The following is a 111,032-nucleotide window of genomic DNA, read 5'->3' as shown; positions in this document are numbered from 1 at the left end:
CTTAGAGGCACTGGGGAGCTGGAGGGACGAAGATACCTACCATAGCTGCAGGCCTGGAGGAAATAGATGCATGAACGAATATCAAATAGCACCTACTAGAGAGACCTATACTAGAGGATGGAGGGCGACAAGGGCTCAGAACCATGGTTTGAGATATCGGATCGTATCGGTATCGGTCAAGGTCGATCCCAAGATTTGATCGATACAACAAGGTTTGACTCGATCACCCAACTCGGTTGGATCGATCGATTCGATCCGATCCTTGACCGATCCAATTGAATCTTTTTTTATTTTTTCAAAGTTTTCAAATGTTTTTTTAGTTTTTTATATTATCTTGATCGATACTGAGCGATACCAACCGATTTTGACTGATCCGATCCCGAGATCACAACACCCACCAACTCTGGCTGATACATGATCCAATCCATAAAAAGACGATTTTGGGGGGGGGGGTTTGACTGATCCTGACCAATTTGGACCGATCCAAAAAGATTTGGGCCATGACCGATCCCGAGTCTGATACCTGAATTTTGAACCTTGCTCAAAACTCCTCAACACTCCTTTTGATCAATGAAATCCATGATCTAAAAGCAATGGTGGAGGTTATGAACACCATTTCATTTCTGTGCTTCCAAGGAACATCCTATGCTGCTCCATCCTAGACAAGCCAGGACACCTACCTTATTTGAGGATCCTTCCAGGGAAAGGCTAAACTGGGGAAGGAAGCAGATCTCATTGATACACAAGAAGTTACAATTAACCATGCTTGCTGAGCATGGAGGCATTGAAGGATTGCATGCTTGAACCTTTATCTGATCTATTTCCCGGGCAGGTTCATTTTCTCAAGTTCCTCTAATAGAGGGGTACAAAAATGACCAACCTATCCCTATTTGAACACACTGTTTGAGTGGGATCCACCCTCCTCTATTAGAGGAATTCGAAGAAATGGTCCTTTATAGTAGTAGTACACATCCAACAACCCACAATGTTTGGGCACACAGCCCAACAGCTTGCCCCTGTGTTGGGCTGCATGCCCGGACAGCGAAGGTCGTCGAATGAGGCGCTATACTGGATCTCAAGAAATAGAACAGATAAAAATTGCTGGCGTAGTCACCAAGCAAGGCTCGCAATCAGGTAGCGTTCTATTCCCCTAATAACTAATTCCACTTTTTTATTCTTCGCTTTGTGGGTGGATTACGGATCTTAAGGGATTGAGGAAAGATCCAAATGGGGCCCACTCCAGCAGAAATACATGTTGGGTATTTAATGAGATTAGTTTACTTCAAATATGTCACAGTAATTTAATACTTAATTTATTAGTTGATTAATGAATTCAAGCTTTATTAAGATTATATATCACTCATACCCTCATAAAGTGAGTGAGAATCTGAGAGCGAGGGTGGGAACTGGGAAGAGGAGACAAACAAAAGAGAAGAAAGAGAGACACTCTTCTAATCATGAGTTCTATTGTTCGTTGAAAAACGTGACAACGCCGACCGCCTTTATTCCTTTGTCATCCGGCTTTTGCGTAAAAGTTAACCTAAGGATAAGAAAAAGACTGAGGAGGGTGTTTAATCTCAAAATATGACTGAGTTTGACAGGTGTGACAATGATAACTTAACCCTCAACGTGGCGTCTCAAAGTGACTGTCAAATGCTCCATGTGCCCGCTCCAGCGGTCCAGTCTACGTCAATTCTTTTGGGTGTGACACGTCACTCAATCCTACGGTCGTACCATTTCCCATCATCGTATTAAAATAGAATTCGATCACGTGTAATAGAGTATCGACCGCGCTTCGAGAAGTAGAAGGATCTCGATTTGAAGTACTTTGATATTAAAATCTGACTTTTTGTGTAAGTTCATAGTCCTAAAGGATCACACGGTTAGGATTAGATTAGATGACTTCCATTGTTCGTGATCTCGGTATCGGTTGGATTATCGGGATCGTCCAAACTCAAACAAATATGACACTTTGTCCCTATTTTCATGTAAAAAAATTAATTTTTTAATATTTTTATCCCTGTCCATACAGTTGGATCGGGATTGGTCTCGTAACAGATTTTGATTTCGATTTCGATTTCGATTTCTATTCGAACATTACAAAAGTTTTCATACTCTAATCTCTAAGCTTGACACCACACTCGTTAATTTTCTTACTAAATTTTAAAAAATTTGACCCAAAAGAGTCAATCTTCCAAGCATCAGCAACAATAAGGTGATCTTCCCATTTTGCCTCAAACTTAAAGATGAGAAGGCCTTCAAAGACACGGTGTTGAAAATTTACAGTCACAGGTGTGAGATCTGAAACTATCATATATAACATTCCTATATATGGACTGTCATAGAGTCGTACAAACAAAAGAACTCGCTATTACCAAAACATTTGTCAATACTAGACATAATAAGGCAAGCTACATTTGTTTGTTAGACTAAGAAAAAGAAATAGGGATAGCCGATGTCCAAAATAAAAAAAATAAAAAAAAAAATTAAACAAAAAGATTGTAGCCGTAAGGAAATCCAAGTTTACACTGTAGCTTCTCTTGTTGAGCAATTTGTTGCTTAGTCTCTATCAAAAAGATTAAGCATTTGCAACCAGCTCGCCTACGACCACCCTTGCTCTAGTAAACCTTTTGAGACAATTCCAAAACAATATGCTTATACAGTTATACTGCCTCGGCGGGTGCCATGAAACAGCCACACAGCCCCTTTGCAGCTGAGACAACACAGACGAAGTAGACGAGTTTTGAAAACTTAAATGACACCATCAGGCTAAGAATTTCTTGTGGGTTTTAGGTTGATGCCATTCCAAAACCGGGGCAGAAGGCGCTCTATCAATAAGGTTGGGAGAAATCCTTCACCGCTTAAATCGTCGAAGAAGAAGACTAGTTAAGGCACCAGGGGTCTTTTTGAGCACCCAGATATGGAGGGTGAAGGATCAGAGTTATCCATTTCCTCAATGACAACTGAAGAGCCTTTTCTCCAAAGGTTGAGGGGAAGTAACTTCAGAGACCAAAATGATCTTGGAAACAGATGCAAGTCCATTACATATCGGGGCTGCATCTTGAGAACCAGGAACCAATAGAAGGGCCAGAGCTCAGAATGATAGAACAACGTAGGAACAGGGCTTGGTCAACATCCTGGATAGCAGATGTAAATAAACATGCTTTTGAAATTAGAAAGTGATCAATCTAGACAATACACCATCTATTCAATGGTTAGAATTGCAGCTCCAGAATAACTCCAAGAAAGACAATTGCAAAAGATCTCCAGTTCTTTTAGAACCCCACACTGCCGGGTAACCGGATTCTTCAATTTTAACCTAAAACAGTGATGTAGTAAGAATATGAGCAGGTTCTATCAGATTGGATTGACAAGGGCATTCACATAACTACATGGTGGGAAAGGAGTTGAGTCTGAATCTGTTATGGACCTCATAGCAATCCTGTACTCACCCCATTCCTTTCATCAATGAATCATTGTCTTCCAATCAAAGATAACTGACGGGCAAAAATAAATGAGGAATATACAAGTTTTATTATGTATAAACAGAGTAGACCTCGTTTCACTGCTATATAATACCACCCAATTTGTACAAAAGTGTTAATAGTTGCTAAGCATCTTCACCATCGCTCATGGTTGGGTAGGGATCCACAGAGACTTCTGAGTCAATTCCATCAATTATCCTCCCCCTGAACAAACACAGACTCAAATACATCAAAGGAGAGAGTGTGGAAGGTATACAAGCAGAAATGAGAACAAAAGACAACCTTGTTAACATCTTTACCTTTCCAAAACAAATTTCCCTTCCTTGTACTTCTCATTTTTATCATGTGCCACCTCCTGAATGTGGCAACCAAACCAATAAGTAGCTCATCTAAATGATTAAATAAAAAATTCCAAATTTTCAATATTGTATTATTATAAAATAGACTAAGACACACATAGAATAGAAACAATGATGTGAAACAATGCAAAAGATAAAATCTAGAATTAGAGAATTACATACAACATGTGACACACTTGCTTTTCACTAAGGTTGTGTTCAGTTAGTATGAATATCAAATTATTCAATAGGACATGCATGATAGTGATGTCCCTCTTGTTATCATCAGGCAAGGGGCGGTGGGGGAAAATTCTCTTGCCACCAAAATATTCTGTGACTCATTACCTTTCCACGCCAATTAGGAAAGACTCGGATGGAGAAACAGTTGCATCTAAATAGAGCATTCAAACAGGCCTGACAAAATTTTAAAATTGAATATTCATATTTCAGAATCAATACAATTGAATGAAACTATGAAACTATGAAACTATTTCCACTCATTTTTTTATATTCTTTTCAATACTCTTTTTTTTTTCATATTCTTTTTATATATTGGCAACCATTTGGGTTCAAATCTACTACATCACATAAACCCTGTATCAGTTCCCTCATAACTGACAATTGCAGGTCAGATGGGGCCCAATGAATTCCCACAAAATAGGCCCTGGCCTCTCTTACTCAGGTGCCAAGTTTCAGTGCCGATGGAGTTCTCTATGCATCATGAAAATAAGAATTCCATTGACCAATTTTATACTGTCAGAGGAAAGAAAATGCAACAAAGGGTGGCCATATAACTTATTCGAGTCCCAAAATTTAACAATTGGCCAATCCAAAGGTTTCCATATATCCAATCCTTGAGACTGGCCACATCATCCCCCACAAGTTCCGAATGAGGCCTGATACAGGCTGATACAGGGTTAAGGTGATACAGAAGATTTGAACACCAACTGAATAATATGGTTTGTACCTCAATCATAACATTGCTGTCACTTGAGGAGTAGTTAGAGCAGTGCTATACAAATACAGAGAACCAGCCTCGAAGGCATCCGTAGCATCTGGACCGTTTACATTTTTCTTTCAATGAGTAAAGGTGGTGGTGCCCGTCAGCGCCAATGTATGAGATATCTCTTAAGGATCCAGACACAACAAGGGGTGGGTTCCCACCTAAGTGGTTGCGTAGGACAGAAATTAGCATTCCGATGAACTTAACCATTCATTCCTAGCTGGTTTGTTTGCACGGTGAACAAGTCACCAAAACAAGCACCAAAAGAAAAGTTCACATACAACTATGCTGTGAGTCCAAGAATAAGCAATCTTTGAGGAGGAATACAAACAGATGTAAATCCTCTACACACTACATATGACATGTTTTGGCACTAGGCAGTGACCTAGGGCTATAGAATCAAAATAAAGACCCTAATCCCCTCCATCCCATTTCTCTTGTCAATCCCAATCAAGGACTAAAACCCTTTCCCTCCCTCCTCCAACCAAAATTTTTAACTCCATCACTCCAGAATAGGCCTCTTAGCTCTAGTGAATACACCTGATGCAGAATCAAGATTTCAGCACAAGTATGCTCGCAGGAGGAAGACCAGGCCAGAATAATGGCCTGTGGTTCACATTGGTTATATTAGGACAGAAGGCCAGTATTCTGGTCTGGTCTTCCTCTGGCAAGCATACTTATACTGAAACCTTGATTCTGCATCAAAGCCACTGTAATTACGAGGAAAATGGTTGGGTACAAGCAAGTTTTGTTTTCACTCACGATACTAGGACAAGCAACATTCTCTGCAGGTTTTCTTATTGCCAATTGTTGGAGAGGTTGGCACCACACAGAAGAAAGAGAGAACAGGATGGAGAAAGTTGACAGAAGGACAATATTACAAAAGGTAGGGAAGTTCAATCTGGAAAGGGCTTCTGTTTCCTTTTTCTATTTTATTGGCCAAAATTGCTGGGGCTTATTGGAGTCGCAAGAGGTTGTTGGCACTAGCCAGAGTCCATAAAGAGGGCAGCAGGTTAGAGGTTTGTTTCCAGAAGAAAAAAGGCTTGAGGGTGGGTTGGGGGGGGGGGGGAAAGGAGAGGAGTGAGAGAGCAAGAGCTTACATATTTCCAGCCAAGTATCTGTCCACAGCAGCAGCAGAATACATCAGCTACAGTATGCATTCCATACAGCATCATTCGCTCTTCTTTTGCTCCTACTATGATATTCACCCTGAGACAAAATATCTCAGTAAACCACTCTAAAAAGTTATGCTAATTCAAAGCTTCATAATAGAGTGATAGAGTTCAGACAGTTGACACCGCAAATGTAAATTGAGAAATATAAACCAACATTCCAGGACATTTAAGGCCTGAGGAGGTAAAGCCAATAAATGATAGCAATGAAAATTATCTCCAATTTGGTGCATGAATTAGTGTAAAGTGATGGATTAATGTACTGTGAATGGGTCAAGGATATGAAGAAACCTTACTCCCTACCCCCCCCCCCCCAAAAAAAAAAAAACCAAAACAAAAAGGGAAATCTGAGATGGGAACAAATAAATGGACCCACATAAGCTGCCTGTACATCATAGTCATTGCCTACAACACAGAGAGAGAAAGATTGTGTGTACCAATAAAATTTTGACAAAGAACTAATTTCCATTCACTTAGTATTTATGATATTTTTCACTCAAAAAAAAATTATGATATTTATCTCCAGGGAAGAGGTGAGGACATTCTGGTAAACTCATTCCTGTCTTCAGATCAACTTGACCAAGAAGAAAAATAGGTTCCTCCATCATGCAAGATCAAAATCTCTCTCTCTCTCCCCATGCATGTGCATGCACCTCCAGCCTCCCCCCCCCCCCCTTCTGAGAAGTAAGAGCACTCAGCTACACAAATTGCAACTGTGGAGACCCAATGTATGATGACGGGTTGATTGGAAGTGGCTACTAGTAAAAAGGGAAGTTACTGGGACTTAATTAACTGGTGAAATAACTGGAGAAATGAACAATGAGATTTTTAAAAAAATATGTTATGTCACTCCCATTATACCTATTTTATTTGATTTCTAATAAAGTTTAGGGGCCTCCCTGGGTCCCAGATAATATTCGGGTTAAAAAGAAAAAAGAGATTTTAACAAATATATATAATCAATGAGTGTAGCTGTTATAGGCGGATGAATCAGCAGTGTTCAGGTCAAAGCCTAATTACAGTAGCAAACAGTATTGCAATCATATTTGGGCTCTTTTCCTTCGAAAAATTTCTAATTTCAGGCAATTACTGTCTCTTATTCATTGATTCGATTGAAATGATTTATGATCAAGTCACACGGAAGATAATCAAATGTAGGAAAAAGAGGAAGAAAGGGAAAGCAAGGTTGAGTAGTGCAGGCGTTACTGAGAAACACAACAATAGAGTGTGTTTGCTCATTTGCATGAGCACATGTGTGTATGCAATGTTAGGTTAGCCGTCATTATATTTTTCACATTAGCAGTGAAATCAGGTTTCCATATCAGGTGCCATGAAAGAAATAGAGGATGTAACAGTGAAGCAACAAGTTCTTCAATGTGTCGAGTGTTTGTACAGTACATTGGAATATAAAATGTTTGGAAGGATTATAAGCATGGATGAAATCATTTTTCCCTCAGGTAAAGTCTTGAATAAGTCACATTAGTAGCAGGTGGTGAGCAAAATGTGGGCAGGAAGAAAAAATAAAAATTGCTCTGTAATTTTGCATCAAGTAAACAACCGAACATCAAGATAGTCACAAACAAAAGGAGGTGTATCATTAAGACTGCTTTGAATGTAAGATTCTAAAAGAAGTTACAGTAATAAATAACAATACTAAGAGATGTCTTGTAGTCCTTTTTATCTTTGATAATGAATTTTTTATTCACCCAAAAAAAAAAAAAAACAATACTAAGAGATTAACATCAAAATAAGGATCCTGTTGTCCATGTTTCATCAATATTTTCAAGATGTTCTTTTCACATGACACTTGTGACAAGAAATAAGGGTGGCTTTAGACATACAGAAAATAACAGAACTAACATAACAAAATTAAAGTAAAAAATCTAGAAATTTGGTTTAAGGTTTGGCTTTAAAGTTTGCTGTGCCCAGGCTAAACTTGATCAAGTTAAACTGAAGGCTCAAAAAAATAACTTAAACCACCACTATAGAAGCTCTGAAATACACCTTGAATCATGCACTCAATTTGCTTCTGTAACTAATTCATCAAACATTTATTCTGGCTAATATTGATGTGAAATACACAGAGAAAGCATAGAATATAATAACACACCAATATAAATTAGTTCCTCTACAATGAATTAATGAAACCATGAAGTAAACTAACCAACAAAATGTGTGCTTATCAGTGCTCAAATGAGATTTTTTTTCTTTCCTTTCCTTTTTTCTTTTTTATTTTTTTTTTTCTGGTGGGGAGGGGGGGGGGACAGGAAGAAACCATCTTTAGCCAATTTGTAAACATAAAAAAAATAGCTAATCTAAGAAACTGTGAAGAACTCACGCAGTATTGAAAAGGTATGCCTTCCCCCGACGACAATAGAAAGCCTGGTTAAAAACAAAGTGGAGCCCAAACAGTTCAACAAAATTAGCATTTCAAGTTCAACTTAAAAATAATTAGAGTATATATGTAAAAATAAATCAATTGGAATTAGCATCCTGTAAAGGAACCAGGCAAGTATAAAAACATGTCAAGTTCAATAACTCTCTTCTATGAGTAAGGCAGCCGATTTTGTCCTCAAAGAAAACAAACATACGAGAGGGAAGAAATATATGGAGGATCAGCTTGATTAAAAAAAACAGGAGATAGGAGCTCGAGAATACTACAGTATTCCAGCTTGATGGCATGGAATTTCTAGAAATTAACAGCATGGCTGTAATATGCAGTTCATTCACTCACCTTGGGCATCAAATTTTTAGAAATAAATATCGTATAATAAGTGTCATTAACTCATCATCCAGTTCATACACTCACAGGAATCGCATCTAAAGGAAGCCTAAAGGATTCAAAGATTTCTAACATCATCACCTTTTCAGGATTTAAAATTTCTTAGACATGGCTATGTGAGAAAAGAGGAACTTAAGGATGTTGGGCGCAGGTGAGGTTACAAATTGTAGACCTACTTATGGCTTTAGGGGTTTCTTGGTGATGGGGATCTAGTAACATAAGGTGAGCTAAAACCAGTATGTGGTTGAAAGATCCAGTGTCCAAACTGAATTTAGACCTACAGCACATGGAATGTGTGAACTCCTTTTGTTGAAGATATTACTGCCTGAATTGGGTTTTCAAGTTCAATAAATTGCGAAAATAAAGATATAACTCAACATGATAGGATAGGACCTATTGTGGTTGATCATTGTTGTAGCAAAGAGAACTAAAAAAGCTGAAGTCCAGCCAATTTTGCACACTAATATCTTTTGAGGGCCAGTATCGACTGTCCTGAGAAGGTGCCCAAGGTCCCACCCCAGATCCCGGCTCAAACCGCGATGTACGCTGGCTAGTCGTTGTTTAAGGAAATAAAGTTGCACCTTCTTCACAAGTCCGGGCTTTTGGATGACTGGTAAGTGCTTGATCCTACAATATCCAGACAGAAGAATAGGTGGCAAACATCTTAGATAGGAAGATATTAGGAAATCTTAGTTCTATGGCATGCTAAGTAGGGATGTAAATGGACCCACAAAAATGGCCGCATATAACTATATCCGTATTTGGTCCATTCATTTAATCAGATATCCAATTAAAATGGCTTATATTTTAACCCCTTCTTTTGTTTTACACTTTTACCTACTATTTTTACACATGTTTTTACTTATTTATCCTTAATTTTAAAATATAGGAACTTTTAATGGATTGGATAAGGCTTTACAGATGTCTGGCCGAGTATTAATCAGATATTGCAATAAATGGATCGAAACTTAATCAGATAGGATATCAGTGTATCCGTATCCGGGATAAACGGGCAGGAACCAAATACATAACCGGATAATATCTGGCTCATTTACTGCCCTATTGCTAATGAAGTTACACATGATTGATTATCATGCACTAGCTCAAAGGGGTGTTGTAATTAAAGACCAGTTGCAAATTTTCAATCTCGCATAGTCATTACAAATGAAAATATTTTTATTTCCCCTACTTCTAATAGCAGAAAGATTACTTCTTCTATGTATTCTCTAACATTTTCCATCTTTGACTCTGGCAGGCACTTCACCTTGTTTACACTCATTCGGATGATTGGCCATAGCACCATAACATTGTCCATGTGGGTTTCCTCAGTGGAAAAGGGTTCAAGATGTCATGGCCATCAAGATGTAATTTAAAACAAATGACAAGGCTTGACATTTTGGATCCCAAAATAGTAGATGGAAATTCATATTAAAGTCACCATGCTGGATTAGATATCAATCTCAAAAAATATAAATATGCATGGAATTCTAGGGGCAATGAAGAGATAACCACATCACAGAGCCATTGGATCAAATCAATTGAAGCCAATTATCATCTCAACACATCAAAAGCTCCCAATTCTGCAAAGTCCCAAGTGACAATCAAAGTCACCATGCTGAATTAGATATCACTCTCAAAAAATATAAATATGAATGGAATTCTGGGGGCAATGAAGAGATAAACACAGCACAGAGCCATTAGATCAAATCAATTGAAGCTAATTTTCATCTCAACACATCAAAAGTTTCCAATGCTGCAAAGTTCCGAGTGACAATAGGACATATCGAATGGAAAAACCAAGAAAACCATCACAAGCCACCCCATGGCTCACCAAAACCTAGTTGTTTCACAATCCTATAATCCTCATCAGATGCCATATGCATGAAATTTGCGTACTCCAACTTTTCAATCCAACACATTGTCCATTGGGAAACTCCACTTAGCCCTATCAAACAAAAGTAAAAAAGACTCGTTTTTTAAATGAAAATTAGAAGGTCAACCCTGATATGGTCGTTTGATAGTTTTCTATTCCTCACTTCAGTGGTAGCCTCAATCAGTTCGAAATCATAGATAACAAAATTTTAATTGGAAATCCCCTTAAACCAATCCGTTCCACAGAAGACACCCAATTAAAGATAGTTCCCCCCCTCCCCCCCCCCCCCCCCCCAAACACACACATACACACACAAAAACGCTTCTTCTACCGGTGAAATATCATGAACTGAAAACAATCAGAAGAAGAAGAAAAACAGAAAGTAATGGGTAACGAGGAGGAAGAATTACCCTGGAGACGAGGTCGTCGGAGAGGGCTAAGTGGCTTCGACAGAACTTGCATCTGTAAACCTTACCATCAAGTTCCACCAGAAACAGCCTCCCCATTTCTTCTGCTGAAACAGCACAAAGACCCAACTGCTTTTGACTTCGTTTGCAACAACCAGACCCCAAAAGAAACAGACGAACAAACAATTCCCAGAAAGTTGAATCTAAAAGAAATCGACGACTTCAGTATCCTCAACGATCCATTCAGAAGCTATCATTACACAGAACCAAACAAAGAGAAAAAAAGATGTTTTGGTACCTAACTTCCCTCGGCAGTTGCTGGCTCAGTACAGGACTACGGGGTGACGATCCGTTCTGGTTCGGTTATTCGGTCCGGTTCTGATGCGGTCTACATTTTGACAATGTGAAATTAGAACCGAATCGAATAGGAATCAACTAAAATTAGAATCGTTTTTGTTGATTCAGTTTTACTGATTTCTATTTGGTTTTGTTATTCTGTTCAAAACTAATTTATATACGATTTATAGTATCAGTCTCGGAAAATGGTTTGGTATTTTAATCCGTACAATATCGCATTCAGAAATGACCAACCAAGGAGTTCGTCTTAGGAAACTAATCACGCGGTTTTGTTACTTAGACAAACACTCGAATGGATGGTGTTCATTGTTGGGTGTTGAGTGCTCTTCATTTCCCTCTCCTCCTTTTCTAACAACAAAGATGAAGACATAACTGCAAAAGTCATGAAGACGTAAATAAGGGGAGAAGCCCCAAGCTCAGGAAACGTGTGCATAGCTCTGATTTTCGGTTTTTGAGGGAGGAGAGCCACTTTTCAGTCCAACTCAGAATTTTGCCGAACACTCACCTCGAGATCCATGCCCTTAGTATTCTGTCCACACCCCGAGTGACCTAAATCCACCCGTTTACCCATCAAAACCATGTTTTCCCACTTTTTCTCCCAAACTTCTGTCAAGTAACTTCTACTTGTCCCTTATGACGTCGTTACTCTATTCGAGGTGTGAGTGTCAGGCTCCCAAAATCCTTCGTGATATCGTTACTTGGCCCGAAATCCAAGAAACAAAATCTTTTTTTACAGCCGTTACTCTACCTGAATTCCAAGTAATCCAAATCTAGTTCACATAGCCATTACTTTGTCCAACGAAAGATAGGCTAGTCGTTCATCCGTGTCCACCTGAGCTGGAAGATACTTAATATTTTGCATTTACATTGGTAACTCCTTTTTTTCCCTTTTTTTATTTTTTGTCTTGCTGGATTTGATTTCAATTATACATTTCTACTTTGTCTTTTATTTCTAGCACAGTGTAGACCGTTAAAGTAATTTGTTTTAGTATAAATAATAATTTTTTACTTATTAAAAAATAATGTTTAGTTTCTTTTTATATATTTGATGCATGATAATCAATTATATGTTATACTTGCATGTTAGTATAGGACACATCATTATGAGAGAATATCCAAAGACAAACATCTAGTAGATCGCAAGAACAATTTAATCAGACGAAATGGAGTGCTAACACCTTCCCACTCTCATAACTTGACTACTTACCCAGACTCTCTGACTAGACCATATGGAATTATGTAGTTCTTTCCACTCATCATGAATGGGGCTATCCCCCCCCCCCCCCATTGAGTCCTAGGCATGAATCCTAGGTGGTGACTCATTTTATTTTAGTATGTATATAGTATGACTCCAAACCCCCTATTGCCAAGGGACCCTGAAAGCTCTCGGACACCCGCTCACAAGGCGGACTTTGAAACCCCTGCTCTGGAGGTCACTGAACCCACAACAAACCAAGACTCAGTATTGGTCAAGTTTAGAGCTTAGTGTTTGCATATTTAAGGTTCACTTTCTCATGCATTGCACTGGATTTTGTTCTTTATTTAGTTATATAATATTTGCTTTACATTTTGTATACTAATTCTTGTCTTGTATCCAAATGTCTCAAGTACATGTCTTCTAAATCCTAGCCTTTTTTCATTCCCGTTGATGTATCTTAGTTCAATTTAACATGTTATACAATTTGGCCAAGTGATAAGGAAGATCAGTTTAACCAGATGGACTGGGGTGCTCAACACTTTCCCCAAACCATAACATAACCCGTACATAGACTGATGGTTTGACCAATTCCCCATTAGACAATTGTGGAGCGAATCTTTTTATTTTGTGGGTCCTACTATCCTAGACCTTTATCTAGATAGCAACTTTGATATAATTCTCTCCCTCTCTCCCTCGTCCCAAAAAAGATGAAGTGGAGGATAAATATGTCCTTATTGGTATACCATCTCCTCATATTTGGTATCCTTTTAAATAGAAAAAGGGAGAAAGAACGCTAATTTCGGCCCCTTAAACTCAAGCCACGCAAAATGACTGTAGCGCCCCCATGAAAAGATGGAAATTCCTGAGAGTGTGGTGGTCATTTTGTGCAATCCTGTCTCTAGAAGTAGGGGCCATGTACCGCACGCGAGCAGGTAGCATTTTCTTTCCCATACAAAAAATAGCAAAGACATGTTATGGACCTATTATATTTTATGAATATGTATTTCTTCTGAGATTGAAAATTTTTTATTTTGTTAATTATTGTTGTTTAATACATTTAATTAAAAAATACTCCTTGACAGTGTGCTATTGATGATTCTGATATCGATGTGTATGTTTGTAATATGTAAGTTTTTTTTTTTTTAGTTAAAAAGGCGCTTTTATATACTATAATAGAAACGTATTACATTCTAGAATAGGCCTTTCCTTTGGCATCATTCTGTATCATCTCAGAAAGAGCCAAAGGAAGGCTTTGTAAAATAAAATGGATTATTTGCGGCACAGACACATAGCCAGTCAAATAATCCGCACAACAGTTAGTCTCACGGACATGATGCGCGAAAACACAACTATCAAAGAAGTCACGTAATGTCAGGGCATTCATCCCCTTGACACTCTAAGCACCGAACTTAATCATGACGATTTAGGAGAGTGGCATCGCAACGAGCCTCTCCGACTTGGACTTCTAACCCGCTCCCTAACAGTGGGCACAGCAGTCTCACCATCTGTAGTACCCTCAGTCGTCCCTGTTGCGTGTGAAAACCTCCGGTGCTTGGTTCGCCCGTGGATGAACCTGCAAAAACCAAGCAATGAGCGCAAGAGGGCCGGTGTGGCTCCGGCCTAGGACTCTCCGATGCTCAAGTCAGGTCTCCAACACGACAGCGTAACTGCGTCGTAGAAAGCAAGATGCGGAATAGTGCTCCATACCTCGGTATTTATAGGGTAAGGAGGAGATGAGACGGTTGGGAAGAATCCTAGTATGGTAGGAGTCCTTCTTTCGGAAGGTTCTCTCGCGTAGAGCGGAGTGGAGAGTTATTTTCGGGGTCGGACTCTTATTAAGGTAAGAGTCCATGTGTGGTGCGATTCCGTGTTGCGCTGGGATCGTGGCTCGGTCCTTATCCCGTGATTCTCGGGATGTGCTGACGTGGCCCGGAGATCCCCGGTGGGGGGCTATGAGAGCTTCAATGGAGGAGGGCTCGGCCTACGAGGTCGGCCCATGGGGTCGGCAATGGAGATCGAGCTCGGGAGGTTGGTCTCGGCCATGAGCTCGGCTAGGTGTCTATGGCTGACCCGTATAATCTCGGCCTCAACCACCGGCTAGCTCGCTCAAAACAAGCTTTGTCGGTGACTTATTGGATATGGGGTCGGCCCAATTTCTGCTCGGCCCAACTCGATTCTCGGGCGAGGTCGGGTCGGCCACGTGGTAGCCTCCGATAGGTGGGGTGTTTTATGCCTCATCACAGCCCCCCACTCATCGGTGTCGGCTCGGCGTTGATGAGTGAAGTTTCTGGCGCTTTTCGGAAGATTCTTGCGGTTGGGCCGAGATTATTTATTGCCGCGGATTTGACGTTGCACGATCCGACGGTTGGGTGTCCGTGCCACGTCAGCAGAGTCATTATGGCGGGCTTGGGAATTTGAAACGTCCTTTGATCTGGGCCGTTGGATCATGTTGATCTCTGGTCGGCCGTTGGATCAGTAAAACCCAAGGATTATAAATAGGCGACTCCTAACTATTCATTCTCCACTGCTCTAAGTTATTGACTTCTCGGCAAGTTTGGAACCGTCAACTCGGTAGATCTCATCGTTTGCTTGCTCGTGATCGACTCGGCCAAGCTTCGTTCGTGATCGACTCGGCCGTTTCATTCCCGCTCGCTCTTCTTCAACCATGAAGTCTTCTCCGCCCAGATGTCGCTTGGTAGTAGTCCTATGGGCGAACTCGCCACGGCAGAGGGCGCGAGTCCGAGCCAAGAACTCCCCGTCCGCTCTCCCACCATAGACTTGTTGGGCTCGACCTCGACGAGCCCGATGTAGTGGAGCTTCGTCAGGCCGAGGTGGCCGAGCCCCCGTTACCCATGGAGTTTGACCACGCGGCCCAATCCACAGCCGCAGACCGGGCTGAGAACTCCGGGTCGTCCCCATCCGATGAGGAATCAAGCGAGGGAGATTCGTCCGAGATGGGGGTTGGCTCAGTAAGCTCGTCTACCGACGCCCCTGAGCCCGAGGAAGGCAGTGTCGGCACCGTTCTGAGCACAATCACGGAGGCTGACCTCAACTATCTGAGGATGACCTACGCCATCCCCGAGGAAATCCAGCTCTGAGTTCCTAACCCCGGGGAGATGGCCTGCTTCATTAGGCCCGGCGAGGTGGCTCTGTACGAGACACCCTTCAAGTATGCGTTCAGGCTCCCCGTTCTCAGCCTGGTGGACCAGATCTTGGACCACTTCCATTTGTCTCCTGGTCAGCTAGTGCCGAACTCTTGGCTGGCTGTGTACGGCTTCTACGCTTTGTTCTGCGAGATGGGCCGAGGTGCGAGCGTGGCGCTTTTCTCTCGGCTCTTCTTCCTAAAGAAGTCTCCCGAGAAGGGGTGGTATTACTTCTGCCGCCGATCAGGGAAGAGTGCGGCTCTAGGCGGCCACAAATTTTTGGTCGGCACACCGACCTTCAACAAGTATTGGAAGCCCCGTTTTTTCTTTGCTACTATTCCCAACAGCCCTCTCCGAACCGAGTGGAAGGAGATGAACCTGAACTATGTAAATAGGGTACTACCCCTGAACGAGAACGAGATGATCTCGCTCAACCTGATCCCCCAGCGTCCGCCCTTCGATGTCCTCCAGCTTCAGGACGAGGGGTTTCTTCAGAGTTGGCATATGACCCCTGGTAGGAACCCTTGCCGAGCTTGTCTCTGTTGTCCGAGCCGACCCCTTTACTTAGTTTTCTTTTCTTTTTCTGACTCATTTTTTTATGTTTTCGGTTTCTCTTGCAGTGGTCGGTCACATTCCTCCAATGGACACAGCTCGGCTAAGGGCCAAGACCATCGCGGATAGGAAAAAGAAAAATGCCGAGAAGAAACCCCGGGGAGAGTCCTCCAAGGCCTCCAAGGGCAAGGCCGTGATGCCGGGACCGTTGGACGCGGTGGTCGGTCTGGAGGCCGAGAAGAACACGGGTCCAGCCGGGTCTCCGAGGAAAGGGAAAGGCCGAAAAGGCGAGAGGAGCCCGCCAAGAGATATCAAGCGTCAAAAGCTCTCGGTAAACCTGACGAGTGGTGGCCTTCCGCCCGTGGCCTCTCCCACCAACATCTCCCGATACATCCTGGGGAGGGCTTCGGCCAATAATGTCCCCGTGAGGCCGACCTGGCACCTCTTTCCGGGGGACTCTGCCCTGACGTCGGCCGCTCACGCCAAGGAATGGCTTGATGTCGGTCGGCTTCCAGCCGACAAGGAGAAGCTCGAGGCGTTGTCCGACCCCGAGCTCCTCTCCACCCTATTCCAAGATTTTAACATGGTAAGTTTTCTTGTCGGCTTTCGTAATTAGATATGATCTGGGTAATTTGTCTTGAATTTTGTTCTCATGCTTTTTTGTAGGGGTTCGCCAAAGCAGTGGAGACCATGCTCCGCTTCGAGCGGCTCCTGACCGAGAACTATTCTTTGGACGTCCAGGGCAAGAAGGCTTATCAGGACGCCCAGGATGCCGTTAAGAGGCGTCGGGAGACCCAAGAGAAGCTCACCGCTGCTGAGGCCGAAGTGGAGAGCTCTCAGGCCGAGGTGGCTAGGCAGAGAGAGAAGGTCCGGGCTCTGCAGGCTCGGCTCGCCGAGGTGAAGGAGAAGGCCAAGGAAGATCTGGCCACGGCTCAGAGCGCGGCAGTCAGCGACTATCTCCAATCGGAGGAGTACGCCGATATCTGCCATGAGATCAGGAAGCCTCCCTTCGCCGAGGGTTTTGAGGCAGGCCGAGCTGAACTTTTGGCCGAGATCAAGGCGGCGTACCCAGATCTCAATCTCTCCCGTTTTGATGATGATGCGACTACCTTCGCAGGGGAGATGGGAGATGAGGAGGGAGCCGAGGTCACCCAAGCTCGCCCCTTGAGGCACCTACTCCGGCCGACGCCCTCCTCGGGAGCTGGACCCCAAGACCCCGCCGCCGAGCCCAGCATCGTGGACGCTTCCAGGTCGCCTCCAAGTCCCACGCCTAGGAGACGGAGATGTAAAATTTTTTATTTTTTTTTTTTTGTGGGTCCGAACTGCCCAATTTTGTAACCGTGCCGATCAGTCGGCTTACAATGAATAAAACAACTTATTTTTGCCAGAATTTGTCTAAGTATTTGAACTCGGCGCCCTCAGTATTCTTTTCCTTGCATATTCTGTTTTGTTTGTGGCCAAGCTGCCGAGTCTTTTCACGAGCCGTGCTTAGGAACTCGTCTCTTTTTTATCCATGCCTTATGTGGTCAGCGGTTTCGGTCATACAACACCCGAGGTCAATGTGATCCTCGCTTTGGTTGGTTAACTCGCCTTTCCCTTCGGTCCGATTGGAGAGGCTATCATATAAGCGGACTCGTGGCCGAGTATCCTTCCTGGCCGAGCCTAATGCCTTAGCTTAATTTTGTACTTTGTTAGGTTCGGCCAAATAGGGATGTCGGCCCTTGAGAGGTCGGCCAGGTCAATGAGGACCGGTCTTACGACTCGGCTACCGACCTACGAGGGTCAGTCTTTGAGGTCTGCCTGGCCTATGAGGACCGGTCTTACGACTTGGCTGTTGACCTATGATGGTCGATCATTGATGTCGGCCTGGTCTATGAGGACCGATCTTATGACTTGGCTGCCGACCTATGAGGGTCGGTCTTTGAGGTCGGCCAGGTCTATGAGGACCGGTCTTACGACTTGGCTGCCGACCTATGAGGGTCGGTCTTTGAGGTCGGCCAGGTCTATAAGGACCGGTCTTACGACTTGGCTGCCGACCTACGAGGGTCGATCATTGATGTCGGCCTGGTCTATGAGGACCGGTCTTATGACTTCAACTTGGGAGCTTGCCAATACGTTAAGTGTTAGAGAAAAAGACTTTATTGAATCAAATGTCGGAACTGAAGCCGAATACAAGCATGCTCAATTATTGAAAAAACTTCTTCAAATTTTCCGAGTTCCAAGGTCTCGGTACCTTCTTGCCCCCCGGAGTCTGCAAGCGATACGTGCCAGGGCGAATTTGCTTGGAGACTATGTACGGGCCTTCCCAATTTGGTGCTAATTTTCCTTGTTGCTTTGGCTGGGATGCGCTGAGTTTTCTGAGAACAAGGTCCCCTTGACGGAAATGCCGCTCTTTGACTCTTGAATCATAGTAGCTTGCCGTCTTCTGTTTGTACGCCGCGTTCCGGAGTAGGGCATTTTCTCGGACTTCATCGAGGAAGTCAATATTTGCTCTCAGCCCATCTTCATAGGTCTTTTCATCGAAGTTGAGCACTCGGTACGATGAGGCCATAACTTCAACCGGTGCGAGGGCTTCGGTCCCATAAGCGAGGCAAAATGGACTCTCCCCGGTTGGAGTTCTTACAGTCGTCCGATATGCCCATAGGACACTTGGGAGTTCTTCCACCCATCTCCCCTTGGCCTCATCCAACCTTCTCTTAATGCCGGCGAGTAATGTTCGGTTGGACACTTATACTTGTCCATTTGCTTGCGGATGAGCTACCGAGATGGGTCGGAAGTCAATGTGGAAGTGCTCGCAGAACTCTCAGAAGGCCGAGTTGTTGAATTGCGCGCCATTATCAGTGATGAGAACTTTCGGTAGTCTGAACCGGTAGATGACCTTATCTTGGAAAAATTTCTCCATGTTCTTCTCGGCGATGGAGGCAAGGGGCTCGGCCTCGACCCACTTGGTGAAGTAATCGATCGCTACTACTACGTATTTTCTGTTTCCCGATGCCGGGGTGAAATCTTTGAGAATGTCCATTCCCCACATAGCGAATGGGATTGGGCTCAGCATTGAGCTTAACTTTGTTGTTGGTCGGCTTGGGAGGCGCGAACAGTTGGCACTTCTCACATGTCTTCACGTATCTCATGGCCTCTTCTTGCATTCTTGGCCAATAGAATCCTTGCCGAAGTATCTTGTATGCAAGAGCTCGGCCGCCCATGTGACTCCCGCATATTCCCTCATGCACCTCGGCTAGTGCATACTGGCCCCCTTCGGTCCCGGACATCGGAGAAGAGGGGCCGAGATTGCCCTTTTGTAGAGTACTCCGTCGATCATCGAGTACTTGGAAGCTCGGATCTTGACCTTCCTTGCTTCGTCTCGGTTCCCCGGGAGCAGGTCATTCTCCAAGTAGTTGACAATGGGGTCCAACCAGGTCGGCCCGTCCTCTTCAATGTGCTTTACGCTTTCTTCTTGTAAGGATGGCTTCTCCAATATTTCTATGTATACTGACCGGCTCGGTATTGGAGGTCGGCCTCGCCAACCTCGGATAAGGAGTCCGCCGCGGCATTCTCTTTTCTCGGTATTCGAGTCATCTCAAAGTGCTCAAACTCGGAGATCAGATCTTGGGCTCGGCCCAAGTATGCTATCATCCTTTCGTCTTTCGCCTCGTAGTCTCCGTTGACCTGGTTGACCACAAGTTGGGAGTCTCCTCGCACCTTCAACCGCTTTATGCCCATAGCTTTGCTGACTCGAAGTCCAGCTAGAAGGGCTTCATACTCAGCCTCGTTGTTCGAGGCGGGAAACTTGAACCTTAGGGCATATTGGACCAGAAAGCCTTCGGGGCTTACAAGTATTAGGCCGGCCCCGCTTCCTCCGGAGTTGCTTGAGCCGTCGACATTCATGGTCCAAATCGGGTCGGCCGTAGCCCCAACCTCCTCGATCGTCTTTTCTTCTCTGGCCTCATGTTCGAACCCGTGCATTCGGCGATGAAGTCGGCAAGGGCTTGTCCTTTTATCGCCATCCTCGGCCGATAGCTTATATCGTATTCACTTAGCTCAACCGCCCAGAAATCAGCCGTCCCAAACGTCGGGTTTTTGCAATATCTTCTTGAGTGGCTGGTCGGTTAGTACCGCGATCGGATGAGCTTGGAAGTACGGCCTTAGTTTCCTTGCAGCCATGACTAGAGCGAATGCTACCTTCTCGAACCCGGAATACCTTGTCTCGGCATCAACAAGAACGTGGCTGATATAGTATATCGGCCTTTGAGTTCGACTCTCTTCTCTGATCAACACCGCACTGACCGCTACGGGAGTGGCGGCTAAAGTAGATTTGAAGCTCCTCTTTTGGTTCAGTCGGCTAAGAAGAGGCGGGTTCTCCAAATATTTCTTCGCTCTTCAAAAGCTTCCGGCATTCGACGACCGATAAAGTCTTTTGGGTTCCGGATATTTTTAGGGCCTTAAAGAATGGTAGGCACTTGTCGCCCGATCTCGACATGAATCGCGCCAACGCCGCCACATGTCCGTTTAGGCTCGTACTTCTCGGATCGTCCTTGGAGGACTCATCTCTTGGATGGCTCGATTTTTGCCGGATTGGCTTGATGCCTCCGATAGAGACCATGAAGCCGAGGAATTTTCCCGAGGTTACGCCGAATGCACACTTGGCGGGATTCAGCTTCATCTGGTTCTTCCTCAATACGCCGAAGGCTTCTTCCAGGTCGGCCAAGTGGTGCTCGGCCTTCAAACTTTTCACCAACATGTCGTCCACGTAGACTTCCATGTTCTTTCCGATCTGCCCGCGGAATATATAGTTCACGAGGCGCTGGTATGTCGCTGCGACGTTCTTCAGTCCGAACGGCATGACCTTGTAGCAGAAATTCTCTTGGTCAGTTCGGAAGGCCGTGTACGACTCGTCCTCCTCATGCATCATGATTTGGTTGTAGCCAGAGTACGCGTCCATGAAGCTCAGCATCTCGTGACCTGCCGTGGCGTCGATCAAGAGGTCGATCCGAGGTAATGGGTATTCATCTTTTGGGCAAGCCTTGTTGAGGTCGGTGTAGTCAACACACATTCTCCACTTCCCGTTCGGTTTAGGGACCATGACGACGTTAGCCAACCAGGTCGGGAATTTCTCCTCTCGGATGAATCCTGATGGGCGAAGCTTCTCCACCTCTTCTTTGATTGCAGTTTGTCGATCAAGTGCGTAGTTCCTTCTCTTCTGTCGGATTGGTTTTTGACCCGGATCCACATGGAGTCGGTGCTCGGCTATATGTCTGGGTATGCCTGACATGTCAGCGGCTGACCAGGCGAAGGCATCGGCGTTCGCTTTTAAGAAAACTCCGAGCCGCCTCCTTTGATCTTCATTTAGTAGTGATCCGAGCTGGACCACCTTTGCTGGGTCATCTTCGCTGAGATGAAGTGGGGTCAGGTCTTCCACGGGTCGTCCTCTTCTCTCGATAAGCTCATCCCGCTGATCTTCTGGGAGATGCTCGACGCACATGGCCATTCCTCGAACATTACCCTTGTTTTGCTTGACGAAAGTAGCGTAGCACTCTCGTGCCTTCTTCTGATCGCCTCGGACCTCGCCGACACCGTTCTCGGTGGGGAACTTCATTTTCAAGTGAGTCGGGGAGATGATGACTTGGAGGGCGGTCAATGAAGGACGGTCGAGTATGGCATTGAAAGCCACTACCGACCATACCACCATGAATTTGACTTGGATCGTCGCCTGGCATGGAGCTTGCCCAATTGTGACTAGTAGATCGATCGAGCCCTTGATGGTCGCGGCCGCTCCCGAGAACCCGTGAAGCGAGGTTCCTTCGGGCTTGAGCGCATCATCGCCAAGCCAAATTGTCGATGCGCTTCTAGTGACATAAGGTCCACGGATGCGCCGGTATTGACCAATACACGGTGGACGGGCCTGTTCGCAATTTCTACCGCACCACTAAAGCATCGTCATGAGGTAAACTTATACCTTCGAGGTCGGCTTCGGTGAAGGAGATCGTCACCGTCGGCTTGAGTTTCTTGGCGGGCATCTCGGCTACTCCGATGAAGCGAGCGTTTGCCTTAGCCTTTCGAGTACTCTCTTGCCCGGGCCCTCCGAGGATAGTGTATATGGGGGCTCCCTTGTCATTGCTCGGCCCGGATCCGTCCTCCTTCTTCTCGGCTCGGACCTTGTCATCGTCTCTTTCAACTCGCCCATTTTCGGCCTTAGGCTCGGCTCTTCTTTGATCTCGGTCATCAGGCCGCCGACCTCCATGATCTTCTCGGCCTCCTTTGACATATCGCTTCAAGTGGCCCGCTTTTATCGACTCTTCGATTTCTCTTTTCACCGATAACAATCTTCGATGTCGTGGACCGGTGTCCTTGTGGAATTGACAATATTTGTTGGGATTTTGAGATGACCCCGCTTGCATCGGTCGGGTCGGCGGATGTACCCCCCATCTTGTATTTGCATCAGGATCTCCTTGCGAGACGCATTCAGTGGCGTGTAGTCGAGGCTCCGTGCTCGATCCGACCTGTCAGCTCGGCGATCCATCCTTGGCCTTTTGTCTTCCCTTCTATCGTCTGTTGTTGGCCTTTTCTTGTCGATACGACCTTCGTTGCCCTTCCGGGCTTGGAGGACCTCGGCCATATTTGCGAACTCGTTGCACCTCTCCAAGAGCTCGGCCAGGTTTTTTGTCAGCTTCCGGGCCAAGTCCTTGATAAGGTCCATGTCGGCCAATCCGTTGCTCATAGCCGTATGGGCCGTGGCCTCATCCAAATCCTTGATGTCTAAGGATTCCTTGTTGAAGCGGGAGACGAATGCTCGGATCGACTCGTCGGGCCTTTGCTTCACGCTGAGGAGGTTGACCGTGGTCTTCTTATGTTTCATACTACTCTGAAAGCGCGTGACAAAGGCTCGGCAGAGTTGAGCGAAGCTTTTTATGGAATTCGACGGCAACCAAGAGAACCATGAGGTCGCCACGCCCTTGAGGGATGCAGGGAAGGCTCGGCAAGAGACGATCTCGGTTCCCCCGTACATGGTCATCATCGCATTAAAGTAGTTGATGTGATCTGTCGGGTCGGTCATCCCGTCGTATCGGTCGAACGGGGGAGGTTTGAAACCGTTGGGTAGCGGCGCACCTCGGGAGGATACGGGTGACGCCCGACCAAAGAGTAGGCATCCGGGGTCGCTTGTTTCTTCAACCCCTCCACTTGCTCGACCAAATCTCGTAGCCGCTTCTCCAGCTGGTTTCGGTGCTCGGCCAACCGACTCCTCGGCCCGGGGTCGATAGGGTCGGTCGTCCCGTTGTAGTCGGCCATTCAGTCGCTCGGTCCTCACCATCCTTCCTTGTTCTTTTTCTTCTTGAAGTTGGACCCTCGGGGCTCCCCGTTGTTCTTCTCGGGAGGTGAGCTCTGACGCCGGGGAGTATGACGCGATCCTTCTCCGTGTCTCGGTGCGCGCCTTTCAACCGGGTCTTTCCTTTGTTCTCGGAATCTCCTCGGCGGTTCGTCCTCTCCGATCCGTCCAGAAAATACCGACCTCCTTGCTACAGAGCCGGCCGATTCAATTTCCTGCCCTGTTCGCGGGCTTTGGCGATGTTCTTATTCACCCCACCGAGCGCCTCTACTGGGGCGCAGAGGTGGAGTCTTCTGACGAGACGGGTGGGAGGACGCAGCCCGACTCGGCTCGGCCCTACGCCGGCCACCATTTTGCTACAAGTTTCTTTCAGCGCGGACCGGAGCTGGAGGGAGCGCGGCCGATGGCTGGCCCATCAGCCCGCCTCAGGCCATCTGGTTCATGAAGGCGCGCAGCATCTCGTTGGTGTGGAGCATCTGCAGCTGCAAATCCATAACCTGTCGATTATTTGCCTGGGGCTTCTGGGTCCAAACTCTCCAGGCAAGGGTGGCGGTGCTGGTAGGCCATTCCCGTCCAAACTTGGCTCGGCCTGTACCCGGCTAGCCGCGGTCGTGGTTAGCGCACCTCCCCCATTCCCGCTCTCTGGAGGGGGAATGGTGCCCGTGATGGGCTGCGCACCACCTGCCCTAGGGGTCTTCTGTTTATCCCCTGTCGAGAGGCTTCGGGGCGGTGATCGCCTCGTGCACAACGGGTTGCGGCTCCTCCGTCGGGAAGTAGAGCCATCTTTGTCCGACCTCGTGTGCACCATTATTATTGCTCTGGGAATTGGCGAAACGACGATGCTTGCCGATGTCGTTCCCACGACAGCGCCAAATCATTGCATGTGAAAACCTCCGGTGCTTGGTTCGCCGTGGATGAACCTGCAAAAACCAAGCAATGAGCGCAAGAGGGCCGGTGTGGCTCCGGCCTAGGACTCTCCGATGCTCAAGTCAGGTCTCCAACGCGACAGCGTAACTGCGTCGTAGAAAGCAAGATGCGGAATAGTGCTCCATACCTCGGTATTTATAGGGTAAGGAGGAGATGAGACGGTTGGGAAGAGTCCTAGTATGGTAGGAGTCCTTCTTTCGGAAGGTTCTCTCGCGTAGAGCGGAGTGGAGAGTTATTTTCGGGGTCGGATTCTTATTAAGGTAAGAGTCCATGTGTGGTGCGCTGTGTCGCTACCGGGATCGTGGCTCGGTCCTTATCCCGTGATTCTTGGGATGTGCGACGTGGCCCGGAGATCCCCGGTGGGGGGCTATGAGAGCTTCAATGGAGGAGGGCTCGGCCTACGAGGTCGGCTCATGGGGTCGGCAATGGAGATCGAGCTCGGGAGGTTGGTCTCGGCCAAGAGCTCGGCTAGGTGTCTATGGCTGACCCGTATAATCTTGGCCTCAGCCACCGGCTAGCTCGCTCAAAACAGGCTTTGTCAGGTGACTTATTGGATATGGGGTCGGCCCAATTTCCTGCTCGGCCCAACTCGATTCTCGGACTGAGGTCGGGTCGGCCACGTGGTAGCCTCTGATAGGTGGGGTGTTTTATGCCTCATCAGTCCCCACTGAATCCAAGGCCGCAAACCGATTTGGAGAGATAGGGGCATCCAACAGAACCTCATCACTTTGAACCTTAGTTTCAGGTTGCAGCAAATTATCTACCCTTCCATTAGAGCCTTGAGGCAGAGCGCCCAACACTGGCTCCACATTTGCATTAAGCCGATCAGCCACGATCTTAGAACCCAGTCCAGAAGAGATAGCCTTTGTCGCCACCGTTTGTAATATGTAGGTAGTTGAGTATCTTGAAACTTGATAGCTTAGATGACATGGTTAGAAAAAAGGTTAAGGGTTATAGTTGGTTTGAAGCCTTTTAAGTAATTATATCTTCTTTACCAAAAAAAAAAAGTAATTATATCTTTAATTTAAGCCTTGTGAATATACTAGCCAAGGCTTCAGTATCAAACAATGTCATTAGGAGAAGCCGGGGAACACATTCATGGTTCTTTCCTTTGCATCATTCTAAGGTGATAATAAACCCGCACTCGAATTACAGTCAACGTGCGGCAGAGATTCCACTTTGCAATAGCCAATAGGACATTAGGACCCACAGCCCAACACATTTTTAAGATATGCATGAATGGGATTCCATTGTCTCGAGTGGGCGAGAAGTAGTGAAATCTTCGCGCGTGGGGCCCTCCTCATGATTCTAAATGGCATCTAATATACCGCACAAGAATAAAGACCACCCCTTAAATTTTGGTGATGTGCTGCCGGGACGCGCGGGCAACGGCATGCTACAGTACCATCTTCCCAGTGGGTCCCACTCTAACAATTAGATAGGAATCTTTTTAAAAATAGACTTGCCAGGTGTTATTGTTGCAAAACATTGGATCAGTTTTTTTTTATTCGGACGATCCGTTGATTTGGTCGGTGGTGACACGTGTGTTCCGGATCACTTCACATTAAAAAAATATAACGTGTTCGGACGGTAAGATCGTACGATAAAAGAAAGCAGATCTGGATGGAATGGAGTGAGAAATTAGAACCGTGAAACGCCGTAGAGGTGGGGACCACATCCTCACAGCCTTACAGGAGTGGGCTTGGCTTTGTCGCTTTTGTTTGCACTACTTAGGTCATCCTTTCTGTCTCTTGCTTTCATTTTTTACGTCACAAATACCCTTCTTTTAGGTGCAGGAAAATTGTAGTCTTTTGAAACATTAGGCAAAATAATGATACTTTAAGACCTGTTTTTTTTTTGGGGGGGGGGCTAATAGTGATACTTTAAGACCTAGTTTAAAAGGCAAGAAAAGAAAAAAAAGTAAACTGTTTTTTTTGTAAGGCAGAAGTTTGGAGGTTCGACATGAAATACCGTCAGATGGACATACGAAATGACCATAAACTACCCCATCCCACTATTGAATGGATTGATGAAAGGAATCTACTTTGCACGAATTCCTTCCTTTTTTTTTAATAAGAGAGAGAGATTGATATTAATTAATATTATATTTGGAAGACACCAAAAAAAAAATGAAAATTTTGAAAGAAGAGGAACGATAGACGTATTAAATCATCATTAATGTAATCATAATTTTTGTCTTAATATTTTTTTTTTGTCTTGTAAAACTCTAACATTGACTAAAAGTGTGTTTGCTGCCACGAAATGAAAATTTATTGACTTCTCTAATTTTTCCTATGCTTGGATCTCTTATGATGATAGAAGATTTTGATGATACAAATTTAAAATTACTTTGGATATCTCATGTCGTCATAATAAAATCTCACTAAGAGGGCGAGAAAAAATGGCGACCATGTTGTAGTTGAGTTTGCAAATTTATCGTCTCTTGATTACAGATCCACCTATTTACCACCTTGTGAATACGACCACATCTCTATTTTCTCTCTCGGATTTATTATAGTGTTTGGTTTTATTTCATTTGCTGCAAGTTGTACGAAAAACTAATACAAGTGAGCAAGCTAGAATTTCTTTAGGAGTAAGTTCGGAGGAATGATATTGAGATATGAAGTTCGTGTACAATCATATGAGGAGATTGAGTACCATTTGGATGATGGGTTATGTGTTATTGGATCTTGTGTCCATCAAATCCAAAATAAATTATATTTATATTTTTATGGGTAATAAGGTGTCTGGGTGTATGACCTTAAAGTGTTCACAACTAGGAATGGAGTTGGGCACTTTATTGACATGGTTGTCACATTGTGTATTCTTGAGAATAGAGATTCTAGACACAAATGCCGGTATACATTTGTATGTATATCAAACTCGATCATTTGAGAATCCTTCATTGTTTACTGTCAAATCTTTTATGTAATAGGGTTCTCATGATAGTTGTATGGTCCCCAAACCTGAAAGATTTTTATCGTGGTAGACCAACACAATGTACTTTAGTGTATATATAATATGGCTATGCATCATTATACTAACTCCATTGCATTTGTTTGTCAACAAAAGTGACGCTTAATAAGTAATCTACTTCACATACAATGATAATATCTTAAGAGAGATTTTGTGAATTTGAATATTGGATGAAATTCTGAGATTTGTGGTTTAATTGTAAATTGTTGATAAAGAATTTATAAAATATTTTATCGTATTCTTTTGTTGTCCAATTAACGATCAATATATTATGTTCAATGAACTAGGGTAATGATAATAACTTAATTCCACGCCTTGAGGTCTATTGTGGTATATGTAAAATGGAGAAATCTACATATTATATTTTTATGCCAATATGGATTTTATGGTTATTACCACACTAATGTGACTTTATGGGAAATTATATTCAATTAGCTTTTGGAGTAAGAATCCAATTAAACTGTCATGGTATACGACCCAATAGGATCACTCCATTTGGCACATAGAATTTCAAGAATGAAATGAATTTTATTTGGCTATTTATTAGTCTTAAGATGAGAGAAAAATGAGATTGCACAATATAGCTCACGGTTTTGAAAGAGTTAGAGCTCTCTCAAAATTGCAGTCTTCTCTCTCTTTAGAGTGTTGAGTGAAGATCGATTTCTATTTTCTTGGGTTCTATGTTCAAGTGTTGTAAATCATTAGAAGTTCTTCGCTTGCGATACTAAAGAGGTATGCCTAAACCCTATTGAAATGTTTGATTCAAATACCTCGTACTGCATGAGGGTTATCTGTCGCTTTAAATCAAATGTTGCTCCCACAATGGACTCCCCCATTCACTCCATGAGGTGTATCTCGTAGGGATTACATTCCTTATATATTAATAGTTAAAGTGACAGTTAAGTGGTGGAGTCTAAGATTGGCCTTAGAAGTTTGACTAATTCGTATTAATATTGGTTTCTCGTTTGCTCATATATATTGTTGCAAGAAATGAGCCAATTTTTGGGTGAAATGGCAGTGACGATGAGTTTGACAAATTACAATCGTGAGCATTTCTATCTTGCCCTGTTCAATTTTTTTTTATTAGGAAAAGGCTCTCCGAGCCTAAGACATATATTATGCCTCCTTTGTATTGCTCAGTATTGTTGTAGTCTTTGTTTTTTCTTCCTCCTTCAAGAAATGAATAAACAATATTTATGTAGAGGATAAAAATCACCCTGGTTGTTAAAAAGAACCCTCTCATTTTCTAAATCCGGATCTGCTCCCCACTTGGGGACGGTGGGGATAGATCCTATCCATCCATAGGGCATGGGTTCCACAGCCCATGGAGGGTTGGGATCCGTCCCCACTGCTCCCCATGTAGATAGCTGATCCCAATCTTCCTTTTCTGTTCTATCTTAATCAAACAGTCATAAATTTTTTTATTTTTTACAAAAATAACTCATATGGGTAGCACCGTAATTATGAAAGAAATGAAAACCAAAATCTTAAAAAAAAAACAAAAAAAACTCAAAGAGTAAATACGGCTGTCTGAAAATACGGATGCGTGTTCGTTGGGACGGAAGGTGGATTGGGTTGAGTAGTTGAGTCTTGGGTAACCTGGGTAACTTGGATATGCCCTGTTGCCTCCGTCACGCGGAAGCTGCGAGAAGACGCGTGTTTCGAAGTCATTGGTGCATCACAGTAACTGTCGGTCCGTGGGAACGGTTCAAGAGGGTTTTTTTTTTGGCCAAGGCAGGATAACACCGATCCAAGTCATACGGCGGGAAAGCGGAGGTTGCCGACAATTGTAAGAAGTCTGAATTGGTCGTCACAATTGCATCTGGGACCCACCAGCCACAAGCCAGAGCACAGTTTTAGTGATGAGCCATCTTAACGGCCGTTAAATAGTACGACGCCGCCCCAATCCCGCTGATAATCCGCGTGTCCCATAGGATGCGTGCCACGTGAAATAGGACAACCAAATTGATAGTGCCACCGCTCTCGGGGCTGGGGCGGCGTCTAAGGACAGTCAAACCCCTCGTTGACTGCGCCGAAAATTTTCAATTTGCTCGCCGATCTTACCCCACCACACCCCTTTACCTCCGCTCCCATAACAACACCGCACCTTTCCCAACACCCCCCGCAACCTCTATAAAATGCTCCTCACAACCCCACTATTCTTTACTCCTCTCTGCCTCATATCGTCTCTCAATATTTCTCTTAAGTCTCCTGTGATAGAAACAGAAAGTTGAACAAACGAGTAAAAGCACACACAGTCGAACAGAAAAAACATGGCTCCTCGAGATAAGCCTAATGGAGTTAAAGGTGCCAGCGGTGGAGTTACGGGTAGCGGCAAGGAGGTGCATTTTAGGGGTGTAAGGAAGAGACCGTGGGGTCGTTATGCAGCGGAGATCAGGGATCCTGGCAAGAAGAGTCGTGTTTGGTTGGGAACCTTCGATACGGCGGAGGAAGCCGCAAGGGCTTACGACGCTGCCGCCAGAGAGTTTCGGGGCTCTAAGGCCAAGACTAACTTCCCTTTACCTTCCGACAGTAACAACGACAATAACATCAATAGCAATCAGAGTCCCAGCCAGAGCAGCACCGTTGAGTCTTCCTGCCCGGAGGGCTTTTCTCCGGCACCGATCGCACCTCCCTCTTCCTTGGACTTAGATCTGCTATACCGCGGTGGCGGTGGTGGCGCTGGTGCTGGGTTTGCCATGAGGTTTCCGATCCATCACCATTCTCTTCCACATCAACAACAACAGCAGGCTGTTGCCGCTGGAGTATTGCCGACAGCGCATTCGCTTTTCTTTTTTGACGCGTTTGTTCGGTCGGAGAACATGGGCATGAACCTTCACCGTCTAAGGTTGGACCCAGCTGCTGCTGATTTCCAGGCTTCTTTTGGTGCTTGCGGTGGTGGTGGGGTCCAGAGCGATTCCGACTCGTCCTCGGTCGTCGATTTCAGCCACCACCCACAGAGTTCTCCTAGGAGATTCGATTTTGACCTGAATCTTCCCCCTGCGCCGGAAGTTGTTTGATACCTCAATTCGGGCGTCGCCGGTTCAGATGGGACTTTTTTCCTCCAAAAGTTTTTTTTTTTAATTTCTCGCTCCTTTAGTCTTAAACAAAAAACCGAGAGCGGAATTGTATGTAAATGTTTTTTTTTTTAATCCCACGCTGGTTTTTTTGCAACTGAGAAATCAGAAGTTTCTCCATGTTGTTCGTTACTACAGCCATTGTAACCTTTTCACTGATAATTTCTAATTTTTGTTCTAATGAAACATTTGATGAATTTCTCTTCATGTGCTTTGTTGTTACTGTTTTTTTTTTGTTTTTTATAAATGGTAGAAAAAACCTTTTTTTTTCTCGGACTGTGGAAGCTAGTCGGCCGGCATAATCCGAATTTGTCACGGAGATCAGTGTGCGAAACGGTGTGGTTTTCCATGAGAGACGTATGGATGGCTTCGTACGAGATTGCAATAACTATCATTCATTCTCGTAAAGAAATTAAATTTTAGTTGAGAGTTGTTCAATTTTGTCCCAAAAAAATAGTCAGTAATACGGAGCGGCACCGACGGCGAAACTGCGCATTTTCACGCGGGTTAAAATCACGATTGGGGTCGTATGGTGGGCTCGTAACTAATTCCGTGTTGACGAAGTGTAAAACTACTGTGTGGTCTTGGTGATTTGGCAGGGGCGGCACGAGTACTCTTCCGTTCGAGTCTTCTTTCTAATCACTATAGATGGGAAAGAGAGGAATAGAGGAGACATACGAGCGCTGTGGTGGTTATTTAGCTTTTCCTGTTCCTCCTCTTCGTAGTCCTAAGGGACGTTTACGACTCGCGAGTCGCGAGTGAGAGAGACACGGAGGTGTGGAAGGAGACAGAGGTGGGGTCCACATAGTAAAGGCGCGGCGGCCGCTTTTGGTGGGTTCTGGTTATCGTCATTGGAATCTATGGAAAAGATTTCGCTTTTTTTTCTTTTATTTTTATAAAAGGCACAGACGGCGATGACTTTCCTTTTCTTTATTCTGTACTCCCTCCTGATGGCCATGTATGGACATCATACATGGCCGGGCAGGTTAAGTCATTAGTGTATAGATTGGCCTTGAAGAGAATGGGACGCATACATGCATGCATTGAGACGGCATCATGGCACGTGGGGACACGTACGGCATAAGGGCACTGACGAAGTAGTGACGTGTTGGAGAAGATGACAGAAAGTTACGCCGGTGAGTCGGCGTAATCCGGTGAGAGAGAAAAAGAGAGTGTGTGTTTGTGTCGTTAGGTGCCACGTATCACACAAGAAGGGTCTAAAATTGTGAGGACAATAAAAGCAACGGCCAAAAGAGGGAAAGGTAAGATTTGGGCGGCTCCTGCTGCTGCAGCACCGCCTTTAAAAGTGGAATTTGTTGTCGCATGAGGTGACCGCCACCTCCAACCTCTTGCTTTCTCTATGTCTATGTAGCGGTGCGTCCCAGTATCTATTGTGTCCATTACCATGTGGTTTTTAATAAATTAATAAGTAAATATTATCTACATTCTAACGCACTGCATGCCTGATCGATTTAATGAATCTCTAATTAAGGTTTCCCTAAAAAATAATTTAATTAATCTATCTATTAAGTTTTCCAAAAATAATTTCCTTTTTACAATTTGAATGACGCTGGTGCCTCGTAGGCTCCTGTTTCCATATTAAACAAGAATTGGGGTTCAGTGCGTCTAAATTCTAAACCCACTGTCGCACGTGATTGCGAGCTATGAGTTACACGCGGTCTCGTTTATTAAAAGAATTGCAAAGTGGAGTCGACGAATATGGAGACTTATCTGTGCCGCTAGATACTCCCGTTATCCAAATTGTAAAAGGAATTGACTAATTATTGCATTTCCAGTTTTAGCAATTGAAATTGGATCCGGATCATGGTTTGAGGTATCGGTATTGGTATCGGATCATCTAATACGAATGATACGATACGATTTTGAAGGTGATCAATACCGATACTTGGCCGATGAAACGGTATAAACAAGGGGTAAAATAGTCAATAAAACCCATTTTTAAGGAAATCTATGGGTAAATTTGTCTTATACGATTGATCCGTGCCAATACTGTATTGGTTTTGAAAATAATCGATACTTGATCTGATACCGTGCACTAAAACCATTATCCGGATCGATTTTAGCTGAATTCAATTTTGATCCCATTCCGAATATGTTCTCACAACGTGTACTGAGAGTATGTTCTATGACTTCAAGAACATACGAATATATTAATGTATGTACGAAAATTACAAATTACTATCGTGTAAAATAATATGATGGCCACGAATTACCGTCGTTTTAAAAAAAAAATTATATAAGACAGATAATAATTTCAGTCGTTATATGTTATAGTATAAAGCATAAACTACGGATAAAATATATGTTATACGTTTAATAAAATGCATACATATTTTGGGACGGAAATTAAATTCCATCGTAAATATTTAATATATATATATATTTACAAATTACTACAATTACAAAATAGAATACTCAATGAATGTACAATTTGCATTTCAAAAATAAAATACTATCACACATGACATAATACATAATAATTACAACTCAAAGGAAAATAACAAACTTCAATACCCATATTTACATTTCATTTGGTTGAATTTCAATAAACTACCAAGTCTGATGGGATCCAGAGCAAAAGAATTAAAAACATACTTCTAAAATTACAAAAATAATGGTACAATTTACAAAAAATAACTCTAAGGAAGAGGAGTTATTTCCTATGCTAGGAAAACAACAAACCTTTCATTACAACAACTACTTTAATTTGCCTCGAATTAGTGCTCTCTGGGTTGCCTCATCTAAACGCAAGTCCAATACTCCACCCCTAGGAGATGCCTAACCCAAAGAAAATGTATTATTAGTCGAGAAATCTCATTCATGTGTTTGTGTGAAACAAAAAAAAAAAGAAAGGGTAATGGAAGAGGATACCATGTAAACAACAAGATTGCATTTTCCCAGCTTTTTGCTCCAATAGGGCACCGCACCGAGGTAAGGTGTATACTTCCACAAACATGATTCTGGAAGATAAATGGAAGTCATTTTAGAAAGGATGATATTGAATCACCTAGCCTTTTCCCAAATATTTTTTAGGAGAAAATTCGCTGAGCAAGTGGTACATGGAGCTTACTACTCAGGTGCGATGGATGATTTTGTACATAGGATTAGGGCTGCAACAGGGTCGGGTTGGGCCGGGCTTTTAAAAACCCTAGCCCAACCTTGAGTCCCCTTAAGTGGTCCAAGCTTGGCCTGACCCTTACTCAGGGTTAGAAAAATCTAACCCTGACCTGCCCCTCAAGGTCGGGTTAGGTTGACCCTGATTGGCCCTGACCATGGGAGGGAAGAGAGATGCATGAGCTGACTAGGATGAGAAGAAGATGGAATAAGAAGAAAAAACATGAAGAAGAAGATAGTTCGGGTTGGGCTGGACCGCATTCAACCATAGCCCAACCTGACCCTGAGTCAAGACCAGAAATTCTCAACTATGACCTACTCTCAAGACCAAGATATCTCAACCCATGCCTTGTTCGGGCTTAGGGTGAGTCAGCGGACTCGGGCCGTCAGGGCCAAACTTGCACTCGATAACAACGAGGTCAATTTATGTGACTGTGAGACAAAGAGAATGAATGAGAGAAAAAGATAGAGTTAGTGGTGCTAGCGTACTCTGTCCCGGCGGTTCACAGCATCTACCTTTATAAGTTGGCTTATTCCTTCGTCGCAAAGCGGCAAAGCTTGTCTTCTTCGTCGAACTAAAGTCGAAACTCAAGTTCGTAGCAAAGCGGCAAACTCGTCTTCTTCGTCGAACTAAAGTCGAAACTCGATTGCCATGGAGGAATTCGCTATACAGGATCCAACTCAGTTACTAGGCGCAGCTTCGGAGTTCGCATATTATCCTGGTATCGGTTTCTATGATGCTTCTTTAGTTTTAGCTCTGCATTTTGGAAGCACTGGAAGATTATTCATTTATTTCTGTTGTGGGTTTGGGTGGGGTTTACAGGCGTTCAGACCGACACTTCAACGAAGGAATTCCTCGATCGGTTTCCTCTTCCTGTCATAATCAAGTATTTTGTCTTTCAACTTTCAATCCGTTCTTCTGGTCCAATTTCGGGGTCACTTGTAATTGGGAACTTTGTGGTTGTTTGAGAATCTTGGTTTTAAAGGTTTAATGATCAAAATGTCCTTCTCTAATTTCATGGAAATTGACCTTTCGGTGGAATCTATTGAAGGTCATCTGGTGGACATACTTTTTGCTTGCAATAGCCCTTTTAATATTATAATATCTACAATATTTAAATCTACTTACTTTCAAATCGTTCAATACAGAAGCTAATAAATCTGAAACGTATCGAGGATATTTTATCCTGGATTGGTTGGATCGAATGGCTAATAAAAGTTATCTTTGAATTTACATTTATAAGGCTTCAACATTGTCAATGTATTAACTACGTGACAGCATAAGGTAAAAAGCCTGTCGTATGGTATTATTGTTATTTAGGCCAACCTTTTGATTTAGCTACTGTCAAACATTAGTCCTAGTAATCATATTTTGCTTCTTTGCTAAAGTTTGGTAATTTTCAAAGTAATCATATGCAATCGCTTGCGATTTAAGCAGGAAACACAAACTACCTCTTAAACTGTTGTCAACACAATGAAATTCTAATGAACAATCATATACATTTTATTTTCCTGTGTAGTTTATGAGTTGTTCAAATGTTGGTTATTGATGCATCTTTATTCTTGGTGAAGTTTCTAAGCTTAGATAGACATAGAATGGCTTTGGGAGACTGTAGAACAAAGAGAAATGGGGAATAGCTACTAAATCGGATGTTTAACTTGTTTAAGAGAAAACATCTCATATTGGTAACTGTGAACACTGTTATGAATTTCCTTGGAAACATCCTTTCAAAGTGAGAAACTAGTTATTTGGTAACTCTGATTGAGATCTTAAAACTTCCAGTTTTCCTTTAAAAACTTGATGATACAACCTGGATTGTGGAGAACACTGGAAAATACTCTCCCAAGTCCTTTAAAGTTACGATGAGAAGTGAACACATTCAAGGAAACTTTAAGGGTTGCACAAATGGGAGAGGAGAAGCTAGGATCAATGTAGATGTTTTCAACATGTCTAAAGGATAGCAAATGCACCAGTAAGTAGTAGTGATATAGTGTATGTTTTTTGTTATGAAAAGATAAGGGAAGAACCAAAAATGACCAGGTTGGAAGTGGTGAGAAAGGAATTGAGGGCCCAGAAATGAATACTGGTATTAAAAAGAAATTGAATGCCAAAAAGGTATTTGTGTAGCCAATTCAAATATTTATTTAAATTAAAATAAATTAGATTATGCTTATTGTTGATTTGTTTCTCTTATTCTTTTGTGACATTGCCTCAAGAAGATCATCTTGAAACAAACTCTTTTGTTTTGACTTCACTGTTTGCACTTGTAGTGCTTTACAATGCAAAAGGGATGTTCCTGGTCTAGAAAGCACTTTGGTTGCTTGTTTAGAAAGGATATTCAGAACAAAATATGGCACCTCTCTTATTCCACACTATATGGTATGTACAAAACTCCTATCTCTTTATTTATATAGTGATAGGTTTTGGATATTTCGAGTCTAATGTATATTTGATGTGTTTCTATTAATTCTCATAATGCCAACACATGTTTATAACATTGTTTGATGTTAGCCTTTTAGTCCAAAAGGTGTAATTCATTGGGTAATAGCTTCTATTTGTTGGCATGACCAGGGATCAGTTACTCATGCTTAATGATAGTGCATGTGTTACAACTTACATAAGGGCCATAAGGCAGATACTCCAATAATTGAAAGATTGAGAATCTTATCCTATTTCTCTGATAATGTAGACTACAACAACAACAACAAACTAAGCCTTCTCCCATCTAAATGGGATCGGCTACATGGATCCTTGCACATCAAAGTAGGAGAAAAGAAGAAATGAAGACACAAGAGATGAGAGGTATAAAAAAAGAAACGAAAGAGAAATGGAAGTAAATGAAAGTAAGAGGAAATAGGTCCAGCCCAAGAAGTCAAGGAAATGTCTGCTATATGGTTGGCAACATGGATCTTTGCCCTCCAAAAGGCTCTATCCGAGGTCATACTTGGTACAAGACACAGACTACGCATGTTATTCCTCACAACCTCTCCTATGGTCATTTTTGACCTGCGCTTAGCTCTTTTAGCTCCTTCAATCAGAATCAAATCACTCCGACGTACTGGGGCATCCTTAGGCCTCCTTTGAACATGGCCATACCACCTCAAACAACATTCTCGCCGCTTGTCATTGATCGGGGCAACTCCCAAATCAGCTCTAATACGATAATTCCTTACTTTATCCTTCAAAGTCTTTCCGCACATCCGTCTTAAACATGCTCATCTCTGCTACACATAACTTCTCTATAAGACACTTCTTAACTGCCCAACATTCCGCCCCATACATCATAGTCGGTCGGACAACTGTCCTATAGAACTTTCCTTTAAATTTTAAAGGAATATGTTGGTCACACAGTTCTCCGGTTGCACTTCTCCACTTCATCCATCCCACTTTAATTCTCTATAAAACATCATCATCTATGTCACCTTCTTTATTTATGGTTGACCCCAGATATCTAAAATAGTAACTTTGCGGTATCTCTCTCTCCTCAATTTTTACCATATCATTATCCATCATAGAGTGACTAAAGTTACACATTATATACTCCGTCTTTGATCTACTAATCTTAAAGCCTCTTATTTCAAGCGTTGATCTCCACACTTCTAACTTGGCATTGATCCCTGCTTTAGTCTTTGATAATATAGACTAAAAATATTAATTTGTTAAACTCTAGCCTGCATTTTGCTTTAGCAATGTTTTTGCGCTTCTAGTCACAATTGATGTGGAATAAGGAGAGTTGTGTCAAGCTGGCATGTGGGTAGAAATAAGTTTTAGGAAGTGTTTGGTTCAATTATTTTGAAGAATTAGATTCTGATTCTGGATTAGGTTCTCTAAAATCAGGTTCTGTAGATTCGTAACTTTGAAATTTAACTGTTTGGTTACCCTGATTCTGTAACATGAATCTTCCTGAATAACTGTTTGGTTACCTTAATTCTTTGTCTTGATTCTTTCTGAAAGACTGTTTGGTTACCCTGAGTCTGTCAGGTGGATTCATCCTGAATCTATATGTATAATCGTTTGGTTACCTTGAGTCTGTGACTTGGATTTATCCTGACTCTATCTAAATAACTGTTTGGTTACCCTGAGTCTGTTAGTTGGATTCATCCTAAAACTACCAAATATCTAGTTGATCATGTGAAAAGGATATTGGCCAAATTATTAATCCTTAGTAAAAGTAAATTTGTGGTTAAAACTTGGCATGTCTGAAATGCATCTTAATGTCATATAGTTGGGCATCCTCTCCTGATTAGTTAATTAAAAAAGGGACAAATCTCCATCTCCTGGTGGTGTCAGTTACTCATGGCCAAGTATTTTAACAGATCCAACATCCTTTGTGCTAAATTCAAATCTCTTTGTTGCTCACTTTCTATCTAATAAAGCTTCAAAGTTAAAACAATAAATATGAAATGCAAGTGACTATAAACGCCCCAAACGCTCTATTTAACTAATTGGTTTGAATGTCTCCGTCAGTAGCATTCACATGACAATTAAATTCATTGCACGAAATTTTGTCTAACAGTTCCAAGGCAATGCATTCAAGGGTAGACATTGTCCTTATCATCTTCTCTTCCTACTTCCCACACTTGTTTACTTGTTCATGTCAAGTTTTTTTACAGCTTCAAGGACGTGTTCCAACTTTTTTGTATGCTGCTCAGTTATCCTTGATAGTTGTTCAGAACTTCTAATTGCTGAACCGATGAATCCCTGTAGATAGTCTGTGGTTGGAATTGGTGGTTGTGTGGTGGAGGTTAGACCCGTGGAGGTATTCACTACTTGCTCGTTTGAAGAAGAAGATTTCCCCTCATCTATAAATTGAAACATTCCACAACCAGCAGATTTGTTTTCCTATAAGAAATATGAAAAACATAATTTTGTTAAATATTCTAACCAAATATGACTCTTTTCAAGAATTAGACTTGACAAATGAAATAACTAACAAACAAATAAACAATATCTACCAGGGTGGATTGCGGGCAACACAAAAAATCTCGTCCTGTATTTACTCCTTTAGTACACCTTCGAACCTTGCACTGCCCTTTTCCACAGTCACACATTTTAAAGTGGTCCATCCACATAAAAAAAAAAGTGTGTTGTCGGCACTTGTAGAATCTTCTGCCCGGATTAGTCTTAGTATTCGATTTCATAATTATACATTCACGACCACATAAATCACAGCTTGCTACATTATCCATCTAGACAAAAGAAATATCAGTAGAGATCGGATAATAGAAGTAACATAGAAGTAATTCAACCAATACAGCTGCCTCTATCCAAATACAAGGAAAATTTAAAAAACAGAAAGGGTTATGAAGCAGAAATGGAAACCATTCGACGGCAGGATGTCACCATAGTTGAGAGTCGAACTACATAGACATGTTCACATAAAAAAAACTACCAGACTGACAGCGTTCTTTTTCTTAATACTTAATCATTTTATGCTTACGAAAGAATAATTAATTATTTTACTTTCATATTTGAAGAAAAAAAAATACTAATTTTTCATTTTTTTCATTAAGCAAACCGCAAAAGGTTTTGTAAATGACCATGTGCATGGTACATGGTCGCACAATCAGTGCCTTTGGATGGGAATAATAGGAGGCGAAATGACGAAAAACCTCCTATTTTACAAATCATCGGGCACTGCTTTTATACGGCCGTGCACGAAAACCTCCCCTTCTGTACAATATCCAATCATAAAACCTAAAAACCTTCTCCACAAATACAAACATAGATGATGCAACTATACAAATCAGAGTTAAATTCCAGCAACAGCTGCCACAAGCGATGATGCAGTGCACTGGATTGCTCTCTCTTCTTTCTTCTAGTCTCCTCTGGTTTTGAGCCAAAGCACTCTGCAACCAAACTTTGCAGCCAATTCCTGCTCAGGAGCTAATTACACTGCTAACAGCAAATCCCAAACCAATCTCAACCATCTTCTATCCTCTAATGCTATCAACAATACTGGATTTTACAACATAACAATTACCTAGAATTCCAACACAGTCTATGGTCTCTTTCTGTGCAGAGGCGATATTACTTCCCAAGAATGTCAAAATTGTGTTAACATGGCAAGCAAAGATATCACACAACGTTGTTCCAATCAAACAGGTGCAATAATATGGTATGATTTATGCATGTGTAATGCAGACCCTAGCCGCCTCGAATTGAAGAAGCCACCCTAAGCTTAGGGTTTTAGTAGGAGCCTTAGTTTAGTTATTTCAGTTCTATACTTAGTTTTTTTTTGAGCTCTTAGATTGAACCGGTCCAACCAATGGTCCAATTTAAGTGACTCTTTCCTATTGGCTGTTTTTGTTTTATTTCTATTGGCTCTTAGAGCATCTTTTGTTTAAACTATGTTTTAGTCTCCCCCCCTCCACGATTTTAAGAGGGTGGAGTTGTTTTGTAACTAGGAATCAGATATGGGATTCCTAATCCAGATCTGAATATCTGTAAGGCCTTTGGCCTTTGGCCCTTTTTCTTATTATAAATATAGCAATCGTGGGCAGGCTCCCCCATCTATTATGTTTTAAAAATTCGAGCTTTTGCTGCTGGCCTTTGCTGCTGCTGCTTCTCTCTTCAGAGACTGTCTTGTGAGTCATATCAAGGGCTAGGGCTGGTGGATTCTGGCGACTCCTTGCATCTTGTAGATCGGGGGGTCCTTCTTCTTCTTCAAGACATCAAGTTGCTGCCATTGTTCCTGCAATACAGTGAGTTTGAACCTGTTTTTTTATTTTGAACCTTCTTCTACTAGCCTTTATCTTCCATTAGACCTAATCCACATCCCCCTCCATCCATCAAACCCTAATTCTCCATTAAACCTGCACTCCTATCTCAACTAGGACTCCCTCATAACTCCAGATTTAGCCATCAACTTCGAACCCTACTTCCAGCCCATATTCCCCACACCCCTCCCTACACTCGACCTTAAATCTAGCCCTTAGTCTCCACTACAACCCCTCCATTCCCCCACTCCATTAAAACTAAAACCTGCAACTCGATTCTGCCCAGGATTGCAGAATTCTAGAACCCATCCAAACCCTAATATTTATATGCCATTAAAGCCTCCTAGACCTGCATATTAAAACCCCATAAACCCCATTACCTTTTATTCAACCCTAACCCTAATTTCTGCCCTATTTAGCCTAAGCTGTCTCAATCGGCCAGTCTTGTTAGGTGATCCTACTCTCCTGGCTCCTAGTAGGACTTCTCCTACCTAGGACTACATTAGTGTGTACTCAGATCAGTTCATCTTCTCAACTATGCAAGAAAATCCAACTTGGTATTTGTGGAATGTCAATTATGTGTCAAACGCAGTTCAATTTAATCAGACTTTGGCAGATTTAATGAATGGCCTTGTAAACCAAGCTGCCTTTGGTTCTTCAACTCGAATGGAAGGACTGAAACAGTATCTAATCCTCCTCAGTACTTTCATGTTGCATATGGATTATGAGTGAATACTATGGCAAATAAAAGAGGGAAAATGATAAAATGCATAGCTAGTTGCCCAGAGTCTTAGAATCAAACAATTGATACTATCCAAAAAACCAAACAATTAAAATCAAAATACAGTGGTTAGAACAAGTAATAGCATGAACCTATGTCCCCCCCCCCCCCCCCACACACAAATTAGTCTCTTTGACTCTTAAGAAAAGAATTCCTAAGCGAGGACCACAGTACAGTAGTGTACTATAGATCATCATTTCTCAAGCTTTTTCAAGGCTTTTGAATCCTTCATATGGTCATAACAGTTGGGGCATAAAGAAAACAAATCAGATTAAACTTGCACAATTAACCTTAAGTACTCACACTACTAATTCTCAAACCAAAATGAGAGGGAATTATGTTATCCATAAGAGTACAGATTTCATAATCAACAAGAAAAAGATCAAATCAGGAGAAGCCAACAAACAACAGCACAGTTGATGCCTGCCATACTGCAAGTGCTTCTCTTCAAATACAGTAAAAGTAAGGCATAAGGTTTTAATATCACAAGTAAAATAGTATCTTATGATGCATTCCAACATTAGAAGTCTATGTCATGCTTGGAAAACCAAAAGCTTAAACTAGAGTTAATATAGTAATGTAGTCCTAGATAGGTAGGAGACCAACTAGGAGCCAGACAACAGGATCAGTAGCAAAAGGGGTTGCTGGTTCGAATGGACAGCACTAGGATTTAGGTTAATTCTAGGATTAGGATGGGAATTTGGGAATGGGTCTTATATGGCTTTAATATGCAGGTCTAGGGGGTTATTATGGGATAAAAATAATTGGATTTGGGAAGGTTTTAAAATTCTGCAATTCTGGACAGAATTGAGTTGCAGGTTTTAGGTTTAATGGAGTGGGGGAATGGAGGGATTGTAGTGGAGACTAAGGGCTAGGGTTAAGGTCGAGTGTGGGGAATGTAGGCTGGAAGTAGGGTTTGAAAGTGAAGGCTAAATCTGGAGTTATGGGGGAATCCTAGTGGAGGTAGGAATGCAGGTTTAATGGAGAATTAGGGTTTGATGGATGGAGGGGACTGTGGATTAGGTCTAAGGGAAGATGAAGGATGATAGAAGAAGGTTTAAAATAAGAAAACAGGTTCAAATTCACTGTATTGCAGGACAATGGCAGCAGCTTGATGATATGAAAGAGCCTCCCGATCTTCACAATGCAAGGAGTCGCAGGAGTCCACCTACCCTTTACCACCTTGAGATCCACAAGGATATACACTCACAAAGAGCAGCAGCAATGACAGCAAGCATAAAGCTAATTTTTATTAATCAAATTCGTATCTAATGCTGGCCTCCCTTACAAACTTATATGGAAGACTAAAAAATAGACTTAGACATTAAAAATGAATGGCCTAACCCAATCCTTAACCTATTAGCTAACTTAAACTGACTAGGAAACTGAAATAGACTCAAAATAGAGTCCTAATCCAGCCCAACTAAACAACTAAAAGAAAAACTAATAAAATCACTTAAATTGAACCATTGGTTGAACCGGTTCAATTTAAAACACCAAATAAAAAACTAAGTATGGAAATAAAACTAAGTATGGGAGCTAATCCCGCATGCAACCTATTTACCCATATTTTAGGCCCATAAAAGTGGCCTATTACATTAGAAACCCATGGGATCAAAGGCCCAACATGTATGTAACCCAACCCTAGACTTATTCCTAATAAAAGAAGCCCAGTTTGGTGATAAATCTGCATCATATAGTCTCTCTATCATGCTAACTAAAGTTTCTTAGTGTTAGTTCATCCAACTCCTTCACCACCATTAAGTCATATAACCAAACAAAAAAAAAACCACATTGGGTACCACCACTGCATCACACTTCTCAGCCACCTTCCCCTTCTTGGATATACTTGTCCAGTATCTTTCTTTTGTCTACATCTCTTGTTTTCAGAAAAACAATGGCCTTCTTCTCTGCCATAAAAAGATTCATTGCACGAAATCTCGTGTCGAAGTCAAAGTTTGGAAGGGTATCCATCGCATCATTGAGTCTATCGGCAAGATCATCTAGCGAGTCATTCTTAACCAGAGCATCCATGGCTGCAGCTATGGATTTTAAGGGACTTGATATCTTTTCAGCTCCCCCCATTCTTTCTCTTTTGTCTATCACTTGTGGCAGATGATCTTCCCTGGCCACGTCTACGACTACCACCTTCTATTTGACTGACTGGGACACTATCTCCACCTTTAGTAAATTGGTCATCAATACCATAAACGCCATATAAATCTGTATCTGGAATCGTACTGTCATGTATATAGTCATTCATTGCATCAGCTGGGTGTTCAGCTCCCTGCCCCGTTGCAACTTCATTTCCAACCATATTGCAACTTTGATGTGTATGAGAAGCACTCTATGTTCTTTCCAATACTTTTGTTCCTTCTTCTGCCAAATACAATCACAAGACATTCATAAATTTCATATAAAAAAATTTAGATCACAAGTCTTGTAAATATTTGATATATTACAAGTTTACCTTGAATTCGGACCACACATGTCTTGGTGCATCAAACCTCATTTCCATTGCGTTCCATCCTAACCCACTTTGCTTTTGTAGGTCACACAATGCTCTAAGTCTGGCTTTCCATATTCTATAGTGATTTCTACATTGTTCCCAATCATATGCGTATCCGTACTTGTTTTTTATGGCAACTGAGATTGACTACCAATGGTCTTTCCTTAGGCCATTATCTCCAGTTTTTCCATTTCTATGACAATCTGTAAGACACTCTAGCATGAAATTGGAAACTTCACTGGGCCATGTAGCATTCCCCTCACGTGCCCTCGACTGGGAACCCTCCCCTGTATCCATGCTTTCGATAGACAAATAACTCAAATTCAATTAACCAATAGAGAGACTATAATAACATCATTACATTTAATACAACCATTCCACATAATCAAATAACTCAAATTCAATACTAGGTTAAAGAGTATTCAACTTACAACCCACACAGAATAAATTCAAGAGTACTCAATTGCATGGTTTCACTGAAATTGAGATATCTTTCTTGTTTTAACCCCAATTTGTGAGCCGTAAGTTGCTACGCGTTCACAGAAGCAAGAGCTTCATCCTTATGCAGAGAAAAAATGAAGAAATATTTGCAAAAGGCACGGATTTCACTGAGAATGCTTCCCTGGTGATTTTCTTGATCCACATATAGATGGAAGAGCATGGAACGTACTGATTGAACTCCGACGACACAATGGGGTATGGGAATACCCATGGGGAGGTATTCTGAAGTTCCAGAACCCTAATTTACTACTTAGATGGGTTTGGTTGTTGAGACAACATTGTTTGTTGTTTGAGGGTATTCGAGGCCACACGTATGTGTCAGGCAGACAGTTGTCAACGGAATACACTAGTAGAGGTATTCCATAATTACAGATCCATATTTTATTTGTCCTAGAGTTTTATGTTGAAAAAACCTAGACCATGTTTGTAAGGGAGGGATTTGATTATTTTGATCTTTAATTGTAAACCTAGCAGCTAGGACTTATCTAGGTGTTGGGATTGTAGTCTTTGCCTTTGCATTGTCAAGGGTTGAAGCTGTTTGGTGTTCCTGAGTCATTGTTGTAACTGAAAGTCTGAAACACACTACTAGGGGTTGTAACGCTTGTACTTATGTAGGCAAGTGTTGAAGCAGGATAGGGTGTTCTTGAGCTGTAGTTGCAGTTAAAAATCGCTAGTGAGTAGTGCTAAGTAGACGTTGAGGTCGGTTTGACCATTACTCCGTGGATGTAGGTGCACTGCCGAACCACGTAAACCCTATGCCATTGTGGTTGTTTATCTTTATTTCTAGATATTGGAATGCCATGGTGATGACAGGATGGGTGTGCACCTCCCGATTGGGCCTGACCAATTGTGGTTACAAGGCAAGACACGCGAAATTGTAGACTGGTAAAATTGGGTCCAATTGGTGTTTGTGCCAGTGCGTATCAGTGTTTGTGGTTGTGCATCTATGTGTCTGTGACAGTTGAGAGACAACTACATCAGTAGCAGTGTGTGTGTGTGTGTGTGCTGGAAGTGAGATACGCCATCTGAGTGTTTATCAACGAGATTGTATTGTGACTGCTGTGCCTTAATAGTTGATAGATACAGTGCCATCAGTGTTGGGAGTACCAAGGTGTATTGCAAAGAGTGTTGGGAGAATTTTTGTAGACATTGATTCACCCCCCTCTCAGTGTCAACCTGGGAATACCATATCGCAAATGGTTCCTTTGCGTTTTAGTGAGGTCTTGGGGGAGAGAAGCAGGAGAACCTCTGGAAAAAAAGGAAAGATCTGCTAGGTATTTGCATATTCATCTCATCTGTTGGGAAATCATTTATTGACTTAAAGAGTGTGTATATGTTGGCATAAGGCTTCTATAGAGGGCATATCCTCCATCATTGGGGACTTATTTCTGGTTTGGTTGAGATGCCATGTCTCTCCATTATTAATTTGTCTTGAGAGATACTAGTAGCAGGCTTTTGTATGGAACCTATACAAGGTTTATTGCAATATGTTAACTCTCTTTTGGATTGGCTAGTTCTGTTGCCGATTCTTTGGTCAGAGGGGTTGGGGCAAATAGGGCAAATAGGGATTTTTTTATTTGGGTTATTCGTTGGCTACATGTTACTTTGGGTTTTCATTAATTTGAGGTTAAGACCTTGAACCCCGTCTATATCAGAATCATTTCCTTCTTCGTGTTGCCTTTTTAATTCTTTTTCATCGATGTATTCTGCACCCTTTTATACATTTGAATTTAGATTCCTGAAGAAATTGTTTCCTTTAGGCTGACATCTCCCTTTGTTGTTTTCTCAGTCTTTTGTACAAGTTGGCTTACAAGCAGAATCTCAATTGGTCAAATGTCTAGCTTGTAAAACAGTATGTATCATTCAAATTCAACTCAACTACTGTATTCCTAACTTCTATCGGCAAGAGTTTAGTTTGCACACTTGAAAGGATGAATATTATGTTTTGATCTTGCTTAGCCTGGTCTTTATATTTGTTAAGCTTTCTTTTGATTGCTTAGAAAAATGTTTTCTGACATTTGGTCAAACACTTATACTATATATATGTTCTTTTCTAGAGGTTTTGTGGTAAGGTTCTAGGAGTATGAGTGTTGTAGTTTCATGTTTGACCTTCTACCAAAATGCCCATGGTACTTCAGTAGCTTTTGTTTGATCTATATTCGTTTTATATTGGGATTTATTGGTGATTGTTAACAAAACAGGAATTTCGTGAATGGCTTGAATGATCAATGAGATCAGTCAAGCTCTCTATTCATAATAATAATAATAAAAGGGATTACAAAGGGAAACACTGTTCACGACATTGTTTACGTGAACAGTGTCACAGCCCAAATTACAATTCTACCCTTGTTAAAAAATACATAAATAAAATACCAAAAATACCCTTATAATATCGGGTAACACATCTCAACACTCCCCCTCAAGTTGGGGCATAGATATCACACATGCCCAAGGTTCGAAAACTCGGGTCTCTGAGCCATCTCGGCCCTGCCAAAAACCGAGTTGGGCCGAGATCTCGGCGAGTTTGTGTACTTTTTTTTTTTTCCGACTCGGAAGCCCATCTCAGTGGGTTTTAGACCTCTTTTGGGTTAGAAAGTTGGTATTCAGCCTATTTTAGGCCATTTAAACACAATGACACTATCAAATTTTGCAAAAACAAAGTCCAAATAGGAGTTTCAGTTAGTGGGAAAGTAGGATAGACACTTACTTATGCTAGAAAGCAGGACAGACATAGGACAAACAGACTTATTTATGCTTATTTATGCCTAATATCATTTAAGTAAATGCTTTTGAATTTGTATTTCATTTACTTAAGATATTATTCATAAATAAGCACATACCCCCCTATTTGAATCCAATAAAAATTTTTAAAAAATCAAATTCCAAAAGGAAAAAAAGTCTACCCCCCAGTTCAAGAACAAAAACTGGATATTCGGCAGTAGGTGCAATTTTCAACTTTCTAATGTTGGGTTTTTTCTCAAATCTAAAAATTTCATAAATCTTATTATGGTAAAACATTGCTAAAAACCAAAAGTGCGGTAAAATATTCATTTGTTTTGATGTCCAAAAAATTATTTTCATTGAGCGATTTTGACATGTTGCAACCAATTAAGTTTGACCGGTACATAACTCCTTCATATAAATCAGATTTAAGCAATTTTGGACTTGTTGGAAAGCTTTCAACACAAAGCTTTCCAACAAGTCCAAGATTGCTAAAATCTGATTTATATTGAAAGAGTTATGTACCGTCAAACTTAATTCGTGCATGCACATCACAAAATCGCTCAATGAAAATAGTTTTTGACATCAAAACAAATGAATATTTTACCGCACTTTTGGTTTTTAGCAATGTTTTACCATAATAAGATTTATGAAATTTTTAGATTTGAGAAAAACCCCAGCATTAGAAAGTTGAAAATTGCACCTATCTTCGAAAATCCAGTTTTTGTTCATGAACTGGGGGGTTGATTTTTTTTCCTTTTGGAATTTGATTTTTTAACTATTTTTATTGGATTCAAATAGGGGGGGTATTTGCTTATTTATGAATAATATCTTAAGTATTTCATTTACTTAAATGATATTAGGCATAAATAAGTGTCTGTCTTGTCTGCCTTGGTTCCTGGCATAGATAGGTGTCTGTATACCAAGATTTTCCACCAAGATTTCGAGATGTGGCACTCATATAAAGGACCTAGATGGGCATTTGCCTATGTCAAACCGAGATCTCGGCGAGAAAGTATACTTTTGGGACTCGTGGCCATCTCGACTCAGAAAATCCAAAAACCGAGAATCTCGGCGAGATCTCGCGAGATTTCGGACTATGCATATGCCCAACTTGACTAGACTAGGATAAAACAACTTCCCACTCAACCCTTTGGTGAAGACATCAACCAGTTGATCTCCGGACTTCACAAAAGGGATACAAATCTACCTACTCTCTAACTTCTCCTTGATGAAGTGTCTGTCAATCTCCATATGTTTGGTACGGTCATGCTGCACTGGATTGTGGGCAATGCTAATTGCTGCTTTGTTGTCACAGTACATCATCATTGGAAGATGAACAGAACCACGGATATCAAGGAGTAAACTCTAAAGCCACAGTAACTCACATATGCCTTGGGCCATAGCACGGAATTCAGCTTCAGCACTAGATCTTGCCACAACATTTTGCTTTTTACTCCGCCATATGACTAGATTTCCTCCAACAAAAGTACAATAGAGGTAGATTTCTGTCGGGGTTACCACCCGATCGGCATCTGTGTAAGCCTCAATGCGAAGATGGTCAGAGGAGACAAAAGGATCCCCTTTCTGGAGCGACTTGAGTAATGGAGAATACGAAGAACAACGACCATGTGAGTGGAATAAGGATCATGCATGAACGGCTCCACAAGACTCACAAGAATGGCAATATCCGATCTGGTGTGGGAGAGATAAATCGGCTTGCCCACCAATCGTTGATATCTGCCCTTATCAACAGAGTTCACCATCCTTCTCTTGCAGGACGGGTAGTAGCTTCCAAGGGAGTGTCACAAGGATGACAACCAAGCAAACCAGTCTCTGATAGTAAATCTAGAACATACTTTCTCTCCAGAGAAAGAAAGATGCCTTTTGGAGAACGGGCAACTTCAATCCCAAGAAAATATCTTAGCTGTCCTAGATCTTTTATGTCAAATTCCCGTCCCAAGAAAGCCTTCAGGTGAGAAACTTCATCTGTATCATTACCAGTCCAACTATGTCATCAACACAAACTATGAGAAGAGTAACCTTTTCTCCCTTTCGCTTGATGAATAGAGTGTGATCAGCATTACTTTGTTTGTATCCATAGGAGACCATGGCTTTATGAAACCTACCAAACCATGCCCGTGGAGATTGCTTCAACCCATAGAGTGCCCTTTTGAGCCTATAAACTTTCCCATGGGTCTTGTCAGAGGAAAAACCCGGAGGAACATCCATATAAACCTCATCTTCCAACTCCCCATGAAGAAATGCATTTTTTACATCCAACTGCTGTAGGTCCCAGCCAAAGTTGACAGCACAAGACAGTAAGACCCGGCCAGTGTTCAACTTCGCAACAGGGGTAAATGTCTCCTGGTAGTCGATCCCATAAGTCTGAGTGAAGCCTCTGGCTACAAGCCTGGCTTTATATCTATCCACTGTTCCATCTGGCTTGTGCTTGACAACAAATACGCATTTGCACCCGACTGGTTTCTTACCCGAAGGAAGAATAACTAGCTCCCATGTCTCATTTTTAAGTAAGGCCGTCATTTCTTCCATCATGGCTGCTTTCCACTTTGGATCTGCAATCGCCTCCTGCCAATTCTGAGGAATAGAAACAGAGGAAAGAGAAGAAACAAATGCACGATAGGAAGGAGATAAAGCATTATAGGAAACAACATTGGAGATGGGGTGTTGGGTGCATGACCTAACGCCTTTACGGACAGCGATAAGTAAGTCAAGGGAAGGATCCTTACCAGATGATGTAGCAGGTTCTGGATCTGGATCAAGTGCAGACGATTGTGGAGGTGATATGGTGGTGGTGGTAGTCTCAACTTGTCCTGTACGCTCCCGGGTATATACCTTATTAATGAGGCATAAAACACCCCACCAATCAGGAGATGCCACATGGCCGAGCCGAGGTCATAACAAGTACCGAACCGAGCTAAGCGGAAGACCAGGCTGACCTGATCTGGGAAAAACCTACTGCTTGGCCGAGCTCGTCAGACACGGCCAGACAACCAGACGCTGAGACGAGCTTGACAGGTCCGATGAGGCCGAGCTCTTTTGCCGATCTCTATCCGCACGGCACGACAGATCGGCGCTCACCCCAGAAATCCCCAACACGGCTGAGCTGCACGCCCGTCGACCCCATGGTCCGGGCCTACGCAGGTCGGCCACGATTGGAGCACCGCAGCGCGGCAAAGCCCATACAACTGATGGTGACTCTCGGACCATACTGGCCGAGGCCGAGCTCTTAGGCCGACCTCTATGGCCGACCTCCTACGCCGAGTTCTCCACGAAGGCTACCATAACACCCACCGGAGATCACGGCGCCACGTAAGCTCCACCCGGGAATCACAGGATAAGAACCGAGTCACGATCTCATCAGGATACCGAATCACACTCCCATTAGGACTCTTACCTTAACAAGAGTCCGACCCCGAAGGAAACTCTCTACTCCACTCCGTGGGGAAGAGCCTTACCAAACAAGGATTCTTACTATACTGGGACTCCTCCAACCGTCTCGTCTCCCTCTATAAATACTAAGGTATGGAGCTCTGTGGCAAAACTCACTTTTTCACTATGCAGTTACGCTGTTGCGCTAGTGATCTAACTTGAGCATCGGAGAGTCCTAGGCCGGAGCCACACCGGCTCTCTTGTGCTTATCGCTTGGTCATTGTAGGCTCATCCTTGGGCGAACCGGGCATCGGAGATTTCCACACGCAACACTTATCAACAGGGATTTGATTGACTGGTTTACGCTCCCCCTGAATAGGAGCCACTGTAGGAGCTGAAGTTACAGAGGGCTCCCCCTGAATAGAATCCGGAAGAATAGCAGACACATCTTTAAAACCCTGATCCTGCTCCCCCTGAAGAGGTTTTCTGGGAATAATATGACAAGGACTCATGGAAGACAATATCCATGGAGATAAAAGTACGACGAGAAGGTGGATGGTAACACTTGTATCCTTTCTAGGTCGCAGAATAGCCCATAAAAATACACCGAATGCTCCGTGGATCAAATTTCCCATGAGGATGATGATTGCGGACATAGCAAACACAACCAAAAACTTTGGGGGAACCACAAAGGAGGAGGAACCTTGGAGGAGATCAACGGGGGAACGACCATCAAGGACACGGGTAGGCACACGGTTGATGAGATAAGCAGCGGTAAGAATGGCATCAACCCAGTAGTGAGAAGGAACATGCCGTGCAAACATAATGGCCCGGGCTACCTCAAGGAGATGTCTATTTTTCCTTTCAAAGAACCCCATTCAGGCGGTGTGTCAACACATGGTCGATGGACAATACCATGTGCAGCCAAATAAAGTTAGAATTGACCCTCCATGTACTCTCTGCCATTATCACTGCGTAAAATGCGCAAGGTGGCATTGAATTGGGTCTGAACCATACGATGAAATAACTGAAAACAGTGGAAGACCTCACTTTTATGGCTCATCATGTACACCCAAGTGGCACGAGTATAACAATCAATAAATGAGACAAACCATCGATGACCAGAAAGGGAAGTACAACGGGCAGGGCCCCACACATCAAAATGAACCAAAGCAAAAGGAGACTCACTTCTTTTATTTAATGAAGAATAACTGGAACGAGTCTGTTTGGCCAAAACACAAGCCTCACATAAAAACTCATTCCTATTACAATGCTTAATCAAGTGCGAAAACAAAAGAGACAAAGTACTAAGGGATGGATGACCAAGTCTACAGTGCCAGAGATGAAGGTCAGGGGACGAGGTGGACTATAAATGATGAGCTGTAGAGGAAGCCGAATGCAAAGTAGAAGGCTGACCCGGGTCAAGTAAGTACAGACCACCCTGCATCTTACCACCCACAATCGTGCGCCCCGTCTCCAGATCTTGTATGACACAATGAGAAGGGAAAAAAAGTCAGTTTGCAGTTAAGATCTTTAGTTAGACTACTAATAGAGAGAAGGTTGGTAGAAAAGGGTGGAACATGCAAAACAGATTTTAATGAAAGGGTAGGTGAGCAGCGTATGGAACCCTTCCCATTAATAGGAGAAAGGGAACCATTAGCTACTCGAACACTGTCTTTGCCAGAAGATGGAGAATAAAGATGAAATACATGGGAGGAGCCAGTCATGTGGTCAGTGGCACCGGAATCTATAATCCAAGGACTGGATACAACCGATGCACACAGACTACTGACTGGAGTACCTGAGGCAAAATTGGAACCAGGAGGGGCAGCAGGTGCTGATGTCGTAGTGGAGGCAGCGGAAGAGGCCTGTAGCATGCGACGGAAAGCTAGGAGCTCATCCTGAGTAAGCCCAATGTCAGATGAAGGGGCAACAGCAACAGTAGTAGGAGAATCAGCCATATGAGCCTTGGGCTTAAACTTCCCATGGCCTTTCTTTTCCTCAAAATCAGCAGGCTTCCCATGGAGCTTCCAGCATTGAGCCTTAGTATGATAGAGCCTGTTGCAGTGTTCACACTTGACAGGACCTTTAGGGACAGCAGTACCACCATCAGTAGTGGTAAGAGAAGGAGTACTGGAAGCAACTTGCAAGGCGGATCAATCAACAGTAGAGGAATGCAGCATAGCAGCCCGACGAGATTCCTCATTATGAACCAAGGCAAAGGCCTGCTCTAGGGATGGAAAAGGGGACTGCCCAAGTACTTGCACTCGAATAGGATCAAACTCCATATTTAGTCCCGCCAAAAAATCATAGACACGTATTTTGTCAACGTGTTTGCGATAGGCAGCCAGATCAGTAGCAGTAGAGGGCTGACAGTTGGAGTAATGATCCAATTGTTGCCACATGTTCTTGAGGGCAGCATAGTATTTGGAGACAAAGAGCTCCTGTTGGGTAGTGGCATTAGCCTTCTTTCTAATCTCATAGACCTATGCATCATTCCCAGTGCGACCATAAGTCTCTTTGGCACCATTCCAGATAGTATGGGCTGTGTCTAGTAGAAGAAAATTGTCTGAGATATCCCCTTGCATAGAATGGATCAAGTAGGACATCACCATCGCATCATTAGATAACTACTTGTTGAGCTGAGAACCCTCTTCCACTGGTTTAGTTGTTGTCCCAAGAAGATGGCCAGTGAGGCCACGGCCAGCTACTGTCAAATAGGTAGACCGAGACCACTTCAGGTAGTTAGAACCATCAAGTTTGATTGGGGCAGCAAGGGGAAGAAAATCAGTCCGGGGCTGGCCATCAATGCCAGAAGAGGCCGAAGAAGAATATGAACAGTCATTGCAACAGGTAACCAATCTTCAATGAGCAGCAAACAGCCAAAAAATATCCAAATAAAATTCTGGAATCGACCCCCAATAGAAGAGGGCTGTATTGGAGCAAAAAATCTCAGATATGTAGGCTGGGAATGATGTCGAATGAAGGCAGCAAGGGTGCCAATCAGATGCAGTAGGAACCAGTAGCCCAACCCCAAGATCGATTAATGTCAGGGTTTTGAAAAAAACCCTGAGAAGAGAGATCGATAAGGGGCTGGGGTCTTCAACCAATCTGATGAAGTGAATAGGGGCTGAGAACAATATCAAATAAAGATCCCACAATAGAAGATGCAGCCGAAATAGATGTAGAGGCCTGATCTCCAAAAAAAATAGGAATCTTCAAATCGCAGGCAGTTCTTCAGCTCCACTCGATCCAAAAAAGAGGCATAAAAAAGGAGGTAGGTTGGGGCAGCAGCTAGATCATTACGATCACCTCAGTAGTGCTGCCCTGATGGGAGAAGAAGAACCAAAAGAAAGGAAGAAAGAAGAAGGGAAGAAGCTCGATGAAGGGAAGGAGAAAAAAAATCGAAGGGAGGGAGGTGGGTTTTGAAAACCTAGATCAGAGTGTATTTGGCTCTGATGCCATGTTAACAAAACAGGAATTTCCTGAATGGCTTGAATGATCAATGAGATCAGTCAAGCTCTCTATTTATAATAATAATAATAAAAGGGATTACAAAGGAAAACACTGTTCACGACACTGTTCACATGAACAGTGTCACAGCCCAAATTACAATTCTACTCTTGTTAAAAAAATACATAAATAAAGCATAAATAAAATACCAAAAATACCCTTATAATATCGGGTAACACATCTCAACAGTGATAAAGTGTATGTAAATATATTGAGGGCATGTGAGGCTTATGCCTTTTGGGCCGTCTCCCTGCCAGGTTAAAGAAAATGTAATGTAACTGCAGGCCTTTGGATATTTCGGGTTAAGTGCTTTTTCAGTGGTTCCAAAATGGCGTTCTTATCTATAACCTGAAGATTCTACATGCTTTTTCATATAAGATATTGTTTTTTTCTGTCAAATTTTCTTTGAATGTTTGCCATTCAATTTCACCCATCACTAAATGCTCTTATCACTGTTGTTTTATGAAAGGAAAAGTTTAGTGAACCTGCTGCTGAATCTGATGCAGAGTCATCATACAGGATGTCATTCTTCAGTGACAAAGATTGAGAATGGTGTCATGTACCTGCTATTGGTTTCGTAGTTTTGAAAAGGAGACTTGACTGGATTGACAGGTTGAACTCGGTCCAACTGGACTGTACCTCTACCACCTTGGACCCTTCCAAGCTGGATGGGTTTGAACCCCATCTATCCGGCTGATTTCCATAGTTATCTTGCAAACTCTGAATTGTAAATATTTTTAGTAGTTATTATTATTATTAATTAATTAATTAAGAGGGCGAGCCTTGGCGCAATGGTAAGGTTGCTCAATTGCAACCTGGTGGTCGTTGGTTCGAATCAAGGAAACAGCCTCTCCTTGTAGCGGGGGTAAAGGCTGCGTACATCTGCGCCTCCCCAGATCCTGCAGTAGTGGGAGCCTCGTGCACTCGGACACCCTTTTATTATTATTATTTGGAAAACTGATTTGATTGGTCAAATCAGGGTTCAACATGACTGAACTGGAACTCGCCACACAACTCAACTCAGCTAAGTCTTCTTCCCAAATCAATGGGGTCGGCAATCAATCTGGAATCCACCGCCTTGACAATGAGTACCTCACCTGTTTACAATAAGCTCATTGGAGATTTGCTCAAATTAATGATTTCCAGAAGTGCTTTGACCTGAGGCAGCCTCATGGAATCACAAGCAAACCATCTGCCCGCCATTATAAGACTTGGCTTGTTCTTGTAGTTTCATTTTCAACACATTTTTTATACTTATTTTCAAGTATTAATATCAGTTTACAATTTGTAAGACAAACTTGTAGTCTAGGGTTTCACACAGACCCTGTGAATTTAACATGCTCATGGTGACATTACCAGTATTACATCGGCTGTTTCTCTATGCTATCAGCTTCATTATATTGTTTGTAAACTTTTCTCCTCCCAGATGGTGAAGTAATCAAACCCCAGATAAAACGTGCAGGTTTCGTATCTTCTGGAGAATGTCGGCAGAGGTGCTGGCTTTGGTGCACAGCTTGTTCTTGACTATGATGTGTATCCGCTTCTGCTTGATTGCCTGATTAATGGGTAAGTAAATCACTTTAATGCTCCCTCTTTTATTTTAAAAACTTTTTATTGATGCAAGTAGGGGATAAATGAAGTAAAAGGATCATTCTTGATGTGTTGTCTATCATTGACAAAAAGGATGCTAGAGCTGATAGCATAGAGAGTTGAAGGAGATAAATGAAGTACAAGGATGATAGAGCACAGTGAAGGAGAGTTGCTGACATCCACACACACACACACATGCTATACACGATCATTCCTGATGTGTTGTCAATCATTAATAAAAAGAAATGTAACATCTCTTATGACAAAGAATAGAATTATCACTTAGATCAAAATTCGAAACCAACAACAAAATCAGCCTTATTCCAACTTAATGAATAATTTCAGTGGCTATTATTTTCTTTTACTTGCCAAATACTTTTAGCGGTTTAGGATGGCAAAAGGCTTTTATCCCTGGCAATAGTTTCTGGATCAGAACCACTGCAAATCTCTGTAGTGGTTGAGAAGTGTTAACAGGAAAGAATAGAGCTCAATGCTTGAATGTGTTAATGAACATCCAAGCCCCTTTATTTATAATAGAAGAGGGGAAAGAAAAATTACCGAATTGACCCAACACTGTTCACCGACACTGTTCACATGAACAGTGTCACAGCCCTAATTACAATTCTACCCTTGCTCAAAATACTCCCACTTATTCTAACACTCCCCCTCAAGTTGGAGCATAAATGTCAAACATGCCCAACTTGACTAAAATAGGATGAAAGACTTTCCCACTCAACCATTTAGTGAACACATCAGTTAGTTGATTAGCAGACTTCACAAAAGGAGCACAAATCAGTCCTTCCAGCTTCTCTTTGATGAAATGCCTATCAACCTCCACATGCTTGGTACGATCATGGTGAACCGGACTGTAAGGAATGCTAATGGCAGCATTGTTGTTACAATACAACATCATAGGAAGACGAACAGGAACACCAAGATCTTGTAATAAACCTCTAAGCCATAACAGCTCACAAATGCCTTGTGCCATAGTACTAAATTTTGCTTCAGCACTGGACCTTGCTACCATGTTCTGTTTCTTGCTACGCCAAGTGACAACATTTCCACCTACAATGGAGCAATAGCCAGATATGGACTTTCTATCAGAAGATCCAGCCCAATCAACATTAGTATACTCTTCAACTCATAGATGGTCATGGGAAGATAAGAGAATTCCTTTTCCCGGGGCTGACTTCAAATAACGAAGAATACGAAGAACAACATCCATATTAAAGGAATAAGGATCATGCATGAACTGACTTACCAAACTCACGGCAATGGCTATGTCTGACCGTGTGTGAGACCTTTGTCAGCCGGTTCACCCTCTTTTTCCTTGAATCTTGTATTAGCCTCCATATGTGTATCAGCAGGGAGATAAATTTTGTATTGTTCCAAAGTAATAGATAAACACACAAGCTATTCCAACCATAGTTGTTACAGCGACTAGGCGACCCTAGGCGTTGGAGGGGCGCCTCAGCAACAAGGCGGCCCCCGGCATCGCCTAGGCGCTCTAGGCGTGCAGTATATGGCTATATGTAATATAGCAAGGATAATTTTATATAATTATACTTATATGCAACATAGAATCCATAACAATTCTATATGATATAATTATGCTAGTAATGACCTAATATGAGAAAACTAACATATAATAAACAAATTATGCTAGTAATGACCTAATATGAGAAAACTAACATATAATAAACAAAGGACAAGATATAATATAAACATAGTCATAAAAAACAAAACAATAAACATAAATCAACGTAAATTCAAGAAGTGTTAAATGTTAACAAGGCATGTTGTAGCCTTGAACCCAAGAAAGAGCTTGGACACCTAGGTGGTGCTAGGCAATGCCTCGACAATTATGATGCCAACTAATACGAGTGGTCCCATATTGTTAAGCTCCTTTATGCGTTGGCAAGGTCCCTTGAACATACCGCTTCATGGCAGTCGTACTTAATGGATTTTTTTTTCTCCCAGAATTTAAGCATATATGCTTTTGGCTGTAACTGATGAGAACCTCACAAACAATCAACCAAAACCAGAATGAGAGCTGATTCAGCGACAGAATCAGTATGTGTATTGAACCGCTGGAATACAATGCATATATATAATTGTATAATTAGAAGTATTACAACCTAACAAGGAGTATAAGTCAAAACAGGAAACTACCAAGTTAATAAAAGTGAAATAGGAAACTAAAGACACCACAATGGGGACACTCCCCCTATTGTGAATACATCCAGACTCTTCTACCACCAACTAATATAGAGAGCCCAATATAGGTCCACGACTTCTGTAGACCAACTTAACACTCCCCCTCAAACTGGAGCTTATAAATCTCCCTTGTCCAGCTTGGAACAACACTTCCGGAAGGCAGGAGCAGTATAAGCTCCTCTCTCGATGGGTGTCTTGCTCCTTTGCGAGGTAGTACCGTAGTACAAATGACCTTTTTTCCGCCTTTTCTCTTGCTTCCCCCATTTTATTACTTTCCAGATCCGTCCTCCCCCCCCTTCTACCAAACCCCCTTGGTCCCACCTCTAACCTTGTTCCCACTTTACCCTTGCTTTCTTTAAACCAACACCACCGTAGGCCCAACCCGGCCCACCATCCAACCACACCATCTGCATTAAACCAGATTCCATCCTTTTTTAACTATAATCTCCCAATTCTAGCCCCTCCAGCCCACTTAAACTCCAACCTTACTACTAATCATGATCCTTCCACCTCTACCCTTCATTCCCGACCCATTTCCCCCACAACCCGACCCGCTACCCGGCCCACCTCACCCAATCTTACTTTCACCCCCCTCACTGACTCTGCTCACTACCACGCCAACCTAGCCTTAACCGTTTCTCATTCCGCCAACCCCCCTCCTACCACTCCCCTTTGATCTAACTCCTTTTACCCCCTTTCCTTCTCCGCTGAGTGCCCCTCCCCCCCCCATTGGATTTGGTCATCCCTCCCCCCTCCCCCCACCCCCTCCCCCTCCCCCTTGACTTCCATTTGTGGAACCGATTGTTCCCTGGCTGCTTCTGTTATTGCCCGCCATCGCCCCACCCTAGCTTACTTTCGTAGGAGGTACAAGAGTGTTCCCCCTAGGACGTCGATGCCCTACTCCCTCTAGTTTCCCATGTCTGCCGGTTTTTTTTGGAATGTCAGGGGCCTCAACTCCCTGGCCAAGCACCATGACATTAGAGCCCTCATTAAATCTTCTCATTCCTCTTTCTGCGCCCTCCTGGAAACTTGTGTCCTGCAAGAGAATGCCTCTCGCATTGCGGCATCTATTGCCCCTTCTTGGTCTTTCGTCTCCAATTACAACCATTCTCCAAATGGCCGGATTTGGATCCTGTGGGACCCCTCCAAAATTAACATCTCCATCTCTCACTCCTCCCTCCAGCTTATTCACTTCTCTCCCTCCCTAATTCCCCCATCTCCTTCTATATCACAATTGTCTATGCATTCAATAGGGCTGTTGACCGCACCTCCCTTTGGGACGACTTGGCTCTCATTAAAGCTGGGATTGGTCCTCTCCCTTGGGGGGTGGGGGGAGATTTCAATGCTGTCAGATTCTAATCTGAGAAAATTGGAGGTCGCCCCATTGACTTCCAGTCTGTCAAGGCATTTAATGACTGCATTGAGGATATTGGAATTGATGATCTTAGATGGTTAGGTTTCCCCCTTACCTGACACAATCGGAGGGGAGGCAAAGACCGAATTGCTTGCAAGCTGGATCGCTTCCTCACCAATGAAGCCTGGCTCGCCACCTTCCCTCACTCCCATGCCAATTTCCTCCTCCAAGGACTCTCCAACCACAGTCCTTGTCACCTCCTCATCCAGCAATATTCCTCCTTTGGCCCCAAACCCTTTAAGTTCTTAGACATGTGGACATCCCATCATCTCTATCTCCCTACCATTCTTAAAGCTTGGAGTTCCCCCGTCCATTGCCCCTCCCTTCCCCTCGTGGCCTTCGCCAAGAAGCTCCGGCTCACCAAATCTGGCCTCAAAATCTGGAGCTCTGCCACCTTTGGGAATCTCCCCTCCCGGGTCTCTTCCTGCCGTTCCGACCTTGCCTCCGTGCAATCTCGTCTTCATCTGGATTCGCTTAGCCTTCTGCTGGCTGAGGAGGAGAGAAAGCTTTCTGATGAGCTCTCTTCCCTTTCCTCCTTAGAAGAAAGCTTTCTTTGCCAGAAATCACGTACCAAATGGCTTGAGCTTGGTGATTCCAACTCGGCCTTCTTCCACTGTTCGCTGAAAACCAGGTTGAGCTACAACTCCATCACCCTACTCATTGCTCATGATGGATCCCCTCTTTCCTTTGTCCTCGATATTAAGACCGAGGCCGCTTCCTTTTTCACCTCTCTCTTCAACCCTCACCTCCCCCCTTCCTCCTGGCCTCATTAACAAATTTATCCCTTCCTCCTTGGCTAACTCTCTTCTTGCCATCCCTTCTGATGATGAGATTACTAAGGCTATCTTGTCCTATAAATCTAATAAGGCCCCCGGTCCTGATGGCTTCAGCATGGGATTTTTTCTTAGCTGTTGGGACCATCTCAAGGATGATCTCATCAAAGCCATCCGCAGCTTTTTCTTCAACCCCAACCAGCTTGCCCAGGTCAATCAAACCTTTCTCTGCCTCATCCCTAAACAAGATAGAGCTTCCTCTCTTTCTGACTTTAGACCTATTTCTCTCTGCAATCTCCTCTACAAGTTCATTGCCAAAATCCTGACAAACAGAATCAAGCTTGTCATCCCTTCCTTGGTCAGTCCCAACCAATCTGCCTTCATCGCTGGTAGAAGCATTGCGGATAACATTATCCTTTGCTTTGAGATTGTGCGTGGCTTTGACCGAAAATCCCACTCTCCCGCAACGCTAATGAAGATTGACCTTCACAAAGCTTTTGATTCCCTCAGATGGGACTTCATCTGTGATGTGCTCTCCCAGATGGGTTTTCCACCCGCTTTCATTCGTTGGATCCATGCCTGCATATCCACCCCCTCTTCTCGGTTATTGTGAATGGCTCCCCCGCCGCCTTTGTCCAATCCAAAGTTGGAATTCGTCAGGGATGCCCGCTTTCTCCCTTTCTCTTCTCTCTAGCCCTAGAAGTCCTTTCGAGAAGCATCCAAGCCAAAATCGATCTTCACCTTATCTCCCCGCTTCCCAAATGCAAGCATCTTAACCTCACCCACTTGGCCTTTGCAGACGATCTTATGATCTTCTCCAAAGCTTCCCCCTCTTCCATCTCTGCTATCATGTCTTCCCTTAACCTCTTCGAGAGTCTCTCTGGCCTCTGTATTAACCTCCTTAAATCCAAACTCTTCCTCTCTGGTGTCTCGACCCTCGACAGAGACTACCTCCTCCGTCTCACAGGCTTTTCTCTTGGCACCCTTCCAGTGAAATACCTGGGTCTTCCCCTTATCCCTGCTAGACTTTCTAGTCATCATTGCACCCCCAGGCTTGACAATATTCGCAAGCGTCTCCAAATCTGGAAGGGTAGACTTCTATCCTATGCTGGTAAGCTCGAATGCATTAGATCGGTGCTCCATTCTTCTTACATCTATTGGTGTGGCATCTTTGCCCTTCCTAAAGCCACCATCAAAGCTATGGAATCCTTTTTTTGTGCTTTCCTCTGGAAAGGGAAAGAATCCTCCAGATTCCTCCACCCTGTCAGCTGGAAATCCGTCTGCCTCCCTAAATCTGAAGGAGGCCTTGGCATTCGCCGGATCCGTGACTCCAATACCGCGTGTATTTTGAAGCTTATTTGGAAAATCTCCTCTAAGCACGACTCCATTTGGGTTCATTGGGTTTACTCCCACTTCCTCAATAATGACTCCATTTGGACAGTCTCCATCCCTACGGATTCATCTTGGATCTGGCGCAAGATCCTCCTTCTCCGCCCTCTGGCTTTTACAGCCATTTCCTCTTCTATCGCCGATGGGTCCTCCATCTCCCTTTGGCTCGACTCCTGGCATTCCAATGGTGTTCTCTACAACTTCATTGGAGCCAGAGCAATTTACTCCTCCGGCATTCCCAAGTCTGCCCCCCTTTCCTCGATCATCTCTCATGGATCTTGGTCCCCCGTTCCCTTATCCCCCTCTCCCTCTCCCTGATCTGGAATTCTCTCCCCCCCTCCCCCCGTCCCCCCCTGCTCATGCGGACAAGGTTATTTGGCTCCCCACCACTAACGGCCTCTTCAGCTTTAGATTTGTCTGGAACCTATTTAGATCCCAAGCCCCTACTGTCCTATGGCATAAGTTAGTCTGGTTCAAAGGCCACATCCCTCGACATAGCTTCCTTGCTTGGAGAACCCTTAACCTTTGCCTCCCAACCTAAGCCTTCCTCTCTTACCGCAGAATCCCTGTCCCCCTTTCTTGCATTTTCTGTTGGAATGGTTTGGAAGACATCGACCACCTTTTTTTTGCTTGCCCCTTTACCTCTACCATTTGGAAAAAAGCCCTTTTGTTTATCTGGCCTTGTAGCAGGAGACATCTCCCATTCGCTGGAGAGTGGCTATGGCTGGTCATGACTTACCCTGGCTGCACGATCTGTGACACTATTGGCAAGCTTGTGTTTGGCGCTACTCTTTATCACATTTGGATGGAGAGGAACCTTAGGAGATGGACCTCCAACTCTCGCTCTTTCGACTTGATTTGGAAAGCCATCTTCTGGGATGTCTCCACAAAGCTTAGTTTTCTGCCTCGCAAGGATTTTTTGAATTCCCCAAGGAACAGGCATATTGTTGTATCTTGGGGTTTAGATAGTGCTCTTTTATGTCCCCATTCCCACCCTTAATTGGACCAGGGGTCTGCCTTCCCCCCCCTCCTCTCCCTTTCGCCCCTCTTGGGCTTTGGTAATATAATTTTTTATTCACCAAAAAAAAAAGTATCAACAGTTTCGGTCAGAGGTGAGATGAGCTCCCCTCCCCCCCTTCTTGTGCGATTTCTTCTTCTCTACCTCCCTGCAACTCTGAGACCTCTCAGAATCTTCCCCCTTCCCTAATCAGCCCTCCACTAATCTCCCCCTCCCCTTTCTCCGTCATCCCCTCTACCCCAGGTTACCCATCCTCCGTCTGACCCTAAACCTTGGACCTCTCTCTTCTTTTGATCCTCTTCTACTTCTCGTTCTGGTCTCTCCCTGCATGTTGTCAAACCCTCTACTGAAGGTTCCTCAAAGGTTGCCCTCTGTCCTCATGAACTAATCTCCCCAGAAATTGCAAAATGGAAATCATGTTTGGTTGGCCATTTCCTTGGCCCCAGACCTTCTTTTAATATTGTAAAATCTTCAGTGACCAAACAATGGAAAGCTCAAGTTTCAATGGAAACATAGCTGCTCGATAATGGAGTGTTTATCTTCAAGTTATTTTGTGAGGACGCTAAGGCTCGTGCCGTTGAAGGAGCTCCTTGGCTTGTTGGTAACAAACCCATCTTTCTCCGTCAGTGGGATCCTTATCTGCAACTCCACAAGGTCGACTTCAGCTCCATCCCTCTGTGGGTTACACTTCCAGGTCTGCCGCTCAATTACTGGAGTTCAGAATGTCTATGTATCATTGGATTTCCACTCTATTCCGATGTGAGCACTAAAAAGATGGATCGTCCCACCTACGCAAGGATCTGTGTCGACATCTCTGCCAACTCCCCACCCCCCTCAGTCATCTCTATTGTTGAAGATGATGGGTTCTCCTTTGAACAACCCATCCGGTACAATTGGTTCCCCCCACAGTGCATCTACTGTAAAAATTTTGGCCACCACTCCAACTCCTGCTCCGGTATCATCTGAAGAGCATACACCACAGTACCTCGTCATGGATGTTCTTGGTTAATTCATCCATGGTAAGCACAAACAGATAAGGGCTCAGGATTTATGGTCCAAAATGCACTAAAACCTGAAATGAAAATGTACACCATTTCAGCACCTTGTTTTTTAAAGTTAAAAAAATTGAGAGTCTCTATTTTTTTCTCAAGGATGCCTGCTTTCTTCTAGCAGAATGGTCAACTCTAATTTGTTTGCTTTATTATTTCTATTCTATTTTTTCAGTGCACTGTAAGTTTACCATGCTTAGTTTTCAACGAATGCCTGCTTTCCATGTGATTTTTCTTTGTTGTAATCTTATTATATGGCTAATGGCTTTTCTAGTACATATTAGCATATGGACTCAACCCACTTGCATTTGGTTCTCATTCCAGCGATGAAAATGTTGCAGCAGCTTCTATGGATGCCATAAAGAATTTGGCTAGTTCTCCTGAGGGCATGGTAAACATTAAGTAAAACTTTTGCTCTATGAGGTTAGAGCTTATTTTATACTATAGTGATCAACAAACTACAAGGTAACCTCTGAAATAACGAATGCGCCATCATTTTGCCAAATTTTTATAGGATATCATCTTTCCAGCTAATAACGATGAAGATACACACCTCAGAAATTTAGCAGCTCGTTCTTCATCAGTGGTATGGTGATTGATGCCTTTTAATCTTCAACTAATTCTGATTGTAATGCTCTGACAATTTTGATTTGAGTTAATATTCTCGCACTCTTCTTTTTCTTAGGTTCAATAAAGGATATTATTTCTTTTAACATTTTTTTAATGATTTGAATACCCTGTTCCCTTAAGTTTGAAATTTGATATTGCATACATGAAGTATTATTAAGATGGTTGCTCTTGAAGCTGAAATATTTTAACAACAAATAAAACTGTACATCTTTGTTTGTACTTCTTATAATTGCTATAGGAGTACCTTTCATCTTCAGTCTCAAGTTTTCATCATGTGATAATAGAAGGAGATCAGTCAATTTAATCAGTTAGAAATTTAGATGCATTATTTAGCTAGTGGCCAACATTTTTTCTCTCATCTTATTGGGTTCTACAGGCATCTTGCTTCTTATATGAAGTCCTCATTCCTATGAAAGCATAGATCTGTCAATGAAGTGGCAGTTGACCCTCTAAGGAGGGAGTCTTTAGACTTCCGGATTTGTTATGGTCTTGTACAGCTTTTAATTCTAGTCTTTTATTGTTAAATTGTGGTCTTATACACCTCTTCATGTGGAAGCCAGAAAGTTATTTAATATAGTTCCTATGTAAGTCATAGTGAGCTATGTTTGACCAAGAAAAAGGGGGGAAAAATTGAGCTGTGGCCGTCTTTTTGCTCATATGTGCTTCATTTAACTTGCAACTTCTATCTGTTTGATGTTAAACTCCTATTTTCTTTACTTTATGAACACATTTCAGGGACGCATTCGGGTGTTGGCTTTGATAGTTAAATTATTCTCCATTTCTAGTTCTGTGGCATCAGCAGTTTGCAATTTAAATCTCCTTAGTTTATTAGAGGCAGAAATCAGCAACCAAAATGACATGCTTATGACATTGAGTGTTTTAGAGCTCATCTATGAGGTAAGGCTTAAATTATTAACATTCATTTATCCAAGAGTTTTCTTCTTTTCCCACATAACATGCTTTTTTCCCCCGAGAATTGACTCCAGTTTGTTCAGTACAAAGAATGAATATCTTAATTACATAGTTGTCAAGGCGTCGCCTAGGCGACAGAGGCACCGAGGCATGTGGGCTCCCTTTGCTGGAAGGGCGCCTTCTTGGTGTCGCCTTGACGTCCAGACCCCCTCCAACGCCTTGGTTGCCTAGATTCTGTGACAGCTATGCTTCATTATATAGTTACATTTTGATATTGTAAACAGCCTTGAGAGTGAATGCTTGAATGATCAAAATCGATCATCCAGGCACTTTATTTATAATAACCAGAATTACAACTAGTCAAAGTAGAAGTAGGAATGCCACCTCAGCCTAATCCTATTAGGAATTTCTATTCCAACTAGGAATACCAAAATAGAGATCGGCTGAGGGGAAAAAACATAAAAAGAGAGAAAACTGGAAAAGATAAATTGCAATATAACTAGGACTAAATTACCCCTATCGGGTAAAGTAGCCTATTTTAACACTCCCCCTCAAGTTGGAGCATAAATATCAACCATGCCCAACTTGACTAGAATAGGATGAAAAACCTTCCCACTTAAGCCTTTAGTAAACGCATCAGCGAGCTGGTCAGCAGATTGCACAAAAGGAACACACACCAGCCCTCCTTCCAACTTCTCTTTAATAAAATGCCTGTCAATCTCCACATGCTTGGTACGATCGTGCTGAACAGGGTTGTGAGCAATTCTAATAGCAGCCTTGTTGTCACAATATAACATCATGGGAAGATGAACAGGAGTACCAATATCTTGTAATAAACCTTTGAGCCATAACATCTCACAAATACCTTGTGCCATAGCACGAAACTCAGCTTCAGCACTAGACCTTGCCACTACGTTCTGCTTTTTACTACGCCATGTAACAAGGTTGCCACCAACAAATGAGCAATAGCCAGAAATGGACTTTCTATCAGAGGAACCAGCCCAATCTGCATCAGTATATGCTTCAACACGAAGATGGCCATTCGGAGACAAAAGAATTCTTTTTCCCGGTGCTGACTTTAAATACCGAAGGATCCAGATAACAACATCCATGTGAGAGGAATGCGGATCATGCATGAACTAACTGACCATACTTACAGATACTGCTATGTCAGGTCTTGTATGAGATAGATAAATAAGCTTACCAACCAATCTTTAATAGCGACCTTTGTCGACCAGTGTTCCCTCCTTTTCTTTAAGTCTGGTAGTAGCATCCATAGGTGTATCAGAAGGATGACACCCTAGCATCCCAGTCTCGGTCAATAAATCTAGGATGTACTTCCTTTGAGAAAGAAATATGCCTTTAGAAGACCGAGCAACTTCTATCCCTAGAAAGTACTTTATGTTTCCCAGATCCTTTATTTCAAATTCTTGCCCAAGGTAAGTCTTTAGCTGGGTGATCTCATGATTGTCATTTCCGGTCACCACAATATCATCCATATAAACTATGAGGAGGGTTACCTTTTCACCATTCTTCTTGATAAACAGGGTATGATCAGCATTGCTCTGCTTATAACCCACAGAGACCATTGCCTTGTGAAATCATCCAAACCAAGCTTGGGGGGACTGTTTCAGTCCGTATAAAGCACGCTTCACTTTACAAACTTTCCCACTGGTTTTATCACTAGAGAAACTTGGTGGAACGTCCATATATACTTCCTCGTCAAGTTCTCCATGGAGGAAGGCATTCTTCACATCTAATTGTTGTAATTCCCAGCCCAGATTTACTGCACAAGAAAGTAGCACTCTGACAGTGTTTAGCTTTGCAACTGGTGCAAAAGTCTCATGATAATCGATCCCATAAGTTTGAGTAAATCCCTTTGCAACCAAACGTGCTTTGTATCAATCCACAGTGCCATCTACCTTCTGTTTCACCACAAACACCCATTTACATCCAACTGGTTTCTTTCCTAGAGGAAGAACCACAAGCTCCCATGTATCATTCTTTTTTAAGGCTTGCATTTCTTCCATCATTGCTGCTTTCCACTTTCCATCTGTAAAAGCTTCCTGCCAATTTTGGGGAATACTAACAAAAGAAAGAGAAGAGACAAATATACGAAAGGATGGAGAAAGGGAATCATAAGAGACTACATGAGAAATAAGATGCTGGGTACAAGCCTGAATACCTTTGCGATGAGCAATAGGTAAATCAGGAGAAGAAGGAGAAGATATGTTACCTGGAGATTGATCTGGTTTCAGGGCCGACAACTGTGGTGGTGCTGGTGCTGCAGTGGATGGGAGCTGCTTGTATTGGGAATGTCCCCTGTGATAGGTTTTGAGATTGGAGTCGTTAATTTTCTTCTGAAATTCCCTAATGGTTTGTTGGACTGGAGTCATCTCCCCCTGAAGGGAATTGTCACCAATAGGATTTTCAACATCTTCTAAGTTCTCCCCCTGGGGAAAATCCGGTCGGGCACCTGCAGAGGGAAGAGGGGTGGAAGCAATAGTCGGTTGAGGGGCAGGATCAATAGGTGGTTGGACCCGGGTCTGGGTCTGTACCGGAAGGTCAACCATCACATCTTCACTGAAAGTCTCCCCCTGAAGAGGTGTGGATTGATAATAGGAGAGAGTTTCATGAAAGACAACATCCATACTGGTGAAGGTACGACGTGTAGGAGGATGGTAACACTTATATCCCTTTTGGGATGGAGAATATCCCAAGAAAATACAACGGACCCCATGTGGTTCGAGCTTGCCAGGAGAGCAGGTATCCCGAACATAACAGACACAACCAAAAACTTTAGGTGGGACGACAAAGGAGGAAGAACCCTGCAGTAAAGAGGCAGGGGTGTCAGAGTCAAGGACTCGGGTAGGGAGCCTATTGATGAGATAGGCAGCAGTCAGGACAGCATCTCCCCAATATTGGGGAGGGACAGAATGGGCAAACATAATAGCCCGAGTCACCTCAAGGAGGTGGCGATTTTTCCTTTCAGCCACACCATTTTGAGCTGGGGTATCGACACAACTGGTTTGATGGAGTATACCATGGGCAGCAAGGTAGTGTTGGAACTGACCATCCATGTATTCTTTACCATTGTCACTCCTCAATATTTTGAGAGTGACATTGTATTGGGTTTGAATCATCTTATGAAAATTTTGAAAACAAGAAAAAACTTCACTTTTGTTGTGCATTAAATAGACCCACGTACTCCTAGAATAACAATCAATAAAAGAAACAAACCAACGATGGCCTTTGAGAGATGGTTTTCAGCTAGGACCCCAAACATCAGAATGAATAAGATTAAAAGGGGAAGAACTTCTTTTATTAGAAATGGAATAAGTAGAACGATGTTGTTTAGCCAAAACACAGGCTTCACAAAAAAAATCGTTTCTATGACATTCTTTAGCTAATGCTAGAAATAAAAGGGATAATGTTCCTAAAGGGTTATGCCATTGTTGAAGTTCAGAAGAAACTAACGTGCTTTGATGTATAGGAGAAGCCAAAGGTGGTGGTGAAGTAGGACTCCCATTATCAAGCAGGTACAATCCACCATGCATCTTACCACATCTAATCATCGCCCCCGTTGCCAGATCCTAAAACACACAGTGAGAAAGAAAAAAAGTGACTTTGCAATTTAAATCACGGGTAAGACTACTGATGGAAAGAAGATTAGTGGTAAATTTAGGAATATGTAAAACAGAGGATAAAGGTAAGGAAGGAGTGCAACTGATAGAGCCCTTCCCAGAGATAGAAGAGAGAGAGCCATCAGCCACCCGTACTTTATCTTTACCAGATGTAGGAGAGTAACGAGTAAAGAGGCTGGAGGATCCAGTCATATGATCAGTGGCACCGGAGTCTATGATCCAGGGAGAGGAGACTACCGATGCACAATGACCAGCAAAAGAAATACCTGAGTGGGGTAAATGTGAACCTGGAGGAGTGGAAGAACTGGCAGGTGTTGATGTAGTAGAAGCAGCAGAAGCCTGTAACATACGACGGAAAGCCTGAAGTTCATCCTTGGATAGTCCAGTGTCAGTAGGAGGAGCAGGAGTGACAGCCTAGTATGATTAGCTTTGTTTTTCGATTTCTGAGCAGCACATTTAGCATCAAAGTCGGCTGGTTTGCCATGTATCTTCCAACAGGTGGCCTTAGTGTGCCATAATCTGCCACAATGTTCACATTTAACTGCTGCTTTTTCAGATCTAGAAGTGTCAGCAACCGAAGGAGTAGAACCTGCCCCAGTGTGTAAAGCTGCTCAATCAAGAGGTGTAGTGTTAAGCATTGCTGTCCGTCGGCGATCTTCACTATTAACCAAGGCATAGGACTGTTCCAATGTAGGGAAAGGATCCTTGCCTAGAATCTGAACCCTAATTGGGTCGTATTCCACATTAAGGCCAGCCAAGAAATCATAAACCCTAATTTTATCGACATGCTTTCTGTAGGCAGCAATGTCAGTGGCATTAGTGGGCTAATAATCAGAGTAATGATCAATTTCTTGCCAGCACTTGCGGAGTTCAGCATAGTATTGAGGGATGGATAAATCATTCTGCTTGGTGTCATCGATTTTTTTCCTTAATTCATAGACTTGAGCATCATTCCCTACCTGTGAATAGGTGTCTTTGGCAGCCTTCCATAGCTGGGCAGCAGTGTCTAGGAGAAGGTAGCCCGGTGCAATTGAAGAATGCATAGAATGAATAAGATATGACATGACCATGGAGTCAGTAGATAACCATTTAGTCTGAGCAGCTCCTTCTTCAGTAGGGATAGGAGTAGTGCCTGTAAGGTGTCCTATGTAGCCATGGCCAACAATAGTAAGGTAAGTGGATCTGGACCACATTAGATAATTTGTCCCATCTAGTTTGGTGGGAGAAGCAAAAGGAAGATACTCTGGTCGAGAAGATCCATCAGAGTCAGCTGAAGTGATGTCCGACATCTTGTAAGTGTAGAAGATACGGGTTTTAAAAATCCCACAAATTTAGCCGTAAAAAATAGCTCAAACTAGGATCGAATTCCCTGCAGGTGGTAGGGAATAAGCCCTCAAAAAATCAGAACCTTTTGATGATGGAATAAGAAACCCTAAATTTGAAAAAATTTAGGAATAGCTGAATGTAAATCAATCGCAGGTTTGAATCTGATGTAGTTTGGATTCAAAGCTGCAATCTGAAAGTAAAGGAGGTGCAGATTAATAAGGGCAGGGATCAATCTCCAAAAAAAACACAGAAATCCAGCTTAAGAAGGAAGCAGCTCGATCTCCAAGGTTGGAGGAAACCTGCGGCAGATCTGATCACACCCAAGTTTGTATAATCTTCAGTGAGGTGTCATTGAGGACAGCAGCTAAATCTTCATTGGATCACCTCAAAGTTGCTGCCCTGAGTGAGATAGAGAGTCCGAGAGTGGTGGAGATGCAGAAAACCATAAGCCGAGAGAGTTTAGAGAGAAAAAAAACCAAAAAAATCGAGGGGCTGCTCTTTAGATCAGAGGTGGCTTTGATACCATGTAAACAGCCTTGAGAGTGAATGTTTGAATGATCAAAATCGATCATCCAGGCACTTTATTTGGTAATAACCAGAATTACAACTAGTCAAAGTAGAAGTAGGAATGCCACCTCAGTCTAATCCTATTAGGAATTCCTATTCCAACTAGGAATACCAAAATAGAGATCGGCTGAGGGGAAAAAACATAAAAAGAGAGAAAACTGGAAAAGATAAATCACAATATAACTAAGACTAAATTACCCCTATCGGGTAAAGTAGCCTATTTTAACAGATATATTGAATGATGGTCATGTAATAATGGTATTTATCTAATATCTGGCAAGCTTAAAAAAATGTCAGTATTGGATCATTTGGACCTATTGGTCTCTTCAGGGAAGGCAGCAATTAAGGATGGTGGGAACACTTGAAATCTCATATGAAAGCTAAAAAAGTGTGATGGATTCTAATGTACCTCCAGACCTAGCTTATGTTTCTTTTGCAATTTTAGTGCATCACTTCAAGTTTCTAAAATGATTTTGCATTTGAAATGCTATGTTCAATGCATGAAGCTGGCAGAAGTCCCACATGTTACCCAGTTCCTCTCAAGAACCACTCTTCTTCAGATACTGGCTATGATGATCAGGTTATTGTACATCATGCTATTGGTACTTCGTCATTTTCCCTCACTCTATTTTCTTTAACTTGTAAAACCTAAATTCCTTTTTATAATTTCATTTTTCAGCAACACATTGGTTGAATCAATTTTAAGATCAAGGGCAATTATGATAAGTGGAAGGATCCTTTCCAAGGAGGACATTTTCATGTCCGTTGATGAATCAAGTGAGAACTTTGCCTTGAGTCTTGAAGTTTCACTTTTGCAGAACATTTTAATGTTGGATAAACTAAGCAGAATGTTATGTCCACTTACGTGTCATGTTAGATGTTTTAGTTCTTTCATGTTCTTGATCAGTGGATCTATACGATAGGATGGTGCTAACAGATTTTGCTATTGTCTATAACAAACTTGAGGAGACTAAAGAAACAGTCCTATTTTCCCTTGAATAATTCTTTTCTTTAAGTTGAGTGATGTTTTCTCGCTCCGCTCGTGTGTGGCACTCCTTGCTAGTGGAGAGGCATACCGAAAAGATTTTTTTTTTTTTTTTCTTTTTGTGTAATCTTGTCGAACATTTGAGTGATTGTTTTGTAAGTATAAATTTGGAGTTTAATATTATGCTGAACCATATTTGATCCCTATTCATCTTGATGTTTTCCTTTGTTTTACTCATCCATAAAGAAACCTTCAAATCTCTTACTGGGGCTGTTGATCAATGTGATCTTGGTTTGAATAATCCAATTTGAATATATTCCAATTAAGGTGGGTTCAGGTATACCATGTTAACAGTTGGGTTAGATTATGTATAGTATGATATCATATCCTTCAACACTATTATGGTTTTGAGAAGTACATCACTTTTTCTTTTTTTAGTTATTATTATTATTATCATTTTCCATATATTCAGAATTAATATATGTTTTGGTTTTAAAAATATTCTCATCAGTTAACCTATCTGATTAGCATATTATTATGAACATGTTGATTTATCTCCATGGAGTGTATAACAACATTATGTAGTTCTTATGAAATCATATCCTTCACTTCGGGGCATTGACTCTTTGCATGTTAATCCATTCCATGCACCATATGTGGTATCGGTTGTAAATGATGAAATTCTACTATTATAACACACCACTTTTTGTTACAAGGTCTTAAGGGAAATAATATGTAACTGTAGTACTGTTGCTCGTGGATTGTAGCTGTTAAAACTGCTCTTTTGGCAATTGATGAAAGATTGAAGACATTGGAAAGTCAAGATGCAGATGAATGTGAGAGTGCTCTTGAAGCATTGGGTCAGATTGGTTCTTGTAAGTATGCCACTGATTATTGTAAGGGAATTAGCTGTGGAAAGCTGAAGCACTTATTTAATGAAATAATATGTTATCTTATGGGCTTCATCTTCTTGACTATTGTACCTGGTTCTGATCTCAGAGATCCTCTTTATGTCAAATTCATTTGGTGCAGTCACATCTCAAGTTTCAAAGGATGTCGAGTTACTACATGTGTTATTTCTGTCAATCTATTTTTTGAACTACTTTGGGAGGTCAACTATGCATTGGATGATTACTTTAGACTAGGTTTTACTTGTAAGTTTTTATATTGTTTTAGATACATTTGTAGAAAGTCAACTGGGGTATTCTTTTTCAGAATAAAATCATTAATGGAATGCACATTGGAGCCTCTATATGCTGAAGTGTCTTTTGTGGTTTTTTCTGTTTCTCATATCAGAAGAGACTAGAGAATATTTTCTAGTTCCCGGTTTTATGTTTAGCTTGCTTTTGGGCCTTATATACTACAGGATGCCTTTTCTTTATTCAGTCCTCACTTAGCAGGGGAAAGAATGATCTAGATTTCTTTAATTACTACTTAGCTACCGAGATGAATGACTATTAAGTATTACAATTAGCTCTTCACAGAAAGGAGTAAATTTTGTAAACCAGAGTATTGTTACATTTTGGCAATTCATCTCATACATTTCCCCCCCACAGATTCCCTCCCAATATTTCACAGCTTCTTTATGATTATGTTGGTTTTTCATTTCCTGATTTCTTTTAAAATTGCTACACTTGTTCCTGCAAATTAAATCTCCACTTATGTTATTATGATGTTTCTAGCAATTCATGGAGCTGCTTTGCTACTCTCAAGTTCATCACCTATTGCAAAACATGTTGTTGATGCAGCTTTTGACAGGCATGGACGAGGTAAACAGATGGTGAGCAGCTTTTCTCCTTTTTGATTTATTATCCATTAGTTTCTCCCATGTTGTCATTACTATCATTTCATTTATTTTATTGATCTTTGTACTTCCATATTTATGATAATCCTTAGTTGCAACATTGTTGATTCACAGATGGATTGTCCTCATGGTGCTACTTAATGCAGCCTACTAGTTGTAGAGAACCAATATCAGGATATATACATTTTTTTCATATTCAAATTGCTATTACATCACTTCTGCTATTGTAACCAAGGTTTAAAGTATCGGTATCGGGTATCGTATCGCCCGGGCGATTTTAAGAGACGTATCATATCGTATCGGAGATACGTATCGATCGGTGCAGAAACACATGAAAATGATCAAAACACACATGGAAATACAGTTTTGGACACAAAAAACAATATAAACAAGCATTATATGTCATATATCATGCATATACACTAAGAATTGTGAATAATGTATAACCTATTATAAAAGATGAGATTTCTTACATGCAGAATCACTCTATTGCCATGAAGAATGTCGGGGTGGATCAAACTAATGTCTGTAAGGGTCTTCAAGAATAAGAGCAACTAGGATGATGTTGTGTACTGACCAAACATAAGCACAATACTGCACCTTAAGGAAGCTATTTCGGTTTTGGGTGAAAAATGGTGGATTTGAGTTCAAATCTTTGCAAATGTATACAAAGCATGCATCTAATAGTTAGTTGAACCTATTCTCCTTGAATCATAGCAACAAAAAAAAAAAAAAAGGAACTAAAATACAAGATTTGAAGCAAAAGTTCAAGTTTTTTGAAAAAAAACTACCGTTCCCTTCAAGTGTTGAATATGTCTTGTATTCCAAGGATTCAAGTGTGATGTGGATCCGACCCGACCTGACATATTTTGTGGCACGACCCGAAGGGAGAAAAAGTTGAGATATGTATTGATACATTTAAAAACCGAAACAAACGGTAATATTAGTACATATCGACCATATCGTATCGCATCGACATGTATTGGTCGATACATATCGATACAATACATTTAAAAAAAAAGAGACGTATCGGTCAGTATCATATTGATACCGACTGATACGTATCAGCTGATACGATACGATACAGACCGATACTTTAAACCATGATTGTAACTATTCTGCTTTATTTGATTTAGTCAATCAGTTCTACCAGAAAGGTGCTTTTTATCATCATTTTGGCCCTTGTTTTACCCTGAATTTTAAGTGCATTTTGGAAACTGAAATAGTCCTCTTAATTGCTCACATGGTGCTTAAATAAGGTGGTATGGTAGAGGCAGATGTCTTGTCTTTCTTTCTTTTATCTGCTGTAAACTTAGATCTAACATGGGACCTCAATATTTTCACTGCATATGCCGTTGATTTGCCATCTACTATTAAATCATTACCTGACATACCCAACCAACAATGTGATGATATATTGAGAAGCAATGGGAATCACTATGACAGTGATTGGCATAACTTTCTTGACCATTTATTGGTACATTTTTATGGGTGTCATTGTTCTTCAAATTCTACTAATTCTTTATGTGGCAAATTATTCTGTGCTACCAAGCTGTTCTGCAGGTTTTCTTAGAATGTAGTGGATTAGTTTGTGTGTAAGAAATTAAGCATGATTATGTTTAGTATTCATTCTCTGTTTCTGTCCATAAGTACTTAAAAATAGCAACATGCAGGCTGCGTTACATGCTCTCGGAAGCATTGTAGGAGAAAATCGACCGGAGGACCACAAAATGCTAAATGATGATGTAGAAGAAAATCTGCGGCACTTGATCTATGAAACAGCAGCCAAGAGTCCAAAGATTACACCATCAGTTAGTATTTATCCTTGCTTGTTAATTGGTATAAACTTATGGTTATGCTTTTCTCTATATCCTACCTATCAAAAGAAAGTTGAAATTTTCTTCCATTGATCATGTGGGTAGAAAGATATGGCAGCAGTGACATATTGTGAGCTGCCTATAGTGTTTGCCTAGGTTGCATTTGACATCCTCAGCAAGTTGGCCTTTCTAATGTACATTTATTCTGAATCTACTTCGAGCTGACAAGACTGACATATGTACAACTGGTGTCGCAACCATGACTACTTGGTCACAACTTATGTTTGCTTCGTTCTTCACTTGTACATTGTGACCCAATTTAATTATACGTTTGGCAGGGTCTATTTCTATCAACTCTGCAGCAGGACTCGGAAATTCGTTTGGCGGTAAGAACCCATCATAATTTGTCTTTGTTATTGAGCTCATCCACATAAAACCTATCACATAGATGTGATAATCCCCCTCCCCTGGTTTTGGTGGCCATATGACCTATTCAGGTCCTGAAAATTGCAGGATTGCCTATTTAAGGCCCTATAAACATAATGGAACCCATAAATTTTAAAAAACCAACTCAAAATGGTAGTTTGACTTTTGACCTATGGTTGGTAGTATACGCTGTACATGTATAGTGATATGGCCTATCTCATACAATCTTTAGTACTAGAATACATGGAATTCATGTACAAAACCTAAATAAATCATACAAGCATGTGAAAAGACATGAACCACTAATTAAATCATACATCAAACACTATTTGTTACAAAGAGTCAAGTGTAAGTGTGTAACAAGTGTTGGGCCGGATCATCAAAACAACCATGTTGTTGTTGTTGAATCAAGCTTTGTTCTTCTTTTTACCTAAAACTGTTCTTGAGATGCAACACAGCTCCCTCTCTTGGTGTTGAAGCTTCAATCTTGAATCTCCAAGCTTTAATCTTCAGTTGAGATGAGATATGCCAAAAAAAAGCACCAAAACCCTCACCTCCAAGTGTATTTCCTTCACAGGAGAGCGAGAGAGGCGAGACAGAGGTGAGATTTCGAGTTGAGGTTGAAATCTCGCCGAGAGGGTGCCTTTATATAGCTTGGTTTGGTCCTGAGTCGAACCGAGAACAAGATATACCACGAGATCTTGCACAAATTTTGTATTGTCTACCGTCTCGTCTCGAAACTTCACAAAACCGAGATATAAATATATTCAGAAATGCTTAATTAGGGTTTCCCTGAAGTTTTGGGCAAAATATGGCCATTTGACCATCAAAATTGTCAAACGAAACTTGCAGCCAAAATGGTACAGGTTTCAGTAGAAATCTGATCGAAATCCGAAATATTTCAGTTTCACCAGACTTCTTGAACTAGGCTTCTAACCCAATAACATTTTAGAGCTTTTCATTGTTTCTTTCCAAATGCAAGGCCCAGGCTATCATCTCTATTATCCATTCCTTACTCCTAATGAGAAACTATGTGCATCATTTACATCTTCACCCTCCCCTCTTGATTTTGTTGCTCTTTTTCTTGCACCGAATTTGTTATGTACTTTTTCCTGGTTGCCATTTTTTTGATCATTTGCTTCCCTGCACTATAATTTCAAATAACATTCTCCTCCACATTGGCCTCAGTATTCAGTTGGAAGCATGGATCTTAGTTGCTTCTATTTAATTGTTTCCCCTGCTTGAGCTATACCTTTATGGTTTTTGTTCTCTTTTTCCCCTCAATTGCTTCTCCTTTTTATGCAATATCATCATTTTGGGGGCAGGTGTTTGTCAGGAAAACTTGAGTAATCTGTGGATGAAACAGAAGATATCAAGCTTAATTGTTGTATATGCTCCATGATAAAATCTGAAGGGTTGAAGGAATATACTACCAGATCAATAGCTCCTAGATTTCTAAGGCGTTATTTGTCTGATACAGTGTTACTTGGTTGTCGATCTTTTATCCAGAAGGTTTCACTGTGATGTTTCTTTTTGTGAACATTTTCAGGGTTATAGGTTAATAACTGGCCTGGTGGCTCGACCATGGTGCTTGATAGAGATTTGCTCGAAACAGGAGATCATAAGTATGGTGGCTGATGCGCATATTGAATCTGCAAAGAAGGGTTGGCTTTCTTATCATTTTTTCTATCACCATTTTTGCATGCCTAAAAGTTTCGGGTTGTTTATGGGATTAATGCTTATTTAATACAATTGTGTTAAAAAATATCCTCATGACATAAGACTTGTCAAATAAATGAAGTTATTCTTGCTCTCTCCAATATCTTTGTTCTTTTGAAATTAAATTGCAGCAATTATTTTTTATATCACCAACCAGAAATGTGAGGGTTTTTTTTTGTTGATTTGTTGGGGGGGGGGGGGGGAAAGCAAAGTTCATAATCTCTAAATTAATTGCTTTTATGGATGGTAGTGAATCACTTTTGGCCTAAAAAACTTGAGATGTGGACACATCTTTCTGTATGTAAACTTATTTTTCTTCCATAGGCAATCACCAAGGTGTGACTAGTTATCTTCCTCTTAATGCTGCTGGATATAGTTATGGTATTTTTTGTTTGTGAAGCAATTTCTCTCAAAAAAAAAAAAGAAGAAGAATTTGAAATGTCCATCAGTGTTGACAGGACTCTCTCTGTCTGACTTGTGGATACAGCCAGAAAAATGGCACAATATGTTGACAGATTTGGGCTCTCAGCCTGTTCTCAGCTAACCCAGCTCATTCAACTAAGCTTATCCCACTTCATTTGTTAAAGCACTCATGTCTCTGTTCACAAATTCAACCCAACTCATATTAGGCGTCCCTGTGTCCACATTATATCTCCAATTTGAGTCGCATAGCTCCTCATTAGTATGTTACTGGTACTAGTTATCACCTTTCTCGCATTTTCACCTATTGATTCTACTCATAAGAATCCTCACTCTTCATTCATAATCCTATACTTCTAATCTTGGCACCCATCCATCTCAACTTTTTATCTCTGTTAAAGGCATTCAGCTCACTCATATTTGCTTGTTTATAATAGTCTATACTGCTGTTTTAATGGTCCCAACCCCTCCTTGTTGTAGCAGTTTTAATGGAATGAGTGGTTCCCAGGACACACTGCAGAAGTAGATCATCACTCGCTTACATTCACCCAGGCCTCGTCTGAGGTTGACACTGATCTTTAGTGTTGCCTGTACACTAATACTGTTTTATATTTGGTTTTGTTATCTTTTCCCATATATCCCCAACATTGGAGTTTGTTCTATTGTTAACAATAGATGAGTAAATAAGTAAGAAAGTTCATAATACATCCATGAGAATGTTAAAAATTACCTAGTAAACAATGGGAAAGGCCGGGAACATTTCACTACTTACTTTATAGAAGTTTATTTTATCCTTGTGTATCTGTGTGTGTGGTTTTCGTATTGTGTCAATCAATTAAAAAAGGGCGTACCCAGTGCACAAGGCTCCCGCCATTGCGGGGTTTGGGGAGGATCATAATGTATGCAGCCTTACCCCGCTTCGCAGAGAGGCTGTTTCCAGATACTCGAACCTGTGACCACTTGGTTACAATGGAGTAACCTTACTGTTACACCAAGGTCCACCCTCTATTGTGTCAAACAATATTAGTAACAAAAGAAGTTTCAATTTTCAACCCTAATTTTTAATTCTACCAAGGAATTATGCATCTGCCATGTTTTATGCTTCTCTGATCAAGTTTGGAAAACTTCCAGGTATGGAAGCCCGATACAGTTGTTGCAAGGCTATTCACAAGGCTTTATTAGCTTCTAATAAACTCAGCAGTGATCCTGCTCTAACTGCAATAGCTTCAAAGGTATGGCTAAATCTTACAGATAAAGGATCCCTATGATAAGTTGTCATAAATTCTTCTACAACCAGGTCATGGAGATAAAGAGCTACTGTTAAAAGTGCTAGGATTCTTAAAGACTAAAAAGGATTTCTTTTCTCTGTTCAGGTGCAGGAAGCTGTTAGAAGGGGTCCTTATCTCACTAGAGAGCAGGCTGAAGCTCAGCCTGTTGTCGTGACAGCAGAAAGATTATAGATTCACGGCAAGAATTGTAGCAGATAAGGTTTTGTGGAGATTTGCTTTGGTAAGCCGTTGGTTCCTATTGTAGTATGTGAAACGATTTTCTGTATGGTTTATGTTTCGATGCAGTCGTATAAGAATCTAACATCATCCTCCCTGGATTAAATGAAGTTACATGGGGTTAAATCATTGCATTTAATACAACATTTAAATGGAGAAATTTGTAGTGGAATAGATCTCTCAATCTGTAGGAATCGAAATCCTAACCCGCTAATGAGGGAGCAGAGAGAAGATGATGCGTGGGATGAGAAAGGGTCTGTCAAAATCGCACAAGAGCAGTGTAATCTTGTTAGTAACAATTCTTCTCCTCACTGTTTATTTATATAAACCGAAACTCTATCTTTAGTAATCAATGTACTTCTCTCACTGTTTATATTTAGTTTAAGGAGGCAGCACCCTTATATAAACATGAGAAAGAAAACCGTTCAAATGCATTTTGTTCTAGAGCCACAATTTAGTCAAGTGTCTTCCTTAATCTTTATCCCAAAACTTTGGCAAAAATTCTGTATACAAAATTGCATAGGTTAATTTATCTATATTGACCTATGGACTCAGCATCCTTCCCTTTGGGGACAAGGAGAATGTGTGTGGTTTAGCTCTTTTAGAAGACATCCCAATTCAAAGAAAGGTTTCATAGCTGCACAGACATCTGGTACCATCGTGTCTCAGTAGGACTGGAAGAAGATTACAGGTGTTCACAGTATCTCTTCTTCCTTGTACAACCATCTGCCCCCTCGATACTTTAGTTTGATAGTTATGTTTCTGCTATGGTGTTGGAATGTGGTGGAGTGGAAAAACTTTATATTTTGTCTCCGGACTGTAGCCATTGCACTCTAGATTTATGATGCCAGTACATCTCCTGTTCTAAACATCTCTTTAAGCATTTCTGGGTTTCCGATTCATCTTCTGCAATCTTGGGGTAGCAATTCATATGTTGTTGTTGTACCTTCCGAAGCTTCTCCAAACATAATTGAATCTCCTCATCGGTATTAGATACAACTTTCCTCTTCGATTTGGCTAAATTTGATCTCACAACCATCACCTTTTTGAATATTCTAAACATCTCAGATCCTTGCATTGCAATATCCCAGCTCTTTGTAAGTGTCTCCTTGCAACCTAGGATATCTCTCCATCTAGCTTCGAACCTGAGTAGTTTTCTTCCTGTTGGTTTTGGAAATAGGGCATTATATCACCAAATAGTGTATGATCCGAGCTGTATGTTGGTTCATGAATAACTTCTGAATCTTGGAACTTCTCCTTTCATAATCTTTGTGTAAATGAAGTGCAACTCGCATCAATAAATTTCTAATTACCAAAAAATAATAATAATAACAGAAGGCTCTGTCAAGTCTCTCGGAATAAACCACCTCTCCATCGTGTCTATTGGACCAAGTAAATTGGGTGCCACTTAAATTCAATTCTATGAGAGCACATCCATCCACAGTTTCTGAAGACTGAGACTACTTTAGTCTGCCACCCTCCTTATCATGACCATATAAGGTTTCATTAAAGTCTCCCCTACTGTCAACCAGGAACATTGGATGGACCTGCCAAAAAACGGCCTGTCAGAAGTTTTTGGTGGTCCATAAGCCAATATCATTCGCCAAAACGATCAGCTGAGTCAGAGTGACACTGAACAATCCACCAATCTAAGGCTTTAACTACGTGAACTATAAGGATTGCCCAACGCCTTGACAATTCCAGCTTAGGATTTTCATAATATGACACGGGACCAAACATTTATTTATCCTGCATTTGCATTCTTCATGGGGTTTAGAAACTGAGCAACAGTAGATAGGCAAGATGCTCTTTTGGGTTGCAAAGGTAAGATATGGTGGAAGGGGGTTGGATGGTGATGGTGGAGGTGGGGGAGGGGGTGGAGGAGAGAGGCGGCTCTCTATTTAGAGGAAACACATCCTCATCAATTCTGTCCGAGAGCTCCCATTTTTTTTGGTAACAATAAAGGCGGGGCGGGGGTGAGGCTACTGGGCTTCTTTGTGGGTTTAAATAAAAAAGCATTTGGTGGGCTGGGCTACCCAGTAGGTTAAGTGGCTTAGATATCAAAGGATTAACCAAAAGTCTCATAGCTGAAGTGGGCTCATTTAATTTAGATTTTAAATGGGTAGAAATAGGCCTACCAACACATGGGCTTAACAAATATTCAAAGACTGAGAATACTTGGGTCGAACCAGTCTCAAGTTGGCTTGGTTCGCCCTTAGCGTAATTCATATGGTCCATTAGTGCCCGTTTGATTAATGAGGATTTTATGGGGTGGAAGAGTTGTATGAACTTTCCAACCCCAAAGGGATGTTAGCCAGATTTGGTATGAATTCTATTTCAAATTCGGATTGATTTCATGAAGTAGTCAATGAATAAATTTTTTGTCAAAAAATTGAAAATGTTTTGGTTTTCATTGGTTCGAAATATTTCAAGAATAAAAAATCCATTTGATAGTTCAATTTATTAGAATAGATTCTCTATATAGTTCTTTGGGAGAGGATGGTGGTAGGAAGGCGGTGGCATTGGCGATGGCAATGGCGGTGACGATGGTGGTGGCAAGGTGGTGGTGATGGTGATTGTGGTGCCGCGATGGAGTGGTGGTGGTGGTGAGACCAACAAGAGAAGAAGGGTGATAGTTTTTTTCTTTTAATATGAAATTACTGCTTTGCCCATCAAATTGACTATGATTGTGCTTGATATGCATTAGCATTATAGGTCGATTTTGTATTCTCAGATGATAAATAATTATCATCTGAGAATGCAAAATCGACTTAGAATGCATACCAAACACTATCTTTTTTAGGTTTTTTACCAAACACTGTCTATGTGTTCATTATTAAAGAACAAAAATGAAATCAATTTCAATTTTAAAATTGAAAGAGGCTGTTAGCTATTTTAGAATTTGCATTCCATTTAATTTTAATTTCAAGGAAATAAGAGGTAAAAGCCAAAAACCAAACAATTTCTGAAATAGAAATCGTACCGATTCAGTATTAGGTCGTTTGGTTATCAAGGGTGAGATTTTGAGTTGGACGAGAAAAAATCATGGATCCTTTTCCTGTTGGCCCCGGCTGACGGTTTCTCCCACCCCACCCCCTTACAAATTCCCACTGATTTCGTGGAACTTCGCTGAAAATCAAGGGATTTTGCAATCACCATCCTCGATCTCTTCTTCCATGGCGTTTTCCAAGCTCACCGGACAACTGCTGTCCAAGATCGAACACCAACGACTGCTACTCAGCCGGAATCCTTCACGACCTTGAATTTTAGTAAGTAAATGAAAATAAACTCAAAGCTTGATAGAAAGAATCAAACTCCAAGATGTTGAGGACAACTATCGCCAGACAGGTTGGAGAAGGCGGTTTCGGTAATGGAGAGGGAGGCTGGTTGAATTGGGAAAACGAAGGATAAGGAGAAACAGAGCAAAAAGGGGAAAGAACTCGAGATTTCTTCTTCGTCTACTAGAGTATCTCCGTTATATTAGAGGGAGAGAGAAAGGGGAGGAAGGATTTCTTTGTGGAGAGGAGTGGAGGATGAGCGTGAAATATGAAACAATTTGATAAAAGGGAGAGTTTCTTGCCTTTTTTGGAGACCGAGAGAATCTGATTTGGTTCTCAAACCTGATAGAAAAAAAGAGAGACCCTCCGTCCGGAATGTATCGCAGATTGCAACTGCTGAGTGCTGTCTCCCGCCGGGCAATACCATGTACACACTGCACAGAAGATTTTGTAGCTAATAACATAAACCAAATCGTGACGGCTTACTCCTACCATCACCCCATCGTCCCCTCTCTGAATTTTTCCTCCCGCTCCGACCAATCTGTAGTTGACGGCACCGTGTCGTTTCATCCCATTTCTGCCGACTCTGATGACTCTGTTCTGTCTGTGCCCGATCATGACTTGTCTGCCGCAGCCAAGGATGCTGCCACAATCCAAAAGCTACTGAAGCTTCACACACTTAGCTCCGTTGAGGAGCTTGAACGAAGCCTCGACGGATGTGGCTTATCGATGACCGAGGATTTAGTTCTTCAGGTGCTCCGACGACATCGCTCTGAATGGAAACCTGCTTTGCTCTTCTTCAATTGGGTTTCTAGGGGAGAACCCAGAGTTGGTCGTTGTATGCCTGGAACAGGTGCTTACAATGGTATGCTCGACATTCTCGGGAGGATGAAGCGTTTTGAACAATTGCAGCAAGTGCTCGATGAAATGTCTAAGAGAGACGGTTTAATCAACGAGAGAACGTATGCCATTCTGGTGCACAGATATGCAGGGGCTCACAAAGTGCAAGAAGCAATCGACATTTTGTACAGGAGGAAGGAGTTTGGGCTTGGATTTGATTTGATTGCATTCCAGACCCTTCTGATGTCGCTCTGTAGGTACAAACATGTTGAAGCTGCAGAGTTCCTCTTTCACTCTAAGCGGAAAGACTTCCCTCTCGATATAAAAACCCTCAACATAATTCTGAATGGGTGGTGCGTTTTGGGGAGGTTACGTGAAGCCAAGAGGTTCTGGAATGATATCATCTCTTCTAGGTGCAAGCCCGATAAGTTCACGTATGGGATTTTTATAAATTCCTTGACCAAGGCAGGGAAGATCTCCACGGCAGTCAAGTTGTTTCACTCCATGTGGGAGAAGGGTTGTTCTCCTGATGTGGCCATCTGCAATTGCATCATAGATGGTCTGTGCTTCAAGAAGAGGATCCCGGAAGCTCTTGAAATCTTTGGGGAGATGAATGAGAAGGGTTGCCTTCGAGATGTTGTCACGTACAATACACTCATTAAGCACCTCTGCAAGATTAGGAGGATGGAAAAGGTTTACGAGCTACTGGATGAAATGGAACAGGAGAAAGGAAACTGCATTCCAAATGCTAGGACTTTCAATTACTTGCTCAATTCCTTGAAGGAACCAAAGGAAATTCCTTGCCTTTTGGAAAGGATGGAGAGAAACGGTTGCAAGATCACAGGGGATACCCACAATTTGATCTTGAGATTGTATGTGGGTTGGAATCAACAGGAGGCAACAAAAAATACTTGGCTTGAGATGGAGAGAGATGGAGTTGGACCGGATCAGCGATCTTACACCATTATGATTCATGGACTCCACAGCCAGGGAAGGATGAAAGAGGCTTTGCACTACTTCACCGAGATGACGTCCAAAAGTATGATACCAGAGCCAAGGACCAAGCTATTGGTGAAGGCCATTAACATCAAGCTGCAAGAACAAGAGAGTGGACAGAGGGTGGGAATGATAAACGACGACAATTCATTAAGTCATCCAGTTAAGAGCAATAAGAAGAGAACAAAATGATCCCTTCCTTCTGAGTTTTGGAGCATGGATGAGGATTGAAGACCGTATTGAGTCTTGTCAATCGAAAAATTAACCAGCACCACCAGAACACAAATGGAATTGTCGTTGTTTATTATACTTGTACATTGATCAAGTGATCTGAATGTAAGATGGGGACTGCACAAATGATGAAAATTGGAGATGGAGCAGAGAAAGATTGGAAAGAATGTGGCGCTAGTGACAGCCAAATGGAAGTTGCAGTGGAAATAAACATTCAGCAGGTCATCAATAACAGATTCTCTCATCACAAGATTTGAAAGATCTTGCAATGAAATGGTTGCCTGCTGGAAACTGATGATCACCGTACTATAAATATAGAAGCCAAACTTCTGGCGAATAATGTTTGTTGATGCCTCTCAAAGCAAAATATTTGCCTCAGTCTAGTTTATTAAATCAAAAGTTTGTCCCAATGAAAGGTTGTTGGATATGGAATAGCATATCCCATATTATACCTCACTTGCAACAAATGGTTTGTTGGAAAGTGGGTACATGTACCTTTAATTTCAATATGGGAGGACTCTTGGTTCCCCTTGTGGCCAAGTCAGTTTCTTGGTTTTGTTATGAACCCGAATCTTGCTTTTAATTTTGTATTTGAATTGATGATCAATAGTTGTTGGAACTCTCTTTGGTTTTTTCCTTATTTCCTAGAGATTTGGCATCTTTAATTACTAGAATTCCTTTAGCTATATCTCTTCATACTGATTTTTTTTTGTTTTGTCCATATGCAAGAAATGGTATTCTAACGACCAAAGTAGCTGCTAAAACCTTATGTTCCTCAATATTAGTGAATGGTACATTTTCTATGCCCCACACTCAGCAGAGTGGGAATGCTCTCTGGACCCTATGTCGGAAGATCAAAGTTCATCTAAAATTTAAGGTTTTCTTGTGGAAACTTTTGCACCCGCGGGGGCGCAAGGGGGGGGGGGGGGAGAGGGGGCGCTAGCAACTAGGGGTATTCTTAACCGTTTTGTGAACATTTAGAATTTATGCATCTTTTGTGGTTTTGAAAGAGAAACTGAATGGCATTTGTTTATACCATGCTCCTTTTCCAAAAGAATTTGGGCAGCAGGGCTTTTTGACTTATTGAATTATCTGTTATTCTCACGTTCATCCATTGTCTCCGATAAAACTTTCCATCCTTTCTATCACCTGCTATTTTCTTTGGTATGATAGGAATCATTGTTTTTTCTCTCATTGACCAGTTAATTCGATTCTCCAACTTGCACAATATTAATCTTTGGATTTCAAACCTAGATCTTTTTTCTTTCCCCTCCTCTACTAGTAAATCCACTGATCTGTTTTTTTTCTCTCCATGTCTGATTGCCTTGGGCTTGCACACCCTGATTTTATTACTATCATTTGTGATGGTAGCTTCATTAAAGAATTAGGCGAAGCTGGCTGGGCTTATGTTTTAATCTATCAAAATAAGTTTATTTTTGCTTATGCAGAATATGGTTATACAGGGACAGCACAAGATGCTGAAGTCAGGGGGGGTTGCTCCAAGGGTTACAAAGAATAGGAGCTTTGGATGGCATTCATATCGACATCTGGACAGACTCTGAGGATTTGGTTCATTGGCTTGTTCAAGATACATACGAGTACCTTGGGAAATTATCACTATTTTGTGGGACATCAAATCTGTTTAAACATCTTATGGACATGTGTGTATTACTAAAAAGGATAGGTCTTATATCTCTGTAGCCAACGGTCTTGATATTTTTGCTATACCTAATAGGCATCATCTTGACGTAACAGACAATGTATCTACTTTTCTTTTCAATTAAGTTTTTTGGCTTGTTTCTTACCTACAAAAAAATACAAAAAACAAAAAAAAACCAGCTATTCACCCTTTTTCAGGAAGTAGATTTCTTGTTGAGCATCTTTTCCATTACAGATAACATAGGCTATTTTGGCGTACTGTACTGATATGTAGCTAGCGAAGGCATAGAGTAGAAGGGTTTGTAAGAAGCCTCCAAGCTAGTTTCAGAAGTAAGACTTTGGGGAAGAGTTCTCTATGGGGGGGAGCATGGCCTCTGGCCCTCTGCACATGCAGGAGGCCAATAGGAGCATGTGCGGAAGAATCAATAGGGTGGGTATTTCCGTCTTTCATGGGGGCAGGAAGTCATTTCACCCCATTTTGTGTTTGAGCGTAGGTTTTATTATGGATAAGAAAATTGTGAAAACTAATACCTTTTTGTTTTAGGCTTACACATAGTTGCCCGAGATACGTGGAAGTTATCTTTCAGCTAATTCTTTCCCTTGCCAAAAGTGACTTGGCCAGTTGTGTTACTATAAGAAATTAAATATTGTAAAAAAAAAAAAACCCCTCTGAACCATAGCTGAAAAACTAGATTTTTCAACTTAACTCACCCATTTCAAATCATGGTGATTTAACCAAGTCAAACCTGGTCAAGGCAAGTTTTTTTTTTTTTTTTCTTATTTTTTAATATCTTCCTTCTTCTCCTTCTCCAAGTAAGAAAGGATTGAGACTATGGTTGCTTCACAGGTGAGAAGGAAAAAGGGAGCTACTATTGAAGACAACAAACAAAAACTTTGGGTTTTTGTTTATTTGTAGACCGAACTTATGGTCTATGGATAGTATATGACCCAATTAATAGAAAAAACTAGACTAGAGCAAAAGCATCGAGTCAATGAAACTTGGGCTGACTTGGACATGTTTGATCATTTCTTAAACATGGGGGAGTCTTCATGACTCCTGACCATGTTTCATGTCTCTTTTTTATTCGATTCAAGTGACTTGTCTGAATCAAAACCTGATTTTTCAACTATGCTTTGAAGTCTAAAGTAACCGGTAAGTAAATTCACAAGGACCACAAAAAAATACATATAGATACAATAGATACGAAGAGGTGTTTGATTTTGTAGTTTCATGGGAGAATATCATCCCCCTCCCCTCTAAGTTTGCTTAATATCAATCTAGTACTCAAGTTTTCAAAAATGATTACTCCCTCTCAAACTTTTCTAAGATTCTATCAATCGTACCCTAACCGTTAAAAAACACCATTAAATGATGATGTGGCATGTACAAAATTTTTAAAACCCCAAAATACCCTTAATCCAACCCAAACCTAACCTAACCTAACATTCTCTCTCCTCTCTCACTCCTCCCCATCCCTTGTTTATCTCTCTTTCTTCTCCGGCGAACACCACCACCATCACACCTGCAACTCTTCTTCTCGTTTTCACTCTCCTCCCCCTGCAACCTGCTCCACCCTCTCCAGTCTCCCCTCCCCCACTTCCATACGCGGACTTTGTCCCCAACCCCACCCTGCCCCGCCGCCCCCACCGCTGCAACCGTTCCCTTCTGTTAATTTGGCCGCGTGTATGGTTAGTGAGATTATCTCGTTGAAAGAATGCAATTTCAAAATCCCTCTTAACGTTTTTGGATGCATCCATGAGAAGCTTCTCTCTCTTTCTCCAGCAAGGTATTTAATGGATACTCAAATTGACAATTTAACTTAAGATCGATTCTCTTGCAACAGAAGTAGAAAATGTGAAAATCTATCTATAGTATTTCTTTCTGTCATATCTCTTTGTCCACATGACCTTGATCACAATAGAAACCCTAATATTGTAGATTGATTATACTTGCACACATATGAGCAAAAGAACCATCATTAGAATGAGAAGAAACAGGGGATGGAGAAGAGACTAAAGGGCAAAACAAAATCCTATAATTAGAACCAGTAGGACAGCTGAAAGTAGATGTTTGATCATCATAAGCAACACTATAAGCATTTGGGCACTTAATCTTGAAGAAATTGGATAAGTATGTGGCTGTGCAATTGCTATTACAACAATAAAGATCAGTCTTGAACACAGTACAGGGGTGGTTACAACCTCCTGGGGTCTGCAACTCTACCGGGCACTCACCTGTAATGTCGGCAGTGCAATTGACTTGTCGGCAGTTGCCGTTGTTTGGGCTAATCTCCATTGGAATGTTAAATCCAAGAACAAGAGAGATGTCGTAGAAATCCAAGTTATATTGATTTAATCCGAATTCGGTAATGGTGACAGGGGAGACACCGTAGTCTTTGCAATCTAATTTGTTATTAGAGTCGCCGGTCTCGCAACTTCCATCACCGGATGCATTGAAGGAGCAATTGGTTCGGCCCCAAATCCGACCTGTATTACTTGTCCCATTGACGGCCATGTTGATGACCCAGGTTTCATCTGGTTTGAGTTGCATCGAAACGGAGGAGGGCGTGAGAATATCAACCAAGAATTAGAAAATGATCGAAGGCCCCCTGAGCTCGAACCTCCTGGCTCCACCTACTAGACAGATCGCGATTTTTGACGGGTCCAACTCCTCTTTCCTCTTCCTCCTCTTCATCTGCTCCGCCGATTCTCTGGGATTTTGGGATGGAATCGGAGACGAAGGTGGAGTAGTGACGAATGGGTGCGAGGATTGAGGTGCTTAGTGAGAAAGAAAGGATTTGAGAGGATTGTGATTCTTTCACTGGTTTCGGAGAAGAAGCAGGTGTGACGGTGATGGTGTTCGCCGGAGAAGAAAGAAAGAGAAACGACAGATGGGGGAGGAGTGAGAGAGGAGAGAGAATGTTAGGTTAGGTTTGGGTTGGGTTAAGGGTATTTTGGGGTTTTAGAAATATTGTACATGCCACATCATCACTTAATGGCGTTTTTTAACAGTTAAGGTACGATTGATACAATCTTGGGAAAGTAGGGGAGGGAGTAATCATTTTTGAAAACTTATGTACTGGATTGATATTAAACAAACTTAGAGGAGAGGGGGAAGATATTTTCCCTAGTTTCATTTATCTCTTAATTAATTCCTTTATTTTTTAGGGGAAAAGAACACTACTTGGTCGCGTTGCCAACAAAGCTCTTGTGCTAGGACTCAAAATCGACTTGCCACTATGGAAAGTATTGCCCTGCACCCATGGAAAAGCAAAAATCCCATCCAGGTCAATGCTTGCGCGTGAGCTCCTATTGGCCAGCGTGCATGTGTAGACTCTGACAACGTTCTCTTGCCTTATTTTTTGTTTTATACAAAATGGGTAAGAGGTGGGGGAGGGATTATTTGAAACCTTTTGCGCAAAAAAAAAAAGAAGGTAAATGATACCAAAGGTGCCTAAGCTTTGTGAAAAAGACAGTTTAGGTGCCAAATCCTTGAAAAGTAATGTTTGGGATGCCTTTTGGATTAGTCCTACTCTAAAATGATTAAATTACCGCTCTCATGTCTCAACTCTCAATTCCACCTTCACTTCCAACTAGTCCAAGTCTTGACCCCAACCAAGTAATTCTAAGGGTAAATTACAGGTGCGGGTGCGGTGGGGGTGGCGGAGAGGGCAGGGATAAGGTTTCTCATAACAGATCATGCAGCTAAGAAGCTTGAACATTGGCTTTGCTTGCTTGCAGAAGCCGGAGTGTGATGGAGAGAGAGTAATTCAAAGTTTATGTTGGAAAACACATTCCTCCATAAACTAATTTTGATGATAACAAACATTAAGATTAATACTAATATTCCAATCTTTAAGCAAACTTCATAGTCAGACGTTGGGAGCATCAAGCATCCAGGAAAGACTTGATCAACGGAGCTCACAACAGAAGAGTTAAGGAAAAGAAGAAATTTGAAGATTGAGGAACATCTTCTAAAGGAAGCCAAGACAAAGACTCTCCAAGAAGATTCAAGTGCATTAGAACACATTTCATTACATGTGCATATCACATTACACACACATTGCATTCACATGTAAGAGACCCTAGGAGGAACTCATTCCCATGCCCTAGACTCAAGAAACATGGCCATTAAAGTGTTAGACAAAAACCTATGAAGTCCCCAAGCAAGCTGGACCAAAAATCCCTTGACAGACAATCAAAAATAGGATAATGTCGTCCGGTGCGACCTCTGACTCTTCGGTCGACCTACGAATATAAAAAACGACTGTTTCGGTAGCCGGTTGCAACCGACAGATCTATCGGTCGACCGACACTTGTAGGTCGATCCATAGGTCGACCGACAATCGACCTACAGCCCCAAACTTGGCTACGCTTTAACGGCTAGTTTTTGATGGTCGATCGACAACTTTATAGGTCGACCGACGTCTAAAAATATGGCGTTTTATATCCGTTGGAGAACAAACAAACTCCAACTTTTGGCTTTATAAAACACATCCAAACAAGGAATAAAATACATCTTTTTGATAGAAAAAGTGCATAGTACATTTGAGAAAGTACAAAAGTGAGAATTTGTCATTGAGCTAAATTATTCAATTCAAGCTCTTCAAAGAGATATTACCAAGCTCTTAACTCTCCACTCTCTCCAACTCATGCCATCAAGGAGAGTCATCTAGGAGACTCAAGGTGCATCACTCTCATTCATATCATTGAGCACCATCACTCAAAGGGTAAAAGTGTCACTACTCTTTGATAGGTATTTATACCAAACCTCTATTGTATTTACTTGTTTATGCTTTTGATTTGATAAAGCATTGTTGTATTAATCTAGACTGTACTTAGATTAGTACAAGGACCCTCTCATCCTTAAGAGATTGAAAGGATACTCTTGTCCTGGAACTAAGATTGTAAGGATCCTCTTATCCTGTTAAAAAGAGTTGTAAAGGTGTCATTTCCCCACCTATTGTATTGAAAGGGAAATACTAGTGGAATTCTCTCAAGGTTGAGAGGAGTGGATGTAGGCTAAGTTAGCCGAACCACTATAAATCTTGTGCCTCATTTACTTCTGCTTTTTATATTTAATATAAGTGTGCAACCAATCGAAAAAGAGGCAAAATCCACTAGTAGTAACCTATTCACCCCCCTCTAGGTTACCCAACAGTTTATTCATCACTAGCCCTATCTATTTCTCTAAGACCTTTGCAGAGAAGACAAAACACCGATATCCAGAATGATTGCTCTGCAAGCTTCTCTTCTTTGCAGACCTTCATGTTCGCATTTCTATTGTCCAAAACGTCCTCACCTATCCACTATTATTTTCCATGACTCTATTTCTTTGACTTCTCGTTCATTTTCCTCGTCTAAATCCCGTAACTGGAAATCCCGATTTCACCGAACCGTCCTTTAATTCTCTGTTCATTGCAGTCGAAAAATATGAATTTAAGTTCTAGATCAGACTTATCCAGAAACGATTGAATTTTGGAAATCGTAAAATTTCAAAAATGGAGATTTATCGGAGAAATTTGGTGGTGAGGACTCAAGAATGAAGCAGGAGGTTTCAGTCGTAGAAGTCGAAATAGTTGGGGAAATGAGCACTAAAGTGGAAATAGACCCAAAGTCTGGTAGTCTATTAGAAAAAGAAAAAACAAAGAGTGTAAGTACCGCGGTCCCCGGTGACGGGGTTTCCTCAGCCCTTATTGGTGACAGACTATCCGTCTCTTATTGTGGGGTATCATTTTGATACATTATCATGGGATAAGGGTCATACGTCATAAAAATATTAAAATAAAATGAGGAATTGCCACCTAGGGTTAGGGCCTAGGACCCGATGGGTGTAGCCCTATCCGTTATGAATGGAAACGAGCTACATGATTCCATGTGCTCTGGTCAGAGATTTGGGTAAGGGGTCAGGTTACAAGCATGAGAAGGTGTTAGGCACCCATCTTGCCCGGCAAAAGCCGATCTTTTTGTTATAAATGCTAAAAAGGTGAATATTCTCTCTTTTTATGACAATGAGGCTATATAATATACATTATACCTATATTTACACTATATACATTAAAACGGAAAAACACAAAAGACTACATTGTAATGACAAAAATGCCATGATTATACCTTCATAGGGGTATACCTTAGATCTTGACGATCCCTTGGCTCAGGGGGAGACAGACGAATGGACCAACACCTGGTCTCTTGAACAGGGTAACGGCTCTCTGGATATCTTCTCGTTATCTGTACACGAACAGAATAACGGCTGTAAAGGGGATTTTTTCCATCTGTAAAAGGACAGAATAACGGCTATAAAAAAAGAACTTTCGTTATCCGTATACAGACGGAATAACGACTTGACCGAAATGGGATCACTCTTCGGATTTGTGGGTAATCGACGGATCTACCCACAACTCGAGTGGGTAATCGATGGATCTACCCACAACTCAGAACACCGCTCAAAACTCATTCGCAAAGGCTCAAAAGAGGGCAAAAATCAAACTGGGAGGGTCTCCCTAGGCTTCCCCTTCCTCAAATAAAGGGAGGGGGACCCTCCTATTTATAGGGGGGAGTGCCCCACATCTCTGGCCAGATAGGTCCTCAACGGCGCCGTGGATGACGTCAGCCTGCTGACGTCGAAAACCTCCACGGCGCCGTGGATCCGTACATCATTATCGTGGGGGACCTCCACAGGGCCGTGGGACACTGTCCACAGCGCCGTGGACAGTGTGGTCCCCCTCTTCTCACTTTTTGGGCCCAAATAAGCCATTTTGGGGGTTCAGGGTGTGTCTGGGCCCATGGGCCCTGTCTTCTTGGGTTTTTTCCTCCCTTTTGACTCTTCAGAAAATTTTTTGTCGGGGGGCTCCGGTCCCCTACACCCCCCGCAGGGGGCTGCATGCCCCCCTAGACCCCCACAACTAGTTAACCGGCTAGCGGGGCCGCCATGGTTGGGGAAGGTGAGCAGTACCTCCTTCAGTATTTGGTAAAAAGGTCTTATAAGTCATTTTTAGAGATGTCAGGGTGATTTGGCTTAGTTATAGGGACAAGAATCCTTCCTGAGAGGGAGACCGATGTTTGTCTGTGTCCTATTGTCATCATCGCCGAGGGGGTGACAAAATTCAATGTCTACAAAGAGCAAATTTCCATTGATGGCGTTCCTGGTTGGAGCATGATGCCATGATGCGGTGCAGTGGGGTGGTGGAGAGGGCAGGGTGAGTTACAGGGGAGGACGATGAAGTAGGGTTGACAGGGTAGGGGAGGGCGGAACGATGAGGGGTGGGGTTGTAGGTGAAGCTAGACGACGGTGGTGGTTGGGGTCAGGACTGGTTGGAAGTGAAGGTGGAGTTGATAGTTGAGATTTGAGAGGGGTAAATTTGGAAATTTAATCATTTTAGAGTAGCACTAATCCAAAAGGCACCTCCAAACATTACTTTTCAAAGATTAGGCACCCAAAATGTCTTTTTTACAAAGATTGGGCACCTCTGGTGTAATTTACCCCTTAAAAAAAAAAAAGGTGAGTAAACTCGCAAGGAGGCAAAGGGTTAAAAACAAAGAAAAAGGCAGGAGCTTAAGGATAATAAAGCTACCACGGACGAAGCGACGAAGACCAGAGAGAGCGTGAGAGAGAGTGAGAGAGAGGGAGATAAAGAGACATGGCCGCTGTTCACTGCCTATCTTCTTGCTTGGCTCTTCCTTGTAAGCCTAGAAACTTATCATTGAGGAATTCGGCTCTTACTCGGGTGAACCAAACCACTTTTCCGTCCCTCAGTTTCTCAACAAATCTATCAGACAATTCCTTCTGTGGAGGTAACGAGCACCATCTTTTTAATCACTTGCTTCTCCGCTCCTGAAATGCTTCATTGTTGCATTCATTTGATTTATGGCTTTCTCTCTCTTCCGCTTTGCCATCTCAATCAAAGCACGAACTCTATACTATATTTTGGAAAACCAAAATTCTGTATTGTGGGTTTCTCTTTTTAGGGAGATTATCAACGAGGAGTGTCGATAGACCTGCTCGCCACTCTGTTGTTTGCGAAGCGGCTCCAAAGAAAAAAGCCGATTCCGCAGAGAAGAGAGCTCGCCAAGCTGAGAAGAGGCGCATCTATAACAAAGCTCGGAAATCAGAGCTTAGAACCCGGATGAAGAAGGTACCTCCCCCCCTCTTAAATTTTCGAGAATGTTTTCTCTCCCTTTTTTAGAATTCTTCTTGTAGATTGCAGTTTGTTTTGTTTTTAAGAATAGAATTACTTTTGGAAAGATGTGCAAGTAGTCTGAAGGGAGCTATATACTAGTTAATGTGTCAATCCTATAATCTCCTAGTTACAGTGGACTTGGAAACAAAAAAGAGGGACTGACCATTTTTACCTTTTTCTTCCCATCTTTCTCCACTGATAGCACATAAATCCTAATTAAACTGCTTACGATGAACATAGAAACTGAAAGTTTTTTTTATTTTCATGAAAGTACTAATGCAGAAGGCATAAGCGAAGGTATAAGATGCCCAAACACCGTATCTATCCCGTAGGTCCAGTATATAGAATTTCTCCTCACAATGCCCTTGGCAAGTTCATCTACCAGGAAATACATTGCAGGTTCTCTCCTTCGTCACCAGATGAAAGCAAGACTTCATGAGCCTCTGCAAGAAAGGAAAAGGGACACAGACACAAACCAATAACAATAGCTGAATCCTCTTAAATCTCAAGGTCCTAAATATCCATGGAAATGGGGTAACTAAACCAAATTTTTTTGGGGGGGGGGGTTCTAAGCTTGGCCCTGGTGAGTACCAAGGGGCCAGAATAGATGCAAATGACATTCCCCTCCCTATCAAGTAGAGTGCCAATAGCAGCAGGGCTAGGAGCCTGGGATTGCCCAAAGAGCACCTGTCAAAATTTAGCTTGATTGGGTGCTTCATGGGAGAGATCATAAGTGAACAACTGAGTTGTCTGGAAAATCACCCAATCTAATGATGAACTCGGTAGATAAAGCTCAGGATACATCCAATATATAGGCTTACCAAGTCAACCTGTACATGAAGATGTGAATCACCTTGGAAAAGGTTTACTGATATCTTTGAAAATTCTGCTCTTCTGTTCCTCCCAAATGTGCCCATATTCCTGCCAACAGGTTGTACCGTTTACCCAGTGGAGCTTGACTCTAGTATCAAACCACCACCCCCCTGCAGGCACGGGCCAAATTATGTCTTTATATAGAGCTAAGGAGCCCTGACAGATTTCTGCTGTTGGTGTTGGATATACTATCATCCATCTGACCTTTCTAGTGGTTATTACAGAATGAGGAAGGTTTATGATAAATATATTTATCCGGTAATTGGGTTAACTTGATCAGGTTTGCCCATTACAAAGGGGGGAAAAGGGAGCCGGGGGGGGGGGGGGAATCAGGTTTAACATATAGATTGGTTTCTACCTCAACAACTCATCTCCATTTGATTTTTGTGCGAGTGTTTGGGCATGTATCATTGGTCAGATATGAAGGTATTTTGGGGTTTTATTGGATAGGTTTAAAGTAAGTGCAGAGGAATAATGCGAGGACTAATGAAGAGGTGCATCTTGTACATGTAGGGATAGACATCATACTGGGGAAAAGGGAAGATGGATAGGTATCATAGTTGTCATGGTGTCTAGGCGACCCAAGGCGCTGGATGGGGCCTAGATGCAAGGTGACACCGACAAGGCAACCAAGGCGACAAAAATGCCCACCTAGGCGGCCAAGGTGACACTAGTTGTCAAGGTGCTTAGATGCCAAGGCAGCCACCTAGGCGACGCCTTGACAACTATGATAGCTATGGTGGTGAATATGACCAAGGCCTCCCACCTATGGCGTAAGACAACCTCTCACTAGCCCTATGGCATCTTACCACTATGGCGTCCTACCATACAGTCTCTCACAGCTCAATGGTATTAAACCAAGGCAATCTATTCAGTAAGTGGAACGCATTAGCTGCCCGCTCTTAGGTTGGGTAGTAAGGGTCGGAGAAGGGAAATCACTCATTCTTAAAACCAGCATTCTTAAGACCAAAGAGTTGATTAGATCTCCTTTCTAGGGCAATTCAAGACCTAGGTCCCTACCCCAAAACAATCCCATGTCATGAGACATAACCAGAACCTTGGCATAGTTCCCCTCCTTACCGTCGGGTTCTTGTTTCAGAAATTCTTTCCAGTCTGTTTGTTGCCCCTTGAGCCTATGCTTTGTGAGGGTTTGACAGTGTTAAAGGTTGCGAAGCTATCCCTAAAACCCTGGGTCGAATATGATCCACTATTGAGAAAATTGTCCCACCTGTAAGAGAATCCTCTCCGCTAGTTATCGAAGTCGGGGGTTGAAGACGACTACTCCCCCCCCCTTTTTTATATTAATTTAAATTGGACTTCCCATATTGCCTCTCCCTATTTTTTTAATCAAGTGTTGTTCCTTTATTTTGTTTTGTTCCAAGTTTATCCCCACTCAATAATTCTTAAACCCCTTTATATCCTTTCTTTTTTACCTACCAAATAACCTCTTAGAAAATCTGGTTAATTACCAGATTGCCACTACCATTGCACATTAACTTGCTTAGGCACTTGGGTGGGCCCATAGTGATCCCAAAAGTGGTTTTTGAACCCGGGATTGCACCAAGTTGCTATAAAAGCCCAAAGTCTTCCTCCATAGCCTAAACATGGTGGCTAATAGTGAGGCTTTCTAAAAGCTTAACTTCTGTAAAATGAAACAAGCACAAATATTGTCAACCTCATAGATCATGTTGATACCTTCAACACAGCTGTCAGTTCCTTCTAGACCATGATGACAACCATGCAAGTTTCTATTGACTAGGGGTGTAAGTTTGGCCCTGTCGGCCTGAGCCCGCCCTGGCCTGTCCTGAGCCTGAACAGGGCCTGGGCTGGATATTTCAAGCCTGAGGGCGGGTTAGGGTTGAAATTTTCAGGCCTGGGGTTAGGGTCAGGCTGGGCCAGGGTTGAGGCCTCGGGCTAAGCCTAGCCCAGCCCGGTCTAGTCTTGTTTTAGGTTATGCTTTACAATTTGTTGTGTACATTTTGTAATTTTTGTTTAGTTTCTAATTATCTATGGGTTTACCAAATAAAGGGTAATTATCTATTTAAAATTTTAAGATTGGGCTAAGTGTTTTTAACCCAAAGAAAAGTCTAATAGTCAATTGAGTATGAAACAAACCAATACCCAATCACATGAGACTGGTCAATCAGGGCCAGCCTGGCCCTACCAAAACTCAGGGCCGGGTTGGGCTTGGGTTAAAGCTAAGAGGACTCAGGGTTGGGCTAGGGTTTTAAAAAACCCGGCCCTGTTTCACCCTTACTATTGACTGACTGGTGGAAAGAGTCCCATTCAATCTGGGGATTCTCCCAACTCCGTCCCACAGAGTCATGTTGCCTCACCACCACCACAATCATACGGGGCTGGCCGACCTTTTAATGTTGCTCCCCGTATGGAGCTGAAAGAGGAGTCAAATTAGGTATCCTTGAATTCTATGGAGACAATAATCCAAAGCAGCAATTCCTAAACCCCTTTATATACTTTTTCTTTATCTACCAAATAACCCCTTGGGAAATCTAGTTAAGTACCAGATTGCCACTACCATTACACATTAACTTGCTTACACAATTGGCTGGGCCCATAGTGATCCCAAACGGGGTTTTCAAACCCGGGATTGTACCATGTCTACATCAAAAGAAAGGTTCCTTTCCTCCTTTGCCTTGCTTGTTTGTGGAAACTTGTCATTTGTCAAATTTGGAAAACTGAAATTCAGTTTCTTTTTATCAAATTTAGAGACTAGCTCTTTTATCATAGCATTATCCTTTTTAGGTCACAGTCTCACACTCTCACTCTCACAGATATCTTCATCCTTCCTAGTATAAATCATTAGTGTTGCTAGTTATAAGAAAGGAGTTGGTTGATATTTAGGAAGGACCTAGGAAATAAAATGAGGAATTTCATTGAAACTGCAACTACCATTGATTATTTCCTTGTTCTATATAAATATTTGAAGGCACGGTGGGAAGGGTAGTAGGGTACTGTAGTTTTTATGCACACCTTTTGCGTAGTTCTGAAAAAAAATGAAGCAAGGAGCAATTTATAAACATGATTTTTTTTTTATTGATGTATAAAGCACATCGAACTGAGAATTTTAGCTGAGCTTCAAATATTTTTGTATAAATTGTTGTGCATTTGTCTATTACTTCACCATCCATGAATGACTAGATTTTTTACGACATATCGTGCAAAACTATTTTGGCTGCACAGTATTATGAGATTCTATGACAGAACCAGCTTATGATGCAATTGACATAGTCAAAATAAATGCAGTGCCTTGGATTGCAAATGTCTGATTCACACTAAATGTTTCAGGTGTTTGAGGCTCTAGATGTGCTAAAAAAGAAGAGTGATGCACAGTTTGAGGAAATTCTTCCAGTAGAGAAACTGATAGCTGAGGCCTACTCATCCATTGACAAGGCAGTGAAGGTTGGAACTCTGCACAGGAACACGGGAGCCCACAGGAAGTCTCGGCTTGCTAGAAGAAAGAAGACCGTGGAGATACACCATGGCTGGTACACTTCTGCTCCTGCTGAAACTGCCTGAAGAAGTGCAGTAAGGGTTGTCACTAGTTTTGTCAAAGTTGCCTGTATTTTACCTTTTTTAAACAATTTTTTTTTGGGGTTCCATGCACTTTCTATATACATCCTTTTGTCCCAGATCATAATTCCTTGCCATAATTCACTTGACTATTATTTGAGAGTTAGTTCCATTTTTTACCAAAACTTTATATATATATATATATAGCCTGTCCGCCTGAATTGCTATGGCCTAGCATCATGCAGCTTTCCTGTATTCTTCTAATAGGTAAAATACAGTCAATATTGATCTTCTCACATGTTGAAGGAAAATCATTGAGCAAGGTCATTATATGGTTAACAATGGCAGTTGCACTCCACAATTATTATGAAGTGGAGATCTTTTCTCTCCGGAAGCACCTTGTAGCTATAAAATGAAATCTCTTCTCTGCTCTTCCCTCTTTGGCTTAGTTCCTTTCTGTTATGTACTTTCTTTTCAATATTCTGTCACCAGACCGCGCAGTGGCGAGAGCCTTGTGCACTGTGTACGTCCATCAGATTCTGTCACCAGTTGTCTTCCTAATATTGCTGTCTGGACCTGAAATTGAGTTCCTCCTTCACCTTGCATGTCATGCGTCTCCCTCCCATTCTTGACCCGTAAGAAGAAATACAGTGTTTGCCAGCCCTAAATGAGTCACAAGGTCCCCCTCCCTTTTTCTTTTTTTTTTTTAATGAAAAGAAAAAACTACAATATTTATGAAAATAAAATTGTTTTTAACATCAGTGTTTATAGAAGCTGATAGTTTATCAACTCTTGCTTTAACTGCCCATCTAGTAGTTTTGACTCTTGTGAATTTCTTACAAAACAAAGAAATTGGTGAATGGGATGCAGGGGAATGAGCTTTAAGTCATAAACCCATTTAGTAATGGTTCTAACTACCAGAGTTGGTTTCGGATGGTGCCGGTGAAAAACGATGTTATTTCAGCACATCCAAAAAAAATAGAATGAGATAGGAAGAGCAAAAAGCAGACATTGCTTGGCAGCTTGTAATAAGCTTGGGTTCATTATAATTGTTTCACACAAGTCATAAATGCTAGATGCCCGGAGGAATTCTGATCTTAGACCTAAGGGTTCAGCCGCTAAAATTCTTTTGGACAAATCACAGGAAAGGAAAACATGCCACTTCGTCTCTATGTCCTTTCTACGAAAACAACAAAAAGGATCAATATCAGAACTTATTAACGTACTGTTAAGTACCACAACTCCACCCAATACCTTCCAAAGAAAGTAAGAAACATTTGAAATTTGTGGAGTATATGTAAATGCGAAATGCAATTCCAAAGGTTTTTTATTTGAAGATCCCATAGTATGATTACACCAATTTTGAAGTAGCCATATAACCGTAATCTTTGTATAGAACAAAAAAAATCCTCAAAACAGGTTGTACTTGAAGGAATATGTATAATCGCATAAGCCACATCATTAGGAAACAGGGAATAGACAAGGCTAATACTCCACTTTCTATCATGGATTAGCTCCTTAATACATGGTTCGAGGATGTTGGTAATTTCTTGGTTTCGCCAGTTCCTGACTTGAAATCGCCTTCGAAATAGAAAAATTACATATTTTCGACAGAAATTTCGGTCTAATATTTCATTGCGTTGATTTATATGCATTCCAGTACTAAAGATTGTATGGAATAGCCTAGGGTAGAGATTGTATACAGAATAGACTATCAATTTAAGGTCCGAAGTCAAATTACCATTTTGAGTGTGATTTTTAAAAATCTAAGAGTTCAACTAGGTTTAGGGAGCCTAAAATAAGCTGTCCTACAAGTTTCAAGACCTAACTTGGTCATATGACCCCGAAACCCAACCTCAAAATACATAGTTTTGGGCAAAATCCAAAATCTCATACCAGGGATACACAAACCTAAACCTTTCAGTATGGTCGAATTTTATCCTAAACCTTTCAGTATGGTCTAATTTTGTCAAGCATCTCCGGCTATGTTTGCTTAACTCTTTGGGTCGGGGTGGGTCATGGGTGCAAGCCTGCAAGGGAACTCCTCAATCTACGCGGATTGCAGGATTCCAACCCAGGTCACTGCTGCAACTAGTGAGTGACCTTACCAGCTAACTAACTGGAACCTTGGTCAAAAGGCTATATTAGTTTGGACAAGAGAATAAAAGAAGGATCATCACCATGAAATTGCAACAAAAATAAATTGAAAGTTATTAATTATTAGGGAAAAAGATCTCTATTTGGTGGTGTTTCTTACACCCTCTCACAGGGCACCATGAGATGACGCCTCTGCCACCTGGGTAGATACACCCAAGCATACTCACCCATTGGCCTAGATACTTGTGTAGAGACCATGCGATCAAATAGAGATCTCTTGCCCTAATTATTATTATAGAATTTGCTCAAATGCTAAATATGGTAATTACAATAAACAACAAATGTAGTTTATTTTATTGTTTGTTTTCATTTAAAAGGCGGCTCCTCACTCCTCATGGAATGAAATTACAACAAAAATAAAATGAAAGCTTTTAATTATTATAGTTGAATTAACTCAAAAGCTTACTAAATATAGTAATTACAATAAGGGAAATTGTTCTGTTATTGAGGGGGGGGGGCGGCGAAATAACTGCCCCACCCCCATGAAAGGGGGAAATTCCACCCCCAAGATGCTAGCGTGCTCCCATTGGCTGTTGCACGCACATGGCCCCTGCGCTCCCTACAGAGAATGCTCTCCCTTACATTAAACAGCAAATGCAGCTGTATTTTTTTGTTCGTTTTCCTTTAAATTTTAAATCCGATTGTAACAAGACCAGCTATGACTTATGAGGTGGAATGTTGGGAAGTTAAGAAGAATAATATAAATAAGATGAGTGTAGCGGGGAAGAGGATGTTGAGGTAGATATGCAACAAGACCAGGAGAGATAGAGTAAGGAACGATTGTATTAGTACCGATTTGGGAATTGCACCTATCCAAAACAAGCTCCGTGATAGCTGCCCACGGTGGTATGGTCATGTCCAACGGAGACCCATGGATATACTAGTAAGGAAAAGTGACCAAATTCAGCTTAACGAAGCTAAAAAGGGTAAAAGCAGGCCTAAGATGATTATTGGTGAAATGATAAGAAAGGATATGCATATGGTGAGGCTCAATAGAGTTGTTTGAATGAACAGGACCTGTGTAGCCCCGACCCCTTGTAGGGGAATGTTCCTAGGATATTGCTTTGACTATTGCTTCGATTTCTACCTTTATTTATTCTCCTTTTACTTTTTCTTATCTCTCTTACCTACATTACTGTCTTAGCATCTATTGGATCCATGTAACCGACCCCATTTAGTTGGGATAAGGTTATGATTGTTGTTGTTGTATTGGACTTGCCAAGAAAGTGAATATCGATTTACACTAGGATCCTGTGAAGCCATGAAGGCCGTAGTTCAAGTATACGGATGGGATTAGATACAGTCGATTTCAATCTGATCATGGGTCGTTCCCAATCTATTTCCATCTAATCCCCGGTTGGATCGGACAGAATCAACAAGAATTCGCCGATTTCGCCAATTTCGCCAAATCATACTCTTTCCTCTATGGGTCCAAAAGAGTGGATGAACCATGGTTGGCCCATTGTCCAATATCAATCTCCGGGGGAGGCAAACAACAATAATGCATTTTTTGACGCTCTAAAGGAGAAGGCTCAAGAAATAGAGCCCACAAATGGGTGCCATGAGATTAACAAATGCTACTCTCGGATTCTCCCATGAACAAGCAGAGGCGACCCTGTTAGCAAGTTTCACACAGCCTCTTGAATTGCCAATTAAACAAGAATCCACAAATAGAAACTTCAATCCAACTATGTTTCTTGCTAGCAAGAAATAAGCATCGAATTGTCACAACATAGAATAAGTGAATTTATGAGAAGAAATTAAGATGGTCAATCCCAGAATACTAGTAGACCATCCACTTTTCAAGAAGTTGTACATCTCTGGTAATGAAAACAGCAGAAATGGATGAGATAGTCCCATCGTCGTTCAATACCGCAGCTTTAAAACAACCAAAGAAGGCCCCCCCTATAGGGCCGTCCCACAATCTTCTTCATCCAACAACTATCAGGACCCCAAAATTGCTGCTTCCAATCAGGATCACAAAGTAGATCACTTACCATTTGTTTGTGGGGCCCTCCTAATTCCCTCAGTCTCCGAAAAGAGTAGATAAAAGCAGATCTTGCACGAAACCAGCTCTAATGGTAGCCTGTTTTATCTTCTGTTCCCGCTCTTCATAGCTCAATGAGGAATCAAAACTGGCAGGGAAGAAAGAATGTTAGAACTCAGATATTCAAACTCAAGTTCCAGAGACGCAACTTAATATTTTCCCTTCTTCACCTCAACCTCGACTGAAGCACTGAAATCTTTAAAGAAAAATTAAAACATTGAAACAAAGCATCCTGAAGAATGAATATGTTAGAAATCTAAGTTCTCTGTTCCATGTCCTTGGGGCTCACAATATTTGTTTATGTATTTCAGAAAAAAGGACATGTTTCGGGAAGAATGAAGCCCCTATATTTGCAGACTATTGTATTGCACACTCATGAAGAATGTGTAATTTTCCAATTCAGGAAGAAAAAAAAAAAAGATTACTCACAGGACATTCTAGTAGTTTTTCTATCACAGTTGAATCTCTAGTAGTCTATAAAATAGCAGAATGGAAGCTTTATGAAAGCCAGTTCTTACTAGACTTGTAATTTATTAGGATTCCTTGAGTATTACAAAACAAATTATGTGACAATCAACTACACGAGTTTCCTAGATTAGTCACGGTTGGGAAACGGAAAAAATAAAACAGATACAGATATATTCACTGCAATCCTATTATTCATACCATCAGGAGTAATGTACAACGTTTTTTTAATAATCATAAGCAATTCAAAAATATGCAATTGCAATCTCTATTTCTACCATCAGAAACAAGTATGAAAAAGTACACATTGAAACAAACATAAATGCATACTCATATAGGGGTGATGCAGCTGAGATGAGCCATAATTTGACATGTAGACAACGTAAAGAGTATCCTAGCCATCAAAGTAGTATTACGTCATGTGAACCCTCGACATGGCAGATATAGCTGTTCATCAAAGAAATACTTCCAAGACTGGCAGTCCAGAAAACCTTTTCCAGGCACATATATGTATAAAATATATAGCTAGATTGGTTGATTGATTGATAACAGTAACTTCCACAGACTCCATTAGTTTGGTGTAAGATATGGATAGATAGCTAACTGCTAGTGGATATTAACCTGTATATAAACTAGTACAGGTTTATGGATGACATAATATTAAAAGACAGAAGTTCATAATCTAAAACTCAGGAAAAAAAAGCTTGTACAAGTACTAAATACTCGACCCAGAAAATGTTTTATACAAGTGATAAAGATCTATCTGGCTGTCACTATCTACGAACTAATTCTCAAGAAAATAAGTCCAGTATTTTGCATTTAATATAAGGGAGCTGAATTTCTATATGAGCATGTCTAGAGAGGTTTTCCAGATTGACACCTGGCTCCGCCATTTGGCAGGTCAGATGCCTCTTAAATTTTGTGGACTGGGGGTGGGGGGGGTGGGGGGGTGGGGGGGGGGATTAGAATAGTACCTTGATTTCCAAGAAGGTGTTGATGTTACATTCTTTACAGAAATGTCCTCAGCACTAGAAACTGCAGATTTTGATATTTCATCTGCTTCAGATGAGGGGAAGTTCAATACAAGTGATGAAAGGAACGAGTCTGTAACTGCATTAGATGCAGTAGCATTGCTTGACCGATATCCACCACCACCTAAGAGCACCTGTAGATGTGCCTCACGAAGATCTCGACCTAATAGAGACAGGGTCTGACTGTTGGGAATAGCAACTCTACGTAATCTGCGACGTCTCTGCAAGTGATCTTTAGTTAAAGGAAACAACCCTGTAATCAAGCTTCACTAAAAACCTATAACTAACTGCACAAGCAGACACTCCAGAATCACATAAAAGAGAGACATAGGGTTATGTATTCCATCTCCAACATGAAATCCACGAAAACTAAAAGGATATCTTGAACAAATGCCCATGTTGCAGTGTAATATGATTAAGCATGTCTCTTGAAACTTTGACAGAGCAAATGGGGCAAACCTGCAAGCAAAAGAGTACGAAATGAAGATTAGTGATATGTAATATTACAACTCCATACAAAATCAATCGAACCATAACTTCTTCATAGTTCTTTTCTTACTCTCTAAGTGTGCAATACAACCTTAAGGATTAACAGGATATATTAAAAAGAACATGACCTCAGGTAAATCAATAAGATAAAATCGCATCAAGTTACAGCATGTGGTGGATGATTATGAAAGCTTCTAACAGAATTTTAAATAACAAAAGGACGGGCTGACCAAAAAAAAGGGCTAGGATTGGAGACCTACAAGAAGTTACATAGCCGTGAGCAGTAACACATCATCCATTTCTGACTTGGAGGATCAGAGACATTCCATGCCAAACTCACAGTTACCAGTTCCATTGGCATAATTATTCCCACTTTTGCTACTTTTACAAAGTAGTTATGTCCTTTGTCAAAATGGTATTCTTCCTGAACAACTCCATTGTCACTCTACAAATGCCACTGTTTTCCCTCACTTTGTCACCACCAGTGAATTGTGGTCCAAAAAGCCTCCAATAGGCACAGCCTAATCCTGCCACGAGTATATGTGAATTGTGAGGTACCACCTCCATACAACTTTGTAGCTGGTAGTTTGTGTTCACATATGTTTTCTTTCCATGTAAATACAAAAAAGTGAACAACATCCTCAAAAAAGGGCGTACCCAGTGCACGAGGCTTCCACCACTGCAGGGTCTGGAGAGGGTCATAATATACGCAGCCTTACCCCTGCTTTCGTAGAGAGGCTGTGTCCAGACTTGAACCCGTAACCACTTGGTCACAATGGAGCAACCTTACCATTGCACCAAGGCCCGCCCTCAAAAAAGTGAACAACATCCTCAATCACAGAAATTTAATTCCTTTGCTTAGGCTACAGCATAATCAATCTTCCAAATTTCCAAAGCTTCTAAAACATGATAAGTTATATCGACAAACTGCCACCATCATGCACAAAGTTCATTCACTTCTCCGTCAAAATAGCATTTAGTATGAAAAATGTTTCCATTTCCCAGTAACTTTGGCCTTTAATAACATGGGAAATCCAGTAACAAATGCATGGGAAACATCAGATCATGTGGGAAATGAAACTAAAATTCACAAGATAACACAAGGAATTGCTTGGACAGCATGATTCATGCTGAAATTGCACCATCACACGTTTCAATCCATCATCTTTCCCCAGTTAAGGTACAGGGTTTTGGTTTGCATTTCAATTTTATTAACCAATAGGTCATGTCCAGGTTATGTACTTACAACTATCCACAGTCTGCAGTGGTCATCCCATCTAAGACCAGTAAGGCAAGGTTCAGGTTGGCATGTTCTCATTTTGATTCTCAAACATCAAAGTGACTCGAGACTTTTCCAGGCACCAGATACCCGTTGTTGCAATTAAGGGATTTTTGTTCTTCACTGGGAGAAGTGGTCGCACCCATGACCAAATTACCAGTCAAATGGTTTTTAAGGAGGGTCAACAAAAAAAAAGATGATGATGACCGAAGGACATGGAACAAAAGGGAAATAAGCAAATAAAATCAGCCAGCAAATTCAACAATAATTCGGGATCGCTGTGTCATTCCCCATCCCCACCCCCCTTATTGTAAAATAACTATTTCACTTTTTTCGTTTATTTATTTTAGGAAGTGGTGGGGAGGGAGAGGAGAGCAATGATCAAATCAAAGCTTTACAACCTTACAGAAGAAGAAAAGCAGGTAGCTGCAGATACAAGGTCTTACGGTACAAACATCAAAATATGAATAACCTGAGCCACCTATCAGATTATCAGAGCAACCAAATAAAAAAAAAATCCATTCTTACAGGGGAAAAAATCACCATAGGGGGAAAAGGGTTGACCAAGATCGTAGCATTACGGCATGATCAAATCAGCAAGCAATGTAATCACAGATATAGAAGGTTACCCAATCCAAAAGACGAGAAGGGTTAAAACCAAAAAAAGGTTCAGAAATAAATCAATAGGGAAACAACTCACCGAGACCTTGGACTCGAATGGATGCTCATCTTCGAGATGCGAACACAGAGAAGCGATATCGTAGTCCTCGTAGCAATACGGGCAGGGAAAATCTGGACGAACCTCCTCTTCAACCTCGAAATCATCTATACTCAACCGATCTAAAAACAATCACGTCCACCGAAAGGAAGAAAAAAAATAAGATTTCCCCCCCTTTTACATAAGGAAATATCAAATGAAGGATAATAAGCAATATACAAGAGATTGCATCAAGAGAAGGGGACCTAATTGGGAATTCTGATGGTGCTGCAACGCGTATTGGCGTTTGGCCGCGGCAAGGCGAGATGTCCAGAGATCAGAATCCATTAAGGATCAGAGGTCGATGAGGGGATCGAAGAAATATATGTATTCCCCTTCGGAACGATCAAAATAAACAAAATCAAACTTTATATTTCTCCTCTCTTCTTCTTCTGATTTATTTTTCGTCGTAAAATTCTCTGCTCTGTTTGACTTTTTATAAGATTTACTAATTGCTGTGAAGAAATATTGGAAATGGAAGATTTGCCTGAAGAGAGAGATAGAGAGAGAGAGGGAGGAGGAGATATGCAGAGGGCGAAGAGGCTATTTTATTTTTGAGGTCAATGTGGTTATGTGGCCATTGCAGAAGCCTCACGTGGCAGATGGGGCGAGAGAAGGATGACGGGGTAGACAGCATGAGAAAACAAATGTTTAGTTTTTTTTTTTTTTTTTTTTTCCGGTCAAAAACCTTTAGCTGTTTATGAAAAATCTTCACCCAAAAACAAAAACGTTAGATAAGAATATTTGATCCTCGTGCATCTATCCATCCGACAGTTAAAAATTGACCATGTTTCATACAATATTTCTTTTTATTTAAAAAAAAAAAGGGGGTGTTGTTCTTGTGCCGCAGCGCAGACTGCGCCTAGGCACATGGGGGTAGGCGCAATGACCATCATGCCTCATGCACAGGCTGCCCATGTGCCTAGGCACAGCCTATGCACAGAAACATGGGGGTGGCATTTCTAGTTTCTACTGTCTACCATTCAGGGTGTAGGGCGTTCATTTTGCCTATCCCATGTGTCTGAACACAGCCTACCTCTTGACACACGTATCAAGAGAAGCTTTATTCAATCCATGGGCGGCTCAGACACATTCCTAAGAATCGTAAGCAATTTGAAACTAATGAACTGTGATAGAACACAGATTGAACTCAAATTCTATTGGATAAGCCCCTTGTCATTATTTTTTACCATTGATGAGAAAATTACCTTATCTCATAAAATTCAATGATTTTAGACAAAGTTTGTTTTCTTAGGAAGCTAAAAGGTCGAGTAGACCTCACAAAACTATACAAAGGCTTTTACACCATCATTCACAAGCACCTGCACCTTAGAAGAGTACTAGAGTGCCTAGCAACAGTGAGCCCTTAAACATTGTTTGCTATAATTTGCCTTGCTTCTCAACCTGGTTTGTGTATGCCCTCAACCTCTATAATATATTGTTTTCCTCCTTTGTGAGTCTACATTCATCTCCCTTTTATTTCACGTAATTTGATTTAGTAGTCGCTGAAATATCATATTAACATTGCAGGTATATTGTTGTTGTCCTAGTTAGGCATCGAAAAATATGATGCAGATTATGATGTTAATCTGTAGTTTTCCATAAGGATAGGTGCTTTTGTTTTTAACTAGATTAAATCTAGTTCTTCCTTGTTTTTTTTTTTTTAATTTATTTGTACATTTCTACTACTTTTTATATTTATGTCAGATTTTTCCTTCCCATTTATAACACATTCTAAATTTTAGGTTTTGCACTACAGTCATAATTGAATATAGGGTATTTTTTACATCCTTTTTTTTTTTTTTAATCATAAATTGATAGGATAGCTTGTTCTACCCAAAAAAAAAAAAAAAAAGGTAGGATAGCTTGGTTTCTATGTATTCAACATTATCACCATTTTTCTTTTGTTCTTAGTGCTTTTATAGATTTTATTTAGCATTTATTTGCATCGTTTCACACATACTTGTATTCTAGGAACTTAGGGTTTTTGTTAAATCAGAATTTTCTCATTTTTACTTCCTTTTGTTTATGTAACATTAACATCAGAATAGTTTTCTTACTAAAAAAAAACATTAGAATAATTTCGTTCATCTTTTAACATGCTTAGGTTTATTTTTCATGTTGTTTTACATTGCATGCTAACTCTGTTTTGTAGCATTACTGAATTTATAAGCTCTGCTCTCCATCTCCACTCGGTCATGCAGCGCACGCGGTCCTTGCACCTTGACACAGGGGTGCACGAAATGACCGTCACACCCCCTGGAACCTCGAAAATGACTGGGGGTGTGATGGTCATTTCGCATGCCTTGGTGTTAGGGCGCAGTGGCTGCGTGTCTGGCGCGACCAGGTGACATTCTTTCTCCCACTTTTATTTCATTTTTATGCTTTATATGCAAGTTTCAGCATGATGTGTCATAGTTTTAGGAATATTTATTATCCTATAAGAATACCAAATAAATAAGAAGACAGATTTGGAAAATTATGTCTCCCCACACTCAATCTCATTCTTCTTCCATGAAGCTTTGGAAAATTCTTTGGTCTTTGAAAATCCACCCAAATTTTGAATTATTCTGTTGGAAACTCTTACAAAATGGCATTGATACTAGATCAACCCTGTCAAAATTCTTCCATTTAGATGTTTCGTGTGCTCTCTGTGGTACTTCTACTGAGACACCTTGGCATCTTTTTCTTTCATGCAATATTTCCAAACACATATGGTTTGTTGGACCTTTGGGGCTTAGAACTGAATTTTTACAAGCTAATTCCATCTTTCATCAATGTATATCCTTCCTTACCCAACCTCCTTGGCCGCATTTTGACCTTAAATCTTTCCTTTCCTCGTTTGCAATAACCTGCTACTTCATTTGGAACGAAAGGAATAGATGTTGGATTAATCAAACCTCTCCAAACCCCTTGACAATAATATATAATATTAATAAATGGATTTAAGACCTTAAACTTTTATCCTTAAGTATGCCTGACTTCATCCCTAGCCCAACACCTGTATACCCTAGTAAATTTGACCTAACTCTTTCCCTACCACATGACTCCCTAACCATTATTTGTGATGGTAGTTTTCTGGCAGAAACTAAAGAAGCAGGTTGGGCTGCAATACTGTTACGCAATAACTCATTCATTTGTGCATACTCTAATTTTGGTTATACAGGAACAACACAAGAGGCAGAGAGACTCAAGGGTTTCTACTCGGACTGCAGCAAATAGAAGGATCTCCAAACGCATCTCTCAACATCTGGATTGACTGCGAGGAACTAGTTCATTGACTGAATCCTCCAACAACACAATGTCCATGGGAGATTTTCACCATCTTATGGGGAAATTAGACATATTGTGGGAGAATTTAGTAATTTTAGGCTATCTAAAAAAGACAGATCTTTTGTGTATTTGGCTCATAAGTTAGCAAATCAAGCAAGATGTACTAAAATTGCTGTTTGTATTTCAGACTTTAATTTAATCTAATTAGTATTACCTATTATAAAAAATAAAAAAAAAGAAGGCAGATTTGATTAGGTGGATCTGGGTGCTTAACATCTTCCCTAATTTGTAACTTGACTCGGACCCAATCTTACGGTTAGATTGGTTCGAATATAATCATGTTTTATTTTGGGTCCTAGACCTTCGTATAAGTGATGACTCTTTAATTGTTGATTATGTAGATATTTTCTTGAGGTCTGATTGCTCCACCCCCATGAAAGGCGAAAATCCCACCCGCCAAAGCATGTGTGCTCTCATTGACCCCTCCGCATGTGCGCAGGGGCCATGCTCCCCCATAGAGAGTGTTGATTCTTTTTTGTTTTATGATTTTCCAATTTCTTTTATTCAATCTCCTATTTATGGTTGGGGATGGTGAATTAAAGTGTTTTTATGAATATTTTCTCATTACAAGTTATGAATGTAAGATTTAATTGTGGTTCAAACCTGAAAACAAATCGATCTAAACCGCGGTATTAACCTAATATTGAAAATTGAAATAAACTTAAACTGCACCGGATCGAAATCGAAGTTTTTATAACGGTTTGGTTTTGATTTCATTCATTTCGAGGCCAAAAACCGATTCAGTCCGATCAAAAACCGGGCCAAACCGACCGGGTGTATTTTTGGGATGAAGCCTC

At 41.6% G+C, this 111,032-nt stretch overlaps 7 protein-coding genes and 1 long non-coding RNA gene across 9 annotated transcripts in view; 5 read left to right on the top strand and 3 right to left on the bottom strand.

Moving 5' to 3' along the window:
• The window catches only part of LOC122649753, an 11,619-nt gene extending 1,412 nt beyond the window's left edge, over positions 1-10,207 (top strand). Inside the window, exons 2-3 of the long non-coding RNA XR_006331326.1 lie at positions 9,890-9,893; positions 10,196-10,207. This is a non-coding gene — a long non-coding RNA (uncharacterized LOC122649753). The remainder of the gene's footprint in view (positions 1-9,889; positions 9,894-10,195) is intronic.
• LOC122649752 (protein yippee-like At5g53940) lies at positions 3,518-11,311 on the bottom strand. The gene is made up of 5 exons (XM_043842992.1): positions 11,064-11,311; positions 8,337-8,380; positions 5,927-6,035; positions 3,785-3,840; positions 3,518-3,689 (listed from the first exon to the last, which is right to left on the bottom strand). Exons 1-5 carry the CDS (start codon positions 11,157-11,159, stop codon positions 3,611-3,613), a joined length of 384 nt encoding a protein of 127 aa, XP_043698927.1. The 5' UTR covers positions 11,160-11,311; the 3' UTR covers positions 3,518-3,610.
• Positions 11,312-29,726: 18,415 nt separating this feature from the next.
• Positions 29,727-30,589, top strand: LOC122649800 (ethylene-responsive transcription factor 4-like). Its single transcript, XM_043843036.1, has one exon. The coding sequence runs from the start codon at positions 29,808-29,810 to the stop codon at positions 30,552-30,554; it is 747 nt and encodes a 248-aa protein (XP_043698971.1). The 5' UTR covers positions 29,727-29,807; the 3' UTR covers positions 30,555-30,589.
• A 3,756-nt stretch (positions 30,590-34,345) lies between these two features.
• LOC122652703 lies at positions 34,346-79,120 on the top strand. The gene is made up of 17 exons (XM_043846519.1): positions 34,346-34,468; positions 34,570-34,633; positions 36,018-36,126; positions 46,047-46,109; positions 55,347-55,450; positions 63,659-63,725; positions 63,849-63,920; positions 64,700-64,861; positions 70,920-70,993; positions 71,093-71,190; positions 72,166-72,273; positions 73,081-73,178; positions 74,876-75,013; positions 75,358-75,405; positions 76,995-77,109; positions 78,716-78,816; positions 78,958-79,120. Exons 1-17 carry the CDS (start codon positions 34,399-34,401, stop codon positions 79,042-79,044), a joined length of 1,578 nt encoding a protein of 525 aa, XP_043702454.1. The 5' UTR covers positions 34,346-34,398; the 3' UTR covers positions 79,045-79,120.
• On the top strand, positions 67,539-98,837 carry LOC122652705 (30S ribosomal protein S20, chloroplastic). Of its 2 annotated transcripts, XM_043846521.1 has the most exons (6): positions 67,539-67,544; positions 68,628-68,637; positions 86,460-86,465; positions 93,733-93,887; positions 94,062-94,228; positions 98,453-98,837. In XM_043846521.1, exons 3-6 carry the CDS (start codon positions 86,461-86,463, stop codon positions 98,681-98,683), a joined length of 558 nt encoding a protein of 185 aa, XP_043702456.1. In that variant the 5' UTR covers positions 67,539-67,544; positions 68,628-68,637; position 86,460; the 3' UTR covers positions 98,684-98,837. The 2 variants fall into 2 exon arrangements, with proteins under 2 accessions (XP_043702456.1, XP_043702457.1); XM_043846522.1 differs by lacking the exons at positions 67,539-67,544; positions 68,628-68,637; positions 86,460-86,465 and having other exon boundaries at positions 93,704-93,887.
• On the top strand, positions 82,731-84,410 carry LOC122652702 (putative pentatricopeptide repeat-containing protein At3g15200). The gene has a single exon (XM_043846518.1). It carries the CDS (start codon positions 82,743-82,745, stop codon positions 84,393-84,395), a length of 1,653 nt encoding a protein of 550 aa, XP_043702453.1. The 5' UTR covers positions 82,731-82,742; the 3' UTR covers positions 84,396-84,410.
• LOC122652911 (pathogenesis-related protein R major form-like) lies at positions 88,014-88,644 on the bottom strand. Its single transcript, XM_043846793.1, has one exon. The coding sequence runs from the start codon at positions 88,642-88,644 to the stop codon at positions 88,021-88,023; it is 624 nt and encodes a 207-aa protein (XP_043702728.1). The 3' UTR covers positions 88,014-88,020.
• Positions 98,838-102,556: 3,719 nt separating the features above from the next.
• On the bottom strand, positions 102,557-107,288 carry LOC122652704 (protein DEHYDRATION-INDUCED 19-like). The gene is made up of 5 exons (XM_043846520.1): positions 107,109-107,288; positions 106,846-106,985; positions 104,759-104,836; positions 104,321-104,604; positions 102,557-102,969 (listed from the first exon to the last, which is right to left on the bottom strand). Exons 1-5 carry the CDS (start codon positions 107,188-107,190, stop codon positions 102,861-102,863), a joined length of 693 nt encoding a protein of 230 aa, XP_043702455.1. The 5' UTR covers positions 107,191-107,288; the 3' UTR covers positions 102,557-102,860.
• Positions 107,289-111,032: the final 3,744 nt, after the last annotated feature.

This window comes from Telopea speciosissima, chromosome 2 (assembly GCF_018873765.1).
Source record: "Telopea speciosissima isolate NSW1024214 ecotype Mountain lineage chromosome 2, Tspe_v1, whole genome shotgun sequence".
Lineage (NCBI taxonomy): Eukaryota > Viridiplantae > Streptophyta > Magnoliopsida > Proteales > Proteaceae > Telopea > Telopea speciosissima.
The sequence above is the reverse complement of the archived record's forward strand: the minus strand, read 5'-3'. Positions and strand labels throughout refer to the sequence as shown.

Coding starts and splice junctions, on each gene's coding strand:
- LOC122649752 (XM_043842992.1), bottom strand. CDS start 11,159: ATGGGGAGGCTGTTTCTGGTGGAACTTGATGGTAAGGTTTACAGATGC. Junction 3,841..5,926: donor AGATACTTGGCTGGAAATAT/GTAAGCTCTTGC, acceptor TGCCACATTCAG/GAGGTGGCACATGATAAAAA. Junction 3,690..3,784: donor GGGAAATTTGTTTTGGAAAG/GTAAAGATGTTA, acceptor GTGTTTGTTCAG/GGGGAGGATAATTGATGGAA.
- LOC122649800 (XM_043843036.1), top strand. CDS start 29,808: ATGGCTCCTCGAGATAAGCCTAATGGAGTTAAAGGTGCCAGCGGTGGA.
- LOC122652703 (XM_043846519.1), top strand. CDS start 34,399: ATGGAGGAATTCGCTATACAGGATCCAACTCAGTTACTAGGCGCAGCT. Junction 63,921..64,699: donor CAGCTCGTTCTTCATCAGTG/GTATGGTGATTG, acceptor AACACATTTCAG/GGACGCATTCGGGTGTTGGC. Junction 77,110..78,715: donor TATTGAATCTGCAAAGAAGG/GTTGGCTTTCTT, acceptor GAAAACTTCCAG/GTATGGAAGCCCGATACAGT.
- LOC122652702 (XM_043846518.1), top strand. CDS start 82,743: ATGTATCGCAGATTGCAACTGCTGAGTGCTGTCTCCCGCCGGGCAATA.
- LOC122652705 (XM_043846521.1), top strand. Junction 93,888..94,061: donor AGACAATTCCTTCTGTGGAG/GTAACGAGCACC, acceptor TTCTCTTTTTAG/GGAGATTATCAACGAGGAGT. Junction 94,229..98,452: donor TTAGAACCCGGATGAAGAAG/GTACCTCCCCCC, acceptor TAAATGTTTCAG/GTGTTTGAGGCTCTAGATGT.
- LOC122652911 (XM_043846793.1), bottom strand. CDS start 88,644: ATGCAACTCAAACCAGATGAAACCTGGGTCATCAACATGGCCGTCAAT.
- LOC122652704 (XM_043846520.1), bottom strand. CDS start 107,190: ATGGATTCTGATCTCTGGACATCTCGCCTTGCCGCGGCCAAACGCCAA. Junction 104,837..106,845: donor CATTCGAGTCCAAGGTCTCG/GTGAGTTGTTTC, acceptor TTTTGCTTGCAG/GTTTGCCCCATTTGCTCTGT. Junction 104,605..104,758: donor AACATGGGCATTTGTTCAAG/ATATCCTTTTAG, acceptor ACTAAAGATCAC/TTGCAGAGACGTCGCAGATT.